General features: G+C 48.4%; 3 protein-coding genes across 8 annotated transcripts in view; 1 reads left to right on the plus strand and 2 right to left on the minus strand.

The window, feature by feature from the left end:
- The first annotated feature begins 15,371 nt into the window (after positions 1-15,371).
- Tnip1 (TNFAIP3 interacting protein 1) lies at positions 15,372-65,994 on the plus strand. Of its 6 annotated transcripts, none has more exons than XM_076936824.1 (18): positions 15,374-15,392; positions 36,880-37,051; positions 38,032-38,169; positions 39,505-39,614; positions 41,063-41,143; positions 43,700-43,891; positions 46,682-46,776; positions 48,410-48,533; positions 50,960-51,049; positions 53,081-53,146; positions 53,290-53,421; positions 56,691-56,819; positions 58,575-58,706; positions 59,218-59,343; positions 59,678-59,743; positions 60,008-60,199; positions 61,107-61,197; positions 65,202-65,385. In XM_076936824.1, the coding sequence occupies exons 2-18, from the start codon at positions 36,916-36,918 to the stop codon at positions 65,234-65,236; spliced, it is 1,935 nt and encodes a 644-aa protein (XP_076792939.1). In that variant the 5' UTR covers positions 15,374-15,392; positions 36,880-36,915; the 3' UTR covers positions 65,237-65,385. The 6 variants fall into 6 exon arrangements, with proteins under 6 accessions (XP_076792941.1, XP_076792939.1, XP_034362310.1 ...); XM_034506419.2 differs by lacking the exon at positions 15,374-15,392 and adding an exon at positions 22,179-22,288 and having other exon boundaries at positions 65,202-65,994; XM_034506420.2 differs by lacking the exon at positions 15,374-15,392 and adding an exon at positions 22,201-22,288 and having other exon boundaries at positions 65,276-65,994.
- Positions 65,995-66,405: 411 nt separating this feature from the next.
- Gpx3 (glutathione peroxidase 3) lies at positions 66,406-74,358 on the minus strand. Its single transcript, XM_034507822.2, has 5 exons — positions 74,195-74,358; positions 69,656-69,809; positions 68,127-68,244; positions 67,669-67,768; positions 66,406-67,350 (listed from the first exon to the last, which is right to left on the minus strand). The coding sequence occupies exons 1-5, from the start codon at positions 74,345-74,347 to the stop codon at positions 67,129-67,131; spliced, it is 747 nt and encodes a 248-aa protein (XP_034363713.2). The 5' UTR covers positions 74,348-74,358; the 3' UTR covers positions 66,406-67,128.
- Positions 74,359-105,626: 31,268 nt separating this feature from the next.
- The window catches only part of Hint1 (histidine triad nucleotide binding protein 1), a 4,089-nt gene continuing 294 nt past the window's right edge, over positions 105,627-109,421 (minus strand). The window contains exons 2-3 of the mRNA XM_034504346.2: positions 106,259-106,363; positions 105,627-105,928 (exon numbers count right to left, since the gene is read on the minus strand). Coding sequence (XP_034360237.1) covers positions 105,764-105,928; positions 106,259-106,363 — 270 coding nt within the window. The 3' untranslated portion in view covers positions 105,627-105,763. The remainder of the gene's footprint in view (positions 105,929-106,258; positions 106,364-109,421) is intronic.

The raw sequence follows: 109,421 nt of genomic DNA on the forward strand, positions 1-109,421 counted from the left end.
AGTGGAGGTGAGCCATGAGGCTCCACGGCAGCATCTCTGCCCATCTTCCCACAGCCACTTGCTATGGAGACAGAGATAACCTGATCCTCCTGCCACTGCTTCTGAGTGGTGGACTGCAGGCGTGGACCACCAACTCCCACAAGCTATACTTGTACTTCCTGTTTTACTTGTGCTTCCTGTTGCACTGTTCTGCACTTGGATCTGAGGTTTTCCAGGGCCTGTGAAGGCTGACCATTGGGCAGAGGACTCGGCTCCGCCCCCTCAGAGGCTATCCATTGGGCAGAGGACTCGGCCCTGCCCCCTCAGGGGCTGTCCATTGGGCAGAGGACTCGGCCCCGCCCCCTCAGAGGCTGTCCATTGGGCAGAGGACTCGGCCCCGCCCCCTCAGAGGCTGTCCATTGGGCAGAGGACTCGGCTCCGCCCCCTCAGTTGGCCCATCCAGGTTACTGCACTTATTTACATACAAGGTGTTCATGTAGATAGTTAGGAGATTCTGGGTCTGGTCATTCCCTTACTGGGGGACCTTGCCGCTGTTATTCACTGACTTCACTGGATCTCAGTTTCCCCATTTGTATAGTGAGGGGTTGGACAGATGTGATGGATGAGAGGAGGCCCCACAAGCTAATCACAAACAACGCTGTGGGGATCAGGAGTGAAAACAGCTAAGCCTGGTGTTTACATTGAGGGAGGCACGTTTCCAACTCCTCTGCATTCGGCTTCCCTTCTGTCTCCAGATGAAGTGAATCGTCCTCAACTGATTGCTCACAGGAGAGAGGGAGGGTTTCAGGGTTTATAGGCTGAGATCATTGGGACAGAAAGTGGGGGGAGGTTACCTCAGTCCCAGAGGACCTGAAATGTCAGGGTTTTTCTTAGATTCCAGGAAAGTCTTTAAGGCTGGAGGGGTGAAGGAGTTATCCTTGTGCTTGGAGAACAAAGCCATACCTACCTTTCTTCTTTGTTCCTTCCTTTCTATTGAATCTGGGTCTCATGGTGTAGCCCAGGCTGATCTCAAACTTGCTATGGAGACAGAGATCACCTGATCCTCCTGCTTCTGCTTCTGAGTGGCAGATTGCAGGCGTGGACCACCAACACCCACAAGCTATTCTTGGATTCCTGTTGCCAGCCATTATGAATCTGAAGCAGCTTGTTCATTAATTCATTATTCATTCATCCATTCATGAGCATGTACTTACCAATATCTGCTGTGCGGTAGGTGCTAGAGCTATGAATGGAGATGGTTCTAATCCTCACAGGGCATCAGTGAATGCCTCTTCTGTCTGACTCTCTCCATGAGAGCATCAGAAGCTGTTCTCCTGGCCCCAAGTTCAAGGCACAAAAGAGATGGGGGTTAAATTTAAAGGAGAATAACAACAATTCAAACCACCCCTGTCTGAAAGCGGGAGATGGGGAGGATGGCTTTAAGGGTCTAGGTGCAGAAAGGGGCCTCAGAAATTCTCACCTCTCTCAGTGACAGATGAGGTGACCATCACTCCAACAGAAAGGAAGTACTTGGCCATCATAGCAGTTAGAACAGGAACTCCACAGTCCCTGGCAGGTTGGGGTCCTAATAAACACCATACCCTCCAGCATCTGGGCCACCCTCTGAGATGGGCTCAAAGCCGGAGTCACCTCCCCTCCAAATCCTCACTGCTCTTTTTAGTTGTTTGCTTTTATTTTATGTGTTAAGTTGAGGGAGTGCCTACATGTATGTGTGTCCCTCGTACCTACAGAGACCAGAGAGGACATCGGATCCCCAGGAGCTGAAGTTACTGTGTGTGGGGAATCAAATCCAGGTCCTCTGCGAGAGGCCTAAGTGTGGTCTCACTTGCTCATTTGTTTTTAAAATAGGGTTTCACGTAGCACAGGCTAGCCTCAAATTCTAAGTAACTAAAGATGACCTTGAACATTCCACCCTCCTGCCTCTGCCTCCCAAGCATAAGCTGCAAGCACATATGTAGTTGATGGCATGCTAGGGCTGGGGACCCAGAGCTTTGTGCCTGCCAGGCAAGCACTCTGCCAACTAACTGACATGCCTACATCTCTGGACCATGCACTATCCCTTCAGGAAAGATTTCTGGTGGAAGCTATGGTCTTTGGGACCAAAAGGAAACACCTGAAGGAAGTGGCAGCTTGGGAGGGGCTTGCCCTGACCAGAGCAGAGCCCAGTATCTGCTCACACTTCTGCTAACAGATAGCAGTGAGGTACCTGTTGGCTGCTTTGAAATTCCTGATGTTTTCTTGTCCCAGCCCAGTTGGGGCCAGAGTTGAAGTCACAACAAATCCCACTGGAGAAGTTTTACCCAAACAGCCATTGCTTCCTTTGCTGGACTCACCTGCAATAAGGCAACTGAGTTAAGGTTCCAATTGGTAGGATGGCTTGCCCGAAGACTGTATCACTGCAGGACTGCCAGAGAAAACTTCCTCATTTCACATGAAGGGAGGCCACAGGGAAATTCTAGCCATACCACAGCTTCCATCTTGGGCTGCAGGCACCGGTTCAAGTCCCAGTCAACTATTAGCAGTAGCGAATTTCCTTCTCTCAGGGGAGGGGGGCAGCAAAGGTGTGTCTACCTCAGAGTTGTGAAGTTAAACCAATGGGTGTACATCTCTGAGAGTACCATCCATGCCAGAAGACCATCTCCATGACATCAGCTCTTCACAGCTAATCACTGAAGGAGCCTCACCAGCTCCTGGTGTCTATGGAGTCCCTCCCTACACCAGTGGTTCTCAACCTGTGGTCCAAGACCCCGTTAACAAACCTCTTACCTCCAAAAATATTTACATTACGATTCAGATTCATAACAGTAGCAAAATTACAGTTGTGAAGTAGCAACATAAAATAATTTTATGGTTGGGGGAGGGGGAATCACCACAGCATGAGTAACTGTATTAAAGGGTCACAGCATTAGGAAAGTTGAGAACCACTGCGCTACACTGTGCCCCACCCTCAGAGAGCTAAGTGGAGAAAAACTATTACCAGAGAGACAGGCAGTGTAGCTCAGTTGCTAGAATGTCGGCCTAAGACTCACCAAAGGCCTGGGTTCAATCCCCAGGAAGTTGCAGGCAGACCTGGGTTCAAGGTCCAGGATTGGAGAGATGCTTCAGTCAGTGGAGTACTTGCCACATTAGCATGAGGACCTGAGTTCGGATCCCCAGCATCCACATTAAAAAGAAAGACAGACAGACAGACAGACAGACAGAAAGACAGAAAGACAGAAAGACAGAAAGACAGGAAAGCCTGGTGTGGCAATGTGAGGGTTGGAGGTGGAAACCACAGCATCCCTGGGACTTGCTGGCCAGCTAGTCTGGCTGAATCAGTGAGCTCCATATTCTGCAAGAGCCTCTTTCTCAAGTAAGATGGGAAGAGATTGAAGTTACAAATCCTGTCTCCAAAAGGGGGGGAGGGGGAGGCTGGAGTGGAGGGGGAAGGCAAATGAGAGGAAGGGGTGAGGAGAAGAGAGAAAGACATGCCTGCTACGAATTCAGGAGGGGATGGAGACAGGAAGTCAGGAATCACTACCTGGAACCTAGAGGTGGGTCAGGGTTGTGGGATGAGATGGGCAGGAGAGGCCAGGATTGGGAGGGGAGGGGAGTGGTGAGCAGGAGGGGCTTTTCAAGGCAGATTGTGAGGCTGGAGTCCTCATAGAGGTCATACCACAACCTTTGTAAGGACAAGTCCCAACTATCAGGCAGTGGGCCCCTCCCCCAGGCCCAGCTGTTTTCAGACGATTCTGGCACATGCATTTCCTCCTGTGGATGGTCCCACCCCTTCCTCTCAGCTATCACCATCTGTCAGCTATGCTGCCAGCTAGAGCAAAAACCCCTCCCTGGCACCCAGCAAAAGAGCCCTGGACTTTGACCTGGGAGAGCCTGAAAAACCCAGGGGAAGAGGAAAGGGACACTCCGTTCCCCAGCTTTCCCATATATACCCAAGTCCCAATCCCCACGGGTCATACAGAAAGCCAGATCACTGGCAGCCATGCCCCCAGGGACAGACCAAAGAGAGCCAGAGTCAGATGCATGCTGTTCCTGAGCACGCAGCCTGTGAGAAGACAGAACCTGCTGGAATGCTCAGAAGTAGTGCATTGTTGACCACATTAAAAACGAATTGATTAGGCCCACAAGCACATCAGAAGTACATCATCCCTGGCCACATGGGAAACACCTAGCCCAGCCCTCCAAATACACACACACACACACAACACACACACACACACACAGACACACTGGCACGATCATCCACCCTTTCCTTGCTGCACCATCTTAGTGAACCACGTACAGCTCCTGGTCCTAGGGATCTGCCTAATTGTGTGCAAGTTCTACCGAGAGACACATGGGCTCTGTGTGGTGGCCAATAGCTGGGGATTGCTCTCTGACTTACCACGCCAGCACCCTGGGGAACCAGGTGGCGTGTGGTCCCAAACCTAAGAAAGGAGTGGAGACCTGGGTAGGTTTTCTCTCCCCAAGGAGGCCTAAGACCCTAGGTGAGAGATTTACAGAGACCAGAGAGATGTTCCCACTGTAGACACTGTCATAAGTGTTCCAGGATGGGTTGACAGCATCAGTCTTTGAAAGCTCCCACAGGACCTATAAAACGAAGCATGCTGGGATTTGCCCAAGGTGAGTCAAGGTCACTCACTACCTGCCTCATGCCTTTGGGCTGTTCCCAAGATAAAATTCCCCAGTGAGTGAGATGAAAACCCAAAATGAAACTAAGGCTTCTCAGGCTGGAGCCTCATCTCTGTCACCTTTGTCAGCAGTGGCAGCAAATCTATCGTCATGATCATCCTCATGACCGGCTTCCCCGTGGTCTCCATGGAAGTAGGATACACTTTATCTTAGGCTCACTGGATGAGCCTGACTCCCCAGTCTTTGATCCAGGAATGATGCTACAAAAACATTGAGATGAAGCTTTCCAAAGAGCCTAGCAAGGTGCTGGACCCCTAGGGATATCCAGGCTCTCTGGATACCCTCTCCAACTTTCCTAGGAATCCCTCTCTTCTTCTCTCTCTCCCATTCTGAAGTCCAGGCTAATAAGAGCTGGTTATTTACATAGACATGAGACCTCGCCGGGGAATTTCCCCAGTCACCAGGCTTCCTTTCTGAGGTTAGGCCACCTCATCACACTGCTCCTTCCTCTCCGATGTACCCCAGCCACCCTTGGGCTGCAGCCCCTGCCATCTGGCAGGTGTAGGTCCCTCCCTACACAGATTTAATCTCAGTCTTTGACCTTGGAACATGCCACAAGGACCTGGAGCAAAGATACCAAGATACTACACTTGAGAAGAAAATGGAAGGAGCAGGGATAGGAGCCCCAGCTAACTCAACAGCTCCGAGCCTCTCCCTGGGTCCTCACCTTCCCCTTCATGAGCCTCAGCCCTTCTGCCCAGTGAGAACACTGGTAAAGATCACTCTGAATCTTTGCTCCGGACCTGATGGGCTAAGAAGCCACTTCCTTTGACAGCACAGCCTTGCGACATCTGTTCTTGGATCCTCCTCCTTTAACAAAACATCTTTCAACACACCCCTTTGTGTCTGTTTCCTTGGAAAGCACCACTTTGCAAAACCCATCCCTGAATCCCAGTTTTCAAATCCCGACAGGATTACACATACCCCATTTCCTCCAAATGACTTTTAGTTTTTCCTTTATATATCCAGTCTCTGACCTCGATCTGAGACGGTACTTCCCATGTACAAAAAGTGAACAAAGATGGGGAGATCAGGGTACTTCAACCACGTGTTTCTGGAACTCCTGCATCAGAGTGAACAATTAATTCAGAGCTGGGGGTGGGTGTGTGTGTGGCTCAGTTCCTAGGCTACTTGCTCAGCAGTCATGAGGCCTTTGGCTAGATCCCAGCACTACCTAAACCAGGTGATTCACACACCTGCAATCCCGGCACTTGAGATGTCAAGACAGGAGGACCAGGAGTTGAAAGTCATTTTGGCTATGCAGAGAATTCAAAGCCAGCTTGGGATACAAGAGACTCTGTCTCAGGGAAGGGGGGAGACAGAGCGAGAGAGAGAATAGGGAGACAAAGACATAGAGAGAGCTATGAAAGAGAGCTGCTGATTAACTCCCCCAAACCGCAGGTCCAGGTAATTTGAAAGAACACTGAAGCTGAGGACCCCCAGGCTGTCATCTCCTTTATGAACTCAGCCCCATTATGTTCTATGTATGCACATATACTATTCCTAGGTTTCTAAAAAGACAAGAAACCTTTTAGGGGAGAAGGGACAGAGACTGGCTCGGTCATGGGTGAGTCAGACACACCTGTAAGTCTGACACGTAGCAGGTTCACAGGTGCACGCAGACTCATCTTGGATTTGGATATCTGTCCATCTATCTGTTCAGAGTCTGGAAACATTTGCTTGCAGCTTCCCAGTGCAGCTCCCAGTGTAGGGAAGAATACTCTGTGGACTCCAGGGGTGGCGCTGCCCCTAGCCAGACTTCTTTCTCAAGACACACCTGATGATGCTGTCTTCATCTCTCTAAGGCACCTACTGAATCAGCTCATTTCCGACCTCAACAACTTCTCATTAGGACTATAGACGTAGCTCAGTTGGTACAGTGCTTGCCTCTCCTGCATGAAGCCCTGGGTCCCATCCCCAACACTGCATGAACTTGGATGTGGGGGAAAAAACTGGGCATGGTGGTGCATGACTGAAACCCTCAGCTCCTGTAGGCAAGAGGATTGGATCACAAATTCAAGATCATCTCTCGATACATAGTGAGGTTTTGGGCCAGCCTGGGCTACTTAGGATCTTAACTCAGGAGACAGACCTGTTCTTTATATACATGAGAGCCAACCCAACAAGGTAACAGTTCCCCTTTGGGGCAGTTTGTTCTCCATCACTATTGAGTATAATGGAACTTGGAAGCACATGGCACGCCCTACCCACTGCTGCTTTAGGGCTTTTCAATTATTTGGATCTAATGCTTGGGTGACTTCACCAAGCAAAAAACACACTCTTGTTCTCCATGGCTGTATGGCTGCTTGACTCAGTTTGGTTCTTGATTGTTGTGACAAAACACTGACCAGAAGCAACTCAGAGAGGAAAGGGTTTATTTGGCTTACCTACTCTGATTGATCACAGTCCCTCATTGAGGAAAGTCAGGGCAGGAACCTAGGGACAGGAACTGAAGCAAAAAACATGGAGGAGTGCTGCTTTCAGGCTTGTTCCTCGTGGCGTGATACTTTGTTTCCTTATACCCCCCAAAACCACCTGCCCAAGCGTGGCACCATCCACAGTGAGCTGAGTCTTCCCACATCAATCTTCAATCAAGAGAATGCCCCACAGGCATGCCCCATAGACCTGTTCGATGGAGGCAAATCCCCTAGGAAACTTCCTAAAACTCTAGTTTGTGTCAAGTTGAATACCTATGTATAAACAGACAATTCTCACTTTGAGATTTTAAAACTCATCTCAGAGAGCTTGGGTCTCTCAAACTCTCCTAATCCCTAGGTGACCGCTAGCACCATATTTAAAAAGTCACCTTCTAGGCCTCTACCCTGCAGAGTCTGATTCAGTGGGTTTCTGGAAGGGCCCAGACACCTACCTAATGCCAGGCTCAGTCCTAACAGCAGGAGTAGCTTTGTCTTTCAGGAGCTTTCAACAGAACTGGTGACCAAGCAAACACTCAACACATGAGCCTGCAGGGTCATTAGCTATTTAAAATATAATCCCCAAACAAATACCATCTCATCTCACAACATACACTACATTCATCCTGTCTCCATGAGTCCCTACAGTCTTACTAATTCCAGCATTATTTGAAGTTCAAATATAAATTTAGGAACTCAAGGCAAACTCTTAGCTATGAGGCCCTAGAGAACAAAAGAACATTACATACTTCCAATATACAATAACAGACAGCAGGCATTTCTCATGCCACCGTGTGTTAGCTAGATGCCTGGTAAGTGCTCTCCTATGAAGGAAAAGAAATCTCTCAATAGGTATTAACTCTTTTACAATCCCAGTCTGGAATAAAAGGAGTCTGGGCAACAGCTGAGATACCCTCAAGGTTCCTTTCCTAGTATCCCAGTACAAAGTGTCTAGTTCTTTTTGTTTGTTTGGTTGGTTGGTTGGTTGGTTGGTTGGTTGGTTGGTTGGTTTTTGAGACAAGGTTTCCCTATGTAGCCCTGACTGTCCCTGGAACTCACTCTGCAGACCAGGCTGGCCCAGAACTCAGAGGTCCACCTGCAACTACCTCCCGAGTGCTGGGATTAAAGATGTGCACCACCACCGCCTGACATGTCAGTTAGATCTTTTTAATGGTGCCTATCTCTTCAGAAACAACAACTTTCTTAGCCCCAACTTAACCTGGGGTTTTTCTGTCTAAACTACAAGTTTTAAACGTCTTTCTGCCCTATTTGTCACCATAAACTTGACTAAAAGCAGCTATCAATAACTGCACCATAGCCTGAATGCTGAGCCCGATCAGATATATGAATTAACCGTCATCTTTACAGTAAGTCTCATTCAAAGTCTCAGGACTTGCGTGGGTAAAATGTAGGAAAGTTCTTTTCCAGATGTTATATTAATTCCCTGTTGCAGGATCACAAAGTGAACTACAAGATTGTATTAAATTTACTGGGGGGAAAAAAACCCCAACCTGTTTCCTGTTCTCGTGTGGCTCAGCCTTAGCACACACCTTTAATCCCAAACAATGAAGGTAAAGTTAGTTTGTAGAAGGAAGCACCCATGTTTGAAAGTGATGCCTAATTGAGTGGCAGACAAAGGGACGAATCAGAGAAAGATTTGACAAAGTAGGATACGCCCACCTCTCATGAGGGAGAGGAGTTTGAACCAGAACAGTGAAGTTGAACCAGCCACGAGAGTTCAGAAAGAGCTAGAAAGTCTGGACTTATTCAGCAGCAAGTCTCAGACTCAGAACATTCTAGTCCTAGAAAAAATTGTACGGAGGCTAGAAGCCCAGGTTACCAGACCGGAGACAGTAAGTCTCAGAAATGATCATTACACAAGATAATAAATAATACTTCTGCAATGGCCTCTAATCTAGTCCACCACAGAGGCCTCATTCCCGTCTGAAACCTCATGATCCTGGCCCTCACTGGGTTCCCATCAGTATTCTGGGGTTCCGAGCTTCCCCGGAATCATTCATTAAGCTCTGCTAATAGCATCTTGGGCTTTCTTTAGCCTACATCTCTGATCTCTCCTAAATTCTTCCTGCAAATCAGTTCCAAAGGTTTAAGAACCATACTTAAGGTTATAGCACAAATCCACTCTCTTTTGGTATTAATTTTCTGTGTTATATTTTTTCCTCATACCTGACATGAGCAACTTAAGGGAGGAAGGATTTTGTTTTAAAGGTGATTTCAGAGATTTTTGGTTTGGTTTGGTTTTGGGTTTTTGAGACAGCTTCTCTGTGTAGCCCTGGCTATGCCTGGAACTCACTTTGTAGGCCAGGCTAGTCTTGAACTCAAAGATCTACCTGCCTCTGCCTCCCAAGTACTAGGATTAAAGGCACACACCTCTATGCCTAGCTGATTTTAGAAATTTTAGTTCATAGCCCTTGACTCTGTTAGTTCTGGGCCTGTGATGAAGCAGAGCATCCTGGAGGGAAAAGCATGTGGAGGAGGCAGTTCACCTCATAGCAGACTGGAAGCAGGCACTGGGGTGGGGGTGGAGGAGAAAGCCACAGGACAGATGGACAGATGGACCAGGTTTGGCTTTCAAAGTCACATCCAAAAGTGATCTTTTGGATTCCTCCAGCTAGGCTCCACCTCCTCAGATTTTCAGAATCTTCTAAAGTAGCGCCACTGGATACCAAGCACTCAACAAAAGAGCCCGTGCGAGTATCTTATATACTTAAACTGGGTTTATTGACTATAACCTGTTATATGTATGTATGTATGTATGTATGTATGTATGTATGTATGTATGTATGTCGTTTTGAGGCAGGGCCTCACTAGGCAGAGTTGACTGGCCTGGAACTCACAGAAATCTAACTGCCCCTACCTCCTGAGTGCTGAGATTAAAGGTGGGAACCACCACACCTGGATATTTTTGTTATTAATTATGTGTGTACTGTGTGGTCCGTGCACTTGAGCGCAGGTGCCCAGGGAGGCGAGGGAAGAGTGTTGTTGGATCCCTAGGAGCTGGAGTTACAGTGGTTGAGACACAACATGTGGGTGGACACTGGGAACTGAATATGAGTCCTTGGTAAGAGCACCATCTGCTCTTAAATGGGGAGCGTTTCTCTGGGCTGTTTCTCATCTGTCTTTTGAGTTCTATCATGTCCTATCTCCCAGTGAGAAGAGGAGACATTATAGCCAGCCCTTGGCATCCACGGGGGATTAGTTACCTTCTCAGATATTAAAATCCAGGGAAGCACAGTGTTTGCTTATTATCCACTACACACATCCTCCTGGATACCAAACTACCCTGGGTAACTGATTATACCTAGTACAATGAAACTGGATACCAAACTACCCTGGGCAACTGATTATACCTAGTACAGTAAAAGGTTCTCACACAGTACTGTGGTGGGGGTGATGCCACACAAACCTACACGTGTGCAGCAGAGAAGCAAATTTTTTCCCTGCATAGTTTTCATTTGAATTTATTTGAATCCACAGGTACAGAATCCATGGATAAACCCCAGTTGAGCCTCATATGAGTGGGTGTCTCTGACCCTTTAGAAGCCTCAGAAGGGTTCTTACCAGAATTCTTAGTAGGTGTTTGAGAAACAAAGTTCCTCACTTCATAACAAGAATCACTGGGCTGGAGTGGTGGCTCAGGGGTTAAGAGCACCATTTGCTCTTCCAGAGGCCCTGAGTTCAGTTCCCAGCAACCACATGGTGGCTTATACCATTTATACTGAGACCTGATGCCCTCTTCTGGCCTGTAGGCATACATGCAGATAGAACACTCACATACATATACAGAAATAAATCTTAACAGAGAATGTTCAGAATAGTGAAACTGAGGCAGTTGTTTGTTTGTTTGTTTGTTTGTTTGTTTGTTTTTAGCTTGCAAAGTCTGGAACCAGCCTGAAGAAGGGGGTAGGGGAAAGCTGACCAGCATGACAATGTGCTGCAAAACAGTGGTTTTTATATTCCTGATCACAGATCACATTTCTCTGCCCCCTGAATTCCTCACGGGCTGAGTTCTTCAAGGAAGCACAATCTTTCCTGTAGCTAGTATTGTCCCCTCTCTAAATCCCGTATCCTATGGGCTCAGGACCCAAAACTTTATCTCATGTATACCCTGGATTTCCAGAGTCCCTCCTTTCCTGATATCGGGTCAGGGTCCTGTAGCAGAGGACCCTGCTTGTAACTTTCCAAACCTAGGATAAACTCAGAGTGTCTAGCCACTTAGGGAAGACAGGGGCTTAGGGCTATTAGCGATTTGTGGTTCATTGATGAGCTTTCAATGCACCTCATACTAGAAATGGGCCTTAATGAATAATTTTTTACATAGAAACATGACATAACTCATTTAAAAGAATCTAAAGCTGGGCATGGTGGCACGTGCCTGCAATCCCAGCTCTTGGGAGGTGGAGTAAGATGATCAGAGCCAAGGTAACCCTTGGTTCATAGGGAGTTAAAGGTCAGCCTGGACTATGTGAGGCTCCATTGAGTGGGGGAAAGAGACACTAGTAATAGTGTCTCCTGAGCCCCTGGCCATCTTGCTTTTTCTTCTACTTTTCATATTTCCTTAGTTGCCTGAGTGGGATGTTCCTCCATTTGTGGGTATCTAGCCTAATTCCTATACATTATAGAAGGAAAAGCTAGGGAACCCAAGAAGGGAAGGAACTTGCCTGAGGCCATGTGTCAAAGCCAGGACTCAAATTCAGCTTCTCTGGTCCTCAGCCTGAGTGCCTCTTCTCCCTTGGTGCCCACCTCACAGCCTGAAAGTGATGGGGAAATCCAGGCTGGAAAGAGGGAAGAGACCGGGAAGCTGACCTGCATGTCAGCATGGAGGAACTGTACTAATCTCCCCCACAGTGCAAGCCAAGAGCCCAGGCTGGTCCAGCTCCTTGAACTTCCCAGTCCTTTCAAGGACCCCTGCCACTTGGTAGCAGGCTCTGGTGCAAGCCAGGTTCCATGAACTAACAGAGGTTCCGCATTATGCGGCCATGTCTTACAATAACACTGGGGCCACGTGACACATGTTTTTACTCCTTTGTTGATGAGAAGTTCTATGCCCAGGGAAATCTACTGTTCCCTCTCTGATCTGGCAGAACTTCTTGGGATGTTAAAAATAGCTGGACAGCCTACTATGGCAGCTGCTTCTATGTGAGCCTTCTCGTTGCTGTTTTGAGGGGATTTGTTGTTGTTGTTGTTGCTCTTTGATTTTTTTTAAAAAAATTCTATTCTATTTTTAAATATGTGTGCATCTGTGCACACGTGCTTACATTCATACATGTTCACATGTGTCTTTGGAGGCCAGAACTGTTGAATCTGCCTAGGGCCTGAGTTATGTGCAATTGTAAGCTTCCCCCAACATGGATGATGGGAAATGAACTCTGGTCTTCTACAAGAGCAATAGATGCTCTCACCACTGAGCTTCTCTCCATCCCTTTGTTTGTTTTTTTGAGACAGGATCTCACTATGTAATCAGGCTGGCCTCAAACTCACTTCTGCTTCAGCCTCCCCTGTGTTGGGTTTACAGATTTGCACCACCTAGCCCTGTTCTTGCCAGTGCCCAGTGCCATGAGGAAGAGAGTATGATGTGGAATTGAGCACTGGACCAAGAGTCTGGAAGGTCCCTCGTTACTCAGGGAGAAGTCACTTCCTCTGTCTGGCCTTCACTTCCTGCTACAAAGTGATGCAATGGTCCGAGGCTCTTCCATCCTTCCCTGGGCAATCCCAACCTCAAGTTCACAGAAGCCATTGAGAAGAGTATTCAGCAAACTCTGTCCCAGCTCACCCTCCCTGTGCCCAGCCTTCCACATGGGCTGTGTGCAACCTCTGTGCCTATATCTTCAGTTCTCCCTTCTTCAAACTCCATGTCACACTTGGGGCGAGCGGTTGCCAGTATTCTGTGCAGACACTTCTCTGTACATATTTTATTCCCTTTGTGGTGAACCCCCTTTCTTGTGCTCTTGCTTGATTTCTTTCAGGTCTCAGCTGAGAAGTCACTTCCTGCAGGAAGACTGCCCAGACTCCCAAATCCCAGGTAGACATTTGTCCTGGTACCTACAGCTCCCTGCAATTTTTTCCTGACAAAACACATCTTTTCCGAAATTCACTGTAGCTATCTGATCATATGCTACAGCCTCCAGAACAGTGCCATCCAACAGCACCCTCTGTAATGATGCAGGGGATGGACAGGCTTGCAGGTACCATCCAACAGCACCCTCTGTAATGATGCAGGGGATGGACAGGCTTGCAGGTACCATCCAACAGCACCCTCTGCAATGATGCAGGGGATGGACAGACTTGCAGGCCCATGTAGTGTACAGAAACTGAATTCCAGACAGGAGAAATGACTTCTGAGTGAATTAAGTTAGGGATTCCTGACTCCTAATCTAGTACTCTTTTCTACACCATACCCTCTTCCTCATGGCACTGGCCACTCTTCAAGGGCTCAAAGCCACATGCACAGTAGTACACACCTGTAACCTCAAGTCACACATGTAGGAGCAGCCATCATCCTGGCTGTACATCATAATGAAATGTGCCTAATGCTACTAAGAAACCGAGTTTGTGTGTGTGTGTGTGTGTGTGTGTGTGTGTGTGTGTGTAGGACATGTGCATATGTGTGCACATGTATGTGGAGCCCAGCAGTGAACCTCAGGTGTTATTCCTTAGGGGATGACCATCTTGTTTTTTGAGGCAGGTTCTCTCACTGGCCTCCAGCTCATCAGTTTAGCTAGACTGGATGACCCAGAAATCCCAGAGATCCTGTCTCTGCCTCCCCAGCACTGTGATGTGTATGTACCACACCAGACTTTTTAATTCAGGTGCTGGGGTTCAAAATCAGGTCAATATGCTGTGCAGTGGGCACTTTACCCACTGAGATCCTCAATTACTGCTTTTATTTAAGTTTAATGAATTTACATTTGATCCACCACATGTGGATAATGGTCACTCAACTGGATAGGACAGTCCTGAACTAGGAATAATCAAGAAAGTCTCTTTCACCCAGGTGACCTCTTCCTATCCTCTCAAGCATTTCTGTGGCAGGTAGTGAATGGCGGTAGGTGACCTTATGTATAAAGCCAGTGGTTTACAAGGGATGTCTACAAAACATCTTTTGGCTTCTGGTACAGTTGCAGAAAGCAGACAGAGCAGGACTCAGTTTCCCACTTTGCAGTGGGTGTGAGGGTGAGCGAGATGGGTAACACGAGCATGTGTTAGTATTCATTGTTGTGACAAAAGGCTGACAAGCAGCATCTGGAGGAGGGACTTATGTTGGCTCCCAGTTTGAGGGGACACAGCCCACTCTGGTAGGAAGGCCTGGAAGTGTGGGAGTGGCTCCAGGCAGTGGCGGCAGGTGCATTTGGCTGCTTGCTCACATCTGGTGGATCAGGAAGCAGAGAAAGTAGAAAATGGTACTTGGTCAACCTTCTCTTGATCCCCCCTTTTCATTCAGTCTGGAACCTCAGCCCCTCTGGACAGTGCTATTCACAATTAAGATGGGTTTTCCCTCTTTTGGAAAACCTCTCTGGAAAAGGCCACACAGGCACACCCCAAGGTGTATCGCCTTGGGAACTTCTAAATCCAGTGAAATCAGTCACAGAGGATAACCATCACGCAAGGCTCGGGAGGAAGTGGAGTGCTGAGTCTGCAGCCGGCAGGTTCAGAATGGACCGTGAGACTCCAGGTGTGACTTGACATCCAAATGAGACTCAGCATTTGGGAAGGAACGAAAAACCTTTCCTCCTCTGGAGAGGATACATGGGAAGAGATGAGGCAGGAACAAGGCAGGAGGATGTGAGCAGGATGCCTGGAGATTTCCTCAAGCACGTGCACACTGGAATCCCCCACTTTGGACAAAAATGGAAGCATAGATTTCCAGGACATCCCAGCAGGGCAGCACAGGTGGCCTATGCCCTGTGCCTGCCTTTGCTTTATTCCCAGCCCAGCTCAGGAACCAGCAGGCTCTCAGTTCTTCTCCAAAGCCCCCTCCCCTTCCTGGAATCTACCACAAGTGACAGGCAGCCTGGGGAGCAACAGGTGGAGGCTGGCAAAGGGCCCTCTGCTCTGCCAGAGGGCGGGATGGGGCCTCAGCTCGGCCTTGTGGGGCTGCCTGGTGGCTGGCTTCTCCATCATGGGGGAATTCCCCTCCTGCCTCAGAGTCAGCTCCGCCCAGCTCTCCTTCCTGCAGAAGCTCAGAAAGCCCAGCAGCCTTCGCAGGGACACAGGGACGCATGGCCGCACTCACTGGGCACATCTTTACATCCTCTCGTGCTTCCTCTGGTGAGTGACCTGGGCTGAAGGTAGGTGTGACAGCCAGCGTAGGTTACAGGAGCATCACATGGTGATGCCAAGGCCACCAGACCTTCCCAGCTGTGTGACAATAACTGCTTGGCCTCCTCTTCTCTGCTAGCTGGGGTCTTTTGCTCTCCAGCCTAGCTTGGTGGGCCCACCTAGGGCCTTGAATTCTGTGCCTCTGCTCTTCGCTGAGCTTCCTTTGCCCTCTGACCTCTGTCTCTTCCTTGTACTTGTTCAGACCGATCTTCTCTCCAAATGTCTGCAATTTTTTCCAAAGGGAAGAACAGAGAGACCTCTTTCTGTATTCTTCCTCTCTCTGAGGGGTGAGGGAGACTTTTCTCTTTCTCGTTCATGTATTTTCTGTGTGTGAGAGGACATGTTTGCATCTGTGTCAGGCTCACAGGAGCAGATACATATTGGTCCATGGGGATGTTGATGTTTGTGGATGGTCTGGGTGTCTGTCTCTGTGTGAATGTGACTTTTGAGGGGGACAATGTGGGATGAGCTGGGCAGTTTGGAAGTCTAAACCCAAACAAGGAGGGTTAGTGGAAACTCATCTTGCTCCCTGGGGAACACAATAGCTGTTGTGCCCCTCCTCAGCACTGGAATGGAGGAACCCCTCCCCTGTCTCCCCTTCTTTGCTCCTAGGCCACTGGCTCCTTCTGAGGGTGAACCTTTCACCGAGAACTTGAGGCCCTGGGAGTGGGCCAAGGGTTGGCAGATGGTGGTGACTTCTTTTTTTGATCACAAGCAGTCCAGATTTTCTGAAGCTGGTCAGAGGGTCAGCCTAGGGAAGTCCCTGGCTAGGGGAGGTAAGGGCCAGAGGTTGGGTCTGACTTTAGACAGTGACCTCTGGGCTGTAGAATAAGGGAGAAATGAAGACATGAGAAGGTATGGGGTGGATGGAGAGAGAACTGCTCTCGGGGCCTGGTAGGGCTTCCCAGGATTGGGAAATGTTCTGGTCCTGTGGGTCTGCCTCCCTTAGGGGCTAATCTCTTCCCATTTCCAGGAAGATGACGAGGAACAAGCTAGTATCCCAGCCTAAAGCCAGCTTGATACTCTGACCTGGAGTCAGGCTGGCCAGAGGGAGAGAAGCGGGAGAAGGAGAGACCCAGGACTCCTTGAGACTGTGGGAGGGGCCTGGCAGGGCCAGTATGTGACGAGCTGGGAATTTCCCTGGTGTCATTGTCCTTTTTTCTCCTTGAGTGGTATCCTAGAAACCAGAGAATAGCAGGCAGGTTAGAGACACAGGAGAAAAAAGCTGGGAAGGAGAAAGGAGAATGAGGCTGGAGAACAAGCCAGCAGCTGAGGCCTGAGGTCAGACAGCTCTCAGTGAGATCCAGGCAAAGTGAGCCCCAGCTGTAGGCCTGAGATCCCCTTCAGGAAAGGCAGATCCACACTCCCTGCTGCCCCAGACCATGATTACCATGCTTCTTATCACTAGGGCCATTTCTCTCTGTGTGTGCCACAAACGGGCACTGCCATTGTCTCCATAGCCTTGCTTAGAAAGCTATGTTACAGACCAGGAGAGAGTGGCAGGGCCAGAATCAGAGGCCAGACTTCAAGACCAGCACAGCACCTTAATTTCCAGAATGGGGGGTATCCTGGGAAGAGGGCAAGTTGTGAATGCAAATTATTTCATTCTCCTTAAAAGGATGACTGAGGGATGCAGAGGTGGCTCAGTGGGTAAAGGCACTTGTTGCTAAGTCTGACAACCTGAGTTTAATCCCTGGGACTCATGTAGTAGAAGAGGAAGGGCTCCTACAAACTGTTCTCTGAGCTCCATACATGTGCTGTGACATGTGCTGGGGACACACACACACACTATATATATATATATATATATATATATATATATATATATATATATATATATATTTGAAATAAATAAATAAATAAATAAGATGCTGAATGAACACACAAAAAAATTGTGGCCTTCATAGCTTATGAAGGTAGATAGCATTAAAAATGCCTTTTTAGGCTGAGGGGAGCTGGGACTACAGACTTAGACTTTTTTGTTTGTGTATGATTTGATGGGGGGGGAGGGTGTTGTTTTGAGACAGAGTCTCATATAGTCCAGGCTGGCCCTGGGTTCTTGGTCCTCCTACCTCTGCCTCTGTGAACTGGATATTGGAGCAGTCATCACTACTCTCAGCTGACATTCCATCTTTTCCTTTCCTTTCTTCTTTCTTCTGGCTGGGCCTCATATGTCCCAGGCTAGCCCCCAAATTCCCTATAGATCTGAGTCTAACCTTGAGTTTCTGGTTCTCTAGCCTCTACCTCTTGAGTATGGGAATTACAAATGTGTGCCATCACATGCGGTTCTCTGAGGTACTAGGGATGGAATCCAGGCTCTAGAGCAGGGTAGGCTAGGACCCTCTGTAATCACCACCAGCACTCAAGTCCCATTTCAGGCAGGGTCACGTGTTTGACATTCCTTATCTCAGTTAACTATCACCCAAATCTCTCTTTTTGATAAGCACACACCCAAGAGCAGAAAGTACCTAGAATCCAGGAAGGGTTTTGTATTCTGAGGTTGCCTCAGGCTAAGGATCCAGGAAGAGATCTAGGATTGCTAAGTACTCTCACCCGGGTCTCTCAGACCTCCCCCAGCCACGGCTCCTCATCTACTCTAAGACAATAAGGCTTCTACTACTTTGATTCAACATTCTGTTTCCAGCCTGGGAATGAACCTCAGTTCAGTAGGCAGAGCGCCTGCCTATCACACACAAAGCTGCTAGGTCCCCAGGAGAGTAGAAAGGAGATGTGGGGCTGCATCCCAGAACTCAAGACAGGGAGTCACGAAAGCCAGAAATTGGCTTCTTCACTATATAATGATTTTTGAGGCCAACCTGGGCTACATGAAACCCTGGCTCAAAAAAGTAAAGAAGGGGTGATGGGATAGCTCAGTCAGTAATGTGAAGGACTTGAGTTTGACCCCCCAAACCCCACGTAAGAAAAAGCTGAGTGTAGTGATAAACACTTGTAGTCCCAGCACCAGGGGAGCTAGAGATGAGCAGATCCCCAGGGCTTTCTGGCACCAGTTAGTGTAAGTGGTGAGCCACAGGTCCTAGTAGGAGATCTTGTCTCAAAATACAAGGTGGAAGGCTCCTGAGCAATGACACCCAGGTTGACCTCTGGCCTCCACACACCTGTGTGCCCCCCATACACATGCATACTCGAGTATACACACATATATGCACACACTCAACTACACACAAATATACATACATGCTCACACATAGACACACACACAGATCCACTGGCATCAATCAGTATTAATCTAAAATTCAGGGTCCTAGCTGCCAGAAAATAATTAGTCTTGGAGCCCTAAGTGCGGCTCCATCTACAAAGGACAGTCATCTTTCTTCCTTCTTGTTCATATTTCAATAGCAAGTTTCATTATTTGCTTTGAATAGGACTGGGGGTTTGATGATTTCTGAAGACCATTTTGAGGCCGGCATTCTGAGTTCTGTGTCCTGTTAGCTGGTGAGATGTTGTGGAACGATGTATAAGAGCCTGGCCTGGCTCTGTATGAACTTCTGGGAGCATCCATCTGCCTGATCTTTAAAGACTGGATGAATTCTGTAAAAGTGCAGGTCTAGCACCTACTCCATGTTATCTCTCTCTGTATGTGTGCATGTGTGTATGTGTGTGTGTGTTGTTCTGATTGTATGCCCATATGTCTGAGAGGGTACACACATGCCTAGAGTCCAAAAGAGGACACCATGTACCCTGATTTATCACAATCTGCCTTCTTCCTTTGAAACAAGTCTCTTACTGAACCTGGAGCTAGGTTAACTAAGCTGCAGCAATCCTCCTGCCTCCATCCTCCCCCACTCCAATAACATACACACAGTCACACCTGGCTTTTTATGTGAGTGCTACGTATTCATACCAGGTCCTCACGCGTGTGCACCGAGGGCTCTTGCTCTCCAGTTGTTTCCCGGCCCCTTCATGTTATCTTTCAATGCTTTAATAGCACAGCCCCCACTTCCTCCTTCCGCCACGTGATTATGCACAGTCTTTTCAAGGTATGTTTTTAGAAGTGTGCACTCAGCTCCTCTGGAGCCTCCCTGGTAGAGGCGGTAGAGGAGGGAGTGGCAGAAAGAATGGGAGGCTGTCTGCTTCAACACAAAGCAAAACAAAGCCCAGGCAGTGTGGCTCTCCTCCCAGGTGGGGCTTTTTTGAGGGTGCTTGTTGACACTCTTAGAAGAGTATGTGGTTGCCACCTACTTGAGTCACCCAGCTCCCAACTTGGAAACTCCCTTCCAGGCTACAGGGTGACAGAGGATGGCAGGCTAGGGCCTCCTGACTCTCTCCAGATCCATGTCCCAAGTCTAAGGAATGGAACCAGAGAAGGCAACATTGTTGGGTTTAGCAGTAAAATCTGTCAATTCATGTACCCACACCTGGCATCACTGTCATTTTCCAGAGGCCTACTGTGTGCTGAGGCTCTATCTTTATCATATTTATCCTCACAAACACTTGAAGGGGAGATATAATTATCCTCATTTTTTTTTTCAGAGCTTCTATAACTGAGAAAGGTGTGGGGATAAAGCTTGATAGAGTTTACCTAGCATACTGGAAGCCCTGGGTTCAATCTCCTGTACTACAGAAACAGGGCAGTGGTGGTGCATATCTGTAATTCCAGTTTGTGGGATGTAGGGGTAGGAGAATCAGAAGTTCAAAGTCAACCTACATAGCAAGTTTGAAGCCAGGGAAGGAGAGAGAGAAAGACCCATCCTGACTATGGATAAAAGGCAGACAAGACCAGGAACCAAGGCCCTTGGTTCTGGTTTTGGTTGTGTCAATCTGTGTGGCCTTGAGCCATGCTGAGGTCCAAGGCATCTCAGATGGCACAGTGTTCTGGCGTGAAACCAAGCCTTACGGGGCAAGGAGGGTAGTGACCTTGAATGGATGACTGAAACAGTTAAGAAAGTTCTGGGTGTGATTATGAAAACATCATCTCACTTGAGGCTCAGGCAGGAGGATGGAGGTCTAGACTAGCTTGGGCTACATGGTGAGACACCCGCCCCCAAACACACACATACCTCAAGAGAATCATCCATTTGCAAGAATCATTTTTTTCCCTCCCTTCTTGTGGGTCCCAGGGATTGAACTCAGGTCCTTAAGCTGGTCACCAAGCACCTTTACCTAACTCTGCCTCATCTTACTGGGCCCTTGGTAATGTTTTATTGGTGGTGGTGGTGGTGGTGATAGGTTGGTTGGTTTTTTGTTTTTTGGGTTTTTTTTTTCCCTTTAAGACATGGTCTTAGCTGGGCAGTGGTGGTGCACGCCTGTAATCCCAGTACTTGGGAGGCAGAGGCAGGCGGATTTCTGAGTTCGAGGCCAGCCTGGTCTACAGAGTGAGTTCCAGAACAGCCAGGGCTACACAGAGAAGCCCTGTCTCGAAAAAAAAAAAAAAAAAAAAAAAAAAAAAAAGACATGGTCTTACTGTGTAACTGTGGCTGGCCTTGAACTTACTATGTAGACCACACTAGCCTCAAATTCATGGTGGTCCTCTTGCCTCTGCTTCCCAAGTGCCAGGATTAAAGGCTACAGAGAAATCATGGGCATTTAGGAGAATGAAGTGCCCAACTTTCTGAGGTCAAATATATTACAAAACCAGTGGAAACAGGATGTAATCAAAATGGAAATTATTGGAGACTTTTTTTTTTAAGGAAATCTCAGTGCTGGGTAATGGATTGAGTGAAGAGCTGGAAGATTAGGAAGTGAACATTCTGGAAAGAGATGAATTGGGAAGCATGGGGAAAGAGACAGAGAGACACGGACCTTTGGGGAATTGATAGGAGGGATCAAGGACCCACTTCCCCCTGCAGCCTGCCCTGAGGGTGATTCTGCAGTCTCTCTTGCAGTACCTGGTCTTTCTCCAATCAGGGTTAAGGTATATGCACAAGGTTTTTCCATAATGGGACCTAGAATGTTGCTCTGAAAATCTGCCAGCTCCTTTAAGGTCACTGGGACACAGGTGGCACTGAACGGAAAAGGTCCCTGGGGAAAATATATATATATATATTTTAAGTAGGTGCCTGCCCACATCCCAGTTGATAGATAGTCAGTCTCTCTAGGCATGTATGAAATAGTCCCCTGGGTCCTCATTGCCAGTCCTGAAGATGAAGACCCGTCAGTGTTTTTAACAATTCCACAGACAGGAAAAGTCTCAATCTTTCTCCTAAAAACATACTGTCCTCTCTGTTTAAAGAGCTGTCCTTTATTCCAAGGTCAAGGCTTTCCAACTTTCAGAATCATATGTGTTCACATCTGTGGAGCTCAGAGGTCAATGTTAGGTGGATTTCTTAAATGCTTTCCATTATACTTCGTGAGCCAGGGTCAATTACACACACACACACACACACACACACACACACACACGCAAAACACGCGCATGCACATATGTCATACATACATGCACATGTGTGCATTTGTGATGTGTGTGTATGATTCTTTCTAGTGGTGGTGGGCGGGGGGAGGTAGGGTAGGAAAAGAGAGGGCTCATCTATCAGAGGCTGGCCTCGAACTCAGACGCCTTCCTGCCTCGGCCTCTGGAGGACAGAGACAGCAGCAAACCCCGCTCTTGCTTTGCTGCAGAAGCTTAGTGCCTTCCCCGCAGGGAGTTCCTCACCTTTCCCTGAGGCCCCCTAGGTTTGAGCCCTCGTCTGCTCCACCTAGAGGAACCGCTGCGGCTGTTTACATAGCAGACCCCGCCCCGGCGCCCAGCGCGCAGCGCCATTGGACAGACGGCCCGTCGGTCTCCAGGGGCTTTCCCAGAGGCGTGGCGTAGCCCTGGCATTTCCTGGTACCGACCGGAGCTTAGATTTGCTGAGTCTGGCTCCGGGCCCCGAAGCTCTCGTCCTAGGGTGAGCGGGGCCGCTGGGGGGATGGGCGGACGGGAGGAGACCCGGGCCTGCGCGCGGGGCGCGGAGCTTAGTGGCGGGAGTCCCGGCACAGTGAATTGTCGCCGTCGCCAGGCTTGGGGGTGGGGGGGGGGGGGGACTCCCGGCCGCAGGAGCCAACCAGGCGCGCATGCGCACCTCCTGCGGAGATCGCATAAGAGCGGCTTGCGGACTCCAGCGAGCAAAGTTTTGGGTAGCGTAGCGGTGTGCAGACGTCGTAATGACGAAAATCATCACCATACCCACGCTTATTGGTCGATTTCCAGATAGTCTTTTCTTGTTTGTTTTGAGACAAGGTCTCTCTATGTAACACTGCTCCGAAACTCGCTGTATAGAGCAGGTTGGTCTCGAACTCACTGAGATCCTACTGCTTTAGTCTCCGGAGTGCGAGGATAAAAAGCGTGCAGCCAAATGCTGATCTAGTATGAAACTCATCCAACTGTGACATTTATTTATTCTAAGCATGATTGTTACTTTTTTTTTTTTTTAAATACGTTTGTGCTGGGCGGTGGTGGCGCACGCCTTTAATCCCAGCACTTGGGAGGCAGAGGCAGGCGGATTTCTGAGTTGGAGGCCAGCCTGATCTACAGAGTGAGTTCCAGGACAGCCAGGGCTATACAGAGAAACCCTGTCTCAAAAACAATAAATAAATAAATAAATAAATAAGAAAGCAAACATTTGAGTAAGACATTTCTCTGAGGGCTGGAGATCTGATGCCCTCTTCTGGTACGTCTGTAGACTGAAACAGTATTACGTTTGTATTACGTTTGTTTATTGTTTGCATGTAAGGTTTCGGACAACTTGTCTGATTCCTTTCACCCGTGAGTTCCCGGAATTGAACTCAGGTCCTCCGGCTCGGTGGCCAGCATCTTTACTGGCCATCTAGCCAGCCTTCCTCCATGAATTTTACTTTATATTTTCACCTCCCAAGTGAGGAAACCCTGGTGTTGACGATTGGTCTGGTGTTGTGTATGCTAAAATCTGAACCCCAAGATCTGGTTATTTCTTAGATGAGGGAATTCTCACATACACTGATCTTTGTTGTGTTAACCTTGCTCCCCACTTTAAAGCTATTGGTTAAATAAAAGTGGCTACAGATAGTTACTGGGGCGAATAGAGGTAGGTGTGGGCAGGTAGGGATCGAGAGGTGAAGAGAAAGATGAGGAAGGAGAGAAGGAGGAAGGAGAAGAAAAAAGATGGAGAAATCGGGAGGTCTCCATTAGACATGATGGACCAGTAGTAGCACGTGAGGAGTGAAATGCCCCCAACGAAAGACTGAAGGAGCAGAAATAACCCAACTCAAAACAGCAAGAACTTGGAGAGTCCAGCTGGGAATTAGCCTGTCTAGTGTTAGAAAAAATAGGTTAGGGGCAATTCGGCCAGTAATTGTGCAGAAGTTGATGGAATAAATCTAGTAGCCTCAGTCTTAATTATTGGAGGCTGGGCAGGTCAAATTAAGAACTAATAGAGCATTTGATAACATTTAAGGCAACACCAAGCAACTTGCAGGTTGGGAATCACACAACTAGTGAATTGCCAAGTCAGGATTCTAACCAGGCATTTGGGTGCAAAGCCCCCTGCTCCATCCCTCTTAAGTTTGTTTTGTATACCTGAGGAGCATTTGTGCACACAGGTGCTGGGTAGTGAGTTTCTGGGAATAATTTAGGAGCGGTCGTTTTTGGTGTGTGTGTGTGTGTGTGTGTGTGTGTGTGTGTGTATTTCTACTTTGGCCTTTGCCTAACTGCCGTGCGCTGTGGGAAGTTTCTGTGCCTCTGTGTGAGATCGTGCGTGTGGACGTGGGTTGTGCTGTGCCTGTCTTCATCTTGTACCCGGCAGTGGGTGGGAATTTGGTGCCGTCGGTGGTGAGGGACTGTTTTGGTAAATGAGAGGGAGGGACTTTCGTGGATGAAGCAAAAGTCTCAGCAGCAGCCATCCCCACCCCCTTGCTGAATGGCAGTGTGGGAAACGGTGTGGATTCCTGATGCATCATTTTGATTTCACAGTCAGTCAGAGTGGGATTTGATCAGCTCTTACTCACGCTGCCAACAATGAGGGGTGTGGTAGAGGGGAATTCACACTCATGAGTGGACAGTCAGGGGACTCTCAGAATTTTTTTTTTTTTTTTAGTCCTTGAGGGAGGACATTGTGTTAGGAGAGTGGAATATTTACACTAACTAAGCAGGCTCAGTGTCTCTTTGTATCTAGCAAATGGCCTGTGAGACTAACCCATAATGATAATTCTAGTATCTTTACACTGAAAAGTTTCCTCCCCCCCCCCCCGCCCCCCCACAGGGTTTCTCTGTGTAGTCCTGGCTGTCCTGGAACTCACTTTGTAGATCAGGCTGGCCTCAAACTTAGAAATCCGCCTGCCTCTGCCTCCCAAGTGCTGGGATTAAAGGCGTGTGCCACCACTGCTTGAAAAGTTTTTTAAACGTGTGGTTTTTACATTCAGAAATCATTTTTTTTTTCTTTTGAGACAGTGTCTCTTAGTCCAGGCTGACCTTAACCCTGCAGCTGAGGATGGCTCTGGATCCTGGTCCTCCTGTCTGCTGTACCTGCTGGCACTACAGGGCTGCTCACGATGCTGCCTCTCATTTATTCCTTCTGACCTGATAGTAGTTTCATATTTTAGCTGGGCCCTCTGTCCATTTTCAGTTTCACATTTATTCATTTGTACTTGGGGGTGAGTGTGTGCCACGGTCTCCATGCCCACGTGGAAGTCAGAACAACCTTCAGGAGTTGTCTCTTTCCTTCTATCAGACCGGTTTCTGGGCTTGAACTCAGGTTGTCCTGCTTCATGACAAACACCTCTACTCTCTGAGCTGTCTGGCCGGTTGTAAATTGTCATTTTGTAATAGGTTCTTCATAGCCCAGGCTGGCCTTGCACTCATTTTGTAGCAGAACTTCTGACCTCCTGCATCCATGATTGAGTGCTGGGATTAGAGGCATGCACTGCTGTGCCTGGTTTATATGGTATTGGGGATTGAACCCAGAGCTTCATTCCTGCTAGACAAACACTGTACCAGCTAAGGTATACTCCTAGTCCCAGGGGCCCTGTTCTTTTTCTACTGGCTTAGACTGTCATCATGACTATGTCCTGGGAAAATGTTTAGACCTCTGTGGACACGTTTAACCTTGACCCTCTGAGAGCAGTGAATGGGAACACTCAGTATATATTATACATCTGGTCATATTGTCCGCTCCACATGGGTGTCCTGTGAGTGTGGGTACAGTGAGGCTGGGTGTTGGTGCCTGTTTCTGGATGCCCATAGCAGCTCCCTTGGGGCCCCAGGAAGCCATGAGTCTGACTCATTCCTTCACCCCCAGTGCTGTGTCTCTGGCCCGGATGTCCCGGCTGGGTCAGACGACCTGGTTTGAGAATGGTGGTGCTCTGAAAGGTTGTTTGTCTGCCTCCCTTACTGGGTAATGGCTCCCTTCTGTGCCCACTGTGATTTGGCAGACACCCCCCCCCCATCTGCTTTTTCCCAGCTATAGGGGTCCTTAGCCTGTCTCATGCTGTGAGCCCTCCTTGTCATCCCAATGCTCAGACCAGTTTCTAACCCTTCCCGGGGCTGCTTTTTCCTTATCTGTCAAGTCTCAGCTCAAATGTCACCTCCTCAAAGGGGACCTTCCCTGCTCTTCCTATGCAAAACACACACCCCTCTCACTTTCTGTCATGTTACTACTTTGTTCATTCATTTATCGTGATCTAAAGTAAATTTATTTGTGAATCAAGTGTGGTGGTGGTGGTGCAGGCACTTAACTCCCTGCATTCAGGAGACAGAGGAAGGCAGATTTCTCTGAGTTCAAGGCCAGCGTGATCTACAATAGTGAGTTCTAGGATGGATCCCAGGAGGGAGTGTTCCCTAATGTCCTTCTGAGCATTCAGCAGGCTGGTGTTCAGGCTGCATCCATGTGTGAGAGCCTGGTTTTGCCTTCCAGGGCTCCTCCTGGTTGGGAGCTCTTCCTGACAGCATCAGGAACTTGGGGAGAGTGAATTAAGGCTAGCTACCATGAATATGGCTAGGGTGTGAAGTCATTGGGGGCACCTGATTGATTAAGAGGGGCTTCCAGAAGTGGTGTTAACGGTGGACCCTGGAAAGATGGAAGGTACAAAGTAGGGCCTGGACCTTTTAGGGGGCTGAATGGACACAGCAGATAGGGTGTGAGGTTGTGCTTAGTTGGGAATCTGTCAAGTGAGCTGGGCAAGACCCCCCCCCCCAAAAAAAAAATTCCCAGGCATCGTCGTGCCTGTTTGGATATTCGGATGGCTAGGCTGCAGCAGCCGAGCTGGTGGGTCTCAGTGCCAACAGTGAGGCCAGTATAGTTTCCACCCCTGTGACTGACAGCTCCTAGTGCAGACCAGGTGGGTGCTGCACCCCTTGCTTCCTCACAAAGCTCCAAGGGATGGCAGCATCACCCCGCAGCGTAATGGAAGATTTGTACTGGCTGAGGTTATTCTTGAGGCTGTTAGATTCTCAGCCACGGGTGACAAGTGACCCCACTTCCCAGGCTTCTGGATAACTCATCTCCAACCCTCTCCTGGCCTGTGTTCTGTGTGTGCTGAGTCCTCTCTGAATGATTTGTCCTTTGATCTGTCCCAGATGTTGGGCCCAGGATATGGCCCAGGATATGACTCAGTGGAGTGCTTACCTACTGTGAGTGAACTTTGGGTCTAAGTTTTGCATAAATAGGTATTTTTGGTGAACACCTATAATCCCAGTACTAAGAAGGTAGTGACAAGAGAGGTCATTCTTTGCTAATGTTTTGAGTTCAGGGTCAGCCCTGTCTCAAAAATCCAAATGAAATGAATTCTTCAAATGGTAAAAACCCAACCATTGCGCTCCCCCCCCCCTTTTTTAATCTATTCATTAGGTGGTCCTCATTGGTTCTAGCTAGGCCAGGCCTTTCTGTGCCTCCCTGTTGATATCTCTGGCTTGCCCCTCTGCTTCCTGTCTGCCTTAACCCCAGGAGGGGTGTCATGTCCCCAGGCACAGACGAACCTAGGCAGCCACCAGGCTGTTGGAGGAAATTAGTTCTCTGTGGTCTTCCCGTGACCTCCACAGGATGATCACCCCAGAGACTGGAAAGGGTGACTGCTGAGGACTGGCTGCCGCCTTTCTGATGGCTGTTCCTGCAGGGCTACCTTTCCTCACTGACCTTGTCTCCAGGCTGTTCCCTGAGCCCTGGGGCACTTTGTCTGTTAAGCACAAGGGTGGACACACCAAGACCTCAGCCTTGGCCAAGTTTACTCATAGATGAGGGAGTGGTGGTTCTGGGGCCCAGGCACTGAACCCTGAGATTACTCTTGTAGGGTGGAGAAGTCACTAGATCAGGAGCCTCTAGGTCCCTCCCTCAGCCTTGACCTTCAACTGGCTAGCCTCGGCTTACTGCCAGTCACTGTTTTTGAGACAGTCTCTCTCCTCCTGGCCTAGGACTCACTAATTAGGCTACACTGGCTGGCCAGTCAATTCCGAGGATTTCCCTGACTCCACCTCCTCAGCTCTTGGATTATAAACAGTGTCCCCAGGCTGGCCTTGAATTCATGGCGGGATTGCAGGTGTGAGCCACTATGTTTGGCTTCTGGCTTTTTAGATTTATTATTACATTGATTGTGTATCTGTCAGGGGAGAACTTACAAAGGAATGGGGTTCTTTTCTATCATATGGGTTCCTGATGTCAAACACCAGTTGTCAGTTTAGGGAGCAAGCACCTTCACCCCCTTAGCCACCTCACTACTCCCCCTAGCCCCCGCCATCTTTAAATGTGTATTCTGAGACTCAAGTGTGGGTTTTTCTGCTCATGTGGAAAGCACGTTACTGACTGAGCCATCTCCCCAGTGCTCTCTTGTGTTTCTTCCAACTTAATAAGAACAGGTACATCCCTGACCAGCGTGTAATTTTGTTTTGGATACTGTCAGTATGTCCCGAGCCTCTCACTGTCCAATTTTAACACAACTTGCATATGAAAGAGTCATTAGCGTCTGCATCTGCTGCCCCATTCATTTTCACTGATGTGCTATATTCCCTGAGACATCCCACAGTTTACCTACTCACTTCCCCCTTTTAGGGATCATTTGCTGCCCTTTTGAGATGAGTATCTGAGAATCTTCCTGATTTAGCCTCTCTCTTTCTAGCCCTGTTGTAGCCACCGTGACTCTGGCTTGGGTTTCACAGTAAGGTTTACAGACAGGTTTATGGCTCCTGTTTGGTTCACAGAGCCAGGCTTGACTCTAAAATTCTGTTCTCACCATATTTGGTATAAGGAGAATTCTCAAAAACTAGTATCTTCCTCTGAGATGGGGAGTTACAGGGTTGCATAAGATAGCTGTGGCATTTGGGTGCCGAGAGACAGGCTACTCTGGGTGCCCTCCCTCTTGTCTTGATGTTGGCCTCTCAGCTGATGGTAGAGGCCACCCTGGCTCAGTGATGCCTCTTGTCAGTTCTGGGCTGTAACTGAGGGGAGGAGTGTAAGTATGAAGGACAGCGGGTGTGGTAGATAGGCTGCCAATCAGCCCTTTGAAGCCTGCTGGTGACAGGAGCATTGGGACTGTGAAGTGATACTGTGATTTAAGCCCCACTTTGAGTCTGGAGAACTAGTCTTGGGCTAGGCCCTGTCCTCTGGACTTGGCTCTCTGGGAGCAGAGCAGGAATCATGTTGGGTGTGGATACCCAAGGCTTGTGCTTGTTCCTGGCCTGGGGTACATACCAGCAGTCTGGATTTTCTCTTCCTTTTTTGGGCCTCTGTGGGTACCTGCACTTGTGAGGTGGAGCTCTGAAGGGTCAGGGGTTTGAGGCCATTCTTGGCTACTTAGCAGATAAGAGGCCAGACTGGGCTAAATGAGACTGTGTCTCAAAGATTAAAAAAAGGAAAGATGGATGAACCCTGCCGAAGGTGAAAGTTATGCCCTCCACTCCCCACCTGTTGTGTGGAGCCTGATCTCCCCTACAGAGTTAAGGAAAGACTTGAGGAGACAGCGGCCCTCAGCTGGGCCTCATCTAGGGTTGTTAACCAGTAGGGTTTGCCATGTGTTCTTCCACACTGTTTGTTGTGTATATTTAGTGCATAATGTGCACTTGCCTTTTTATTTTCTGTGCATTTTTTCTTTGTCTTCACAAAGCAGCGAACGTCATGGGTTTGATTGCTATGTAGTGTTCCACAGATTGATGGCACCTTAGTTTATTTATCAATATCCTTTTGATGGCTACTCAGGATACTTTTGCTATTATGAAGCATATAACACTCCACGTTCCATCCAGCCCCTGTGTGGGCTGGTGCAGAAATCTCTAGAAACCTTGATCTCTTGGTTCACTGGGTAAATTAAGCTCTGCACACTGGATAAGGGAAGTAGCCTCCAGCTTGCTGCTGTATGGGAGGGCTTGAGTCCTGATTCTCAGCTTGGCCTGCAGATACGAAGGCTGGTGACAGCATTGATAAAGGCCACTGTCATCCTGAGATCACTTGAAGGAGCACAGGCCTGCTTTGCTGCACAGTCTTGGAGGTTTTGGCACTGCTCCATGGTCACTTGTGATTGCTTTGGTCCTGTGGTAAGACAGCATAGCACAGCGGGGAGCATGTGCTGAGAGGTGGAGAGCAGAGTCACTCACCTACTCATGAAGCAGAAGGGAGAATGAGGCACCCTGGGACCAAGCTTTGTAATATGTGGGGCTTTGTCACTATCCAACTGTAGCATGTACTTTTTTCTATAGGAGACCCAACTGTAAGAAACACGTGTGAATGCCAGGGCTCTGTCAACAAATATACATTTGTGTGTGTCTGTGTGTCTGTGTGTCTGTGTGTCTGTGTGTCTGTGTGTGTATTTTTACCTGAATGTGTAGAAGCAAAAGTCCCTGTGTTCATGTGGCAACACCTGAGTATTGTGTGCAGTCCCAGGGCCTGCTGCAGCTATTAGGGTAGTGGATTGGCAGGTGGTGGGGCATTGCCAAGAACAAGACCTGGTCAGCCACCAGGGAAGCCTTGAGATGCTAGACCTTACTGGCTAGCATGAGAACAGTGACATCTTGCTTCTTACCCTTGGGACTTGGGACAATAAGGGCCATTGGAAGTAGAATTGGGAGAAGTGCAGGCACCATTATGCCAAGTGCCAAATTCACTCTTTTAGAAGCTCTGTCTCCTCAGCTGCTGCTGCCTTCCAGCCCGAGATGACAGGCAGGTCAGGGCAGACAGTGATGGAAGCCAGGGCCTGGACCTTTCCTTGTGTGATTCTACCTTCTGCCTCCTTAGGCACTGGAAGCTGGATTATTGTTGTACCATAACAAGCTGTGTGTCCTCAGGAAGATGACTTAACACCTCTGAGTCTGCTCCTGCAGTTGTTTCGGCGGGTGGATTGGCCTCCTTGCTGGAAAGGAGCTCTGGGTGAGGTGATAGATGTCAAGGTTCAGCCAGGACCTGGTACGAGGTGGTGCCAAACTAGCCATTTTGTGTCATTAATTCACCCCTCTGAGCACTCCTCCTGTAGGTCATTGTTACCCAACTGAATCTCAGCTCCGGTTTCATGGGGACAGTAGGGACTTCCTCTGTAGTGTAGCACAGAAGAGGGAAGAGGCCTGGGGGTGGGGGAGACGTGTGCTGTGCTAGAGGGACACAATCCAGCTTTGACTAGAATCCTGCATGTCTTATGGAAGCTGGGCCTGTCAACAGGCATCAGCCCAAGGCCTTTGCTTCCCTGAATAAATTCATGGACAGACTGCTGAGGCTAGAATCCCTTGGGCTGTAGAGAATGAGCTGGGGATTGATGACAGCCCCGTGAAGGCCAGAAAGGTGGGCTGTGGTAGTAGTGATCCTGAACTGTTAGAACTAGAAAGGACCTTTAAAAATGTCTAGCCCAGTCCAGCGTGAAGGAACATGCCTGCCATCCAGCACTACAGAAATGGAGGCAGGTGAAAAATCACGTCCAGAGTTGTCCTTGGCTGGACATGGCTATATCCCAGGACTCAGATGGCACAGGGAAATCTTGAGTTTGAGGCTAGCCATGTAGTCAGATCCCATCTCAAAAAACTAAGAACAGCTGGGGATATCACTGGGCAACAGAGTGATTACCTAGCATGTGGGTCCTGTCCACAGTACATAAATAAATAGCAGGGTCCTGGGGGAGAGGCAGAGTCAAGTACTTGGTCCATAAACATGAAAGGAACTGGGTTTGGTTCCTAGAACCCACACCAAGAAACACCCCCATGATGTGATGGCTCCTGCCTGCATTCCCACTGCTGCAGAGGAGACAGCAGATTCCTGGGCACTTCTTGGTCACCCAGCATAGCTAAATCATTGAACCTGCTGGTCCCAATGAGAGACCCTGTCTCAAAAAGATGGTAGATAGCTCCCGAGGAGTGACACAGAAGGTTGACTTTGGTGTGGGAACACACACACCAGCACCTACACTCACACACATATGCCCGTGTGTGCACACACAGGCAAAATAAAAATAAAGGCCAATCTAGGATGGAGTGTCAGGGGGGTGAGTCTTAGGCAAGTGGTGCATAGTGGAGGACCCCCTTGCCCTTTACTGAACACCTGCAGTGTGCCACGTATTGTGCTGGGTCCCACCTGCTAACTGTATTGGATGTTTCCTTGTGAAGCATGGTTCTTGTTGAGTAAATCAGGTTTGGGAAATAAAGTCTGAAATGAGAACTCCTCACCGCTGTGCACAGAGGCACCATTTAATGTCTCCATCCTAGCCTGGGTAGGTTTTCATATTCTTCTTTTGCAGATGAGCAGTTGATGCTCAGAATGGATGAGTGACTGGCTCAGCATCCCATAGCTGCAGGGTGGACAGAGCTGGGCCTGGTGCGGTGAGGCCCTGGGGTGCATTGTAGTATACAAGATGGTGCCAGTGTGTGGCCTACTCGGCTCATCTTTCCTGGTCCTGGGCGGAACCTTCTCCCTGATTCTACGGCTGGACATCTCTGCTCCTTGACCTGCTCTAAGTTGTGAGGCTCGAGTGGCTCCCATCCTTTGGCCATTAGGACAACATCACATTGTCTAGTCAGCTGGCTTCTCTAAGTCTCATTCAGGCTTCCTCCCTTTGCCTAAGAGGACAGGAGTCCAAGGTCATATAACAGAGGAGGGAACAGGCAGCTTCTGTTCTGAACTTTCTTTCTCCCTGTGTTCTGACCACACCCACTGTCATCTCAACTCTGCCTCTGCTGGGGACATAGACCTTTGCTACCATAATATGGTGTTGTCCTAGGGCTGTTCCCTTAGTGCCAGGAGACCTTTGTTGTCTCCAGGCCTGTATGTCATAGCTGTCCCCTGAACACCCAGAAACCAGAAGTATTAGTGAGGCTTAAGTCCTCAAACTGGGTTTGGTAATCATGTCTCTCACACATGCCTTCTTCCCAGGGCTTTTGGGACAGTCAGGTTAAAAAAAAAAAAAAAAAAGTGCCTGAGACATAGTACTTTATAAATGCTATAAGTGGCTATACAAATTAGCATGACTTTTGGGTCAGGGATCCCTTCCCTGTGGTTCAGTATCTCCTCCTTCTTGGTGTCTGTTCCCACCTTCTCAGCCATTAAAACATGGCTGTGGCAAGGCAGACTCAGACAGTCAGGGCCTGGATGTGGATTTAATGTGGTTCTGACCCTTCCTGCTTTCTCTTCTGAAAGTCAGGGATGGGGGTCTACTCTGGGGCACTAACCACCCTTCCGCCCCAAGCACACCCCTAACTGCTTCCCAGCTATAGTGTGTTCAGCATCCCTGCATCTGGTGTTGTTGGTTGACCAGTGAGTGTAGGTCATTTTCTGTCCTCAGACCAGGCCTCTCTAGTATAGCTGCCAGCAGCCACAGTCAACCCGGGTTCACCTGCAAGAGAGGCTGGGGATGGAAGAAGGGACAGGAGGGCAGGAAGAGATGAAGCCAGGACAAAGTTCTCTGATTGTCGCTCAAAGTTTATTGTATGACCATCAAATAAAAAGGGGGAGACCCCACCCCCACAAGCAGCGCCCAGCAGCATGGGTGAAGGGTGTGCATCCTTAATCGTGGGCCAGAGGTGTATCAAGCAAGCTCAGCAGGCAATCTGTTCAACTCAACTCCTGTGACAGACAGCAGGTCTCCAAGGCAGGAAGAGCTTCCTGGGTCCTCTTGTGGTAAACAGCTGTCCCAGCCTGCTCAGGCTGGCAGGCTGGTAGGCTGGGGAAGGGTACACTCTAGGTCCATCATGTAGCCCCAGATCTAGTCCAGGAAAAGTCATGAAGAGCTCCTTACTCTCAGCAGCCCAAGGCTGCTTAAGTCTGCTGGCTGCCTCTGTCAGTGTCTTTCTCTGTCTTGGGCAAGGTATTGGTGTCTCCCTACAGGAAGGTTTCTTGCTGTATAGGTGGCTGCCTCCTACTGTGCTCTGGTGAATGGAGAGTTTTGGGGTTTGGTCTGATGGTGTGTATACAAATGCTAAATTCTGATCCCCAAGATCTGGTTATCTCCAGATGAGGGAATTCTCACATACGCCAGCCTTTGTTGTATATACCTTGCTCCCCAATTTAAAACTATTGGGTAAATAAAACTGGCTACAGCCAATTCCTGGGGAGAATAGAAGTAGGTAGAACTTTGTTCCTCGGCTTGGGGTGGCAGGTAGGGTTAGAGAGGGAGGGATAGACAGATGGACAGAATGGAAGAACAGAAGAAGAGGAGGTTGCCGTGAGAAGTGATGGAGACTCGAGAGTCAAAGTTATGAGACAGTTTGGTCACTTTTTGTGTGTCTTTATCAGGTGGAAACTTCAGGGAAGCAGAACCCAAGCTCCTTTGTGACAGGGCTTCTTTAGAAAGCACCAAGTGCTGAAATCCAACACACGTCCATTTCAAGGCTCAGAGCCTGAAGGGAGCCTGGCCCCTGCTCCACTCTTGTCTTCCCTCAAGGTCATGGTGGGGTCATTGCCCTGTCCACTCTGGTCATGTTTCCCATGAACCTCTTGTTTGTTAGCCCCTGTATACCAGTGTGCCACCTAGCCTTGTCTGGGTGTCATTGGGAGACAGTAGCTGAGATTCTAGAAGTGTGGGGTTAGCTAGCACCCTGCCACCATGCACAGCAGTGATGGCTGATCTGGTTGGGTGCTTCAAACATGGCCTCTTGAGAGATAGGTAAGTCCCTTCTGGCTCTGGGACTTGAAATGGATGTGTTTGTTTGTTTATTCATTTTTATTTTTATTGGTTATTTTATTTATTTACATTTCAAATAAAATGGATGTGTATTGGACCTCTATAACTGCTTTCTGAAGAAGCCTAACACAAAGGTGGGCTTGGTCTCTGCTTCCCTGTAGCTTTCACCTACTGAAAACGTCATACAGAAAGTATCCAAACTGTCTAGAACTTTGACTCTGAGTCTACTGTGGACCCAAAGGTGTGGGGCTAGAGACCAGACCACCTGCAGCTACTTGCCACTCAGGGTGTCTCCAGCCTCCATTTCTCTGTTTGTGAACTCTGTTCCTCCCTTTGGGATGACCCTCCATCCTGTTCTGGTGACTGGGAAAGAAAAATAGGTAAAACCTATTTCCATCCAGGAAGGTATTAGGCCAATAGACAGATGCTGGCTCCAGCCAGGTATAGTCACGTGGTGGCAAGCATTGGTGAGCAGAGGTCAGGCTGGCCGGAGGTCTGAGCTCCCAGCAGTCTCCCGGTCCTGCCTGGTACTTCACCCACACTGTCTCCTTTTGCTAAGGGCACGTCAGTGTTTTTGCCACTGTGCAGTGCATGCTGACCTTTCGAGTTAAAAAAAAAAAAAAAAAGGCTGTCCTAGCCAGCGATATGTGGGTTGTGTGGGCAGCTGTCCTTTGTCTCACAGGCCCCAGCAGGGTGTGGGTACCACTTGCAATGGGTGTTCAGCCTGTGTTTGTCAACCTTAGGGTGGGTTGAGGCACTTGTTATGGCTTTGTTTTTCCTTCTGGCCAAGTGTGTTCCACCAACACTCTTGGTAAAGGGGTCTGCCGGCTTTGGGACTGTGGGTGTGGCTGTGTTGGTAGTGGTGTACAAGGCTTCAGTTCCATCCCCGGCAGTAGAAGGTTCTTAGCACCAAGGGAAACAGCTAGAGCGACAGATAGTTCTTAACATATGGATTTCAACCCCTTGGGGGCGGGGGTGTCAAATGACCTTTTACAAGGGTCACAGATCAGATACCCTGTATATCAAATATTTACATTATGATTCATAACAGTAGCAAAATTACAGTTAAAAAGTAGCAACAAAAAGAATTTTATGGCTAGGAGTCACTACAATATGAAGACCAGTATTAAAGGGTCACACTGTTAGGAAGGTTGAGAACCACTGAGCAAGAGGCTAGTTGATGGCCTGGGCCTACCCTACAAATGAGTTTGAACTCTGCCACTCTGGCCTGTATTGTGGCAGCTGTGGGTTCCCATCATGTGTATCTAGCAAGGGCAGGAGCTGTGACCCTTGCAGTCAGAGCTCTGTGTCGGATGCCTGCTGGCTGGCCTTGCCTTTTGGCTGGGGTATTTAACTTAAGCTCAGTGGCCTCTGTTGTCCCTTTATAAAATGAGCATTGCTGGGCACCCAATAGAATACATCAGAGACAAACATGCAGTTAATGAATGGTGTGACATCACTGTCACTAACCCTGCTGCATGCCTGTCTTTAATGGATAGTGTGGAGGTCAAAATAGCCATTGAGGCTCCTGACTGAAGCAGTTTTTACTGAGGGCTGATGATGGTGGGATCTCAGTACCCTCAAACCTATGGTTTCTCCATAGATAAACTCTCTTTGGAGTTAATGCTCAACACCCCAGACTGGTACCCAGCCCAGTATCCTACATCCAGACTACTACTTAGCACCCAGATTAGACCCAGCCTAATCTAACCCCAGAAGTCCTAGTCAGTGAATGAATGAAGGCTGCTTTACCAGGGCTCAGGACCAGGAGACTGTGGTACTTGCAGGATGGTTTCAAATGAAATGAAGTCGATAAACAACAGCTTAAGGCAGAAGATGTGCTACGAGGTGGTTTGGTGGGAAATTCTGCTTAAAACCAGATGGGACAGAGCAGTCATGACCTGAGACCTGAGGAGGAGGTTGGCGGTATGTTAGACCCTAGCTGGGGTTTCCTCCTTACCTTAGAGATCATTGTTTGAGTTTAGGGCTTTCATTCCTCTCCAGGGGAGGAAGAGGGGCTCCCCTCACCTCATAGCCAGTTTGTGACCAAGCTGTTACTCAGATGCTGTATGTTTGGGGTGTTCACTTCATTACTGGTATGGTGGTGGGCATTATGAAGGGTCAAGCAGGCAGGAACTTGGGCCTCTCGTGACTCTTTCTCAGATTCTCTCTCACACCCAACACTTCATTTTACTGCCATTGCAAGTGAGCCACAGTGCAGTGCACCTCCTTAAAAGAAGTGACTGCTGCTCTGGTTACACTAATAGAAGCAGAACGTCAGAGTTGTCTGCTGTACCAATCAGTACTGTGGTCAGACCAGCCTATGTGAGGTATTCTGCTCTGGGTCATAGGGACTGCTTTTAGAGCCTTGGCAGACTAGAGCATCATCCCCAGAAATGATGACCTAAGGGCCTGGCCAGCCCTCTGATGTCTGCCGTTGTCCCTACAGCTAGGTGGCCGTCACGGCAGGGGTTGAGCCACCCTCATGGAAGGGAGAGGACCCTACCGGATCTACGACCCAGGGGGCAGCACGCCTCTGGGAGAGGTGTCCGCAGCTTTTGAACGTCTAGTGGAGGAGAATACTCGGCTGAAGGGAAAAATACAAGGGATAAAGATGTTAGGTAAAGCAGACCATGACCCTTCCCACGTTGGCCCTCTTCCCGCAGCCTGCAATGCCAGCCCCCTCACAAAGGCGGCCAGGTACCTCTGCCCATCACGCTGCTGTCCCTGTGACCCAGAGTTGGGTCCTGGCATTTGTGTGCAGTTCTGTAGCCTGGTGATGGCATCCCCAGCCCTGACTTCTCCTATCCCAAAGGGTATCCTTGAGGGACCAGGAGGGAAACGTGAATGGGAAGAGAAGTGGAAGGCCCAGTTTGTAGACCTGGAACCAGAATGGTCTCCTGTTGGAGAAATGAAGTATGCAAGATCAATGCACAGGGCAGCCCCAGAACCCAGGGCTTGGATGCCAGGCCAGGAGCAGAGCTGGCCCAGAGCTCAGTGCAGCAGGGCCCTTGGCCTTATTCCTCCTGCTTCCGCTCAAGCTATTCCCCATTGTCCAGCCCAGCCCTCCTCCCTCCTTGCCCACCCTGACCACTGCACTGCATGCTTCTCCTTGGTGCAGGGCCTTCACTGACTCCCTCACTCTCCTCACACTACGTCTGGAGGTCACTTTCTTTGTGTTCAGCCTTCATGTGGAAGGCCTAGCACCCTGGCTTTCCAAGCATTTCCCCCTGCTTGGCAGAACCCATTTGCGTTGGTGGTGGGTGGTGGGTGGGAGTTTTCCTTTCTCTAGCTGCAGAAGGGAAGCTGAGGCTTAGAATGCAGGCAGTCCCATGAGAAGCCATTGCTTTCTGTAAGGACAATGGGGGGTGAAGGGGAGTGGCCAGTTGTGGAGGGAGGGGTGGGCAGGAATAGGTCAGAGGTGGAAGGTTTCCTTAGGCCTCACTGCCAGACTCTTCTTATGCTGGCCTGCCTAACACAGGCTTGGACTCTATACAGCCACCATGGGAGTGAAGTCAGTCCATGGCCAGGTTTAGGGCAGGGATGGGGAGAGCCATGCACTGGGCTGGGTAAATCCTGTGCTTCTCCACCTTGTCTCTAGGGGAGCTTCTGGAGGAGTCTCAGATGGAAGCGTCCAGACTCCGGCAGAAGGCGGAGGAGCTGGTCAAGGACAGTGAGCTGCCCCCACCACCACCTGCTCCCTCCTTGGTCTCCTTTGATCCCCTGGCTGAGCTCACAGGTACCAGAACAATCCAGAACCCCTGCCTTCTCTGAATACAGCTCGCCCAGGCCCTGAGTACCACAGGGCCTACCTGTTCTTACGCAGACCTTTTTCCTGTGTGCATCTTTTGGCTACAGCACCCATAAAAGGTCAGATCTTTAAGGGACCTCAGAAGACTGTAGTGACTCAGTGCTCCTGATGCTGTGGCAGGCACTAGTGAACTATCGTAGTGGTCTGTGGCACCTACGATAAACCTCAGGGCTTTATCAGCATGGTTCTTGAATCCACAACTGCTGTGTGGCATGGGAGTTGAAAGTCCTCTGTGCCCTTTCCTTCTTCTGTTTTATAATGAGGAAGACTGAGGCCCAGAGAAGAATCTGTCCTTGCCTATTAGCTTTTATCAGTGCCTATGAGGTCTGCATAAGGAGAAGGTGGCAGTGACTAAGGGCTGGCTGGTATCTGGTCCAGGGCAAGGTCTGGGACCAAGAGATCTCTCACACCAGACTTGAGCAGTTCCTGCTGCTGTTCCTCAGGACTCACCTCAGGCCCCTGTGAGAGCTTCCTTTCTAAGTGTGCTGGTACTTGCTGGACAGATGAGAAAGGTGGAGGTGTCAGAGCAGAGCCCGTGGCACTGTTGTCCTTGTTGTTGTCCTCACTGGCCCGGTGCTGTGGGGAGACACTGCAGCAGTGGCCTCCAGTCGTAAAGAGATGAGCTGCATTGGAGTCCAGGTTTTACAGTTGCTAGCAGAGTGACCAGCCAAGTTGATGACCTTCCAGACCCTGGTTTCACTTCTTTAAAATAGGAAGGATCCGGAGCTGTCGTGAGAGAGCACCGTAGGGATGGGGCTGGAGTCCAGTGGGGGGAGTGCTCATCGAGCTTGCTTGTATGCAGCTGCTCGGAATAAACTGCATAGTGGCACATGCCTGTAACCCTGGAGTTGGGAGTTGGTGGCAAGAAGATAAGAAGTCCAGTGTCATCTTCAGCTGCATACTGAATTTGGGGCCAGCCTGAGCTCCAGGAAGCCAAGTTTGAGGTCAACATATGCTACATGAGCCTCTCTCAAAACCCAAAAGAAAGCACTTGGTTAATTGAAAATTCTTTGCTGATCCCTGAGGCAGAGAGCCATGACCACCTTGGAGTTCTCCTAGTAAGGTCTGGGAAGGGGTCTCTGCCCAGGCTCTGGCCTGGTTACTCAGTCCAGTCATCTCACCTGACTTGTCTTAAAGGGACAGACAGCCTCCCTTTTCTCTGAATCAAGAGAGAACTCAGTCAGAAGGCTTCCATCACTGCTGGGGGCTGGGTTCAGGCGTCTTTCCTTCTAGGTTTCTTTAGCCACAGTCTTGATTTTCCAGGACAGGATACAAAGGTCCAGGTACCTCCTACTGCCAGCACTACCACCACCACCGCCACCACCGGAAACTCCATGGAGAAGTCAGCTCCAGCCTCCAAGCCTCCATCCAATGTAAGTTGCATTTGGAGTTATGACTGGTTACCTGAAGTTCTTCCCACCACACATCAGTCTGGAGTGCTGGGATACGGCAGCTTGCCATCTTGAAGTGGAAGTCCTGGTTCTCATGATCAGGAAAGTCCTGATCAAACAGGGAGTTTTTTCTCATTTACTGAGCTGCCTAATGTGACCATGCTCACTCACCAGGCACAGACGCACACTGCCAAGGGGCTCAGAAACCAATGTCCTGAAGGTAGTGAGAAGTGTAGCCATGATGTCATAGGGCCAGCCCTTCAAGGGATCCTTCAGGTAGTGAGAAATTGGGCCTTTTCCAAGGTCACTTATGGAACTCCTGAGAGTGTAGGTTTGGACAGAGCTTCTCTAATAGAGCTGAGACCACAGATGGGGTCATGGTGGCTCTGACTAGTGGCCAGCTGGGCTGGTTTCTCCCATCTGTCCTACCCCATCCCAGGACAGGGAAAGCAGGTCAAGAGGGTGTTTTTGTTTTTTGGGGTTTTTTGGTGAGATATGGAGAGAGAGGTATATGCATGGAATGTGTGCTTGTGAGGTCAGAGGAGGACACGAGGTGTCATGTTTATTGCTTTTTGCTTTAACTCTTCCATCTTCACTGAACCCAGAGCTTACGGTTTTCAGAGAAGTCAGCAAACCCCAGCAACCCTCTTGTCTCTGTCCACTCCAATGCTGGAGTTGTGAGTTACGGTCGCCCAACCGTGCTTTTTACATGGGTGCTGGGAAATCCAAAGTTAGGTCTTCCCGCTGGTTTAGCAAATGCTCTACCCACTGAGCCACCTCCCCAGCCCTAGTCAGGTTTAAGGGAATCTTAGAGCCAGGTTCAGATGTACGGTGGGCCCCTCAGCTGATTGAACAACCAATGAAGTCTGCTTGGGAAATACAAAATCGGCCGGCCACCACCTCACTTTGGCATACGTTGTCAACCATTATTGGTGTTCTCAGATCAGTCCTCCCCCGGGACCTCTGGGTCTGAGTTGGTGACCTTCCTTGGTGGTGGCTGTAATAACTGCTGCCACCCAGGATGAGCTAGAGACACCTGAGCTTTGCTAGGCTCTCCTAGCTTGTAGAGTCTTGTCTTGTGTGTTGACTCTGTGAACTTAGTTTCCTTATCTATCCAAAGAGACTATGAACCTCTTAACACACACACACACACACACACACACACACACACACACACACACACACACACACACGATGAAAAAATAAATAATATTGGTTCAAGGTTGGCTCACCCCACACTGCTGTTTCACAGATAGATAATGACCATGGAGGGGTATGACCTCAGATCACAAGGAGGGTGATGTGGTTCTTGGGTGATCTCATATGAATAGTGTGTGACTGTTGCCTCTGGGAACTCTGCACTGTTTGTCCTTCTGTCTTCCTTGGGGGCAGGGTGCATTTTAGGCAGCTACTAACTCCCTTCTACCTAGGGCACCTCCTCTGACTTTGAAGTGGTCCCTGCTGAGGAGCAGAATTCACCTGAAACTGGCAGCCACCCTAGGAACATGATGGTGAGCAGACAGGCAACCCACCCCCACCCCCAACACATCCTTTTCTTTCCTGTCTGTCTGTCACCTGCCCCTTTGTGACAAGAACCGGAGCCACTCAGATCCCTTGGGTACCCTGCAGTTACATGGGGGACACAGAGGGGCTATAACATGGGGTGCTTCTCACTCTCATATGCAAATCCCCTGCTGGTGACTTCCCCAGTTTGGGGCACACAGGCACCCCAGTGTTGTGAAAGCCTGGGCCACTTGCCAGCCCCACTGGCCTCTGGACCAATCACCTTTCTACCAGTTACAGTGACTCAGCCTCTTGGGTCTGTAGGCTCCAAGCCTGGGGGTGTGGAAAGGGTCGGCCTGGTGCTGATGGGAGGGGTGGGAGTGATTTACCCTTTGTGCAGGTCCTTGGCTCCTCCCAGGAGCAGATGGGCTGGAGGTGACACTTTCTGTTCACATGTGGGGTTATACACGTTTCTCCAGCTTCAGGGGGCAGGTACTCAAACCCACATTCCTACCTTGCAGTGTTTAACCTCGGTCCCAACCGTGCAGTCCTTCTGTTCTTTCTTTCTTTTTTTTTTTTTCTTTTCGAGACAGGGTTTCTCTCTGTAGCCCTGGCTGTCCTGGAACTCACTCTGTAGACCAGGCTGGCCTGGAACTCAGAAATCCGCCTGCCTCTGCCTCCCAAGTGCTGGGATTAAAGGTGTGCGCCACCACTGCCCGGCCTGTTATTTCTTAAAATGCCAGACTTGGAGAGCTATTGACAGATCTTCTAGATAAGTCAGAGACCTTACAGTCCTGTCTTTTCCTCATCCCTCCCTCCTCCCATTTAATGTTTGCTTTGTTCTATTCTGTTTTGTTTCCCATGAGACAAGCCTCTCGCCTCTCCTCCTAAGTCCTTGCAATGAGCCACGCCCCCTGTAGACCGTTAAATTGTTGCTAAGCCAGCACTACTTGGCCTCACTTTCTATCGACCGATGGCCCCAAGTCATGGAAGTTTGGATGGCTGGTGCTATTCCGCTCACCCACAAACACCATCCCACCTCACACCAGCATTTAGCCTTTAGTGCTAGAGGATTATCCTGTCAGGAAGCTGAGTATGAGGCAGGGCCTCTGTTTTGTCTCCTGGGACCACATGCATCTCGCCCTGTTCTATCCCCAGGACTGAGACACGACTGAGAGCAGGCAGGGTTCTCTCGCCCAGAAAGGTTTCATCATGTGGCCATGGGCTGGTGACTTACTTACCTTTTCAGTTACAGTCCCTGCGTACTCAGTCTGTGCCAGCTCAGGAGTTCACCAACTCCTGCTGGAAGCTTGTAGACTAGTTGGAGAAACTTGGGGGATTTGAAGCACTTCATGAGCCTCAGAGAACAGCCCTGGCCACTCCTAGTCCTTTGTGGTGGAGAAGGGATGCACGATTGGAAACTGATACTGCCTTTTTATTTTTTAGTTAGAATATGGTGCTGATAGGAAACAGGCTTGAGCATTCAGTTGCCACAGAGCTTAGTAGCAGGTCACAACGCCCTGGATTACAGTGAGAAAACCCCAGTTGTAGGGCTGGCTCTGCCATTCTGCCATGTACTCACTGGGCTGCCGTGAGCAAGTTCTCTGTCAGATACTTCACTATCCCAGCCTGAACCGCAGCTCCCTGTGGTTCTGTTCTCTGATTCCCTTAAGTTTCGGAGTTTGTGAGGAATCTGCTGGGTGATTCCTTGCCTGAACTGTTGGGGATTGTGTTGTGGGGTGGGGAGTGGGTGGATGGGTAGGGGAAATCTGCTGGGTCATTTTCTGAACTATTTTAGAGGAGGGAATCTGGAGGAACTGAAGTGTGTGAACATTTGGGGTAGATCAGGATATATAGAAATGAGGTCCACAGAACCCTGGGGTCTAGCACGGGGCCTTGGGCAAGAGACGGTTGGGAGGCCTAACTAACACCTGTCTGTGAGCCAGGATTGAAAGGTTCTACTGAGATCCTTAGGACTGATGTGGGTATGACCAGTGGCTTCAGTAGCAATGTTCTAGAGAGAATGGAGAAAACAGTACTGAACTACTTTGCCCAGGCTGCTCTCTCTCAAATGACTAGGTTGGGGTTCTCAGCAGTATTAGAGCTGTGATTATTAGAAACATGGTGTTTGGTCCACTCCCAGGCACAGCCCCCTGTGGAGCCTCCCTGAGCTCAAGAAGCAGTGTGTTACAGAGAGACACCCTCTCTGCCTTCCTTTCTGTCAGTTTTGCTGTGCAATGAAGGAGGGAAGTGATACACACACACATACTGCTGAAGGATGCCCAGCCTGGGGGAGGGTGAACTGATTACCCTCAGGCACTCAGTAAGACTCAAAGCGTAGGAGGAAGATGGCCTTGGTGGTGTTAGGCCAGCCAGTAGCCTGGAAGTCCTAGGTCCTGCCCTGTGAGTCAGCTCCAGATAGGGAACCTGTGTAACTGGAAATTTTCTCTGGGCTGAACAGAGACCACAGGGGAAACTGAGTCATGAAGAATGGGGAAGCAATAGAAGAATTGGCTGGCCCTGTCTGGTTAGGCTTAGTGAAGATCATCTCCTTGCTCCCACAGGAGCTGGGGCCCCCACCCCCAGAGGACGGCAATCTGATGCTCCATCTGCAGCGCCTGGAGACCACCCTGAGCGTGTGTGCGGAGGAGCCAGACCACAACCAGCTCTTCACCCACCTCGGCCGAATGGCCCTTGAGTTCAACAGGTTGGCCTCCAAAGTGCATAAAAATGAGCAGCGTACCTCCATCCTGCAGGTGAGGCCAGCAGGCATCTCCGCACGTCCCACCCAGCTACCGCGTGTAGGGCTTAACTGGGGGGATTTCTGTGGGCTGGACTTGAGGCCTATTTGGAGCTTTTTGTTCACAGTGGTGGCTGCAGTAAGGAATTCGTGGGAAGCTGTGTAGAGAAAGAAGGAAATGAGGAAATGGGAGGTGGACCTCACAGATTCAGTGAGCGTCCTGGGCTGTGTGACCTGGCTGGCTGGGTATAGCCTGCTTTGTTCTTGTTTGTTTCTTTTTCTTTTCTTTTGTTTTTGGTTTTTCGAGACAGGGTTTCTCTGTGTAGCCCTGGCTGTCCTGGAACTCTGTAGACCAGGCTGGCCTTGAACTCAGAAATCCGCCTGCCTCTGCCTCCCAAGTGTTGGGATTAAAGGCGTGCGCCACCCGGCCAGGCTGTCTCACTCTTACCCCAAGCTGGTCTCATTCACAGCATCCTCAACCTCGTAAGCGCAGGGATTCTAGACATGAGCCACCTCACCCAGCTTTAATTTGTCCTATTTAAAATCTCATACCCTTAGCCACCCTCCCTCCCTCCTTTCTCAAATCCCTCTTCCTGTGCTGGGGGAGAGTGGTTGATCCTCATTACTGTATGGTCTTGGACACGTTGCCAATCTCCTGTCCTGTAAGGATTTGAGCTAGCAATGTCCCCTCCTGGGACACTGCATCAAAGGAGGCCTTTGTGCAGTCTAGAACCCAGTCTAGTACTGGGAGATGGGTCACTGCTAGCTCTTTGTGATGATGCTCTTCTACTCTGGGAAGGCCGTCTTAACTCTGCTTTGCAGTTAAGTAGGATCCACTTGCAATTAATTGGTAACCATTTTGAAGATGAACATGAGGCTGCTTGAGGCCCTGCTCAGGATTTGAGCACCCCTTCCTTCTGGGTAGAGCTCTCACTTTAAGGCTCCCTACTTCCGGGTAGACCCTTCTTCTGTGCCAGTCAGTCTGTGGTCTCAGTTGTGCCAGTAGACCTTGATGGAAGGAGGGAATCCACCCTGTTTAAGCTTGAGCCATTGAGTCCTACTCTGCCTGTGTGACTCTCATTGGAGACTGGAGAAGCAATATGTGGTGGAGAGCCTACAGAACCAGGCTCAGGGAGGGGACTTCTTTGAGAGGCCACCAAGGCTTTGGAGTTTCCAAACTGAGCCCTGAGAAAGAAAATCTGACGTGGTACCAGAGCTGAGGTCACTCTGAGCATCAGCCTTTTGGCACTCAAATGCAGATATATCTTGGACACCGGTGGACACCAGTCTCTTACGTCACTCTTGTGTTTATCCCTTCCTTGGCTCTAACAGTTCATAACAATTCTGTTTTATTGGGTAGTTTATTTAATTAGTTTGAGAGAGAGCGTACCCACCATTTTGCCCCAGTACTTGGCACTTCATACAGAATTGGTGAAAAAACAGTCGAGCCAGGAGTGAAGGCTTTACCCATAATGCCTGCTTAGGAGTAGGCAGGAGGATCCCAAGTTCAAGGCCATCTTAGTCTATGTAGCTAGACTCCATCTTAAAAAAAAAAAAGACATAGCCAGACAGTTGGCTCATGCCTATAATCCTAGCACTTAGGAGATAGAGGCATGTAGAGCTCTTGTCTACAGAGACAAGAGTGAGTTCCAGAGACAACCAGAAATACACAATGGAGAGATGACTGGCTGCTTTTGCAGAGGATGGGGGTTGGGTGCCTAGTGCCCACACAGCATCCACCTCACAACCTTCTGTAATTCTAGTTCCAGAGGATTTGATGCCCTCCTCTGGCCTCTGTGGACACTGCACACATGGTGCAGGCAAAACATTGTACATAAATTAAAAACAAACCAATCTTTCAAGTGAGCTCACAGGTGTGCTCTTCGACTCTCCTATGGAGGGTGGTGACCTTTGGCTGCTGCTGATCCTGTCTGGCATCTGGTTTGTACCCAGGGCGTTTACCTAGAGACCCCAAGAATAGTCTAACAAGTGAGCTGCTATTATGGCCTTCCCTTAGGGCAGGAGCAGGACAGTCTGTTCCCTGGTGTCCCCGCCCAGAGCCATAGCAGGTCTCTGTTTCTCAGCCTCTGGGTAGAGGAAGCTGGATCCAGTTCCTCCTCATTCTATCTCTGATATGTTTCTTGGTTCACTCAACAAACATTGCAGACTCATACGTGTAATCTCAGTACTTAGGTCAAGGCGAGAAGGTTGCTGGGTATTCAGTGCTGAGGGATATATATATATATATATATATATTAAGTCTCAGGCCCAACTGGGTTACAGGTGGGTAAGACCTCACCTAAAAAAGAAAAAAATAAATATTTTTTGAGATAAAATGTGGCACAGGGCCCTCTGCTGGGCATTAGAAAAACAAGTTTTCTGTGTTTTTCAACCTTCAACCCAGGGTTTAACAACCACAATGCAAGGCTGTCTCTCCCACGCACCCAAGCTAGTCAGAAAGGAAGCCAGCAGTTCTTGAGTCTCCCTGGGTGACATGACACAATTTCCCTTATATTCTGTGTAGTAGTGAATGTAGGACATCCACCCTAGTTAGGGAAAGAGACGAGACGTGAGCCAAGGAGGAAGAGTCCAGGCTGGGATAGCCGTTAAGAGGAGAGGAGGGAATTCTCATTGAGAGGACCAGGACCCAGCTCTGAGTCTCTGTCAGGCATCCTCACTACTGACTCCCGTGTAAGAGAAGCCTGGGTGGATGGGCCTAGTGGCTGTAGCTCAAGCCCCCTGTGTCAGCATGCCTTGGGATGTGTCCCTTCTAACCGTCGCCCCTGTCTGCTCCTCTACCCCACAGACCTTATGTGAGCAACTGCGTCAGGAGAATGAAGCCCTGAAGGCCAAGCTGGACAAGGGCCTGGAACAGCGGGATCAGGCTGCTGAGAGGCTGCGGTAAGTCCAGGCCACCCTGAGGCTGGAGGAGGAATAAGGAAGGGGGAATAATGAGACACTGGTTCCTGGGATGAGGCCACATCTGACAGCTCTGTTCTGACAGCAGATCTCTTGGCCCTTTTCCTTGGTTTCTGGCATTTTCTCCCTTGGACTGTGTTTATCTTGGAGGTGTAGACAGCATTAAAAGGTGCCCTCCCCTGGGAACAACTGCTGACATTAGTGTAGGAGCTGGCTCAGGACTCTCCTGCCCCCTGGTGGTCACCTTCATTCCCTGCTCGCTTTTCCTGGGATCTTTGGAAGCCCCTCTCTGGACTCAGACCTGTGGGAAGGCATACAGGTTTACCCCAGCCTCTTTGTCCTTGGCAAGACTGAGTTTGGGTGTCTTAGGTGAGCCTTAGGGTCTCCTTGTCACCAGGGATCTCTGACCACCAAGGATCAGTGCTTCTTGTTTCTAGGGAAACAGGAATTTGTGATTGATGGATCTCAAAGGACCTTTGCCCTTTTATGGTCGAGTAGACTAGCTCCTATTGTGTGATGGGAAATAGCCCCAGAGAGGGGTAGAGACTCACTACACAGACCTAGGCATTCACTAGAATAGCAACAGTTCCTGCTCACCATGCTCCTGGGTGAAAGGGTGCTGGGTTAGCCTATTAGACGAGAGAGTCTGTGTTAGAGCCAGGTCTTGCCACTGTGTATTCCTGTAGCCCCAGGGCCATTTTGCATCATCATGTCTTGATTTACTTTGGATAGCCTAGTGGTTAGGGCCTTAGAGCCACACTCCATTATCCATGGAGGACATGGATAATGCTAAGGACAAGGATGCCCAGGCTAAAGGAAAGGAATTTAAATCCTTGCTGAGTAGACTGGGAAAAGCCATTTGACTCTGTGGTGTTTCTGTAATTAAATGGAAGCTGAAGGAATGTGTCCATGTTGCAAACCTCCTGAGTACCTGGCACTGCCCACCTCATGAACTTAGGATGTCACTCTCACTTAGTTATATTTCTGCTTGTTTTGTCTGGAACAGTCTCTCCATAGCTCAGGCTGCCTCAAGCTCCATAGTCTAATTTCTGCCTCCCAAATGAACGTTGGAGTTCTAGGTGTGAGTACTCACACTCAACTTTGCTTGGTAACCGTTCCTACTGTAAATTATAAAGGAGGTCTCACCTAGAGCAGCACCTGTATTCAACACTAGATAACCTTGAAAGCAGATACAGTGGGATTGAGTCTCTGACAGGTGTGAAGATGGTTCCATCAACCCTGGCTCTGAGCCAGGAGCCTGCTCTTTCTGTGTCAGGTGAAGAGAGGGAGTGTCAGGTGCGGTGAGTGCAGTGCGCAGGACCTAAAGCACCACACAGGATCTGTCTGCTTCAGCTGAACCAGGGCACTTGACTGTAACCAGAGGGGTGGAGCTTTCTTGGGAGGACTGGATCGTCGGGCCTGAAGGTGCCCTGTGTGTAGACAACCTACAGATGAGCAAACTCTGCTGTTACAGATTCTCGTGAAGCCTGCACACCTTCTGGGTGCCTTACAGATGCCCTTTTGGCCTGCAGTGCCTGTGACAGTAGATCCTTGGCTTTGCAGGCTTCTTAGCCCAGGGCTGACATTGTGATGTCTCCGTTTGTCTCTTATCCAGGGAGGAAAACACGGAGCTCAAGAAACTGTTGATGAACAGCAGCTGCAAAGAGGGACTCTGTGGGCAGCCCAGCTCCCCGAAGACAGAGGGTGCTGGCAAGAAGGGCATGGCCGGACATCAGCAGGTGTGTAGCAGGAAGTTCTAGTATCCCAGGCTTCTCAAACCCAGGATCTGCTCAGCTTCTCAGTGAGAACGAGCATACCTCCTCTCCACCCCCACCCCCACCCCCAATTCCAGCAGCAGAAGATTCTAGTTGGTAGACTCTGTTTCCTGGTGCAGCATCTGCCTCTGCGGTGTGACCACTCCTTGGCTCTTTGGTCTGCCTTCACGCCACGTGGAATGTCCCATTCTCTGAGACACATGCTGAGAGCTGTTGGCAGTCACGTGGCTCTGTGGCCCCCACTGGCTGCTTGCTTCTCTTGCTTGCTGACTTAGATTGTTCAGCAACTGCTCTTGGGAGTTGGGGTTCAGTGTTTTGCTCATTCTGGGTACTAACATCTTAATGCATTTTCTCTTGTCAAAGTCTCCCTCTTAAAGGTGAGTCCCAAAAGTCCGTTTAGTATCTTAACATTCCATGGTGGAACTAAAGTGTCAGGGATGTTATGGGGATTGTATTAAGCTTGTGAGATTGCAACTTGGAGCCTCTATATGGAGAGGAAGACTGGTTTGGCCCACACCTCCAGGCCCAGCCTTGCCACACAGTGAAGTCCAAGTGTGCCTTGCTCCACTTACGCCATCCCCCTGCCCCATCTCCTCTAACCCTATTGTTGATAGAATACTTTAACCTCCTAAGTGAGTTGCAGTCAGTTGCAGCATAAGCCCTAATGCCAGCTTTCTGTGTAATGTAGTAATTACCTTGATCACTCACTCCCTACCCCTGAGCAGTGGTGTACTTTACCCAGGACTTGCAAAGCCGTGAGCTCTTTTGGGCTTTTTTGCCTGGAGGGATCTTTTCCACGTACAGGGCCAGCAGGAGTCTTGGAGAGGTCATGTGCCACCATACAATTAAGACTCTTCTGTCACCTCTCAAGCAGAGGTGGGGGTGGCCAGCTAAACAGCAAAGCATTGGCACCCTGCCTCTTACTAGCACTGTGGCCCCTTTTTATTTTTTTAACCATGGCCTCACTGTATAGCCATGGATGGTACGAAATGCACTGTGTACATCACGCTGGCCTCCAGCTCACAGAGATCCTCCTGCCTTTGTTGGGATTAAAACTAAGTGCCACATTGCCTTTAGCTGTCACTATTAACAGTGGGTTTCCTGGGGCAGGCATCTGCCCTTTCTCAGAGGCCACCTTATTAGAAACTTATTTTCCTCCCCAGGTACCATGGTATGTTTACAGGACCTAGCCTGTAGGGGGCACCAGAGGCTCACAAACTCTGCTTCCAGCTTCTGCCCAGCCTGTGGTAGGGAATAGAGAGTAGGGAACACATGACTGCAGGGCAGTGTTGGGCCTGGGGTGGACTGCAGTTGATGGGGCTAGTGCAGAACAGCTTCTGGTCTGAGCAGACACCGAGGGCCCTGGCGACAGTCAGCACACGTCCACTTCTAGCCTTGTCCTGTGGTTGTCACCCCAACACTACTAGGTGTTTAATTTCGAGACATTTTATTTTGAGGTAACTTTAAACTTAGGCAGAAGTAGTGTGGAGTTGTGTTCCCATACTTTCTCCCTCCATCTTCCCTGGCTGGCTTACATAACCACAGACCTACCTTACCAGGCAGCTTAAATAACTCTGGTTGTTCCCAGAGTAGGCAATGGCGTTGGCACTGCAGCGCTGCTCAGATGCACCCATCTTTCACTCCCAACCTTTGTCTTCCAGAATTGAATCCAGGATCCCATGTGGGATTCAGTATCACAGCTCCTTAGTCTCCTCATGTCTGTGATGTGGATCAGCTGTCCTTTTTTCCATGGCCTTGGCACTTTTGAGTTATGCTGGCCAGTTGTTTTGCAGAATGGGTTTGGGTTTAGATTAGATTGTGGTTGCAGAATTTGGAAAGAATCTCAGAAATAGCATGCTATGTGCATCTGCACAGTGCCGGGCTCTTAGCCCATATTTGTGGGCTCACGATGTTTGCCAACCTCCATAACACTTTTCCGTTGTTTTTTTTTATGTTGGGGGTTGCATGCGTGTATGGAAGTCAGAGGACCCTTCTCTCCTTCCACCCTAGGTTCTGGAGACTGAACTCAGCTCATCAGGTGTAGAGACAATCACGTTCACTCACTGAGCCATCTCACTGGCTCCTCACAGCTTCAAAAATATATAAGCCACACCTTTTAGGTTAGGGGTTTCAGAGTTGTTATGCTGACCAGCAGTGCCTCAAAGTTAGAGAGGGGAACATGGCTGTGGAAGGAGATGGGGGCAGGATGTGAGGCCGGCAACCGTGGTATGCATCAGCAAAACAAAACAAAAAAAAAAGGCTTCTAGAAGGAGGAGGTCATGGCTGTGACACTTCAGGTGGCTGCTGGGTGGGAGGAGCAGGGAGATTGGAGATAAGGGTCTGAGGAACAAAGTTATATCTGACACTTTGATGGCTCTGTCTCTCCCTAGGCCAGTATGATGGCAAGTAAAGTCCCTGAAGTGGGGCCCTTTGGTGCAGCTGAGAAGAAGGTGAAGCTGCTGGAACAGCAGCGCATGGAGGTAGGTGGCCAAGCAGAGGGGTCAGGGAATACCCTTCTCCCTGCGGGGGACCACAGGGGTGAAAGGCCCTACCGGACTCTCTGGTTCCCACTGGTCCTGGATCATCTTGGAGAGTTATTGTGGAAACCATTGAACCATCTGCCCATGGGATAGGTGCCTGTCCTCTCTGGATCAACCACAGGGATCACTGAGGAGACTGTTTTTGTGGCTCATGCTAAAGTTGTTTGGGGAGCTTAGGGAGCTGGAGAGATGGCTCAGTGGCATTAGGCCATGCTGCTCTTGCAGAGGACCTGGGTTCAGTTCCCAGGACTCATTTACCAGCTCACAACTGCCTGTAACTCCAGCTCCAGAGAGTCTAACCCCCTTTTCTGACCTCCATGGGTGCCCACACCCAGCCAACATATAGATGCAGACCCATGTATTAAAGGGGTGAGCTTAGGAAGGCCAAGATAAACTGGACACAGGAGAGGTCATGGTCAGTCAGGCATTGGAGACACATGCTGCGGTGGGGAGTGGCCAACAGTGAAGGAAGCACCCACGCCCTTGGCAGCAGTGTTCTCTGTCTCCCAGGTCCCTCCCCACCTCCAGCCCAGGGCACTAGCCTGTCCTTGTCCCTCTTCTAGGCCTCTTCGCACAGCTGGGGCCTTCCCAACCTCTTCTTTCCCATCCCCCTTCCTTCACACACATCTGAAGGCTTGCTTACATGTGTATTCTAGATTTACTTACGTCTCAGAACTAAAAGAATGTTCATTATATAATGAACCACAGGTCTCCCTTGAGATAGCTGCAGCTGACATCAGCTCACTGTGCTCCCTTGGGGTTGTTTTCTTCTCATTATTGTAGTACTAGGAACTGAACCTGTGGCCTCACTGAGCTGCCTCTGTGACCCTTGAACTCAGCCTCCTAAGTAGCTGAAGTTACAGGCATGCAAACCCTATATTCAGAGTTGTTGTTCTTTTTTTTATATATACAGAAAAACAAAAGGACACATACTGCTTTTCAGATAAATTTTTTTTTCTTTTAAAATTGTCTCAGGAGATCTGTTCAGATCTACAGCATAAGCAATTCCATTTTTAAATACTTTTGTCGTTGGTAGGAATCTGAAGTCGGAGTACCTTCTCCCATCACCTGTCATTTTATGTACTTAGTGATGTAGAGTTGTTTTTCTTTCCTGAGTAGCTGCTCTGTCCAGAGTACGGCTTCTAATTAACATCATCTTAAAGCTCAAAGGATGTATTAAGTGTCTTATTTTCTTAATGGCTGTGCTTTATCTGTTTGTGATGTACTTTAAGCTGTGTCCTACACCAGGCTGACCTTCGGACACACATAGAGGGAGGGTTTAATTTTTGCTTTTGGTTTTGTTTTGAAACAGGGTCTTTCTGTGTAGCCTTGGCTGTTTGGGAACTCACTATGTAGATTAGGCTAGCCTCAAACTCACAGAGATCCTTCTGTCTTGCTTCCCGAGTGCTGGGATTAAAGGTTAGCCACCGTGTCTGGCTGATTAGCCTTTAAGTATGTTTGTACACTTGGCTAAAGTGTTCTTCTTTTCTTCTTTTTATACCAGGGTTTTTGCTGTTTTTGTTGTTGTTTGTTTGTTTGTTTGTTTCTATACCAGAGATTGAACCCAGGGCCTTGTCCGTGCTTGGCAAACACTTTTCTACAGAGACAGTCTCCTACCTCAGCCCTTGGTTTTAGTATTTCCATTGGTTACATTTTCAGAATGAAATAATTTAAAGACAATGAAAACCTGGGATTGTCACACCCTTTCAGAGTACCCTCTGAAGAATCATGTTTGGGCCTCAAAGTAACTGTCTCTACATCTCAGTGTTCCTGTGGCTTTCCTAGCAAGGGTGAAGTGCAGCTGGAGATACGGGTGGAGGAGCAGGGAGCACCTGACCAATGGGGGATTGAAGCACCCTAGATTGCAGCTTTAGCCTGCGTGTGCTTTGGGCACCTGGGAAGCTGGGGCACTTGGTGGGTATCTGGCTGTTCTTCTTCGTGTTTCTAACCCCAGAACCTGCTTGTCCACAGCTGCTGGAAGTGAACAAGCAGTGGGACCATCATTTCCGGTCTATGAAGCAGCAGTATGAACAGAAGGTGACGGAGTTCCTGGGAGCTGAGCCGAGGATGGCTCAAGGAGGCGGGATGAGAAGCTGTGACCAGGCTCAGCTAGGGAAGATGGAGGCAGCTGGTGCATACTCTTCTTCTGCCCTCACACTCCCTCTCTGCCCCTCCTCCAGATCACAGAGCTTCGACAGAAGCTGGTGGACCTGCAGAAACAGGTGACTGAGCTGGAGGCCGAGCGTGAGCAGAAGCAGCGTGACTTTGACCGGAAACTCCTCCTGGCCAAATCTAAGATCGAGATGGAAGAGGCAAGTGTGGTCAGCCATGCTCTCTTTGAGGTTCCAGGCTCCTCCCAGAGTCCCCAGGATCAGTGAGCCAGAGTCATGGTTGAGTGCTCCGTGACCTCTTGGTCACATCTCTTGGAACTGGAGTTATAGATGGTTATTAGCCCACCATGTGAGTATTAGAAATCAAACCCAGGTCCTCTGAAAGAGCAGCCAGTGCCCTTTGCCACTGAGTTATCTCTTCAGCCCCTGAGCCATTAAAATCTTAAATCCTAAGAACTATACAAAGACGTACATAATATGTAAACATACAAAAGGGACATAGTAGGCTCACACCTGTAATCCCAGCACTCAGGAGACTGAGGCAGGAGAATAGAAAGTTACAGGCCAGCCTGAGCTATATAGCAAGACCTTGCTAGAACTGGCATTCAGTTGATAAAGTGCTTGTCTAGTAGGCTTGAGGCCCTGGATTCAATCCCTTGTGCTTCATAAACCAGGCACGAGAGTATGTAGAGGGAAGTGAAGAAGTTCAAGGCTATCCTTGGCTGCATAGTGAGTTTAAAGCCAGCCTGGGCTGTATGTGATTGTCAAGATAAAATAAAAAGACGCTATGTCCTAAAACAAAGATAAAAGCAGGCCTCAGTGGAGTGAGGTGCTGATCAGAATTCAGAGTAATATAGGGTCTAAGACAGAGGGAGTTAGTTTATCCAGTCATCTCACTCAGCCTGCCCCAGGCACTGTACTAGATAGAATCAGGGGAACGCAGTCAGCTTGCCCTGGTTGGAGAAGAGATGATGAGCAACCATAGAAGTGTGTTCTACAACAGAGAAGGGGCAGAGGGCAGAGACAGAGGGCAGGAGGAACCTCATTCTGGTTGTGCTGTGGAGCGATGCTCTAAAAAAAAAAAAGGCCTTGGCTTTGTCATGTGTGACAGGTGCCTGCCACGGCCCTCCAGAGTCCTAAAGCAGCTGACAGAAAGACAGACCACCTGACTCCCAGACCCTTGAGGTTTTAGTAATAGTCCTACTTCTTTCTTGTCAAGGGAGCTGCACTCGGCTGTTTTGCCTAGCTTAAAAGCAGATATTTTTGCCGGGCAGTGGTGGCACACGCCTTTAATCCCAGCACTTGGGAGGCAGAGGCAGGCAGATTTCTGAGTTCGAGGCCATCCTGGTCTACAGAGTGAGTTCCAGGATAGCCAGGGCTATACAGAAAAACCCGGTCTCGAAAAACCAAAAAAAAAAAAAAAAAAAAAGCAGATATTTTCAACATGATTGCATCTCAGAGACACTCCATCAGCATGTGATACCCAGGCCTTATCCAAGCACAGTCTCTGTCAGTGTCTCCCCCTTCCCTTGAGGATGAGCAGCAGAGGCCCTGCTCTTCCGAGTCTCACTCCTGTCTACAAGGGAGACAAATCCCTGGACCCTGACAACAGTTCTGTCCTCTCCACTGCCCGTGCAGATGGGAACTCTGTGATCAAGAACATTCCTTGTCCTCCAGTCTTAAGCAGAAGCCAGGACATCACCCATTTGTCCTGGCCCAGGTTGCCCTGAGCCACCTCTAACTAGAAACTACTCACCCACTGGTGTGTAGAATGTTGACTCAAGGTCATACAGGACGGGATGAGCACTGACCCGCCTTGTTCAGTCCCCTGATCCACATGGCACAATACAGATGAGCTAACGCTCCTGGAATACTTCCCCACCCCCTCCCCAGACCCTGGTCCTCTGGAAGGCAACTTCAGTTGAAATTTTTTTTTCCGATTTATTTATCTTATGTGTATGAGTATTTTGCTTTCATGTATGTATGTATACCCCCTGAGTAGCTGGTCCCATGGAGGCCAGAAGGGAACTGGAGTTTTGGATGTTTGTGATCTACCATGTTAGTGCTAAGAATTGAACTCAGGCTATCTTTATGAACCAGCTCCAGCTCCCAGGCCTTTTAAAAACGCATCTGCTGACAATACAGGTTCTTTTAGATACACCTGCTCCTAATGCTACACTGCCATCATCCACTGTTTTAATTTTTACTTATTTTTGAGGCAGGTGCCTTGCTATATAGCCTAGACTAGCCTAGAACTCACTATGTAGACCAGGCTGGGGTCTAATGCAGAGGTCCACCTGACCCCGCCTATAAACTGTGAGGATTAAAGGTGTTTGCCACCACTCTCGGCCCAACCACTGTTTTAAACTAAGAATCGCGGTGCAGACCTGCAATCCCAGTTTCTGCGAAGGCTGAGGCAAGAGGATCGCACGGCTCAGGGCCTCCCCGGGCTATAGCGTGAACTAAAGCTTGCTTAGGTACCTTAGTAAGACTTGAAATATAACAAAGGTGGGGGCTGAGGGGTTGGGACCATAGCTCAGTGGTAGGACAGTTGTCTAGCATGTGTGAAACTCAGTCCCTGGAAAGATAAATAATTCATTTCCTGACCTGGTGAATAGCATTTGGTGCTTTTACCTCTGCTGCCCAGTTTGATTTCCAGTCAGGGAAGTATATTTAGGCTCAATGGATAAAAGTACTTCCTGCCAAGCCTAATGCTTGGTCCTGGGAACCACATGGTGGAAGGACAGAACTGACTCACAAGTTGTCGTCTGACACACACAGACAATAAAGAAATAAAAGAGAATGTAAAAAAAAAAAAAAAACCAAAGAAACTTCCTTTGAAGTGGATGTAGTGGAAATGGGGACCTTAAGTCTTCCCTGTGTGGTCTCCAGGAAGTCACTGTACACACATTCGATTCTCACTGAGCCAAGGGGCTTGCTCAATGCTCCTTTCCCACTCCAGCTGCAGCTATGTGGTATAGAAGCCTGGAAGCTTCCACCCCTCAGCTGTGGTGACCTTCTACTCTGTGCTTCCCTGAAGGGCCTCTGTCCTGCTTACCCTTTGAGCATGGTCTCTTCTATGCTCAGGTATCTGAGGTCCTTAAGAGATTATGGTATTCTTCACTCTTCTGAGAGAATTTACAATTTTGGACTCAGCTCTCATGAAGTCCCTTTGTGATTTTCGTTATGATCCCATCAGCCTCAATATTTAGGAAGCTTACCTAAGAGGGCCTGTGTGGGGCCCAGGGTCTCTGTCAGTCAGTGAGGGAGCTAGGGTCAGAGCTAAGGGCCTTCCTCACTACCAGGAGTGGAGGACATGGACATACAGACTCTGAAAGACACCAGCGTTTTCCCAGGTCATTTGCAGACAAGCACGATGAGATGGTTCTGAGGAGGGAAAGCCAGGGCATGGGTCAGGCAGCCCAGGCCTCCAGAAGTGACCCTGTTTACCAACCCTGCACTCCCTGCAGACTGACAAGGAACAGCTGACAGCAGAGGCCAAGGAACTGCGCCAGAAGGTCAAGTACCTGCAGGATCAGCTGAGCCCACTCACGAGGCAACGAGAATACCAGGAAAAGGAGATCCAGCGGCTCAATAAGGTGGGCACTATGACCCCTCCCCCCAGATGGGGGAAAGCTACTGTGAGCTCAGCTGCAGCCCCCACCCCCAAACCCCCAATGTCATCTCCAGCTGAAGAGATGTGACACCTGGTGAGGGGTGTAGAGGCTCCATTCCTGTTTTCCCTGCCTCCACACACTCTGAGTGGCCCAACCCCAGGAGGAGTTTGGACTCACTCCTGCTTCCCATGTGGTCTTTGTACATGTCCCTCCCTCTGAGGCCCCGCTATCCCCTGCCTGGCCTATCCAAGCTTGAATGTCACTTGCTCAGCAAAGCCATCCCTGGATCTCTTTTTAATGGCCCCATTCTATGGTCCTAGGGTAGCAATAGTTTTTTTCTCATTCTTGCTAACAGGCTGTCTTGTTTAGGCACCACACACACACCTCTCTCTCTCTCTCTCTCTCTCTCTCTCTCTCTCTCTCTCTCTCTCTCTCTCTCTCTTCTTGAAGGCAGTACAAGAGACCTGTCACTGAGAGTCCCTGATGTCTAGGGGCAAAAGTCCAGGTGGATAATGAATGGCCATCCCTGAGATTGTCGGGGATGTAAATGTCATGTGACCAGGGGACCAGGACTGGTGGAAACCAGTGAAGGGACTCCGAAGACGGGAACATTCTGTAGACAAGAAGGAAATGAGAGGGCGCTTTTCTTTCTTGTTTGTTTGGTTAGTTGGGTTTCTTAGATGTTTTTGTTTTTGAGACAGGTTTTTCTGTATAACCCTGGCTGGCCTGGAACTCCTTGCAGACCAGGCTGCTTTTGCCTCCTGAGTGTTGGGATTAAAGGTGGGCACCTCTACCACCCAGTTCCTCCCCACCCCCCAGTGTTGGCTGTGGCTGGTATGCAGGGTTGTTTAGTAAAATAAGTTTAAGTAGAAATTGCAGTTCAGGTTCATGTGTCTAGAGACAAGATGGCTGGCTGAGGCTGAGTAGCCTGCAGAAGCTGGCAGAGAACGAAGCTTCTCACAGAAAGCCAAGCAGGCAGCTTTCTAGGTCTTGGGTGTGAGAGTCAAGCTGGGCCCGTTCAGAGGTCTTTGTACGTGAAGATCTCAGGTTAACCTGCAGGTTAAGAACACAGCTGGGTTTGAATCCTTGTGTTCACTCACTAGTTGTGTAATACTCCTTTAGTATTTATTTTGCTGAAATAAATCACCATGACCAAAAGCAACTTGGGGAGGAAAGGGTTTATTTCAGTTTATAACTTTCAGGTCCCGGTCCGTCACTGCAGGGTAAGAATCTGCAGGCAGGAACTGAAGCGAGAGCCATGGAAGAATAGTGCTTACAGACTTGCTTCTCATGGCTGACCCAGCCTTCATTCTTATACTTCAGGACTACAAGCTGAGAGGAGTGGCACCACCCGCAGTGAGATGAGCCTTCCCATATCAGTCCTAAGCAAGAAACTGCCTCAAAGGCTTGCCTATTGGCCAGTTCCGGTGAAGCATTTTCTCAACCGAGGTTCCTCTTAAATGATTCTGGATCGTGTAGAGTTGACAAAATAACAAACCAGAACACTCAGTCACAGTCTTTGGTCCTCAGTTTTCAAGTGGGTAAAATGGACATAAGGTCCTGTCCTTTATGCAGAGGCCTCAGTGCAGTGGCCCGTTCAGTACAGCCATAATGAGTGAGGCTGGTTAAGGACCACTGCTGCTGGGTTACAGTATTGATAGAAAGAGGCTCTCTCCAGGTGGCTCTGACTTTTAGGGATGCCTGCTGATGATCCTGTCTCTTCTTTCCTGACTCCAGGCCCTTGAGGAGGCCCTCAGCATCCAGGCCTCTCCATCATCTCCGCCTGCAGCTTTTGGGAGCCCAGAAGGGGTTGGGGGCCATCTGAGGAAGCAGGAACTGGTGACGCAGAATGAGTTATTGAAACAGCAGGTGAGGCCCCAAGAGCTGGTGCATCCCTGGGAGCCAGCTGACCTTCCAAGGGCTAGCTCTGCTCTCCATTCTCTATGGACATCTTTGTTGTTGTTGTTTTATTTATACAGTGTTCTGTCTGCATGTATGCCTAAAGACCAGAAGAGGGCATTAGTTCTCATTACAGATGGTTGTGAGCCACTGTGTGATTGCTTGGAATTGAACTCAGGACCTCTGGAAGAGCAGACAGTGCTCTTAACCTCTGAGCCATCCCTCCAGCCCATGTTTGTACTTTTAAAGTTTAACCCAATAATCCCTTTGTTCAAATGAAGTCCTTTCTCAAAGTCTAGATTATAAGATAAAAGAACACAGAATTATTCTGGTGAAGTTGGATTTGGGGCTTGAAGTACCCTACTCCAATCCCCGGTGCCCCCAGCTCTTCCCCCACAGCCCAGTGTGAAACATGGATTCGGGGCCTGAGCATACAACCTCTAACAGGCCACCACACCTCTCACCTCCCCATCTCCACCAGGTAAAGATCTTTGAAGAGGACTTCCAGAGGGAGCGGAGTGACCGTGAACGCATGAACGAAGAGAAGGAGGAGCTGAAGAAGCAAGTAGAGAAGCTGCAGGCCCAGGTCATGCTGACTAATGCCCAGGTGAGCACCGTCCAGCTCTACCGTTAATGGCTGTCTGACCTCTGACCTCTGTATAATGTCAGGTCTAGCTAATAGAGTAGAATGAAGAGGCACTCGACGGCCCTCCTGACCTGTGTTCATGCCACTCAGGAAGAGCAGGGGCCCCCACAGCTAACAGCACAGCTTCTGCTCTGCCCCTCAGTCCCCTTCCTGGGACATCCCACACTTGAGTGGTACCCTAGGCCTCAGCCATCTGCCTAGAGTTTGCATTGGCATTTCATCAATGGTGAGGCCTTAGGGCTATACTTGGCCGTGAACCACCGATACTATGAGGCCTCTTTCCCTCCTCCTCCAGCTCAAAACACTCAAAGAGGAGGAGAAGGCCAAGGAAGCCCTTAAACAGCAGAAGAGAAAAGCAAAGGTGAGCAGCTGGAGAGGTGGGCGACATGAGTGCACCCTGACCACCTTCAGGGGGAGGGGGTTGTGCTGGCATTCTGCCAGTTAAGTGCCACCAGAGCAGTCCTTGTTAACTGTCATTATCAATCATTTATGACCAGGTCCCCAGGCCTCTGCCCATATCCCAGTTCACCTTGCCTTCTGAGAGCTAAGGTTCCAGCCACAGGGCAATGAGGCGGGCGCCACTGGGGCTTGGCAGACCAGAGGCAGATATGAGTCCTTCTTTCAGGCCTCAGGAGAACGCTACCACGTGGAACCCCACCCTGAGCACGTCTGCGGCGCCTATCCCTATGCCTACCCCCCCATGCCAGCCATGGTACCTCACCATGCCTACAAGGACTGGTCCCAGATCCGATACCCTCCATCCCCCATGACCATGGAGCACCCTCCCCCACACCCCAACTCTCGCCTCTTCCATCTGGTGAGTCCTGTCTGTGTCCTTCCTGCAGATTCTGCCTAGTAAATGGGTAAGAAACTGCTGTCTGGTGGTTTCTGAGACAGGGTGGTTGTGGGCAGGGGTCTAGGCCCCAGCTGCTTAGTGTCACTGGTGTCAGAAGGAGAAGGCCTGGTAGGAGTGCAGAGTAGGAAGGACTACCACCAGGTCTCCCACTGGGTACCACCCTCTGCTGAGTCAGCTCTAACCTTCACCTTGCTTCCCTTTCCTTCTTCTGCCTTCTTCCTCTCCTCCCTCCGCTCTTCCTGCTTTCTCTCCTTCCCCTTTCTCCTCTTATTTCAGCTCTTCTCCTTTCCCCATGTTTTTCTCTCACTCCCGAAAATTATTGTCACCTGGCCCTTCTGCAGTCTCTATAATAGCCCTACTTCTGATGTGCCCAGCTCCTCCCTCAGTGGGTACAGGCGCCTCCTGTCTCTTCTACCTTCTCTCCTAAACAGACTTTTAAACATTGGTATAGACACTGTGCTTAGGAGATTAGTTTAAGCTAAATGTGGTGGCTCATGCTGTAATCCCAGCACAGCTGAGGGAAGATTGCCCACAAGTTTGGGGCCAGCCTGAGCAACACAGTGAGATAGTCAGTCCAGCCTTAGGATTTGGCACTTTGTTCCTGTGCATTTAGGACTGTTCTGGCTATGGCTCTGGAATGTGGCCGTGGATTCTTTCTTTTTCTTTTTCCTTTGTTGTTTGTTTGTTTGTTTGTTTTCTGAGGCATAGTTTCTCTGTATAGCTCTGGCTGACCTGGAACTCACTCAGTAGATCAGGCTGACAGAAATTCAGAAATCTGCCTGCGTCTGCCTCCAGAGTTCTGGGACCAGGAGCGTGCAACACCACGCCTGGCTCGGTTGTGGATTCTTAAACACCTATCTTGTTGCAGCCGGAGTATACCTGGCGTCCACCCTGTGCAGGGATTCGGAATCAGAGCTCTCAAGTGGTGGACCCACCCCCAGACAGGCCTGCAGAACCAGGTGAGTATGGATGCCCCTGGTAGAAAGGACTTTTACCTGACAACATTGATCCAGTTTGCAGAAACTGTCTTTTTGTGAGCTTGGTGACATGGAGGACCAGCTTCTTAGAATAGTATTGAGAGAGGAAAGATGTTGACTGACAGGTGGAATGATTGGAAGGAGCAGGCACTGTCATGCTAGTACTGTGCTGGGAGCCAGCACTGCTCACAAGTGGAAGCAGATATGGTCCTGTCCTAGTGAGGGAGCAGAAGTGTATTTCAGGACTCACAGGAACAGATGGGTTGCACTTGCCCAAAAAAGGAGCAAGTTTCTGTGAGAGAGGTCAAGGGGCATGACCTAGAGCAGGGCCAGGAGAGATTTGGGGAGGTGGTGACATCCAAGCTGAAAACCCAAAGGGGTGGGGATCCTCTTGCAGAGAAAAATGAGAGCCACAAAGACCTATATTAGCAGCTTTCTGTGTCTGGGACAAAATGCCTGAGGCAATCAGCTTCCAGGATGAAGGATGTGTGGCTCAAGGTTTCACAGATTTCAGTCACTGGTTACTCAGCCCCATCACTTGAGCCTATGGCTATCCAGAGCATCATGCCAGGAGAACACAGCAGAGGTGAGCACCCCAGGAAGCAAAACAAAATCAAGAAGGAGGAACTGGGAGAGCCTGTATTCTCTACAGGGGCATACTTGTAATGACCCAGCTTCCTTTTACTCTGCCCCACCTCCTTGGGGTCCACCACTCCCAAGAGGTCCACAGGCTGATAACTAGGGCATTTGGGGACATTCTGCCTCTGGCTCCTAGGCTCATTCCATTGCACAGCACAAAGTGCATGTAGGCTATTTCCCCAGAGTCCCCCTGGTCATGATGATTGTAGAACTGCTTAAAAGCCCAGTCTCTCAGGCTCAAGGCAGACTCACCTGTGAGACATTACAGAAACCAAAAGGAATCAGGCATGATGGCACACACTATATTCCCTTCCCTTGGGAGGTGGAGGCAAGAGAATCAGGGATCCCAGGTCATCCTTGACTACACAGAAAGTTCAAGGCTAGCCTGGCCTATGACCCTGTCTCAAAATAAAAGATTCAAAGAGAAGGTCCCACGCTTCAGTATACAGTGTTGGGCCAGACATAGAGTAAATATCCATGTTTCAGAAGGGAGAGAGTATCACAGACAAGATACTCAAGAATCAAACCAGAGTAATACCCAGAAAAGCAAACAGAAGTTCCATAGCATTGGCCTGTCACCTTGACTGGCTATGCCCATGGCTCTCCATGACCCCTATCCGACATAGCTGGCATCTTTAACTTCCCTAGAGTCTCCAGTACAGCTTAGACTTCATCCTTGCAGTCTCGCCTACTGCCCTCTCTGGGGTTGCTCAATGGGACTTGATTCTGCTGGACACACTGCCTGCCTCCAGTCCCCAGGCCTTCCTTTGAAATTTGGGTGGAAGCCATGACCCCATAACACTTCACAGTATGCATACCTGTCAAACCACCATCATGTGGACAAGGCCAACATCTACTGCCAGTTAGATCTGTGCAGCTCTAATGCAGTGGTCAGGACCTCTGAGTACCTTTGACCCGAACGTGGCCAAGAAATCTCCTGGAAGTGTTCTCCAGGCAGTCCCACCTGAAGGCACACTGGTGCTCTCGTGCCAGGTCAGAATGCTTTACATTTCTAGGTCTTTTGGCCTGGGACTCTGTATAATAAACCAAGTTGGACTTAAACTTGTGGTAATCCTCCTGCCTCTCCCTTTCCGGGACTGGAATTACAGATGGGAGCCAGCCCACCTTACTTTGGGTCTTCCTATTAAGAGGAATCCCTCAACACATCTTATTATCTCTTGGCAAAGTTCTTTGCCGCTTTTTTAAAAATTATTTTTAGTTATGTGTGCACGTGTGAGTGCTGGTGCCTATGGAAGTCAGGTGTCAGATCCCCGCTGAGCAGGGCTACAGGTTACTGAGCCACCTGACAAGTGTTCTCAGTATGCACTCTTAACCACAGAGCCATCTCTCCACTCTGAGTTGCTTTTCTCCCTCCCTCCCTCTCTCCCTTTCTCCTTTCTTCCCTCCACCCCCCCACCCCCGTCTGTCTGTGTGTATCTCTCTGTTTTTTGTTTGTTTGTTCATTTGTTTTTCAAAACAGGGTTTCTCTGTGTGGCTCTGGTTGTCCTGGAACTCACTCACTCTGTTAACCAGAGATTATCTCCCTCAGCCTCCTGAATGCTGAGATTAAAGGCATGAGCTACCCTGCCAGGCCAGAAGCAATTCTTATGAAGGAAAGCTGGGATTAAAAGCATGTGCCATCACCACCTGGCTAGCAGTGTTTGTTTTTGAGGCTCCTCCCTGGCATGTGTTTGATACTTCTCTCCCAGCCAGCCTACAGTAGTTTTAAATGATCTGCCCTGCCATGGCTCCTGATCTTAGAGTAAATCTGGCTGAAGACAATAGCCATGACAGTGCCAGAACACTGTGACCTTGGCATGGACTCCACCCACTTGTTACGATCCACTTCACGAAGGTCTTAGGCCATGGGCTAAACTGACAGGTTCTTGCTAGAGTGTAACACAAGTGGCCCAGTTTCCAGTAGGGTCTTCATGTCTACCTAAGACCTCACGAGCCAGCCCTCACTACAGACACACCAGTCAGTACCAAGCTCTTCTGAAACCACTGCGATCACTGTTTTGTCTACTGCTGTCTAGGCGGTTTCTGGGCCTCTGAACTACATCACAGACTCTACAATTGAGTCCTCTCTGGTCAGCAGTTTCCTTGGTTGACAGTTTTCAGTATGACTTAGCTTTCCATTACTGGGCCCAAGCACCCAAGATAATCTACTTGTAATTTAGACTCAGAACTTCCGAGGTTTCAGCCCATGATCACTTGGCCCTCTGGTGGTACTGCCTCTCATAGTAGAGTATATGGTCTGTTCACCGGGAAACAAGGACGAGAGGAGGTCTGGAGCCCCAGCATCCCCTTCAAGGGCACTTACCCAGTGACTTTGATTTACCCCATGGGGCCTTACCTCCTGTGAGCTAGCTGGTGACTAAACTCTTAAATGTCTCTCTTAGAAAACATTTAAAGCCAGGTAGTTGGTGGTGGTGCATGCTTTTAATCCCAGCACTTGGGAAGCAGAGACAAGCAGATTTCTGAGTTTGAGACCAGCCTGGTCTACAGAGTGAGTTCCAGGACAGCCAGGGCTACACAGAGAAAGAAACCCTGTCTCAGAAAAGGAAAAAAAAAAAAAAAACAACAACAACATTCAAGATCCAAGTCCTGGTGTTTTAATAGGAGTGAAGGAAGGTGGCTGCCTTAAGCATCTGAGAGAGCCTGAGATCAAAGAGTGAGACACCAGGGCAAGGCAGGTATGAGATGACAAGGTCTCCACAGTACAGGGCCTTTGCAGACTGCAGTAAGAGGCCTGGTCTGAATCTTGCGAGTAGTGTAGATTCCTTAGATGTTTTCAAACACAGTAACATGACCAGAGTGGAACCTCAGGAAACTCTATCTGGCCACAGAGGCTGGAGCTGCAAGCTTCTCAGGGGGCTTGGGTCCTCACTCCCGGCAGGAAACATGAGCCTGTGGAATTCTGGGAATGCCATCTTGAAAAGTGGATGGGTAGGTACAACAGAGGACATTTCCCCAAAGGGTCTTTGGCAGAGGGTTGCATGGTAGGCGGAGTTGACCCCTTTCCCAGTACTTTTGAGATTTAGAGACCGACAGACTGAGTTCAAATCCCAGCTCCAGAACATTATAAATCTGGGACTTGGGACAGGTTTTTGTACCCCTTTGTCCTAGCTCTCTTCTCTGTTACAGAGGGGTAACAAATGGCCTCCTTGTCAGGGCTGGGTACAGATTGCATGATAAATGTCTTAGACACACAGCCTGGCACTCAGTAGCATACAGTTACTAGCTGTTGTTCACACTGGTGAGGAGGCCTGAATTGGCATCCATGCGAGACTGTGAGACTGACCAGACCGCATGATCTTGAAGCTTCAAAACTTTTGTTTATCTAGAGTCTGCAGACAATGACTGTGATGGGCCCCAGTGAGACTGCAGTGTGTCATTTGGTTCCACCTTCATCTTTCAGAGCCAGCTGACCTCAGATTGCCAAAAGTGTAAAGGCCACGTGCATGTTCTGTGTGACCCAAGCCTTGGCAGAACAGAGGCTGGGATGGGCAGCTGGCCCACATCTCCAGCCAAACCTCAGACTGTTTACAAGACTAGGGAGAATCTAGCCACGAGGCCTCCACCAGGTTCTTCTGGATGCAACCAGGAGAAACTCAACACCCTGCCTCTTGCCAAGACAAGGAGGTCTCACCTGGCTTTGACCGGCCATCTGTTGCTGAGGCCACTGGCTTCCATCCTAAGAGTGGGGTGCAACAAGACCCCTTCCTCTCAGAACCTCAAAGACTTGGTTCCAGGCTCTCCAGAGACCACACCCAGTTCATGTGCATGTGCCATTTTTTTGCTTCAAGCTCAGTATCAGGACCTGCCCTGCGCCCCCTGCTCCTTACCCCTCTGTGAGGAGTTACAGGAAGAGGGCTTTGTCTCTAGAGCAGAAGAGAACGATGGGATGGCCTGATGCTGTCATGCTCTCCACTGCACCTGTGGCAGCCTCCTGAGAGCCGCCATGATCTGGAATGAAGGCCACACTAGCCATGTCTGCTGAAGAGCCCCAGACTGAAGATGACTTTGGCCCCCCCACAGTTAGATGTTTATGGTGCCAGAGGTCTGTATTAAGGTAGCTGTCTGTTGCTAGGCAGCCGTTTGCACAAATCTTGGACATAAATCCAACTTGAGGATCAACATTTTCTGACTGGTAATTCTTTTATGCCCCGGTGGCCGTGGAATATTTTCCTCTGGTTCTGGCCCTCCTCCAGTTTTCCTTTCCTGCATAGCCCTGAGAATGCTGATAATATCTTAGGGGCACCCAAGTGTGGCGGGAAGATCCTAGGCAAAGGACTTAGAGTAAGCCTTAGTTCCCAACCTTCAGAAGTGACACCCTCTTCATCCCTCAATGCCCTGGGGAAGGTGGGTGAAGACAGGCTGATGGGCACTGGGTCACAGACTCTAGAAGCTGGGCAAGGGCTGCAATGTGGGTCCCAAAACAAGCCCTGTGTACCTCTCTTTCTTCCTCCACCCTCCCTTGTCTCCATCCCCAGTCCCTACCTCCCGTGCCAGGAAGCCACCATTGAGAAAATTTCAAGTAGGCTGAACTGCTGCAGAAAGACCTTTAATGGGTAGATGGGGGTATGAGAGATTCCAGTGGACAAAGTGAGAGAATAGCATGTCCTCCAGAGGAACGGAGGTAGTGTCCCTGCCTGGGAGCCTAAGCCTGAATGCACTAAGGGCTGGCACCACAGACGGGCTCAGGGGAGGCCCGCCCACAAGGGCTTCGGGCCCCTCCTTCATGGAGACACCACCCCTGACTTGGGGTACATGGCCAGCATGCTCACAGTTGTCTCGGCTGTTCTCAGGAGCAGTGTAGGATGGGGTTGGGGACTTAGGAGGGCCCTTCAGGAAGAACAAAGGAGGCTGGAGGTATAGTGAACCCAGATGTGTACTGTGGGCATGTGGGAGATGCTTGCCCCAAGAATGATGTTCAGGTTTGAGCAGGACTACTGGACCTAGAACTTGTGTTTCCTTTGGGCTCATTTGGAACAGAAAGCTGAAAAAAATATGAGGGTGTTGTGCCAAGCCATGAGCACAGATGGTCCATCCCTGGGTTTCAAGCAGGCAGATACGTGGCTGTGTAGCCATGCACACACTAGGACAGTTGCCACGTGTGTACAGTGGCCAGGCTTGTCTTTTATGTACTAAGAAAGGGAGTCTGGGGTGGGTGTAGAGTGACTGGGAATGTGGCTTCCTTCCTGAAGAGCGCCTCCCCAGCCCTTGCATGATGGGCAGGGGATGGGGATGGGGATGAGAGTGGGGCATCAGTTACTTCCCTCTGGCACTCAGGGCTGCCTGCCGCCTCATGTAGGACAGGATGTCCATCTTGACATTGCTGACTGTGGTCCGGTGGTACCAGCGCATAACTGGTATGCCATCTGGCCCCACCAAAAACTTCTCAAAGTTCCAGCGGATGTCATGGATCTTCATAGGTTCCCAAAAGAGGCGGCCAGGTGAGCCCAGGAGTTCCGCAGTGGGAGGGCAGGAGTTCTGGAGCAGGGGTGAGAGGGGCATCAGTCTGACTTGGGGCTCCTTCTGACTTCCCCTCCCTTCCAGGGAGAAAACTGTCCAGCACTGAGGGAACAGCCCAGTCTGGGAACAAAAACATCTGACTGTCCATCTCTATGCTGACTGGAAGGTTGCAGGCCCCTTAGCTGCCCCTGTGGGTCCTGTCTTATCTCTACAGCAGGGTGATGGGACCGTGGGTCTGCCAAGCCCTCTCGTGGGACAACTAAACCAATGCCAGGACATTACTGCGGGCTGGGCCGAGCAGCTAGGGGGAGCTTCCTCCAGATTATGCACTCTCACCTTCAGGAACGTGTAGAACTTCTGCTCTTTCTCCCCGTTCACGTCTCCTTTCTCAAAGAGCTGGAAATTAGGCACAAAGCCCCCACCTGGTCGAACATACCTGGGAGGAATGTACTTGGGTGGGTCCAGAGGAGCCACATGTAGCTCAGAAGGGACTGGGGGAGGGGTGTGGGAATGTCCTTTATCAAACTCATGACTTGCATGGACACACATAGGCCGAGTGTGTGTTTGCCATCTCAGCCCCTTCTGCACCCACCCTACATGCCTCTCTACCCTTCGTGCGATGCCCAGCCATAGCCTGTTTTCCATCCCCTCCCCCTCATTCCATTACACCCAAACTGGGGTGAGAATGGTGGAGCAGAGTAACTGAGTGGCTGACATGGAGACAGTCAACCAATATCTGCAGCCCCTGAGCCTCTACCCCAAAGAGGTCGCCATCTCCAGCCATGAAAACTCACTTGAGACTGGGTAGGATCTCCGAGTTCTCGCCTGGCTCCTGTTTGCCAAATTGGTTGCAAGGGAAGCCCAGAATGACCAGGCCAAATGGTCCAAGTTCTTCTTGTAGTGCATTCAGTTCTTGCCGAGGGAGAGAGAAGAGAACAGGTGAAGTACTCACCTCTACACCCTGCTCCCCATCCAGGCCGCTGGAGCCTGTGAGGCCCAAGGAGGGAGGATTTTCCCAGGGTGACCCCGAGAGTCAGTGACAAGGCTAAGATTTCCTGACGCCAGTCTGGGGGCAGTGGAGGTTTGGGAGTCAGGAGTATGCTTCTGTACATCAGTAGTTACCCACTGCCTGGGTCAGTGAGCTGAGGACTCTTATCGGCCCCTGGGCAGATGGCTGAGGACTTTCTTAGTGTGGTTGGAGGGCAATATTTACATTCCTCTCATCTGGGAATTCAGGAACCCACGAGAGGCTCTGGCCAGCTCGCCAGTTCCCTTGGCACCCTGGAATTAGGGGCAGTACCATCATCCAGCCCATCTCTTCAGAGATATGCTATACTGTCCAAGGACTAGACGACAGCCCTGGGCACAGTGCTGTGGAACCAACCCTCCCTCCCTGCATCTGCAAATCCAGGAACTCTTCTGCAGGTGCCAGCCAAGTGTCAGGGGTCTGCTTGGCCCCAGAGTGTTTGCCCCTGGAGCCATCAAACTTTGGCCTGATTGGTCCCTCAGGCTTCTGTCTGCCCTCACTGAGAAGAAAAGACAGAGGACACTGACATTCAGGAGACATGGCTCCACAGACACATGCTGGGTTCAGCCATTGGCAGCCTTGCGGTCCTAGTTGTTTATATGGCTGCACCTAGGTGCCCTTTCCTGGATGAATACTGAGTTAAGAGGAGGGCTGAGCTAGCCTGTCTTTAAAGTTTGCTTAAGAATGAACTGGTGGGCTGGGCAGTGGTGGCATAGACCTTTGATCTCAGCATTTAAGTGGCAAGTCGACCTCTGAGTTCAAGGTCTTCTTGGTCTACAGAGCAAGTCTGAGGGAGGACAGCCAGGGCTACACAGAAACCCTGTTATGAAAAAATAAACAAAAAAGGATGACCTGTGGATGCCACCACTCCAGGACCCATCCATCTTCCCCATCAGATCTGTCCACAGCTTCAATCTAGTGGGACCCATTCTCCAGAGTGGAGCCAAGAGATGGGCCCAGATGGATGGGATTTGGGGGAGACATTCTCAGCCAGAGTGAGCTGCAGCGACCTTTATCATTTCTTACTCCAGTCAAGGGAAGCAAGCAGACACAGACAAATTATCTGAGGTGCCCTAGGGTGAAGAAGGGTAGCTGGGAACTTCCTAAAATACATCCAAAGAGCATCAGACTTGAGACTTATGTAATTACCTCCAGGAAGTTAAGAAATCCAGTGGAGCTGGGAGACAAACCTTGGTCTGTCAGTCACCATCCTTTCCCCCTTGCATCTTATGGGATTAGTCCCCAAAAGACAGAATTGGCTCCAAATTTAGCAGCATGGCATGAGGGAGCTCTTACCAAGGTATTGGTCTGTCAGACCTCAGTAGCTGGCTACATTGACAAAGAGGATATATTTGCCTGCATACTGCTTAAAAGGAATGTATTCCTCCCCATCGATGGTGAGGGCTCCATACTCGTAGATGGTACCACTCATACCGCCATGGCAGTCTGTCTGGAAGAGAAGAAGGTGGACACCAGGGAACTATTAGATTGGCCACATTTAGAAAACAGGACATTTCCCCGCCTTCCAGACATAGATGATTGCCAGCAGGGAGAGTGTAACTTACCCAGGACAACAAAAACTGGAACCTGGACTAAAACTGAGGTCTCCTAATTCCTCATCTCCCATAACCGAGACACTTGAGGACCTAGTAAGCACTCAGTATTTGCATTAACCACTTACTGAGTGCCGTGGAACTCTGAAGTTGACAATCATCACTTTTGTATTTCATAAGCAGTTAGGTTGGGTTGGTTGGAGAAGCACAGTTGGGTGGCTGCTACCAAAGTCCAGACAAATAAGAGGAAGCCTGGGTTAGGTGACTGGGAAGGAGACACAGGACAGAAAGGATGTGTCAAGATGTTGAAAATGAGTCAGAGCCTCCCAGTCTGGAAGACTGGGAAGATAAGGCGTGAGGAAGCAGGGATGTGGGAACAGGATCCCTGAGTATAGAACGGTTTGTCACAAGGCCTCACTGTGACACCCAGAGTGAAGACACAGTGAGCATTAACCCATATACCCTCTGTCTGTCTAGCTGCCACACCACAGGCTACCTATAGGAGAATGAGGGAAGGGGTGTAGGGCACAGTGGGGGGTGCCAGAGTACCCAGGTTCCCCTCCAGCCCTGCCACCAGCTCAGTGCTGTTGTGGCCATTTCTCTTCCCTCGCCTCCCCATCACACTGAAAAAAAGGAGGAAAGAGGCCACCTCACCCCTAACAGGGACAGCAAAACCATGGCTACTCTTGAAGTAGGAGAGCTTCATGGGAAGGGACAATCACCCCCTCTTCCCTCTGGTTCTAGAAATGGCCAAGATAGCACTGAGCTGCCAAAGCAAGGTCCTCAGCCTAACTGGGTGAAGCAGCCATCCAGGCAGCAGGGCAGGTGCCCCAGTGGGGAACAGTGGAATGCCTGTGTCACTGCAGGCCTCACTAGCCTGGTGAGTGGCTGCCTTTGCTGGGTCATCCCTGGCAGCTAGCAGCTCTGGCTGGGGTGCAAAGCCCTGCTTTCTGGGAGTCTAAATACTGCCAATGTTGGACTGAATGGTCAGCTGGACAGTCCTGCCCCAGGCTTCTGAAGCCCCATCTGGGATCACTTCCACCCTAAAAGTCAAACAGCATCAGGCTTGGGGGCATTGCATCAGTAATGCCAGCATCAGAGGCTGAAGCAGGAGATGGAGAGTTTAGGGCTAGCCTGGACTACATAGGGATACCCTGCCTCAACAAGAGCAACACAATACAAACAGAGCAGGATACAAGCCCTGCTGCCTCCCTGCATGTTGCTTCACCTTCGTACCAAGCTGAATCTCAGATGTGGGGAGGAGATCCCAGGGGCTGACTGAGTAATGGGACCTCTGAAACATTGGTAGGTCCAGCGTCTCCAGATAAATTTGAGAGAAGGGGACATGAGAAGCCCCTTGAATTAGACTGGGTTATCTTTACTGGCTTTGTGGCCCTGAGTGAACCATTTTAATTCTTTGGGCTTTGGTCTATTTGCCTCTCAATGTGTTTTTGTTATTGTTTTGTCTATGCAGTTACATGTGGAAGCCAAAGAAGAGAAATGTGAGAGTTTCTCTGTTAAATTATTTCATTACATTTATTCATTTATTTGGGGGAGGATGTCATAGCATGTGGAGATCAAAGGACACCTTGGGAGAGTCAGTGCATTCCTACATGTGGGTCCTAGAAATCAAACTCAGGTCGCCAAGCTTGGTTCCCGGCATCCTCACCCCCTGAGCCATGTTCTGACTCTCTCAGCTTGTGCCCAATGTTTGGCTAGGCTGGCAGTGAGCTCCTGAATCTGCCTGTCTCTGCCCCACCACCATTGTTGGCACCTGTGGCCATATCTGGCTTTTACATGGATTCTGGGGATTTGAACCCAGGTCCTCTTGCTTCCATAACAACTATTTTACTCACTGAGTTATCTTCCCAACATTCAAAATGACTTTGAGAAACTACTGACAGATTAAAACAGGCTTGGGCCAGCAGGTCATGGAAATTACCTGCAGCAAGGGCCAAAGGCCTGTAAGGGTCATAGTAAGGAGAGGCCTCAATTGTGTGCTAGCTGCCCTAAGAAATGAACAGCCATGTTTTCTATGGGGCGAGAATAGGACTCATGCTGGGAGCCCAGGCTAGCATGGGTCGGGGGGGGGTGATGTGTGATGATGAGCCATAGATTATACTCACCAACTCAGTCCCCACAAAACCCCCAGCTTCCTTCCTCAGGGTCCATAGAATCCCAAAGCCCTGTTCCTCCACCAGGGAGGCCAGGGAAGAGTACAGAGAGGGAATGAGGAACAAAGGGGGGGCGGGGGCAGGATACTCTGAGCCAGGCTTCCTGCATGCCTAGGGCCACTGGTCCATGCCTACCCCATTCTGTCTTCCTACACCCATTGGTGGGTTGTGAGGAACATGACAGATCTGCGAGGTAACAGATGGCAGCTGGACCCAGCCGGGCCTCTGGCAGTGTGTGACCATCCCTCCCCCTGCTCAGGATTCCAGCCTGTCAATTGTAAGATGGAGTGGGATTCAGGGCCACTTAAGGCCTTTCAGCCTTGACGTCAGCCTATGGTCCCATGATGCTCTCTGCCTTGCAGTCACCTAGAAACCAGCGGTTACTAGGATGCCACGTCAGCAGCTGGTAGTCCACAGCTCTGCAAAGCCTTTTGCAGCTGTAAACTGGACCAGACAGAGGCTTCCCCTTGTCATTGCCCCTCCCTCTGAGTTGAGAAGACATCCTTCAGTGGCTGTATCACATTGGGTCTGCACATGTCCCTTCCCTGTTCCCTTGTTCTGAAGTTGGTTCAAGACAAGCGGTTGAGTCCCAGAAGCCAGAGCTGTGGCATGTTAACTCTAAGGACCTGGGAGACCAGATGGGCATGCCTGAGCTATGAGGAACCAGAAGCCTCATCTGGTTATGAGATACAATCTCACCTCTCACCTTGACTTTTCTAGTCTGTCTGTCTGTCTCTGTCTCTGTCTCTGTCTCTGTCTCTGTCTCTGTCTCTGTCTCTGTCTCTGTCTCTCTCTCTCCCTCCCTCCCCTCAAAACTCACCCATCTCTCATTCCGTGAATAGCACAAGGCTATAATGAATTTCCTGGCCAGTGTGCTTTCCTGCAGCTTCCTTAGGACAGGATTCAACCCCCACCCCAAGCAGTTCCCACACTAAAGGCACAGGGCTAGTGCCCCAGTCCACCCCCACCCCAGCTCCACACCCTAGTCTTGGACTCTGCCCTGTCTCTCTGTCTTAGAAAATGCCTACTGAGCTGGTGATTAGGAACAGGCTGGAGAGAAAACCAAGGCTTTACAGGTATCCTGTCTGTTTAAGGAGCTGAGGAGAGAAAGGGGCTTAAAAACAGGATCCACTCTTGGGGCTCTAAGAGGTGGACAGAATCTGGAAACAGTATTGTGGACTTACAAGATCTTAGAAGGAAGACCCAGAGGATTTTAGAAACTCAAAGCTAGAGCCTACCCAGTCTTGTGCACATGCATGCAAGCGTGCATGTAGGGGTACATGGTGTGTGTGTGTGTGTGTGTGTGTGTGTGTGTGTGTGTGTGTGTGTGTGAAGTTGGAGAATACGGTCTCTTTCTTTGGGTCTGTCTGTGTCTACTGCTTTCTGTATCCTCACCCTAGGGAAGAGGAGAAGCCTGCAGAGTCCACCCAGCACAGGCCTGACCAAGAAGATAAGCATAGGGACATCAGCCCTCAGCCTTCCCGTTTCTATTCCAGCTCAGGTTGCAGCAGCTAGACTAGGAATAGATCAAGTAAAGCTACAGTGGCTGCTTCATACGTGGCAGGCCAGTGAGCTGTGAATAGAGAGGGCAACTGGAGGATTCCATAGCCTTCCAGCCATCCTCTCCAGCTACGCCCTGCTGATGGAGAAACTGAGGCCCAGAAAGGGATCGTCTCCAAGTCAAAATTCTTCCTGTCACAGGTCTCTGCCTCCAGCCCCCTGGGATGAGTGAAGAGGCTATCAGCCCACTCCCCCTCACGCCCCCAGCAATTTTTCAGGAGTGTGGCCACCAGCTTCACTCTCCTGAGTGGGGGTGGGGACACCCACACGCTCTCCCAAACCCGCTGAATGGGACAGTCGATCCCAAGTATCTGGATGTGGCAGCGCGACCCCAAGGTAACAGTGAAGGAGAATGTATGAACTCGGGAAAGATTGTCTTCCTGGGTTCGTACTGCCCTCTGAAGCACGCGGGTCTGTGTTGAAAGGGCGCAGAGACCGAGGGTCACAAGTGGGGTCCCCGGTGCCTCTGGGGAAGCAGTGACTCTCCCAGTCACGCGGTGGACATCTGGGTGCAATGGACTCCTCTTGAGCCCTGGAGGTTCACTCACCTTGGACTTCTCTTGTCCCCGGCCCGGCGGAACAAACCCAGCCAGGAGCAGGGACAGAAGGCAGGATGCCCGGAGGATCCGGGCCATGGCGAGCTGGGGCGCGTCTTGAAGTGGCCACCGTCCGTCTGAGGTGTCCGAAGCGCTCAGCCACATTTCAAGCCCTCCACTGTGACCAATCCGCAGCCAGGCTGGGGGCTTCCTAGCCAATGGCAACGCAGTTAGGATTTAAAGGGCAAGACGTGCCCGCCCCTTTTTCCTCCCTCTCCCCAGCCCCGGGGTGACGGTGACACAAGCCTAGGAGGGAGAGAAGGGAGTCGGCTGCCTGGGAAGAGCAGGAGATGGGTGCGGCCAGGGTTCTAGACAACACCCAAGACACAGCTTTTTTTTCCCAAGCTCTGAAAACCTAGGGCCCCAGGACTCAAAAGAACATAGAACCATTAGTGCAAGAGAAGCAGTGTGTGAGCTAGGTGTAGAGACTCACACCTGTAATCGCAAAATCCAAAAAGCTGAAGCAGGAGGATTGCGTAGGTTCAGTGCAATCTATAGCCTAAGTCGCATACTGAGACCCTGTGTCAGCTGGGGAATGCAACTTAGTGGTACAGCATTTGACCAGCACGCATGAGGTCATAGGTTTATTCAACCCCAGCATCAGCAAACTAGAGGAATCTGTGGATGTGATTTTGAATTCAGCCTCCTCCTTGGTTAGATTGTGGATGACAGTTCAGGTGAGCGGGGACCAGAAAATACACCCCCCCCCCCCACTTTTTTTAAAATTAGCACAGCAGGGCGGTGGTGGCGCATGCCTTTAATCCCAGCACTTGGGAGGCAGAGACAGGCGGATTTCTGAGTTCGAGGCCAGCCTGGTCTACCGAGTGAGTTCCAGAACAGCCAGGACTACACAGAGAAACTCTGTCTCAAAAAAACCAAATAATAATAATAATAATAATAATAATAATAATAATAATAATAATCACATAAAAACTATGTGTCTATCTCTGTGGTCTTAAGCTCATTATTTTCTGAGCCTCAGTTTCCCCCGCTATAATGCTATAATGGTGGGATTGGTTCATGAGCTCTAAGGTCTTCCAGGCTCTGGCTGAATGATGTGCTTCTAAGTGGTAGGCCTAGTCCAGGAGTCTCTAGAGGGTACACAACAGGTGTTTAATATTTGTTGGATCAATCATTAAATCATTAAGTTTGTTTGTGCTTTCATATAAGGTCAGGCTATGCATCTCTAGATTGAGGGCTTCCAGGCTTAATCCGGTCTGCAATAGGGGTTTGGTGCTTCCTGCCTTGTTACCACAGTGGGCTGGGAAGCTGTTAAGACAGTCCTGGGTTGCACATCAGAACCCCTGTGTGGAACTTTCTAAGGCACCTGTGGAGCCTCTGCCTTCAGACACATTGCAGAAGGGATTCTAAGGCACCTGACCCCAGTCTTGGTCATGTGAGTCCTAGGATTAGGTGCCTTCTAGAAAGTTCCTGACTCAGAAATGTCTTGAGATACCAGGCTTTCACTATGATTCAGGAAGTTAATGTGACCCGTGGAATTTGGAATTTTCTGTATTTATAAGGCTTTGCTCTGTGGTGGGGCTGGTGAAACGGCTCAGCAGGTAAAAGCCCTCTCTCACAAGGCTGTGCGATAAAAGGGCTTGCAAACTGATAACTTGAGTTTAATCTCCAGAACCAAGGGTGGAAGGAAGAAACCAGTTTCTGAAAGTTGACCTCCAACCTCCAGCACAACAATAGTAAATAAATAAACTCATTGTGTTGAAGTAGAAAGAACTTGGGGGCCAGGAAGCCCTTATATATACGGCGGAGGAATGTTACTGGCTGACACAGTAAGTTCACAATTAATGTCACTATTCTAAAACCTTAAGTCCCTGAGGCCTGGCAACATTGGAATCCTTTATGAAAATTCCTGCAGTAAATTTGTGTCAGATAATGAACCAGAATCCAGTCTCTGGTCCATGTTGTTCCGCTGCCCTTTGTTCTGTATCATCTGGGAGTGACCCACGCACAATACTCACGCTTTGGGTTTTGAATGACTGTGTTTATGAACAGTGCTGGTTGGATTGTTTTTGGTTTTGTTTTGTTTTGTCAACTTGACACAAACTGGGGTCATCTAGGAAGAGGGAACCACAGTTGAGGATGAGGCCATCAGAACGGCCTGTGGACAAGTCTGTGCGAGCATTTTCTTGATTGATGGTTGATGTAGAAGGGCCCAGGCCACTATGTTCTCCTGTGTATAAGAAAGCAAACTGCTGCCTGGGTGTAGTGGCACAGGCATTTAATCCCAGTGCTTGGAAGACAGAGGAAAAAGTTAAGTGGATCTCTGTGAGTTCAAGGCCAGCCTGATCTACAAAGCAAGTTCTGGGACAGCCACAACTACACAGAAAAACTCTGTTTCAAAACGAAAGAAAGAAAGAAAGGAAGAAAGAAAGAAAGAAAGAAAGAAAGAAGAAAGAGAGAGAGAGAGATCTTTTGCACTCTGCAGAGAGGAGGCATGAATCCCAAGGACTCTGAGGTAGCTAAGGTGACTAAGGAGGCTAAGGTTGTGGATGGCAAGTTCAAGGCCAGCCTGAGTAGCAAGTTCCAGGTCAGGCTGTACTATACATAGTAAGACCCTGTTTCAAAAACAAAAGGAGGGGGAAAAAGCTTCCCCCTCAAATAACCAATAGATTGAACGACAAAGTGAAACTTTATATAAAACAAAAACCTAAAGAGATGAGTCTGAAAGCTGGTGGCATAATCTGTGACCCCATTACTTGGAGCACTGTGGGGAGGAGGATCACAAGTTCAAGGTCTGCCTGGGTAACTTAGTGAATGTCTGTCTTAAGTTTTAAGAAAGAAATACAATGGGGGGAGTGTAGCTCAGTTTGTAGCATGCTTGCCTAGCACCGCAGAGCCCTGGGTCCCAGCTCCAGCACCACATAAATGGCAGGAGGATCATAGGCTCGAAACCAGCCTAAGCCACAAAAGACCCTGTCTGAAGAGGAGGAGGGAGAGGAGGGAGGCATAAACAGCTGGGTTAGATGTGGTGGCTCACACCTATAAACCCAGCACCTGGGAGGCTGAAGCAGAAGGATTACTGCATGAGGCCAACCTGGTCTGCAGAGAGAGTTCCAGGATAGTCCTGTATACAGTGAGAGCCTGTCTAGAGGACAGAGACAGAGAGCGGGGAGAGACAGAGACCAACCTTTGAAGCTGATCTGGTAGGTTTGTTCCTGAAAGATGTTGATCTCCACCAGGCTGCTTCCATTTGCCCTCAGGTTAAAGTTTAAATTCTTTCAGTGACTCAGAACCTGCCTACTTCATCTTCTGCCTTTCTTCGAATTCTGTCTTGCTCAGCTGGACAGAACGGCTTCTGTTCTCAGCCTACAGCTCAGCCTCACCACCCAGCCTCCTCTCTTTTCTTAATTTTCTTCTACCAGGTCAGGACTCTGCTAACATGACTTCCTGAGGCTGCTCAGATCCACTGGGTTTGTTTTGGAACTCACTATGTAGTCCAGGCTGGCCTCCAACTCACGGAGATGTTCCTATTTCTGCCTCCTGAGTGCTGAGATTAAAGTTTGAGCCACCACAGCTGCCCCCTGGTTTTATTAGTTTCTAGAATATTCAACACTCTCTACCTCAACTCTAGTACACTTTTTGTTTCTGAGAATAGGGTAGTAGATTTATTAAGGAAGATAAAAAAAAAAAAAAAAAAAAAAAAAAAAAAAAAAAAAAAAAAAAAACCTCCTAAGGGAGATTTTTTTTCTTTCTTTCCTTTTCAAATTTGTTACATAGTTTTTTTGTTTTAAAGTTTTAACTTCTATTTATTTGGAGGCATGGCACATGTACCACCGAACATAGCTGGGTGTGCCCAGCTAACAGAATTTCTTGATTTTGTTTGCTGTCTATTTATTCATCTTGAAACAGCTTCCACCCCATCATCATGCCCTGCTTCTTTTTCACAGTGAATTATGAGGTCTACAAAATCTTCATTTGCAGCAGCTCAAATGAGTCTTGATACATATTACCTTGGCAAATCTCTATTGCATTGTACCAAATGAAACATACTGCGGCACCCGGAAGGAGCAGACTGGCTGGTAGCCTTCCATAACCATTTGAGCCCATAAGACTAGTCTGTTGCTATGTGACACTGGAGGCCTGTAGGCTGTTCTGAGGAAGCCTGTTTGGGAGAGGTGACAAGCGGTAGGCTGTGGGAAGGGGGTGGTGGATACAGACATCCTAGAGCTTTCGAGAAAGCATTAGGTTTTATCTCCTGCCTGAGAACATGATCTCCTTTGTCTCATCCCAGAGAGCTGTGCACTCAGTACCTTATCCTCTCCATTAAAAAACCTTCTAAGGGGGCTTGAGAGATGTCGCAGAGGTTAAGAGCACTGAGTGTTCTTCCAGGATGGGGGTTAATTCTCAGCACCCACATGACAGCTCATTACTGCCTATGACTCCAATTCCAGGGCATCTGATGCCCTCTTCTGGTTTCTACAGGTACCAGGCATTCGAGTGGCACACATAGATGCAGGCCAAACACCCATGCACATAAAATAGATACAGGAAACTAAAACAAAACTTGAGTTCTTTTCTTGCCAAGAATTGTGATGCACAGTTTTATCCCAGCATCATAGAGACAGAGGCAGGTAGACCTCTGAGAGAGATCAAGGCCACCATGGTCTATATAGTAAGTTCCAGGACAGCCAGAGCTACATAGAAAAACCCTGTCTCAAACAAAACAACAACAAAACATAATTACACTTATTTCTTCTTTCCTTCCACCATGCAGATTCCCAAGGTGGAACTTGTGAGGTCAGGTTTGGCAGCAAGCCCCTTTACTCCCTGAGACCTCTCGATGGCCCTGGCTTTCTGATTGGTTGGTAAACAAGGACTAGAGATAGTAGAACGAGAGCTTTTTTTTTTCCTAAGTGCTGATGCACTATGTTCTCAGGGAAGACAGAACATGAGTTAATGAACAAAAAGGGCCATAAAAGCCAGAACACTGAATGGCTCCCCATTGCTGAGTAAGAGCTTTAGGTTTGGAGGTCAGTGATGGGGTCAGCCAGCCCATCTTAAGCTCCTAAACAGGGGTGGCAGGAGGGAGGCCCAGCCTGCATCGCTCCGTACTGTGTGATCTGTTTTTGCAATCAAGAAGAATTTGCAGAACTCAAGTGGAGCCTTGGAGCTTCTGGTTCCCAGAATAATTGGCAGGTGGAATCTTAGAGTCAGCTCCCAGGCTGTCAGTCGAGAGCCTGGTGAGGGATGGAGAGCTTCTCAGCAGTTAGGAATGTGTACTGTCCCTGCAGGGGACCCAACTTCGGTTCCTCGTACCTGTGTTGGGCAGCTCAAAGCCACCTACCTGTAACTCCAATTCCAGGGCATCTGAGTCTTCAGGCACACACATGTGCATATACACAGAAATATATACACATAGCTAAAAATAATAAAAAATGAGAGCGGGGACAGGGAGGGAGGAAGGAGGGAGGCTGGAGCCTACTCCTTCCAGAGAGCACCTTCCAGATTCTGAGCCCCTCCTTTCTCATCTGTGGAACAAGGAATTGGACATGACAGTTGTCTCTCTAGGGGTGATGTCTAAACTAATAACCATCAGTCATTCAATAACCTATACACAGGCGCTGACTTTGACTTATTAAATTTTTTTAGTAGCCCAGGCTAGCCTTGAACTTGATATATAGTTAAGGGCAATACCTCCCTGTACTGGAAATCACCAAACTTGGCTTCTGTGGTACTGGGAACAAAACGTGGGACTTTGTATATTTTAGACAAACTGAGAGCTTTGTCCTCAGCCCCAGCTTAACTTTTTGAAAAGGTCTTGGAGCCTCATGAGAAAGGTTGCATCGTCATTGCTGTTTCATAGATGACTCGAATACACAGAGAGATTAAGTAACTGTTCATGTCATGCAGTTGGTAAAGAGGCAGAACCAGGTCTCAACTAGACATGCTGTCTTAACCCTTGCCAATAACCTCTGGGCCTGTGCCACCTAATGTGGTAGTTACTGGCCATATGGCCTTACTGGGCACCTTGGAATGTGCCCAGTCCAAATTGATAAGTGCCAAGAGTGTAAAGTATACACTGTTTTTGAAGAGTTTTTTTCTTTCTAAAGGCAAATGGCTGGTCATCATAGCTCAGCAGTGGAGTGCTTACTGCGTATGTATGAAGCCCCCAGTACAGGGGAGTAAAAGCAAAATGTTCAATATAAGCCAGACATGGTGGCTCATACCTGTAATCCCAGCTCTTAGGAGATGGAGGCAGGAGGATTAGGAGTTTATGGTCATCCTTGGGTGTATATCTGGTATGAGGCCAGTTTGGGCTACATAAATCTTGTCTCTCTCTCTCTATATATATATATAATATATATAATATATATTTTATATATATTATATATAATATATATATTATATATATATATATTATATATATAATATATATTACATATTACATATTGAAATAATATTTTATTTTATTTTACTTTTGGCTTTTTGAGACAGGATTTCTCCATGTAGCCCTGGCTGTCCTGGAACCACTCAGTAGACCAGGCTGGCCTCGAATTCAGAGATCCACCTGCCTCTGCCTCCCTAGTGGAAATAATATTTTAATGTGTCATGTTAAAGGATAAATATAAGCCAGGCAGTGGTGGCGCACGCCTTTAATCCCAGCATGTGGGAGGCAGAGGCAGGGAGATTTCTGAGTTCAAGGCCAGCCTGGTCTACAGAGTGAGTTCCAGGACAGGCAGGGCTACACAGAGAAACCCTGTCTTGAAAAAAACAAAACAAAACAAGGATAAATAGAAGTTTAAAATATCTCTAAGCTAGATCTCTAAGGCTTTTAATCCCAGAACTTTTGAGGCTAAGACAAAAGGATTGTTACATTTGAATCTGTCTGGGCTATAACATGAGACCCTGTCTCAAAACAACAGCAGAGGGTTACAGAAGCGCTATTAAATCCCTGTAACTAGAGTTATGGTATAAACTGCCATGTCTCAGAAAGACACTGGGCTGTCTCTGTGCTAAAGAGACAATTTAGTGGTTAAGAGCACTGAATACTCTCCCAGAAGACCTGGGTTTGATTCCCAGCACCGACATGGAGGCTCATAACCATCTGTAATTCTAAATCCAGGAGACACAACACCTCTTTTGATCTCCATGAGTACCAGGCACCTATGTGGTATACATACATACACTCATCACACACATAAGAATAAATACTATTTTTAATTTTAGAATAACAACAGGCCAGTGACAGGGCTCGTCAGGTAAAGGTGCTTGCCGCGCAAGCCTGGGAACCTAGTTTGATCCCAAGAACCCAGGAGCCAGGCAGTGGGAGCACACGCCTTTACTCCTAGCACTAAAAAGGCAGAGGCAAGCATAGCTCCCTGAGTTTCAGGCCAGCCTGGTCTACAGAGAGAGTTCTAGGACAGCCAGGGCTACACAGAAAAACTCTGTCTACAAAATAAATAAATAAATAAATAAATAAATAAATAAATAAATAAAAGATGAAAGGAGAAAACAGACTCCATGAAGTTGTCTTCACACCACATGGGTGCCATGAAGTACTCACCCACACCTCCCCCTTCTCATCCTTGCACTCACACTTCATACATGCACACACTCTCACACGTCATAAACACACACACACAAATAAGAAATTTTAATTTTTTAAAATTAAATAAATCATTTAATTTTACCTGCTAGGAGTATTATGTCCATCTATAGAATCTCGTTTACTCAAGGTGTTGAGGTAAAAGGATTGCAAGTATGAGGTTAACATGGCCAACCCGCCAAGGTCCTGTCTCCAGATAACAATAATAACAATAAAAGGGGCAGGGATGTAACTCGGGGGCTTGAGTACTTGCCTAATAAGCACAAAGTCCTTGAAAAGAAAATGACCTTAAAAAAAACAACCCATAGATATTGCCAAATGTAATAGTATACATCTGTAGCCCCAGATCTTGGGGGGGTTTGAAACAGGGGGATTGCCGCGAGTTTGAGGCCAGCCAGTATTCCATAGTAAGTACCAATCACTCATGGCTATATGGCAAAACGTGTTTCAGAAAGAAACTTTTTCAGAGTGGCTATAGCAAATCTTAATAAAGTTGTAGCGGGTATTGGCCAACACTGCTTGCTTTATTCATAAAGGACTGGCATGGGGTTTGTGTGGGAAGACCTCCTGATAGAGGCCAAGGCTATGTCTTGGTTCATTCATTTACTCTGAGGAGCCACAGAACCTAGCATATGACATGATTTAGCCCGTTGAAAAGCTGTAAGATCAGCTGACAGAGAGGGCGCCTGGGACAAGGTCCAGAGGAAGCCAGACATAAGCCCTGAAAGTCCTCCCCCAGCAGAGCCTCACAGGACAGGTTCAGTCCTCTATCGAGGGAGTGTAACAACAACAGGGAAGCTCCCTAGCGACTTGGTGCCCTCCAAGAGTTTTTATTGGGGGCTCATCATGGAGCACTCTCCACTAAACACAGCAACTTTTTAGACTGTCAGATGTTCCACAGAAGCTTAATTGTTTGTGCGGCTGAACCACACTAATTCATTCCAAGGATGAAGGATTCTCTGGAATAGAAGTTTCCAAAAGCCAAAAGGGATGAACAGGGCAGGCCTTTCTAGGGAGAACAGGCTATGTCCTACTGTGTCAGCTCTTCCAGGCACTGGCCCAGCAACTATGGGCTTCGTCGAGTTTCTCTGAAACACATCTGTCTTAGGCTGTATAGACATCTTATATTAAAGCACCACGGATGAGCTAAGTGGCTTGGAGTCAGCAGAGCCTTTGTCCCTCAGTTCTGGAGGTTGGGATGTGGACGATCAAGCCGACAAAAGATGCAGTGTCTAGAAGGCCGGCTTTCCCAGAGGTGGCTGCTGGCTTCTCAGGGTAGCTTCAGTGGTGATGAGTGAAGCCTGTTTTATGTGGGCACTAATCTCACTCAAGGTGGCCCCACCCTCTCAACTGAAGCATCTTCCTTATTATCGTATGAGGCGTTGGGATGTCAATAGACCACGCTAAGAGTTAGAGGTCACTCCCCAAAGAGCTCACATGGCTGGGAGAGGTTATAAAGGGGAGAGGGGCTGGAGATATGGTTCAGAGGGTAAAAGCATTTGTCTCAAAGCCTAACAACGTGTGTGCAACCTTCAGAACCTACAGAAAGGTGGTAGAAGAGAACCGATAACCAAAAGGAAGATAAATTAGTCCTTCTCACTAAGCCTTGGGTTCATCTCAGCTTGAAAAAACAAAACTGGGCTCCTAAGCTGTCTCCTACCAGTCTGTCTAGGGGCATTCTGTTTCTCCTGGGCTGGCTGATGTCCTGAGAGCAAATGGCTGATGTTCCACAGAAGCTGCCTCTACCCAGTAGAAGGTGGGTCAGAGTCCAAAGGACTATGAGTAAATCATGTTTTCCCTCCCTCCCTTCCTTCCTTCCTTCCTTCCTTCCTTCTTTCCTTCCTTCCTTCCTTCTTTCCTTCTGTCCCTCCTTCTTTTTCTCCCTCCCTTCTTCCCTCCCTCCCTTTCTTTCTCCCTCCCTCCCTCCTTTTTTCCTTTTTTAATTCCATCACCCTCAAATGGATATTTTTTTAAAATTTTGTTTTAAATTGTATTCATTCATTCATTCATTCATTCATTCCTTGTGTACCACAGTAACTGTGTGTTGGCCAGAGAACAGCTTGCAGGAGTTGGTTCTCTCCTGCTATCAGTTGAGTCCCAGGGATGGAACTTAGCAGCAAGCCCCCATTTACCTGTTGAGCTATGTTACCCATCCAGCTGTTTTGAATTTTAAATGAAGTAGGACCCCTTACTTCTAAGCCTACATGTCACTCCCCTAACCTTTTCCACACAGGCTCACAACTGCTTTTAGCTCTAGTTCCAGTGGATCAGATGCTCTCTTCTGGCCTCCTTTGGCACCAGGCATATCCTGGTGTACAAACATACATGCAAGCAAAGCACCCATCCACATAAAAATAAAATAAATCTTCAAATAAATAAAGTGGAGAGAGGTTGAAGAAGATGCTAAAGCTGACCTCTGCCCTGACCCACATGCAGGCAAGTTCCTTCACACACCTTCACACACATGTATACACACAAACACATACCCATGCATCTCCTCACAATACTCATAATATACACAAAATAATAATTTTTTTTTCAAATCACAGAGATGGCCCAGTGGATTTTACTGCTCTTGCAGAGGATCAGAGTTCAGCTCTGAGCACCCACATCAGGGGGCACAAAACCATCTATTACACCAATTAAAGAGGGCCGAGGTCCTCTAGCCTCTGCAGGTACTGGAACATATGTGGTGCATTTAAACTCAGACAAACACACACACACACACACAAATATGTGTATATATATATGCATAAATAAAAGAGATAAAACTCTTAAGACAAAACAGCAACAACAGTAAATCAAAAACCAAAAACAACACCAGAGGCTCTGGAGCCAGGGTGTCTTCCCAGGGCTTTTCTCTCTGCTCTTGGAGCCCCAGAGGAAACAGGCTGAGGCTGCAGTATGAAACTGGAAATGTGTCCATAGCTCCAGAACCAGGCTTTGTGGCTGTGCCTTCCCCTGGGCTCTGGTGACAGATGTTTATGCAGATGCCTGCCCTGTTCCTGAGTTCTGATCCCTGCCTAGCATGGCCCCAGCCCCTGTCTTGCTACTGGTGTTGGGTAAACATTCCTCTGCCTTAGTTTCCCTGTCTCTGGGTGAGTTAATGATACTTTTCTTCTACCTGTGACATTATTGGGTTCTAACTGAGAGTCAGTTTCACTTAGTAATGAGTAGGGTGGTGTCACTACTTGCTCAGTAAGGTCTGCACACTGTGCCAGTTTGGTTCCCACCACACCCATTTCAGATGTGGAAACTGAGGCACAGAGGGTTAAGTGAATGATTTAACTCACAAATGTGTCATCCTTTTGTTAAGAAGTTGATGGACAACGTCAAATTCTTTCTGACTTGTTTTCCAGCCTGTCCCTGGAGTCAGCTCTGTGAGGCACAAACTGTTACATTCCTGCTTTAAATGAACATTCTAAGGTCCAAGGCAGAGTGTGCCCAAGGTCACATGGCAAAGCTCCGTGTGTCCCATCAGGAGCACCACACATTCAGTAAGCCAATATTTGAGTCATGATTGGTAGAGGTGTGGGAAAAAATTAACCTTTTCTCCTCCAGTTCTTTTCTTCCTTTCTTCCTGAACCTGCTTTCCTGTCCCCACTTCCCCACATACTGCAGCCCTGAGACAGGGTCTCAGGTTTCCAAATTGAAGCTGTCTATATAGACAAGGATGACCTGCATAGCCAATACACCTCTGCTCACCTTCCAAATGTTGGCATTGTAGGTGGGCATCAGCATGCCTGCCTTATGTGGTATTGTGAAATTCAGGGGTTCATGTAGGCAAGATCTCTGCTAACTGAGCTACATGGCTGACCCTCACATTCTAACAAGATGCCTCACTCATCCACCCATCCATGTATTCCTTCATTTTTGTGGTAGTGGTGATTGAATCTCTACAGTGCTAAGCAAGCACTCTACCACTGAGCTACACCCCCAGCCCTATGTAAACAATCACTATTTGGGACGGTCTGCTTCTCTTGGAATCTTCCGATGTTTTCCCTGCTTTAGATCATGGCGAAAGACTGGCATTGGGATATCTGGGTCCCTGACACAACACAGTCTTTTTGTTTGTTTGTTTGTTTGTTTGTTTGTTTGTTTGTTTTTTGAGACAGGGTTTCTCTGTATAGCCTTGGCTGTCCTGGAACTCACTCTGTAGACCAGGCTGGCCTCGAACTCAGAAATCTGCCTGCCTCTGCCTCCCAAGTGCTAGGATTAAAGGCGTGAGCCGCCACTGCCCAGCTGACACAACCCAGTCTTAATTCTCTCTCCAAGCTATTGTCTTACCTGAAGGTGATGAGGGGAACCTGGACTAGGTGACCTGTGCCATCTGGTTTAAGCCCACCTATGCTGAGGCGAGCTGACCTTGAAGGGCAAGGCTTGGAGATTCTCTGGAGCAGAGTTTTTGTCCTCCTTGATGGGCTTATTCCCCTGCCCCCAATGCCACATTTCTTCAAGCAGCCTCTCTCTGTCTCAGGTTCAGCTCCTATTCTAGAATGTACCTCTTGCCTTTGATCTTTCTCTGGCCCCGGTTCGGCAAGGCTTCTAGAGTAAATTGTTTAACCTCGCCTCACTCCAAAGTAAGAAGTACAGTCCCTTCACTGACATCCCGTGCCTAAACAACACACACTTTCCCTCCAAACTCTCTTCTTCCTCCCTTCTTTCTCTAGTTTGAGTCAGGGTCTCATGTAGCACAAGCTGCCTAGAACTCACTATGCAGCCTCGGATGAATTTGAACTGATCTTCCTGCCTGAACCTCTCTAATGCTGGAGTTACAGGTTGTACCACCACCACACACAGAGAACAAACCGCTTTCAGAGACCTGTGAAGTAGAAACTAAATGAGGCTTATTTTACACTTGTGGAAAGTAAGGCTGTTGGAGCCACAGTGAACTGGCCCAGTGTGCTAATGAGACACTGAGCTAATAGTGTAGATGACCTAGGAGGGGATGCTGTTCCTCCTGTCTCTCCAGTCCTTCATCTTCCACATACTTATTGGGCTGGCTGTTGTAAGATCTGGGCTGGGCACTAAGGATGTGGTAGTGAACATAGCAGATATGTATGGTACCTGCCTTCACAAGAGGAAGACTATACCAAAGAAATATAAGTCCCATGATTATTCTCTTCCCTCTCCCTCCTCCTCCTCTTCCTCCTCCTCCTCCTCTTCCTCCTCTTCTTCCTCTTCTTCCTCCTCCTCCTTCTTTCTTCTGTATTGGAGACTACTCCCAGAGTCTTCCGTGTGCTAGGGCAGATGTTCTAGCACTGAGACACATCTACCAGTGAGCTATGCCCACCCCTAGCCGTGTGTGTGTGTGTGTGTGTGTGTGTGTGTGTGTGTGTGTGTGTGTGGTGTTTGAGACAGGGTCTCACATAGCCTAGACTGGCCTCCAGTTCACCATCTAGCTAAGGATGACATTAAACTCTGATCGTCCTGCCTACATTTCTCAAATGCTGGGGTTTGGGGCATGGACCACTGCACTTGGCTCCCAGCCCCATGTGTTTGTTGTTTGTTTGTTTTGCTCATTTGTTTAGGCAAGGTCTCTATGCAGCTGTGGATATCTTTGAACTCACTATGTAGACGAGGGTAGCCTCCAACTCCCAGAGATCCACTTACTGCCTCTGCCTCTTCATCCCCAGTGCTGGGATTAAAGGCACATGCCACCATGCCTGGCTCCCAGTCTAGCCCAGATGTGACCTCAAAGTCCTACCTCTCCTGCCTCAGGTGCCCTGGTTACAGGTATACCCCAGTCTCAACCTGTGCTTCTAGTGTGTTTGCTTGCTACAGGATTTCATGCTCAGGCTGGGTAGGCAAAACTGGTCTTGGATATTCATCCTTCTGCCTCCACCTCCCCAGTCTTTGCTCTTGTGCTGTGTTTAAAAGATAAATTCCTACCAGCCATAATGTTTACTTATCTGGTAGGAAAGTTTTGTCAAATGACAAAATCATAATGATTTAGTCTCATGATCTTAATTGGCTTTGTTTTCTACTCTAGAATTAGACAACACTTCATTCCATGAAATAAGGCATTCCGATGAACTAAGCCGGGGGTGGGGGGAGCTGGTTTTTATGAACAAGGAAAGGCTGAGAAAGCAGGAACAAAGACCAAGAGTAGGCTGGTGTTAAGAGACTCACTCTCCTTATGAGGGGAGCATGGAGACCAGACTGGTGAGCTGACTGGTTAGCACCAGTTCTGTTTGTAAGGATCAAGCAAGGGGCCTCCTTATCACACAGACTGAAAATGGCCTGTTTGGGAAGGTTTTTTTTGTTTTGTTTTTATAGCCCAGGCTGACCTGGACCCAGGAACTCCCTGTCTAGCCCAGGCCACCAGCCATAAACCCTCAGTGATCTTCCTGCCTCGGCCTCCCTGAGTCATATGATCTCACACATGGCCTCTTCACCTAGCTGTCTGTCTTCTGATTGATTGATTCACTCATTCATTCAACTATCTATCTATCTATCTATCTATCTATCTATCTATCTATCTATCTATCTGTGGTCATTTGAGGGTCTCATTATGTGGCTCTGCAAAGAAATATTTTTTTAAGATTTGTTTTATTCTATGTGTATGAGTGTTTTGCCTATGTGTATGTGTCTGTATACCATGTGTCTGGTGCCCATAGAGGCCAGAAGAGGGCATCAGATCCCAAGAAACTGGACTTTAGATAGTTCTGAACTGCCATGTGAATGCTGGAAACTGAACCCAGGTCTTCTGCAAGAGCAACCAGTGCTCTTAACCTCTGAACCCTCTCTCCAGCCCCTGCTTTCTGGTGTCTTAGATGCTCTTCTCAGCCTGAGATGCCATTTTGTTGTGGCCCAGGTCTGGAACTTCATCTAAAACAATGATCTTTTATTGTTGACTTTTGGTGCCTCCTTCCTTGTGTCTCACCATCTTTCTGTCTTTCATGTTCCTCTGTCCAAGTCAAGGTCTTTAGCTATGTACGGTGTACACATCAGTAACCCAGCACTCTGGAGACAGATGGAAAGATCACCACAGGCTCGAGGCCAGCCTAGGCTATGTACTAAGTTCCAGGACAGCCCTTGTATCAGAATAAAACAAACAAATCAAGGCCTGCCCAAAGTCTGGGTACATCAGAGCCACAGGCCAACAACTTCACTGTGGATTCTGGCCCTTCTAGTCTGCCTTCAAGAATAGTTGCTGTTTCCTGCCTAGGCAGTGGGGACAAATGGCTCAGAGGCAGGGTCTCCAGAGGACAAGACCTGCTTTCACATAAGGTCTTGTCTCTCTCCTGGTAGCTTATGGGACGGTTGGGACATGCCCAGGAGTTCAGGCTTGCCCATTGCTGTTCTCTGCTGGGACAACTCCCTTATACAAATATAAGATGTATGCAGGACATGCATGACTCAAGGTGTGGTATAGATACCCTGGTTCTGGCTTCTGAGAATTGTGGTTCCCCTGTCTAGTGGTTTCACCATGAGCCAAGCATCTTCTCTTGTCTGTAAAAAGGGGGTTTTGTGGATGGTACATTACATGGGGACTGCCATGGTTTGAATCTGGAATGTCCCTAATGGTCTCAAGTTTTGAACACTTAGTTCCTAGCTAATGGTGCTATTTTGGGAGGTTCTGAAAGCTTTAAAAAGTCGAATCTAAGCAAGCCAGTGGTAGTTGCCTGCAGAGGGCCAGCCCATACCCTTTGCTCTCTCTCCCTCCTGGTTCGAATCCCGCTTTCCCCATGTGACTCTGGCCGTGTTTCATGGGGAAAAAAAAAAAAGTTGAATCTATCTGAAAGAAGTGGATGACTGGGAATGTCCTCCCCAGCTGCTTCCTGTCTTGCTCTCTGCTTCCTGGTTGGCCATAAAGTGAGCAGCTGCCCTCTGCAGCAGTTCCACCACCATGATGTTCTGTCCACCTGCTTGAGACCGTAGTGACCTGGACTGACCCTCCGAAACAGTGTGCTAAGGTCATGCCTTTCTTTCCTGAGCTGTCGGTATATGAAGGGGAATGGCTCCCATAGGCTCTAGGTTCATATATTTGAATGTTTGGTTCCCAGCTGGTGGAGTGTTGGGAAGGATTAGGTGTGGCCTTGGAGGAGGTGTGTCACTGGGGGTGGGCTTTGAGGGTTTAAAACCCATGGCAGGGGGCTGGAGAGATGGCTCAGTGGTTAAGAGCACTGACTGCTCTTCCAGAGGTCCTAAGTTCAATTCCCAGCAACCACATGGTGGCTCACAGCCATCTGTAATGAGATCCGATGCCCTCTTCTGGTGTATCTGAAGACAGTGTACTTGTATATATAAAATAAATAAATAAGACAAATCTAAAAAAAAAAAAAACGACTAAGTAACACATCCCTCCTTAGTAGTGGTTTCATGAGAGTTCGTTTGTTACAGAACAAAGAAAGTCATAAGTCAAGACTTTACCAAACATAACTACCATAAGGAGGGATTTGACTCTGGACAGAGAGGTTCTGTGAATCAAACCTAAGACCTTTGAAACAGTGACCAGTGCTCTTAAGCCCTGAGCCATCTCTCCAGTCGTGTGTGTGTGTGTGTGTGTGTGTGTGTGTGTGTGTGTGTGTGTCAGGGAAGAGTAGTTTGGGGATACTTATTTGTTTGTGACAGTCTCCCTAATGTAGCCCCTGCCTAGCCTGGTGCTTATTATGTAGACCATGCTAGTCTTGAACTCACAGAGTTTACCTGACTCTGTCTCCTAAATGCTGGGTGCTGATTTACAAATAAGGAAAGAAAGGCATAGAGAGGTTCAGTAAACCTGGCTTCTCAGTAACGGAGATGGGATCTGTCCTAGTTAGATTTAACTGTCAATGAAGGTGGCACAGCCTGAGACAAATGACCTGAGAAGGAGCCTCAATTGAAGGATTTTCCAGATCAAATTGGCCTGTGGCCATACTTGTGGGGGATTGTTTAATCTTTGATGGAGAAGAACCCACTATGGAAGAGCCAGATGGAAGACCAGAAGAAGCCAACAGGCAAGGCATCTATGCCCTCCTGGTCTACACCCTTCTTCCACCTTACCCTACCCTCCTGATAATATAAGCAGTTTACTAAAAAGCAGAGAGCCCCAGGGCATGGCCTTGTGGGTAAGTGCCAAGGTCAGCCTAGCTTTTTGGTTCATCCCCCAAGGCAGTAAAAGCACAATCAGCTTAACTGGTCAGCAGTGGTGATGGGGACAAGTTTGGAGCAGGCATGGGGGAAGAGAACGGGTTTCTCCTTCGAAGGTTAGGGTGGAAGATAATAGGAGAACCAAGAAAACTGAAGCTCAGAAAGATCAGTCGCCCACTCAGAGGTACCAGGGGCAGGTCCTCTGGAAAGATATCCTCGTCTACTAGAGAATATGGGGGTGCAGGGAGGGGGATGGACAGGAGAGCAGAGAGGGAGCAAGGCAAACATTGTAAAAGGGAGAAAAAGTGTGGCTCTTGGTGCTCTGCCCAGCAAGGGCCATGTGTTCAGAGCTGTCCCATCCCAGGAGGCTCACTGGAGAGGGGAGGGTGTTTATGAAGAGTCTCAGACTCCAGAAGCAGCATGACCTCCTGGCCTGTCCCTGCTGGTTCCTGCCCCGTGACTGCTCCTGGCTATAAACAGCCTGTTTATTAAACCGCAGGAAATTGGCCCCTCCACCACTTGAGCAATTTGAGAGAACAGGAGGTTCCTGGTCAAGAATTTCCAAACTGGGAGGGCTGGCTGCTGGGAGCCTATGGTGCTCACAGACCTGGCTTGAAAGGGCTTTGGGGAGTGTGCATTCTGCTCACTCGCTCCTCTTGCAGCCTGGCTTAGGGTTTCCCAAGCCCTGGAGGCCTTCAAGAGTCAGAGGTGGCCCCTTGAAGGTTATTACATTTTCTTACCTCTTTATTTGGTCTAATAGCCCCATTATTAGAGCACTATAGTGACATCGAATGAAAAGACAGGTTTTAAAAGGCACTTGGGGGGAGGCAAGGAGAGCTGCCTTCCTTAAAGTGCTTGCCTTGCAAGCTTGAAGATCAGAGTTCAATCCCCAGAGCTCTTTTTTTAAAAGCTGGCCAGGGTGGGGGTGGAGGGACTTGGAGAGATGTCTCAGCAGTTAAGAACACTTCCTGTTCTTGCACAGGACTAGGTCCAGTTCCCAGTACACACAGGGCAACTCAAAACGGTCTCTAATTCCAGCTCCAGGGGATCCCCAATGCCCTCTCCTGTGTTCAGCAGACACCAGGCACTTACGTAGTGCACATACCTGCATGCACACAAAATATCAAAACTAAATAAATTGTTTAAAAGATGGCTGTGTGGACCACATCTGCAATCCCAACACTGAAGAAGCAGAGACAGGCAGATCCCTGGGGCTCACTGGCCGTCAGCCTAGCCAACCTGAGAAGAGTTCACCCAGCCTAGTGACAGGCCTTGCTTCAAAACACAAGAGGCAAGACAGCTCTTGGGTAAAGGCACTTGTTGCTGCAGGTCTGATGATCTAAGTTTGATTCCCAACCCATATGTCCAAAGGAGAGAACTGACTCGTGAACATTGTCTTCTGACCTGCATCATGGCATCTCCTACATGGATCAAGGCACTCCCCTCCAAAAAAGATAACCAAATATGGAATTTTTTTTTTTTTTTTTTTTTTTTAAAAGATGAACAACACCTGGAGAGTAGTACTTGAGATTGTCTTCTGGCTTTCACACAACTGGGCACAAATGTATCACACACACACACACACACACACACACACACACACACACACACACACAGAGCAGGACCTGAGTCCTGTCTGCTTGAGCCCATTACTTACTTCTCCCCATAGCCATTCACTCAGGACAGGCTCACTTAGGAGACAAATGCATTGCCACCCAGCATGTCTTAATGTCCTCACCCCTACTTATGGCTTTGTGTGACCTCAAGGCATTCAACCACACCAGGTATTACATGCTTGTGTTCCTGTCCCTGGAAGATTCCCTGAGATACTGGGATTGACATGGGACCTGGTACCTCTCAGCTGAGCAGTTGAGATTTGGCAGATCTATGCCTTTGAGAAATCACATAAAAGTGCTGCCAAGGAACCTATCGACTTTAAAGGCACATGGTTGACACTGCTATAAAGAAAGGCAGGCTAACAAAACAAAACCAATAGAGCATGAAATGGATGTATTTGATCAAAGTTTCAGCTGACACATGGTCCTTAATATCAAAGATGAGAGACTCAAGGATAGCTGTCTGTGTTTGTACTGGGGTTGCCACTGGGGATGTGATGCAGTTGGTGTAGTGTGTGCACAAAACCCTGGGTTTGATCCCCAGAACCAGATAAAAACGAATGATGGTACTCACCTGCACTCAGAAGACAGAGGCAGGAGAATCTCTGAGTTCAAGGGCAACCTGGTCTACATAATGAGTTCCAGGACAGCCAGGGATAAACAGAGAAACCCTGTCTTGAGAAAACAAACAACAACAACAAAACAGTAACACCAAAATTAATTTATTAGTTTTTCAAACGTGACTGAAAGCCAGGCACGGTGGCTCAGGCTGTAATCTGAGGCTCAGGAGGCAGAAACAGTATAATAGTAAAATTCAAACAGACCGAGCAGCATCGTAAGACTCTGTTTCAAAAAAGAAAAAGAGTGGGGCTGGGATGAGAATTGCTTTGAACAGGGATGGCAGATCACTGGAACTGGAACTGTGGAATGGGAGGACGTGGGAAACCACAGAGGAAAACTGTGGAGTGAGTTTCTGGGAAAGGAAGGGCAGGTCTAAACTCGAGAATTAGACGGAAAAATCAGGGTATTTACCACTTCGGAAAAGAACAGCACAAACAGCATCTCTGATTCCATGGCAAGTGGTGAGACGTGACCTCCCAAGGACACAGGCATTGCGCCATAATTGAAAGGTGCTGAAAGCTGGCCTCGCAGCACCCATCCCACTGGCTGGCCAGTGTCTCTGCAGGAGTGTTGTGGTTCCCCTACCCCACCCCCCACATTCCAGAGACTTCTGGATGCCTTTACACTGGCCTATCTAGAGTCTTGGAATATGCCTCTGTCTCTTTCATTCTTTCTACATTCTATCAAACCTCATCTTTCCTTTTTTAAAAAAAAAAAAAAAAAAACTATCGTGTGTGTGTGTGTGTGTGTGTGTGTGTGTGTGTGTGTACACATTTCCCACATCTGTGCAGAGATCCAAGTACCACTTGTGGGAGTCAGTTCTTCCTTCTACCAAGAGTACCACATACTGAACTCAGTCCTCAGGCTTGGCTGGAAGCACCTTTACCTGACCCATCTTCCCTCCCCACTGATTTTATATCTTGAAGATAGAAACCCAGTGGCAGGATAGCAGCTAACAAAGGTCTGCACATAACCTTATTTATTTTTCTTTATTTGTGTTATTTTGGTTTCATGTTTTTGTTTGTTTTGTTTTGTTTTGAAAGGAGATCTCTAAAGCACAGGGTGGCTGTGAACCTGTCATCCTCCTGCCTCTGCCTTCCACGCACTGAGATTACAAGCCTGTACCACCATGCCTGGTTTCCCTTGTAGAACCTATTTGGCTGTGGTTTTGTTTTGAGGCAGGGTCTCACCATTAAAGCCCTGGCTAACGTGGAACTCAGTAGACCAGGCTGAACCCATAGAAGTCTACTTGCTTCTACCTCTTGAGTGCTGGGATTAAAGGTATGTACCACCAAAATGGAACCGCATCTCTTATAGCCCAGGCTAGCCTTGAACTCATAGTGCTGCTGAGGACAATCTTGAATTCTTTTTTTGTTTTTGTTTTTTGTTTTTTGTTTTTTCGAGACAGGGTTTCTCTGTGTAGTCCTGGCTGTCCTGGAACTCACTCTGTAGACCAGGCTGTCCTCGAACTCAGAAATCCGCCTGCCTCTGCCTCCCAAGTGCTGGGATTACAGGTGTGCGCCACCACTGCCCGGCCAATCTTGAATTCTTTATCTTCCTGTCTCTGTGTCTCAGGAGCTGGGATACCAGGTATATGCCTGGTTGTCCCGCTAAATCTGAAGCTTTTTTTTTTTTTTTTCTTATTTCGAGACAGGGTTTCTCTGTGTAGCCTGGCTGTTCTAGAGCTTGCTCTGTAGAACTCAGAGATCTGCCTGCCTCTGCCTACAGAGTGCTGGAATTAAAGGCATGTCCCACCACACCTGGCTTCCCTGATGAGTTCCCTGGGTCATTTTTATCTCACAAGATAAAATCAGGTACCATTAGGCATGGTTCAGGTACCATGCCTAAACTCGCAGCTGCCTGTGTCTGTCTTGCCACTGTGAATCTCACTCACATTCCCCTGGCTGCCTATCAGGGAGACCGGCATCTCTTCTGTCTTCCCTGACAGTTAATGAGATTCAGGACCCCGAGGAAGCTTGTCCCAGCAATGCCTTTGGCTTCTGTTGCTTTTGTAGTTATTTTTGGCTAGGATTAGTTTAACAATCCCCTAACTAGTGCCTCTGTTCCATGACACAATGCACCAAATTAATCTTTTATAGCACTCATGATGTCATTTACTTCAGTTGCAAACAAAACACAGTGGAATACTCTTGTTTGCTTAGCTCTCCTGCTGGGCTCAGCCTGTGCCACCAGACATGGGAGTACTGTTTCTTCAGATTCCTCTCCTGCCTAGGCACACTGACCCCCTCACCACTTCCCAACACCCTTTTATTTCCTGCCTCCCAGGCTTCTACCCACATATTCTATGTTAGAAGTCTGTCCTTGCTCTTTGTCCACAGACACAATCTTTTGTGGGCCTGGGAAATCCATATTAAGATGTGAGTTCTGGATGGTATATAGCTCAGTCAGCTCCATGCTCGCTCAGTGGGTACAAAGTTGTCTTTGCTCATGTTTGCCAAAGCTGCCATGTCTTGCCCAACGAGACATGAATGAGCCAAGTGAGGTGCCACATACCTGTAATTCTTGTACTTGGAAAGTAGAGGCAGGAGGTGTAGAAGTTACAGGTCATCCTTGGCTATATAATAAGTGCAAAGCCAGCCTGGGCTACATGAGATCCTGTCTCAAGAAAAAAAATGATTCTAGTATTTTGCCACAAGAACCTAGTCATCCATCACCCCTCCCTTTTTGTCTCTTTCCTCCCATTCTTCCCTCCCTCTTCCCCTCCCTCCCTCCCTCCCTATCACTTTTTGTTCCTCCAAGCCTCATGCATGCTAGGCAAGCCCTCTATCACTCAACAATATCTTCATCATTTTTGCCCAAGCAGGCTTTAAACTTGGCAGTGCTTCTGCCCCAGCCTTCTTGATAGCTGGGGCTTTAAGCCTGCCAATATGAAGTTTCTCTCTTTTAAGGTTTTAATATTTATTCTCCTCTGTGTGTGTGTGTGTGTGTGTGTGTGTGTGTGTGTGTGTGTGTGTGTCTGTCTGTCTGTCTGTCTGTCTGTCTGTCTGTCTGTTTCCTGTCTATGTGATGTCTTTGGGTGCCTGCATAAGAGGGTATTAAATCCCCTGGGGCTGGGTTTATAGGAGGCTGTGAGCTACTGGGCACGGATGCTGAGAACTGAACCGAGTGCTTCTAGAAGAGCAGTAAGTATTTCAACCACTCGCTAGCTTTGGTACAATGTTTTAACCATCTGACTAGCAGCTTTCTTCTCTGTAAAACAGAGCGTGATGCTTCCATGTCTCAGCAGTGTCTGCCACCAGCCAAGCACCCCTTACTTAACTCTTGTTATCTTCCCTCTTTGATAACGCCGAGCCCAGCATCGCCAGCAGTTTGACGGCAGAGTGAGTTTCCTGAATTCTTGGGCCCTTATTTATTCTGCTGTGTAACCACTCATCTATTTGTGGCTGAATCTGTCCTCACACCTGATAACCACTGCTGAGGGACAGGAATCTTCTTATTTATTCCTGTATGCTCCAAAGTGCCCCCAGTACTGTGCCTAGGACTGAATTAAGTGCAAGCAGGATGCTGTGAACTTGACCACTGAGAAGGAGTTAGAAGGCAGCATTACATCCTGTCCTGGAGTCCACACCCAACACTTACCCTGCCACTTCCAGTTTTCTTAGCTATATAAAGGAGATAATTTAAAAAAAAAAAAAAATGAGACATCATCCTACTGTGTGGGCCTGGGGGCCAGGAACTCACTGTGCAGACCAGGCTAGCCTCAAACACACAAGATCTGCCTGCTTCTGCCTCCTAAGTGCTGGGATTAAAAGCCTGCAACCAACACTCCCAGTGAGGATGTTACTGTTAATGTCCGCCCACAGGGTCAGGGTAAGCTGTGTATGTGCATGGACTTCCTTTAAAGTTTAAGAAATCTTAGCATGGTTGCTTGCTGCCTCCTTGTGGAGAAAGTTCAAATCATTATGAAATCTTTCTGTGATGACCTAGCAGACATATATAGCTTGGCACTGAAAACAAACCAAGCCTCAAATGAGAATTTGGGCCAAATAGATCATCTGACTACAGTGACATAGATGTCTATAGCATAATCCCAAGAAGAAATCTCCTTACAAATGACAACACATTTGTAAAAATGAAAAGTTGGCGGACTAAATGTTGGTGTTGGATGATAAAATTCAGTTGATTTTCCTGTCTTCTTCCATATTTTTGGTTTCTTATTGGTGTTTCATTTTTGAGAAAGGGTCTCACTGTGGCTGACCTTGAGCTTGCTATGTAGCCCAGGCTAGTCTTAAGCTTGCAGCATTTCTGCCTCGACTTCCTTTTTATTTATTTATTTATTTATTTATTTATTTATTTATTTATTTTTGTTTGTTTGTTTGTTTCAAGATAGGGTTTCTCTGTGTAGCCCTGGCTGTCCTGGAACTCACTCTGTAGACCAGGCTGGCCTCGAACTCAGAAATCCACCTGCCTCTGCCTCCCAAGTGCTGGGATTAAAGGTGTGTGCCACCACCGCCCGGCTCGACTTCCTTTTTATACCTATCTATCCTGGTGTATTCGTCAGGGTATTCGTGGGTGTGATTTATTGGAATGGCTGGTAAGCTGTGGTTCAGCTAGTCTACCAATGGCTGTCTACCAATGGAAGGTCCAAGAATCCAGTAGTTGTTTGGTCCAGGAGACTGCATGTCTCAGCTGGTCTTCAATATATGCCAGATTCCTGAAGTAGTCTCCAATGCCAGCGAAGGAATGGACTTGCCATTGAGAGCAAGCAGGCAAACGAGAACAGCTTCCTTCTCCCATGTTCTTTATATAGATTGCCAGTAGAGGGTGTGGCTCAGATTAAAGGTGGATTTTCCCACCTCAAAAGATCCCAGTTAAAAGTGGGTCTCCACACTTTTAATGGCTTAGTTAATAAGAAATCCCACACAGGTGTGCCCAGATGCTTGGGTTTAAGTTACTCCAGATGCAGTCAAGGTGACAACCAAAAATAGCCACCTTGAGCAGTGACTTCGAATGTAAGCTGTACATCAGGTTATATCATTGAACTGTTAATTTGCTTAGATAGAAAACTGTGCAGTGGGGACATCAAGATGGCTTACTTGGGAGAGTCACTAGCCACTAAGCCTGATGACCAGAGTTCAGGTCTCAGGACCCATGTGGTAGAAGGAAAGCACTGACCCCATGTAGAATGCATGCTATAGCATGTATGTGGATGCACACATACAAAAAAAAATGTAATAAAGTACCTTTTAAGCCAGGTGGTGTTGACACACACCTTGAGTCCCAGCACTTGGGAGGCAGAGGCAGGTGGATTTCTGTGAGTTTGAGGACAGCCTGTTCCCAGAGTGAGTTCCAAGACAGCCAGAGCTGCACAAAGGAACCCTGTTTCAAAAAACAAACAAAAAACCAAACAAAGGAACAAAAATGTAAGGCCGGGAGAAACAGCTCAGTTCTAAAGGACATTTGCTAAGGCAGAAGACCCAGGTTTGGTTTCCAGTATCCACAGAGCAGCTCACAACCATCTGCAACTCTAATTCCCGAAGATCTCATGGCTCTTCTGGCCTCTGTGGGCACTGGGCATACACATGGTGCATTTACATGCATGTAGGCAAACACCCATACACGTGAACTAAATAAGTTTAAATATGTTTTAAAGGTTTAAAGAATATGTAAAGATATAAAGATCACTTTTCAAAAGAGAAAACCGATGTGGGCTTACAGAGAAAATGTCCTTTTCTTGGGGGCATATGCTGAAGTATTTAGGGTAAGGGGGAATGTAAACAGTAGTGTCATTCCCCGCTGCCCCAAACTCAACCCTCAGAAATCATAAATCTATTTTCTGTCTTTATGGATATCTTTATGTTCTGGACAGTTTGTTTAGTAAATGCATGTTTACATGTAAGGTAATATGACAGAGCATGTTACTTTTTGTGACTGGCTTCCTCCATTTACCATCCAAATCTAAGCAATTTTGCTTGTTTTACTGCTAATAAAATTCCATTGTTAGAGTATACTGTTTTTGATTACTGATCACTTAAATGCACTTGTGACATTGTGAAGGGACAGAGAGATGGCTCACTGGCTAAGAGCATGCTGCTCTTCCAGAGGACCTGAGTTCAATTCCTATTACCCATGTCTGGCAGCCTCACATTTGTAACTCCAGAACCAAGGCATTCAATGCTCTATTCTGGCCTCTGCAGACTCTCATACACATGTGAATACACATAGACAGACAGACAGACGGACAGACAGACAGACAGACAGATAGACAGACACACACACACAAATAAATCTTTAAAGTGTTTAAATGCACTCATGACTTGTTTATGCACTTGGCTGTTCTAGGTAATGTTGCTTTGGACTCTCCAGAACAGGAGGTTTTTATGGGACATGTGTGTGCTAGGTAGATTTTTGTCACGTGACAAATACTTGATAAAATCAAGCTAAAGGAAGAAAGACTGGTTTTGCTCGCCTTTCAGGGTTTTGGTGCACTACTACTTTGGGCTTAAGGTGAGGCAGAGAACTGGGGCATCAGGAGAGTGTGGCAGAGAACACCTAATGGCAACCAGGAAGTGGAGACCAAGGAAAAGGCCCCCATCCATACTTCCTCTACCTAGGCCTTCTGCTTTTCAACACTTCCTAATGGCTGCATCCTGAGTCCACCTACTGGGTCAAAGCCATTAGTATCCAGTTGCTCCCCAAAAGCCCATCAGACTAAAACCAGGACCCCAGTTCATGAGTCCCTGAGGGCCTTTCACACTCAGACTATAACTTCTTCACTTCTAAGTATACAGTTCAGAGTAGACCTGTTCTATGGTTATTTAATCGGCTGTGTGAGTATTCTGCTTAACCTTTCTGGGGTTTGGTGTTTTCAGATGAGGTCTTGCTGTGTATTCCCAGTTGGCCTGACCCCCACCCTCATCCTTTGTGTGTTGTCCAGGCTGTGCATCCTTGAATGTTCAGAGATCCTTGCCTCTGCTTCCAACTGCTGGGATTACAGTCACCATAACCAGCTTGTGCTTTAAGAGCTGCTAATCTATTTTACAAAGCAGCTGAACCAGTTTCAATCCCATCAACAGTAAGGAGGGCTCCAATTTCTCTGCTTATCAATCAACACTACCTTTTTGACTATAATCGTCCTATAGGGTGTGAAGTGGTACCTCATTGTGGTTTTGACAGTTCTACAATGGCTATGATGCTGAGAATCCTTCCATAAGCTTGCTCACTGTGTTATCTCTTTTGGAGAAATGTCTTTTTAAATATTTATTTATTTTATAAATGTGAGAATACTGTTTCAGTCTACAGACGTACCAGAAGAGGGCATCAGATCTCCAGCCCTCAGAGAAATGTCTTATTCAAATGTTTGCTTTCTTATTTATTTATTTATTTATTTATTTATTTATTTATTTATGTTTTTTTGAGACAGGGTTTCTCTGTATAGCCCTGGCTGTCCTGGAACTCACTCTGTAGACCAGGCTGTCCTCGAACTCAGAAATCCGTCTGCCTCTGCCTCCCAAGTACTGGGGTTAAAGGCGTGCGCCACCACCGCCCGGCTCTGTTTGGCCTTTTTTTATTTATTTATTATATGTAAGTACACAGCAGCTGTCTTTAGACATCCCATAAGAGGGCTTTTTTTTTTTTTTTTGGGTTTTCGAGACAGGGTTTCTCTGTGTAGCCCTGGCTGTTCTGGAGCTCACTCTGTAGACCAGGTTGGCCTCGAACTCAGAAATTCGCCTGTCTCTACCTCCCAAGTGCTGGGATTAAAGGCGTGCGCCACCACCGCCTGGCCTTATTTTTTTTTTAAAGATAATTTTTAAAAGAATGGTTTTAGGGATGGTCATGAGCCACATGTGGTTGCTGGGATTTGAACTCAGGACCTCCAGAAGAGCAGTCAGTGCTCTTAACTGCTGAGACATCTCACCAGCCCTGTTTGTTTTTTCAAGACAAGTTTTCTCTGTCTAACAGCCTTGGCTGTCTTGGAACTCAGTGTAGATCAGGCTGGCCTTGAACTCAGAGATCCTCCAGCCTCTATCTCATGAGTGCTGAGACTTTAAAGGTATGTGCCACCACTGCCTGGCTTTTTAAACATTTTTTAAGATTTTTTTTTATGTATATTCATGTTTTACCTACATGTGTCTGTGTGAACACGTGGTGCCATGGAGACCAGAAGGCATCATCCCATAGAACTGGACTGACAGTTGTGAGCTGCCATGTGAATGCTAGGGCCTGAACCCAAGTCTTCTGCAAGAGCAGCCAGTGCTCTTGACTGCTGAACTGCCTCTCCAGTCCCTGTGGTTTTTTTCTTATTCTTTTCATTCCTCCCCTTCTTCTCTGAGACAGCATCTCCATATGTAGTCCAAGCTGGCCTTGAACTCTTAATCCTCCTGCCTCAGCCTTCAAAGTGTTGAGAGTAGAGATGTGCAGGTATGGAACACGGTGGCTAGTTAGAACCTCCTGATATATGATGGTGGGTTGGGAGAAGAGAAATGCAAGACATACATGGAGGAAGCATCAGGTACCAGCCAGAAACTTCAGTTAGGGAACAGCTACAGTAGAAACATGAAAAACTGAGAAAGGGTCTGTAAACAATCAGCCGTCCTCCAGGGCTGGAAGATGAGATGGCTCAGCAGCTAAAGGTTTGCCAGTTTATCATACACCCACATAAATCTCAGGGGTTGGATGAAGCAACTCCCACCAACAAAATTCCTGACACCATCCTCAAGCCTCCACATGCATGCATACACACATGAACACATACATGCTACTGCAGAGTCATGAAAAAGACTCTCTGGTCTCTCCCTTCCTATCTCTCTTCCTCCCTTCCTCACCAGGAAGGATGTCTGTCAGCCAAATTCTCTAACATAGTTCATTCCAAATATTAAGCTGCCACCCTTTCCTGATCAATGTTTTAGCTTTTTTAGGAGACTGTATATATTTGTTAATTAAGCAAACAGCACTTGGCAGCACTGAGAACCCAGCATTGTGTTGGACTTGCCACCTTTTCAGATTTTCTGCTGCTGGAGTATATTTTGCAAAATTTCTTACAAAGGCCTCCTTTCAATCCTGGCAGTTTGCCTTGGCAGAAGCAGGTGGATCTCTGTGAGTTTGAGGCCAGTTTAGTCTACAGAGTGAGTTCCAGGCCAGCCTGGGCTACACAGAGAAACCCTGTCTCAAAACAAAAAGTCCTTACAAAGTTTTACAGCAGAGTCACAGGAAAGTTCCTGGGTTTTAAATTGACAAGTGAGCTAATTATTTAGAACTGTGATATTGTCACTGTGAAGATTTCAGCAATATGCAATTGCTTCGGTGGCTCATACCTATAATCCCAGCACTTACATGAAGGCAGGAAGACCAGAGATTTAAGGTCATCCTTAGCTATGTGTTGAGTTGAAGGCCAACCCCATATGAGATCTTGTCTAAAAAAACTAAAGAAGCTAGGCGTGTGGTATACGCATCTAACCCCTGCACTTAGGAAGTGGAGACAGAAGGATCAAAAATTCAAGGTCATTTTTAGCTACATACCAAGTTTTGGCCATCCTGGGCTACATAAGACCCTGTCACAAAACACAATTTCAGCAATATTAGGAATAATAATAAAAGTTGGGTATGGTGGTAAATGCCTATAATCCCAACACTTTGGAGTCAGAGGCAGGATCCAAAATTCAGGGCTAGCTTAGGTTACACAGTAGTAAACAACATAAGGGAGTTGGGATGATGGCTCAGTGGGTTAAAGCACTTATTGCATAAGCATAACGTCATGTGTTCAAATCCCCAGCACTCAAGTAAGACCAGGGGTGGTCTCTTATGCTTGAGACCAGAGCTGTGAATGGTGGAGACAAGATCTTGGGGCATTCTGGCCTTAAGCATACTTAGCTCTAGGTTGAAAGATCCTGTCTCAAGGGATTAAGGCAGAGAGTGATAGAGCAGGACACATGTCCTCCAAGCATGTGCACAAATGCCTGCACCCCTATACACACCCACACACATACACTACAAACGTACACAAACAACCTGAACAACAAAAAAGGAGGCCAGGCATGGTGGTGAACCTTTAACCCCAGCACTTGGGAGACAGAGGCAGGTGGATCAGCGAGTTCCAAGACAGCTGGGACTATATGAGAAACCCTGCTCTCTTGCCACACCCTTTATAGAATCCTGTGGTGATTGCATTTGGAAGCTCCAAGCCATGCCCTTAACTGGCGTATCAGTGCACAAATGAGTTACTCCTCTCCTTTGCTATTTTTCACAGGCTCTGACTCTGAAACTCCACTCCCTCGATGTTCACTGGATTCTCCTTGCCTTCATCCCAAGCCAGTACAATCAGCCAGTCTCCATTCTTTACCAGTCCATCTCACTTCCCAGGACTCCACTAACTTGTCAGTTAACTTTGTGAACCAATGCTTAAAGGACGGCTCACAGGTTAATTCAGGGAATAAGCAGGAATAAAGACAAGTTATGCAGAAAAACTGCCAGCGAGCCAGTGTGCCAAACACTCCACTTCTACTGGACACAGGAACCAGCCTGCACTGTTGTCTTCCCTGGCATTCAGCACTGGATCCAAGGCTTGACAACACAGACATCATTGTGCCTGCCAACTTGAAACTGCTGCTACGGACACCAGGATGAAGTGTTCACTGTCCTTGTCCCTGTGTCATTAGTTTCAGATTCAAAATCCCAGATAAGTGCATCTGATTGGCAGAGCCTAAGACAAGGGCTTGAAGCCCAGCTGGGTGGAGCAGCAAGTTCGTAGTGGTCTTCTCAGCAGCTTCTTTTGGGGGCAAGGACTCTCTCAAATAAGACGGGAGTTCAGAAGCTCCAAGTTTATGCTGCTCTAGGCAGATGCCTCATGATGTAATACTTAAGTACAAGCTTGTTTTTGCAGCAAAACTGTTACGTTTCCTTCCTAAACTACAATACAACATTCTGCCAAGGACTAGAGTTGGCTGAGTGGGAAAGCCAACTACACTTACAGAGGACAAGAGTTGGGTTCCCAGCACCCACATGACAGCTCACAACCACTTGTAACTCCAGCTCCAGAGGGATCCTATGCTAGTGTGATTTTCTCACAGGAACCACTAGTTGTTGCCGGGTCTGTTGTCAGCCCAGGCCTCTCCAGTGGGCTGCTTGAAGTTCCTTAGCCATAGATGCTGGCTTCCCCGAAAGCAAGTAACATAGCTTGTTCTAGATGCTGTAAAGTGCTCTGACTGGGTGGCTTCTAGCATCAACTTCTCATAGTTCAGTACCATGTAAGGGCCTGCTCCTTGGTTCACAGATGGGAGTCTTCAGACTTGTCCTCACATGGCAAAGGAGCTACACAAAGCCTTCTGTTAGGTCGGAACCCAGTTACTTCTCTCTACCACATAATGAAGGTTCCTTCTCCCTATAGCATCACAGTAGAGGTAAGGAATGTTCATCTACAGCAGAAAGCATCCCAGAGACAACAGTGTAGACCAGATCACCCTTTAAAGCCTAACCTCAGAACTCATACCTTCCCTCCTTCTGCTATACTGCTATTCTCATAGGCCAGCCCTCATGCTGAATACACAAGAATGTGAAGACCAGAAGAGGATTCTTGTGGGCTATCCTGGATACTGGCTGCCATATGAAGTGTGGGTGTCTGTCCCAGGACAACTGAAGGCAGAGGTCCTGGGCAGGAGGAGCACAATGGAGTGTTATCTACCTGCTGTATTAATGCTGGCTGATTCATCAGGACAGGAAATGTTCCTGAAGAAAGCAGACTCAACTCTCAAGCTTCCTGTTTCAATCTGAACCATGCCACAGATCCTTCCAAAACTCTTCCCAACACAAAACAGAAAGCCAGGAAAATATCAGAGGAGAGGAAGACCATGAAAGGCATTTTAAAAGATGCATTATCTATACAAATGTTTTAAGTACAACATATGAGGAAAAAGTGTTACATGTAAAGGCCAGTTTTCCTAATCTATCCAGAAACACCCAAGACCAGGTATAATGGTGTATGCCTATAATCCCAACTCTTGGGAGACAGGAAGAGAAATTTTCTATGTGTTTGAGGCCAGCCTGGTCTATACAGTAAGTTTCAGGCTAACCTGGGTTACACTGAACTGTCTCAAAAAAAAAAAAAAAAAAAAGGACAGAGAGAGAGAAAGAGAGAGAGAGAGAGAGAGAGAGAGAGAGAGAGAAGAAATCTCCTGAATTAATAATTTAACCTGAGAGGATACTTTAAATCAAACTTTTGTAATTTATTAAAGACCAGTTAGACTACCACAGTATTCAATGCCAGGGTCTCCTTGAGAAGAAAGTATCAGAAAGTTGGGATGTATGTGATCTCTTTATTTTTGACACATGGTCTCACTATGTAGACCAACCTGGCCTAGAACTTCCAGAGATCCACTTGCCTGTCTCCTGGGTACTGGGATTAAAGCTGTGGGCCCATCTTAGTGGTAGATCCTTTGCCTGGCTTCTTGTGGCCCTGAGTCTGCTCTCTAGGAATACACACGAGAAACCTCTATGATGAACCTAGCCTCTACCACAGAGAGTTCCAGAGTAGCAAATCCACTCAGAGACGTGCAACAATGTCTTTTATTAGGCACAGAATTTTAAATGATCTCTTCAATTTCTCCATACACAGGCAAAACTATGTGGTGCTGTTTAACTTACTGGAGCTTGCCAACTATCTAGAGAGGGACTTTATCCCCAACCTGCTTAACCAGGAGGCCAGTTCATCTGCCGACCCCCAAGAACGTGGAGGTGGATATGATAGACAGACTGTCCCCCGTCCGCACCTTCATTCACCACCATTCGATACCCACGCTTCAGGCCCAGATCTGCAGCACATTTCTTGCCAACAATCATTAAATGTCCTAGAAGCTGCAAAAGAAAAAAAAAATCTTAAACACAGAAAAAGTACACTTCTGGCCATTAAATAACAAGCAATCAAGCTGGTGTGTGTGTGTGTGTGTGTGTGTGTGTGTGTGTGTGTGTGTGTGTGTGTATGTGTGTGTGTGTAGCACGCCTTTAATCCCAACACTCAGGAGACAGAGACAGGCCAGTCTCTGTTGAGTTCAGGCCAGCCTGGTCCACATAGGAAATTCCAGGACAACTAGGGATACATAGAGAGACCCTGTGTCAGAAACTGCACCCCCCAAAAAATAACAACAACAACAAAAAAGGTGAAATATAAAGTTAGAAATTACTTACACTCTCATCATCATCGTCTGCTACAGAAATCTGGGATATGTGCTTCTTGGGTATCACCAGAAAGTGTGTTGGTGCTTGAGGGGAAATGTCATGAAAAGCAAGACACTAGGGAAAAAACAGAAGCTTTAGTGTACCACCTGCTAGGCTAAAACACACTCTGTCTTGTAGTAAGCGCTGTCTGAATGGGAGCCACTGAACAGGCACTAAGAAAACAGACGTGTATGTAGTACACGTGGCCTCATGAGCCTTTGCACTTAGTGTTAAGATGGGCTTTAAGCATGTGATTATTAATGGTTAGATATGTTATGAAAGGGTGAGGTGGGCAATCACCACAGAAGAGTAAGATCTGGAATAAGTAATCAAGGACAGCCATTCTGAGACAGTGACGCTGGATCTGTGCCTTAACAGTCCTCACAGGCTCATAATTTGAATGCTTAGTCACCAAGCTTGCTCCCTCCCTCCCTCCCTCTCCCCCTCTCTCAATGCTCCTCACCATGACAATGGACTAAACCTCTGAAACTGTAAATTAAATGTTTTCTTTTAAGCTGGGTGGTGGCGGTGGTGGCGCACAGTGCACACCTTTAGCCCCAGCACTTGGGAGGCAGAGGCAGAGGCAGAGGCAGGTGGATCTCTGTGAGCTTGAGACCAGCCTAATATACAGAGTGTGTTCTAGGACAGCCAGGGCTACACAGATCCTTTCTCAAAAAAACAGAAGAAAAAAAAGTTTTCTTTTGTAAGAGTTGCCTTAGTGTCTCTTCACAGAAATAAAGCAGTTACTGAAACAACGGATGAGCAAAATTTAGTCCCGTCAGTCTTAGCAGGCTGATCTCATCCAAGTCCTCTGGTTCAAACCATACTGTCCATAGACAGTCCCCATGCAACGATCCTCTTGTATTCTCTCCCACTCTCTCTATCTCTCGTTGTTGTTGTTTTTTTAATTGATTAGTTAATTTATTTTTTCCTTCTTTTTTTTCAAGACAGGGTCTCTCTGTATAGCCCTGGCTGTCCTAGAACTCACAATGTAGACCAGGCTGGCCTCGAACTCAAGAGACTGTCCTGCCTCTGCCTCTGAATGCTGGGTGCGCTACCACCACCCAGCTCTTTATTCTTTAAGGTTATTTCTTTTCTGCCTGCACATATGGATGTGCACCATGTTCATACTGCGTGCCCATGGAGGCCAAAAGAGGATGTTGGGTCCCCTGAACTGCATAAGACAGTCCTGAGCCACCTGCTGTGGGTACTAGGAATCAAACACAGGTCTTAACCACTGAGTCATCTCTCCAGCCCCTCTCTTAACCCCAACTTGTGTTTAATTTAAATACTATACATTCCTCAACTTGAAAAATCTACAAATTCCTCCCATGTTAATAATTTCTTTCACCTTTGGTGTATGTGCATATGTGTGGTACACACACATAAATTCGTGAATATGCGACTGATGCATGCAACCATCCTGTATTGCTCTGGACCTTACTGCCTAGATGGGGTCTCTCATTGAACCTAATGTTTTGACTAGGCCGACTGGCCAGCTGCCAGCAAGCTCCAATACTTTGCCACCAAACTGCTAGAGTCACAGGCACATGCAGCTAAGCCCAGTTTAAACATGGGTGCTGGGGATTTGAACTCAGGTCCTTAGGCGTTCAAAGTACTCTTAGCCACTGAACCATCTCCCTCAGCTTCCATCTTTACAATTTTGGACACAAACCTGGCTCCCTTCCCCCTCCCATCTTTTCCAGATCGAAGTCCTGATGGTGCAACTTGCTGTTTTGTTTTACTTCCCAGGTACTGCCTGTACACGCTCTCTGCCTAACAGGACCCAGACACATTTGCTTGGCTTAGGAGTAATTTTACTTGATACACTCCATAAACTGCTGTGTCATTTAGAATGCTTCAGCCAGAACTACTGAAGCTCAATCATTATTTCAAAGACCACTTATCAAAACAACTGCAAACTATAGTTCTGGTTTGTTTAGTTTTGTTTTTTAATGTGGGGTCTCCATGTAGGCCAGGTTGGATTTGAACTGATTCTCTTGCAGCCATCTCCCACGTGCAAGAATCACAGGATGCTGGTTTTGTGTTTAAAGCTCGCTCTTTCTTCCTTCCTTTTTGTCTATCTTTGCAAGTATTTTGTTTTGCTTCATTTTTGACTCGGGGGTCTTATTCCATAATAGGCTGGCCTATAATTCCTGGCTCAGTCTTCTAGATGGTGGAACTGGGATTACAGGACATGCTACAAGACTTGCAAACTTTTAAAATGAAATGGGCCTTTTTCTAAGACAAAAGAACTTCCCCAATTAGTGACAAATACAGGCAATTTAAATAAAACCAACCTCAAGGAACCGTATGGAATTTGGAGTACTATTTCGAGTCTATGTGAACATTTTGCCAGTAGCATTAATGCTTCCTCATATTTCTTAAAGTAATATGAAAAGTACGAGCAAACCCGTACAAAACTTTCTAGTCACCGGGACAAGTTCCCACCCTGCTTTATGTGAGACTGAACGCCATAAATAGAACTGCCTAGGAAATAATTTACAAAATTGGTTTTCACTATCGACTGCGATTTCATCTATTCTTAAGGAGGAGGAGAAAAATCGACTTTTGATCTTGCACCATAAATGTTTTCCCGATCAGCAGGGCGTGGGCTGCCTGCAATCCTAGCATAGGGGTGTTGGAGGCAGGATGGGGATCAAGGGTTCAAGGTCAGCCGCAGCTACTCGGTTCCTGGTCAGCTTGGAATAGTAAAGCCGATCTATTAAAACAAGACAAAACACCCTAAAGCAATATTTTTTAAAAGCTTGAGGGGCTAATTCCAGTCCCCAGAGGCAACGTCTGCAGCGGGAACCCGGAGCAGAAGGACCGCGAATCCCCGGTCGCCTTGCAGTGCGGGGACTGCTGCGCGCGGGAGATCGCGGAGATTGCGCCGGGGGCAGGATCGGGTTTCTCGCAGGCCAGATTGACACCCGCGTGGTGGGTGGCGGCCGCGGGCCCCGGTGGGCGTCACCCCCACGGGTCTGCACTTCACAGGGGACCCGGGCGGGCATCACCTCCCGGGGCCTCCGCCCGCTTCACCTCACCGGGACCGCGGCACGCGGCGGGCCGAGCGGCCGATAACGCGTAACCCGAGCGCAGGCACGCGCCGCAGGGCCACGCGGGCGCAGGG

This window comes from Arvicanthis niloticus, chromosome 6 (assembly GCF_011762505.2).
Source record: "Arvicanthis niloticus isolate mArvNil1 chromosome 6, mArvNil1.pat.X, whole genome shotgun sequence".
Lineage (NCBI taxonomy): Eukaryota > Metazoa > Chordata > Mammalia > Rodentia > Muridae > Arvicanthis > Arvicanthis niloticus.

Coding starts and splice junctions, on each gene's coding strand:
- Tnip1 (XM_076936824.1), top strand. CDS start 36,916: ATGGAAGGGAGAGGACCCTACCGGATCTACGACCCAGGGGGCAGCACG. Junction 41,144..43,699: donor GCCACCCTAGGAACATGATG/GTGAGCAGACAG, acceptor TTGCTCCCACAG/GAGCTGGGGCCCCCACCCCC. Junction 46,777..48,409: donor CAGGCTGCTGAGAGGCTGCG/GTAAGTCCAGGC, acceptor TCTCTTATCCAG/GGAGGAAAACACGGAGCTCA.